Here is a 144,179-nt window from a genome sequence, read left to right on the forward strand (position 1 = left end):
TTTACTTTTTCAAGTGTCATAGAGATAATTATCTGCATTAGCTTATTACAGCCTCCAAAGCATAGGAATGATTGTCTATTTAGGGTCATGCTCAGCCATGGCTGGCTATGAACTGTAAGTAAAAGTTACCATTACTAACATGCTTGGGGAATTACATATAAGGATATTCAAGTAACTACAAAGCTTCAACTCACAACCTTTCTGTAGGTAGTGAACACTAGCTGTGCAAGTTCAGGAAGTGAGCATAAGATATGACATCTGCCTTCATGGTGAAGAGAAGACAGGCTGGTGGGGAAGACAGACCTGGATACAATGGCCTATCAATGAGGGGTGTATATTGAATGCTAGAGGCACAAGTCCATACGCAGAGGAGGGGGAGATGACTTGCATCTGTAGGAATCAGGGAGCCTGTATGGAAGAGATGAGCACTTGAGCTGAATCTTGGAGGATACTTTGGAGTTAGAAAGGCAGAGCTGGTGTGTCATTCTAGTTTAGTGCCCCTGTCCAAAAATGCTTAGTATGTCCCAGAGAGAGAAGGAGCACGGCATTGCCTTAGTCTTCATCATCAAGCATTGGATGAGAAGGATCGATAAGGTGGAGGTGAGGATCACGGCAATGAAATAAGGGAGTATTACAAGTTCAAGGGATAGAAAATGGGTGATTCTCCAAGATGTGAGTCTCTGGGTCTCAGTGACAATGGCTAGTTTAGACTGGCTTCTTCTGGGAGAACATACATACTTAGGGTATTTCAAGGTATTTTCTTCACTACAAGGAAGATATTTTCAATTCTGAAAGTATGAAAGTATGAGACCTATTGGGAGAGACATCTAGTTACAGGAGGTGAAACACAAAGTATTGAAGGCAAATTTTAAGGAAACAGACTTCTTTGGACATAAGAAAACAATTTAAAATATTCCGTGGAGAAAATGCTTTTTAAAACACCCCACATGTTTCTTAATAAAATGTGAGGGGGACTTCCCTGGTGGTCCAATGGTTAAGACTCCATGCTCCCAGTGGAGGGTGCCTAGGTTCGATCCCTCGTTGGGGAACTAGATCCCACATGCCACAAGCAAGAGCTCGCATGCCACAGCAAAGATCCCGCATGCCGTAACAAAGATCCCCCATGCTGCAACTAAGACCCGGTGCAGCCAAATAAATAAATAAATATTTTTTTAAAGTGGGAGAATTTTTAAAAATTCCATTTCTATTAAATTTGAAATAAATGTGTGTTCTGCTTTAGTTGCTATGAGATGTTTTTAAAAATCTCTTAAATGGTAATTTTAATTTGAAAACAAGGCAAACCAATTTTAAATAAAGCTAAATAGTATATGATTATAGTGGGTTGCGTAGTATCTCCCCAAAATTCAAGTTCACCAGAACCTGAGAAAGTAACTTTTTTTGGAAGTTACTTTGGGAAAGACTTTTGGAAAAAGTCTTTACAGATGTATGAGATCATACTAGATTATGATGGCCCTAAATTTAAGGACTGGCATCTTTAGAAGAAGAAAGGAGAGGACACAAAGTATCCATGTGATCACAGAGACAGAGACTGGAGTTATGCTGCCACAAGCCAAGGAATCAGAGGGGCCCCAGAAGCTGGAAGAGGTGAGGAAGGATTCCCTTCCAGAGCCTTCAGAGAGAGATGATGTCCTGCCAATACCCTGAGTTTGGACTTATGGCCTCCAGAACTGTAAGAAAACAAACTTCTGTTGTTTTAAACCACCTAGTTTGTGGTAATTTGTCAGGACAGCCCTGACAAATACAATGATTAACCAGCTAATACAATGATTAACCATTGGGTTTCAGGGAAGGAGGAGATCTGGAGCAGGCAGGACTGGAAGAGGCGGTCAGGCTGGAAAACAGAAGGTTTAGGGAGGTGAAGAGGAGAGGGAGAGCTTTCCTGGTCAGAGGAACAGCAATAGCAAAAGTATTGAGATAGGAATGGGCAAGTCTGGTGAGACCTGTGCCTGGGGAAGAGAGTTGCTTTGATTCATACCTGGTGGGTAACTCCTGGATTTCTTTTCTCTTGACACAGACATATCACTAGATACAGTCTCATGTTTAACAATTATAATAAGGGGAAGAGTTTTGGTTCCCATGTAGACCAAAGAAGATTAAAAGGGAAATTAGTGAGGAAGATCATGAGAATTAATATGGAGGCTTTCCCAGTAGGGGAACAAAATAAAGAAAGTTGTTAAAGTAGATGTTGGTATATGTGTATGGGAAATATTTCCTATTTTACATATAATGATAGGTATGAACAAACAAACTAGTGAACTAACAAAAAACAAGGGAATTGTGAGAGAGAAAAGAGTGGATTCATCATGTGCACAATCTCTGGGTTGGGTAAGGAGGATGTAGGGAAGAGAGACTGAATTTAACTGTGTTAGAGTGACTGTTCCCAGCTCCAACCACCAGGCAGTGTCATCAGTTCATGACAACTTGGTGGCACCTCAGAATGGCCAGGATGAGCAGAGTTTGTACCTGTGTGCATGTGGAAATTTGTGAGGTATGGGCTATTTGCATGCTATGTACCTGTGATTTAGGTCAGGGGGTCTGTAAAATACAAATGTTTCCTAAACTATATGGCCTCTAATTTTACAAAAATTTAAAATGGTTGTGGATTTTCTAACTGACTAATGAATGAAAAATAAGGAAAAGCAAGAGAAAGTTTATTCCATTTCTAAGTTAACATGTGTATTGTTCACTGTTATTATAAAGTCAAAAAGAATTTTAGCGTTGAAAAATCCTTAGTTTGTTCACATCTAATTTTCTGAATATGGTCTCAGGTCCTCAGGTAGCTAATCCTGAAACCCAGAAACTGTGTGTTATTCATTTTTCAAACCTCCACCAGGCACAGAATATAGGTGCTTAATCAGTGTTTGTGGAATGAATACATTCTATAGAATTCTGTAAATGAAACTGAAAGGATGGTCAAATATGCTGTTCCTAATAATGATACAATGTGGCTACAATAATTTTTATGAAGAAGTGGAATATAAGAAAATTTCTCAGGAAAAATCCTTGAGCTTCTAGGGTAAGCTTCTAGGATTTAGGTTTTATTGCACCCCATGCACCATGGGCCTTTCAACTGGCTGCTGGGAGGGCTCATTCTCCTTGCATGGCCTGAAACAGTGAATCCCTTGTAGGGATACCTCTGAAATGGGGGCTCACCTTGCTTTCTATATTCCCAGGAAAGGCCCTCAATATTTCTGTGAAACAGAGAGGAATTAGGCGATGGGAAGAGGATCCACAAATGAGGCTTTTGGTGACTCCTGAGCTGCAAGTACAGACCTGTGCTGTTCCAGGATTTGTCCCAATGACCACCATACTCTGATTATTCTTGTTATTCCTGTTTTGAACCAAGAATAATTTACTGAAGAGCTCAAGATGGTCAGGGTGGGCTTGGTGTGGCCCATCTCAAAGAGCAAAAGAAGTGAAGAGTAACATTTTGTGCTGGCTGTAATCATATCGATCACCCTCCATAGTCCATTTGATGAGCCATGGCCACCATGGTCCCCCCAAGAGTGTGCTGATATGTGTGCCATTGTCCCAGCCATGCATGCATACTTTGGTTCAGTATGTCTAACTCAAAATAGAACATTACCTTACCCCCAGATGGGAACCTGGAGGAATAGTTTTGTTCCCTAACGTATCAGGATGGTGCTCGTCTAAAAGATGGGAACAACCTAATGGAACCCAACCCCAATCGCCACGTCTTTCAAAATTCTTTCTGCCAGACTTTCAACTATTTCCTCTCACACGTTCATGTGCTGGGTGCTCCATGATTATCTTACTCTGGAAGAAGTGAGTTCTCAGTTGGCCATGGAAGTCTTGCAGACTTTCATGAACTGAGCTTGTCATTGATCATGGCCCTTATCCTAGATAACCCAAGTCGTCAGTAACTATGCAGCAGAGGCAGGACCATGCTCAGGAGGGCAAAAATGTTGTCCTTCATTACGAGCAATTTCCCTGAACGGAGGTAACTTTAACAACTGGGACCAAGATTCCAGCAACTAAGGTAGCCTCTGCAAGTTGTCAAAGGGCAGGAGAAACCTCTGCATAGGGGTTATGGGAGCAAACCTAACAATCCTTCCATAGGAAAAGACCTAGGTAGAAGCAATATGTTCAGTTTGACTGTTCTGCTCTGCCAGTTCTCAGGTGCAGGAGAAACTGGAAACCTCTTCTGAAAACTGGGCATGATATCAACTGCTTTGCAAGTTTGTCGTGAGGATTAGAGAAAGTAATGCATTTGAATGCACTGGAACATAACAAGTTGTTAACGCATATTAGTTCCCTTTTCTTTTCCTCTTCTTCTCCAGACTGAACCCAATTCAATCAACAAGTATTTATTGAGTCCCCACTAGAACAATAATCTCTGGAATTGGGGTGTACAGAATAACTACCCTTACTGTTAGATTAGCAAAGAGGAACTCAGGTGCTCTGCTCTTGAGAGCTCAGACTGTGTAAATCAGAAGCAGGATTCAGCCTCTGCAGGGAAGGCAAAGCCAGAAGAAGCCATTCCATTTCTCTAGGCTACGGGGAGGCAGTCAGGTCCATCACACTGCCCAAGGCAGGGCCCTCCCTTTTTCCTCTCTACCTGCATTTCCTGCGGACCCCTGGAACCAGTCACTCCATTATTGTGCATCTCAGTTTTTTCATCTGCATGATGAAGAACTCAATAGCGTTGGCCTCATGGGCAATAATACTAAGTAATTTTCATCGAGACAGATATGTCTACAAATCATGCTATTTGTTTTCCCAGCTCTTTACAGTGTAGACGTGTGTGTGTGTGTCCTCTGCATGGCTTCTGCTCATCTGTGAGCTTTCTCTCTCTTGTCTGGCCACGGTGAGTTATTTCAAACACACCCTCAGATTCCCTGGCTGACATAGAGTCTCCTTCTCCTTCTAGCGCCTTCCTCATCACTGTCTCCTTTTGAAGATTCTTTTTTCAACTCTCTCTTTTTCAAAAGATTACTTCGTCACAATTATTCGGGAAAGGGTTTTGCGCCTGTAGGAAATATTAATAGACTATTATGAGGTCCTACAACTAATTTTTCCACACATATCATCTGTCTTTGCATGGTTATTAAACTTCAACAATATTTCATGCAATGCTTCCCTGCTAAATTAATTTGGTTCCTTCTTTTCTGGCTTCTTCTTTTCTGTCCACAGCTTTAAAATTAAATTGAATCTTCATAATTATAGCTTTTTGTTGTTCTCCTTCATATCTTTCTTTTTTTTTTCAATTTCTCTATCAAAGGAGCAATAAAGACATAAAGAAGCAAAATTATAACTCTAAAAGACCCAAATGGTCTGGAGTTTGATGGGCTTGAGGTTGGGTATCTTTTAAGTAGGAGGAGAGAGGGTGAAGAAATTCAGACCTCCTGGAATGTAGATAAATTGGTTCTGATTTATCCTGGGGCGTTGAAAACAAATGAGAATTGTTCTCTCAATCATGAAACTTTCATGGTTGCTGTAGTGTTCTTATTTGTGTCAAGTGATACTCTCATTTTTTAAAAGTAAATATTCTCTCTCCTTCCACACACACATGCACACACACACTCACACACATACACACACACATACACACATTTTCACTTGTGGTTAAATTTTCCCAAAGTCATATGTAGCTATTAAACCTCTCTTAAAATCCTTTTCTTAGGCACCAGGGAATCTTCACTTTTATGTTATGTGTCTTGAAACTTGTGGATTAAGAGCTAAAACAACCGTAGTGTTTGGGGTTGACCCAGCCAGGGCACCAACCAAGAGGCTAGTGGGAAGTGGAAGCAGGAAGGAGGCTCTGATTGGAGGCGCTGAGATTCAGGGGTAGAAGCCAGTTAAAGTCTATTAGGAAAAATAGGCACTCAAGCACAAACACCAGGGAATGTGGAGGGAAGGGACTCTTTAATCTCCTTCCACCTTCTGCTCCTTGACTCATTGTTTTACGAGCTTCCCCATAAAAGAGAAGAAATTGCCAACCTGATAGGTCGGTTAGGTGTATCTGATTGGGCTGTTTCCTGGTGGGTGGGATTACTGTGCTTCAAAAGCCAATGCCCACAGTCTGCCTTTTCTCAGATTGCAGCAGGGCTTCCTTGGGCAAGCCAGCCATCGTTGTGAGCCTACCCTTTGCATCTGAACTGTTGCTTGGATAGGGGATCCAAGGCCCAAATTGGGGCTTGGTGCCTCTCTTTCTCTCCCCATTTCTCCAGCCAAAAATCTGCTTTCTTCAACTAAGCTCACACAGGAGACTTGCATGTAGCAGTACTGGTGTTGACTTAGTTATTAATAAGGAGATACCACTATTCCTGTTCCGTCCTGTGGTAGGATAAAAAGGTAGGGCAGGATTTCGATGTTCCTAGGAATCTGGCCATAACATCATAATACAGCCAATATCTTACCTCTAATCCATAAGGCAGAGACCCAATATAACTATGGAGTCAGGCAATATTCAGAATTGGACAGAGATGTGATCAATGGGAGGCCAGATATAGGACAGCTATAAGCACCCTGGACTGTTGCTTTCAACATCAGTCATGGGCTGTGGGTTTTATAGTGTCTGATATTTCAGGCTGGGTTAAGGTCCAGAAATACTGCTCCATGAGAAAAGGATTTATCGAGCAAACAATAGTGTGATCAAACCTCAGATGAATGCTTAATGTACTTAAGAAAATAAACTGAACCAAAGATAAAAAAAATTCCCAGTTTCCTAACACACTTGCAAAGCAAGAATTACTCTCCTGATCCCAGAGGAAGGAGAACCTAGAGATGACATGATGAAGAAGCTGAGGCCCAGAGGGGTTGACTGGGATTGAGACCTCAGGTGCCCCCAAACCCAAATCATATCCTACACCTCTTATTCCTAGCACCACTCTTCTTAGCTTCTTTAGTCTGTATTTACACAATAACATTGTATTTCCTTCCTAAACTTCTAGAATTTGGAAGTTTTACTAATTCAGCCTTGGCAATACTGGATTAGTAAAATACTGACTAATGAAAACTACAATATCACCCTCTAAGGGGCATGGCCAAAGAAGTGAGAGATTAGAGTTTTTAGGAAGTTGATTTGAATAATAATGTCAACATCTGAGGTTACTTTCATAATGCTTTAGTTTGGAGAGAACCCAGAAAAACTCCCAAATATCTAACTAGCTTGTTTGCCATGCTTGCAAGCTAGAAACAGATATCACTTTCCCCGTCGTATAAATGGACAGGGCAATTCTTCAAGCAGTTCTGTTATTCCCAAGATGATGGCTATTCTGCTGCGAGATGATGGGTTGCATCTAAGGCTGTCTCTACAACCTCATTAACCTGGTGAAGACTGTGATGTGCTCACAAAGCAGCACATCCGGGTAATTGATCCTCAGGAGCAGGGGAGTGGGGGGCCCAACCCTGGGGCCCATCTGGTCTCTTTCCACACTCTGAGGCCAGAGCCATGGGCATGGATATCTAATTGAGAAGTAAAAGGTTCAGAGCAGAGATGGTGTAGGATGGGGCCATCAATCAACAAATTTGTTAACCTCCACTGAACCCAAATCAGATGGATTTAAAAGCTCAATTAATTCGATTAGATGTACAAATTGGTTGGATCCCCTGGACTGAGCAGGGGACTTCCCTGGGAAGAGGACCCAGGCCCTCCTCCCAGGTAGCTCCCTTCCCCCTGCACCCACACCAGGTCCTCAGCAAGGCTGTGAGTAGAGGTATAGTGGACAGAGCAATAACGCTTGAACCACCACTTACTGAGTAATTGCTGTGGATCAGACTTCTCTGTCTTCCGATTAGATCATTTTTTTGAATGAAGAGAGAAGTGTGGAGGAAGAGAGAGAGCACATATTCCTTAGTTCATTTTTTTGTTCATTCACAAACATTCCCAGACCAGCCACTCTCTTCCAAGCACTGGGCTAAGCCGTGAAGCCATAAATGTAAACAGGGCAAAGTTGACATTCAGTAGAAAAATATGTTGTGAATCATAAAATGTGCCGCGAGATGGAACTCTGTGGTGTGTAATTCTGATGGGAGGCTCTGGGAAGGAAGGCTCTTTTAAAAAAAATTAATTAGTTAATTAATTTTTATTGAAGGATAGTTGATTTACAATGTTGTGTTAGTTTCAGTTGTACAGCACAGTGATTCAGTTATACATACAACTATCCTTTTTGAGATTCTTTTCCCTTATAGGTTATTACAAAATGTTGAGTATAATCCCCTGTGCTATGCAGTAGGTCCTGGTTGGTTATCTATTTTATCTATAGTATTGTGTATATGTTAATCCCAAACTCCTAATTTATACTCCCCCTTTCCCCTTTGGTAACCATAAATTTGTTTTCTATGATATTGCTTGTATGTGGAATCTAAAAAAAATGATACAAATGAATTTATATACCAAACACGAAGGCCCTTAACTGAAGAGCTACTGCAGCAGCACAAGCTCAGTTCTCACGGGCGTGGTGAGCGCGTAAATGGGCAGCTGGGCACGAGTGCCCTGTAAGGGGAAGAAGCATCACGTGGGAGGGTCTCTGATGGCCCCCCTGCCAAGGGCTGCCTGGGAGCCACACAGGGAGCCTGGAGGCTGAGTGGGCAGAAAGGGTGGTTGTGGGGAAGGAGAAGGTTCCAGATCCCCCAATGGATGTGAGCCACACACGTTCTCTGTCTCGCCGTCTCCCCACCAGTTCAACTTATCATTCTGTTCTCCTCTTCCCTTTGCCAGCCACTCTCCTATCTGCTCCCAGCTTAACCTGTCTAAAGCTCAACTGCACTGTAGCAATCGTAGCTGATACTTACAGAGCCCTTCCTCTGGACACCATTCTAAGTTCTTTACAGATGTATAAACTAATTTAATCTGCACAACCTTAAGAGGTAGGTGCCATTATTATCCCCATTACAAAGGCGACATCTGAGACCCTGGGATGTGGCTGGTCTCAGGTCACAGGGTAAAGGGAGGAATTAAAACCCAGGCAGCTTGGCTCCAGATTCTGCACTCTTAGTGGCCAGGCCAGGGTCCACTGCCCCTGTGTCATCCTCGAGTTCAGAGACCTACCCTGGTTCACCACTCGCTACCAAATAAATCTAAACTTCAGCTTGTAACCTACTTCTGTCTCCCACTGCCCAGTATTCCGTCACCCCCTCCTGGGAGGCAAATAACATCATTTAACATCCTTTAACGTTCATTAACACCCATGGCTTCTTACCTCTTTGCCTTTGCTTGTTTTCCCACCACCTCGACTGTTCTCTCTTTTCCTTTATGACTCCAAATCCTACCCATATTCATGGCCAGCTGAAATGCCATGTGCTTTATAAAAGCTTCCTTGATTCCTGAGTTGAAAAGATGCTCTCCCTCCTCTAAACACTCATAACAGTTTTTAGTTCACGCGTTTCTTGACACCCTTATATTACAGACACTTGAGGTATCTTATAATATAACTAAGGTGACGTAAGCTTTACTTCCACTTGATCTGTAAGCCTCATGAGGCCCTCTCCTCTGTGCTCCCACAAACTCCACCCACAAAAGTTCCCTTAACTGGTCCCCACTTAAGTTCCCTCTTTTCCCACCATGCACATGGTTAACAGTCAGATGTCCTGACTCAGGACTGTGCCGTTTTACCTCTGGCCTGGGTGTCATTATCAATAGTGGACCCTCTCTAGAATGGCCTTCATTAAAAAGTCTATAAACAACAAAAGCTGGAGAAGGTGTGGAGAAAAGGGAACCCTCCTACACTGTTGGTGGGAATGTAAATTGGTGCAGCCACTATGGAGAACAGCATGGAGGTTCCTCAAAAAACTACAAATAGAGTTGCCATATAATCCCTCAATCCCACTCCTGGGCACATAGCTGAAGAAAACTATAATGTGAAAAGATACGTGCACCCCTATGTTCATTTCAGTACTATTCACAATAGCCAAGGCATGGAAACAACCTTAATGTCCATCAACAGATGAATGGATGAAGAAGATGAAGTACATGTATACAATGGAATACTACTCAGTCATAAAAAAGAATGAAATGATGCAATTTGCAGCAACATGGATGGACCTAGAAATTATCATACTAAGTAAAGTAAGTCAGAAAGAGAAAGACAAATATCATATGATATCACTTACATGTGGAATCCAAAATATGATGCAAATGAACTTAGTCTATGAAACAGAAACAGGCTCAGAGACATGGAGAACAGACATGTGGTTGCCAAGGGGGAGTGGGGATGGGGTATGGATGGACTGGGAATTTGGGATTAATAGATGCAAACTATTATATATAGCATCGATAAATAACAGGGTCCTACTGTATAGCACAGGGAACTATATTTACTATCCTGTAATAAACCATAATGGAAAAGAATAAAAAATGGAAAGCATATATATGTATAATGGAATCAATTTGCTGTACAGTAGAAATTAACACATAGTAAATCAACTATACTTCAATAAAATAAATTAAAAAAAATAGTGTACTCTCTCTGTGACACTTTCAAAAGTGTCAGAGTGGAAGATAAAGCATGGTTACCCTGCTACAGGCCACTCTCTAGACAGAGCAGTATGACATTGTGGCTGATGTCACCATGTGACTCCCTGGGTTAGAGACCAAGCTCTGCCACTCACTGGCCGTGGATCCCTGAGCAAGCAGGGCTCGGAACCTTCTGGAAGGTGGATATAACAACAGTCCCTCACTCTAGGTTGCGAGGAGGATCAAACGAGTTAATCCTGCAGACTTGCCTGGCATGCAATAATAGTGCTCGCCGACAGGAGGCCCTCGTGTCTGGGCCTCCACTAGTCAGGCTGTACCTTTTCAAGTGTTAATTGTCTTTGTTGATAAATCTGTGTGTGACAGTTGTGCTTAATGTTGTAACCATGAAATTGAATTAAATGTTACATAAACTGATGATAAGTGTGAAAAGAAGAATTGTCGCTTCTTTGAACATTAAATTGAAGGCTTTGGACTCAATAAAAGGTGAGTCACTAAAAAATAGCTGTTGAATTAGATGTGGGAAAAACCACTCTAAAAGACTGGAGTTAGATTGTTTCAAAAATGACCTTTTAGTTCTTGCTGTACTTTATAGAACCTGAATCTGGAAATTGCGGGGGAGGATGCGTTCCACGCATGTGGTTTTTACAGGAAAAGGAGGGCAGGACCCCGTTAGCACATGTATATTAAAAGAGAAGCTCTTGGCTCGACCTCAAAATAATAGTGACTAAACGTACATTTGTGTGCTTTAGCTAAAATAAAATGTGTAAGATATGTTTATGTAACTTTTTTTTTTTTTTTGAAAGCTTCACAGCACGAGTGGACTTTCTCAGTAAGTGTTATCTCCTGTCTGGAGAGGGTTGGCTGCTCTTGGAATTAATGAGTGAACAAATGCGTGGGACTAGAGGGTGGCTGTAGGACGCGCTGTTGGCTCTGGCTGTCTCCTCTCGGCCCTCACCTCAACATTTCAAGCCTGCTTGCTAGGCAGACGCCACCTGAGAGCTTTTATTTCTGGCTTTGGGAATCACTCTGCTCACAGACAGGGTAAGTCAGGAGGGCGTGTGGGAGAGTTAATAACCCAGAAATCAGCCCCTCCATTAGCAGATGGGGACTTGGTAAAGAAATGACTCAGCTTCCTTGTTGTACCGCTGAGCTATCTCGGGGCCCTCACGGTGGTACCTTACTGGATAATGCAGTCTCTACTGGCTGCCTTCCTGGCTGTGTCTCACCTCCTCTCTCCTGTGATGATGTCTCCACGGATCAGCTCCAAAATATACTCTTGCTTCTTGTCTAGGAGTCTGCTTCAGGGGAAACTCAAGTGAAGATGTAGGCCCCAGCCTTAGGGCTAGGGCAGTGTCTTTCACAGAGAAGATGTACAGGAGAAGAGGCACAAATTTGATCAAAAAAAAAAGGGCACAAGTTTACTCAGAACAAGTTTTTAAAAATCACCTGACTTGATTGAGGTTGAAATAAAATATTCAAATTTTTAAAATCAACAAGATCTTACCATTTTAGTTACCAGAGCAGTTACTAGTTATCAGAATAGTGTTTTGTTTGTCTGTTTTTAATTCCAGGTGTTTCTCTAAGTACATGTAGCCCTTGAGAAGTCTGAGCCATAGGAATTAAGCTTTGAATGCAGACCCAAGAAAGTCAATAAACTCTGCTTTATCTCTGCTCTCCTTTTTCCTGTTCAAGAAAGGGCACTCTTCTCATGGACCTGCTCCTGTGTCAAGTTGGTTGAGGGGCAGGGCAGTGGGGGGGTCCCAGCAATGGCTCCTCACGCCCCCAGGGATGGGCCCTATGTCTGTGGGCCAAAGAACTCTCTTGGAGGCCCAGTAGCCTTTTCTGATAAAATAACCCAAACCCTGAGTGGTTCTGGTGTTTATAAAAATGGTCGAAAATCTCTCACTCATTCCCCAGCTCACCCTCAACCCACCCTGAACACACAGCTTAGACTGTGTATTGCAGGACGAGCATAAGGTTCCAGGCACCATGCCAGGTCTGATGAGGTCTGTAGATTCATGTGAGAAGCAGCAGCTGCCTGGGAGGTTATCCAATGCTCCATCAAACCTCAACAACTGTCCTGGGATGGCTGTGCTGGCTGGGATTGTCCACTGCAGCCGGTAGAAGCCCCCACCCCCCCACACACCTGTGGTTCATCCCCCAGAGCAGCAGTTCCAGCGGTTGAGAAGCAGGCAGCATCCGGGCTGGGCATGGAAAGGTGAATAAACATTGCCCGATGCCCTGCCAATCGCCAGTCCCCTCATTCTGGTTTTATTTTTTTGACTTGGGCAAATTTGGTTTCCTGAAATTAATTATTCAACAGGAGATGACAGCCGGTGTATAGCAGCACTGTTGGAACAGAGAATAAAGAGGCACATTGGACACAGCAGCTGCACCTCCCAGACCCTGAAATTTAAGATCTTTATAAATGATTTGTTAAAACTATAGTGACGATAAGCTTATGAATCATGATCTATATTAATCAGGGCTGCTGATATGGAAAGATTAATTGAAACGTGCAGTTCTACATAAATGATAAAGTGGTAACAATTTAATATCAGACAAGAAGAGTGAAGAAATTACACTCCAAGCTTCATGCATCATTACTATGGATATTAATATTTTACCCAGCGCAACAGCATCGGGAATCATAATGAAAATCCATAAGTGGTGCACAGACATGATTAAATACAACAGTCCTTAGGAGCTGTTTTGTGGCTGCAGTTGGGCCATATTTCACTCGGTGGCTGGTGATTCCAGTGATAGAGCCTAGACAAGGGTGATTAAAAATCGTTCCTCCTAAAGGCTGTTAACCTTTTACTACTAAAATGAATTTCTTTGATTTTTAAATTGTGTCGTTCTCCTTGCTCTTTTCAAAACCAAACTTGATCCCAAACCTTGACAGGATGCTGGGTCCTTGGAGTAGTGACAGTCAAAGAAAATTTTCTCAGCTACGGTCCCCCGCCTCAGGGTTTGGCATTAGTCAGGTCATGGAGAATGGAGGGTCATTGTCTACCTTGACCAGGGCTAGATGGAAAGAGTGAATGATGGATGGACCATCAGGGACCCTTAAGGAGTTTCCCAAGACCAGGAGTTGATATGGCTGACTTGCACACCCAACCTCAGCAGAGTGGAAGGCAAATGACTTATTCTGAGATCCTGGTCTCACTAGTTTAATTAATTCATTTATTCAATCACTCATCCAACCAATAAGCAGACAAACATGCACCCACACTTGGGAAAGGCAAATATCTGTCCCTATGAACACGTTTCAGGTTGAGGAGATGAAAACCCTAATTGGTGTTATGGCTTCTGGAATGGAAACAGAGAGAGTCAAGAAGAGCTTCTTCGACAGACTGTTTCTCCCACCCTGTGAAATCTTCACTATCACAAGTCAAGAGACTCTCCTGATCCCTTTTATCACTTCTATTTAAAACAGAGAGGTCAGTGTATATTTGCAGTAGTGAAATTCATCACCAACTTAGGTGGTAATAAGAAATGCAGACTATTCCCCTGAGGATATTACATCCATTTCTTCAATGTTCTGGTTTCTTAAGTCTCCGGAGCAGTGATTCTCAAACTTTAATGTGCACAAGTATCAACTGGGGGAAGGAGGGGGTTTTTAAAAAATGCAGTTTTTCAGACAGAGTCCCTATGGAAATTTCCAGAATTCTTTTCCTGAATAGCTCTCTCCTTTCTGAAACTGCCCTGTAACTTCCATCCACCTCGACTTCCCTGAAGGCCTATTTATCTCCTTAACTCAATGAGACCACGTGCTCAGCTTGGGATTCCCTTTGCTGCCTTGTGGTCTGGAATGTGTTCTGAGGCAAAGAGCTATGGTGATCATAGTCACCTTATTTGTCTTCTTTCTTACAGGGATCATCGTTCTGTGCTGCTTATTCCCCAATGTCTGGAAATCATTGTTTCATGTATGTTGCCCACTTTTCTAGTGGATTATGGTAGAAGGGGAAATCTGGTCACAGTTACTCCCTTAGAGGTTGAAGTGAAAGTTACTGCTATCACTTTCTATCTCAAGTACTGCAATAGTGCCCAGATTTCCATTCCTGCCAACTTTTCTACCTCATGCTCTATCATTTTCTTTATGCATGCGGCTCCAGCCAAAACCCAATTTTCTTCTCTCCATTAAATACACTAAGCATCTTTCAGTTTTGGGGCCTTTGCACTTATTCTTCCTTCTGCCTAGAACACTCTTTTCATTCAAGTTGCAACTCATATGTCACCTCCCCTGAAGGTCTATCCTGACCAATGAGCTAAAGTCATCCTTCACTGTCCCAGTCTACTATATTAGACTATTTTATATCCTCATTGACTTCATCGCTACCTGATATCTTCTTATATATTTGCTTACATGTTCACTGTTCTGTTATGTCCCACTAAAATGGAAGCTCCATGAGATGAAAACCATCTTATTTACCAGGTAACTTTAGGGTCTAGAACAGTGTGATAAATGCTAAAAAAAATACTTATTGAGTGATAAATAAGTAAATGAATAAATGAAGGTATATAAAAAAGAAAACATTCAGGAATAATGTTATGATGGGGTTTGGTGGAAAACTAATCACAAGGACAGAGAAATCTTACTCTGGTAGGGAGATAAATTAATTCTGAACTCTGTTTTAATTGGATATTTGGGACTTCCAGGGCCCTGTAATGAGATGGTTAAGACCATGCATTTTACAACTGGGAAGATTTGAGTTTGGTTCTTGGCTTTACTAGAAACTGTGGGGGGCGGGGATCAGTTTCTTCTTCTGTAAAAAATAATCCATTACTGTTGTTGTGAGATAATGTTTGTAGAACATGTGGTACGGTGCCTGGTTCATAATTAGAATGACCAGACATAGACTTAAGGTAGCTGTTTAGTAGGCTCTAAGAGGTAAAAAGCAAGATTGAGATTTTTTTTTTTCCACAAAGAACTGAAAACCATGCCACATGAAATTTATAGAACTGAAAAACTTAATCATCAAGTTAGAGAGCTCACTGGACAAGCTGAATATCAGACTACATATATCAAAGAGAGAATCAATGGACTGGAAGGTAGGTCAGAAGAAAGCAGCACTAATGAAACATGAAGGGACAAAATATAGGAAGTACAGAAGATTGTGAGACACAGAAAATACAGGGAGAGATTCTAGCATATGTATAATTGGAGTTAGAGAAGGAAAGAATAAGACAGAAGGAGGTGATGGAGGAGAGCTGACCGAGAACTGGTGAATGACATTAAGCCACAGATTTAAGATGTTCTGCCAGCCCTGAGCCAGATAGAGAAATCCATACCTAGGCATATAGTAAAACTGTTCAAAACAAAAAACAACTAAGAATACACAAGCTATCAGAGGAAAAAAACTGACAGATTATTTCAAAGGAATATAAATTAGACTGACACCTAGCCACTTAATAGAAACAATTGCAACCAGAAAACAGTGCAATGATATCAGAGTGTGAAAGAAAATAAACATCAACCTATAAATCTATATCTAGCAAAAATATCTTTCCAGAATGAAAGAAAAATAAAGACGTTTTCAAACAAAGAAAACTGGAGAATTTGTCTCCAAATGACCCGGAAGTAAAGATGCTGTTCAAGCAGAAAGAAAATGATCCTAGATAGGAGCATGGAGGTAAAAGAAGCATGAAACACAGTGAAAACGATGTAGGTGAATAGAAACAAACACTGATGTATAAAGCAGTTACAATGTGTTATTAGGTTTAAAATGTTCTACAGAACATTAAAATGCATGACATTTTAATGGTATGAAATTCAGGGAGGGTATGCAAATGTAGCTAAAGAGTTCTAATGACTTTGTATTGCCTGGGTAAAGAGTATAATACCAATTAATATTACTTAAGGATGCATGTGGTAATTTCTAGTGTTATTATTATAATAGTGTAGTAATACCTAGTTTCCAAGATAATGGTGGGAAATTAAATCATAAAAAACACTAAGGAACCATTTTTTAAGGCAGAAAGGGAGAGAAAAATGAAATAGAACAGGTATGGTAAATTCAACCCAAACATATCAGTAATTATATTAAAATCAAACTGACTAAATGATTTAGTGAAAAGACTTCAGGCTGAATAAAAAGTAAAACTCATCTGTACTGTATTTATAAAAGTCACATGTAAAACATGTGGATAAAAACTGTTGAAGATAAAACATTAATCAAAAGGAAGCTGAAGTAGTCGCATTAATATCAAACAAAATAGACTTTAACAATGAAATCATTACTGCAGATAAAGAAGTTCATTTTATAGTAACAAAATGTTTAACTAAATAAATGTATAACAATTCTAAATTTATATGTGCTCAATTTATGGAATGAAAATATGTGAAAATTTACAGAGCTATTAAGGAGGATTAGATAAGTTCATGGATCACAATGGGTGATTATGGTATATCTTTAAATGACTGATTTTAAAAAGCAGACCAGAAAGTCAGTAGAGTTAAAGAAAATATGAACATGTATGGGCGTTCTACCCACCAGCTGTGGAATAGGTATGCTTTTAAATCACCATGGAACATTTATAAAAATTGACCGTATATTCGGCTATAAAGAAAACCTCAACAAATTTCAAAGGATCGAAATCATACAGAATCTGTTTTCTGATGACAGTGGAATTAAACTTAAAATTGTAACAAAAGTGTATTTGGAAAATTCATGTCCATTTTCACTACTTGGGAGTTAAGAAATAATTTCTAAAGAATCCATGAATTAAAAACTGAAATCACAATTAAAATTATATGCTTAAAAAGAAGATCTCAAATCAACAACTTAAAATTCCATCTTAAGACACAGAAAAAAGAAGAGCAAAGTAAACCCAAAGCAGGCAGAAGAAAGGACACAATAAGGATTAGAGCAAACATTAATAAAATAGAGAATAGAATAACACTAGAGAAAATCAGTGAAACCAAAAGTTTTTACTTTGAAGAAATCAAAAAAATTGACAAACTTTTAGCTAAACTAACCAAGAAAAATAAGAGTGATGCCTCAAATCAGTAAAATCAAGAATAAAAGAGGGGCTAATACTAATGACCATGCAGATACAAAAAGAATTGTAAGAGAATACTATGAATAACTATATGACACAAATTAGATAACTTAGATGAAATGGAAAAATTCCTAGAAAGACACAGACTCCTGAAATTGAAAACAATAATTCAAAAAGAGACATGTACCACAGTGTTCACTGCAGCACAATTTACAATAGCCAGGATATGGAACCAACCTAAATGTCCATCGACAGATGAATGGATAAAGAACATGTGGCACATGTATACAATGGAATATTACTCAGCCATAAAAAGAAATGAAATTGAGTTATTTGTAGTGAGGTGGATGGACCTAGAATCTGTCATACAGAGTGAAGTAAGTCAGAAAGAGAAAAACAACTACTGTACTAACACATATATATGGAATCTAAAAAAAAAAAAAGGTACTGATGAACATAGTTGCAGGGCAGGAATAAAGATGTAGACATAGAGAATGGACTTGAGGACACGGGGTGGAAGGCAGAAGCTGGGCGAAGTTAGAGTAGTATCGACATATATACACTACTGAATGTAAAATAGTTAGCTAGTGGGAAGCAGTAGCATAGCACAGGGAGATCAGCTCAGTGCTTTGCGATGACCTAAAGGGGTGGGATAGGGAGGATGGGAGGATAGGGAGGGGATATGGGGACATATGTATGCATATGGCTGATTCACGTTTGTGTACAAGAGGAACTAACACAGTATTGTGAAGCAGTTATACTCCAATAAAGCTCTATTTTAAAAAAAAAGAAATAGAAAATCTCAATAAGCCTATAACAAATAAAGAAATTGAATTAGTCATCAAAAAACTTCCCACAAAGAAAAGCCCAGGACCAGCTGGCTTCACAAAGGAATTACACCAAACATTTAAGGAAGAGTTAATATAAAAAATTTCTTAACTTTTCCAAAGAATAGAAAATGTGGGGACACATTCCAATTCATTTTATGAGTCCAGTACAACTGTGATACAAAAAAATAGACAAAGATATTATAAGAAAATAAAACTAGGCGTCAATATATTTTTTGAATATGGAGGCAAACACCCTCAACAAACTATTAACAAACTGAATCCAGTAATACATAAAAAGGATTGTACACCATGACCAAGTAGGATTTATCTCAGGTATGCAAAGTTGATTTAACACCTGAAAATCAATTAATGTAATACATTATAGAATAAAAAGCACATGATTATCATAGTAGATGCAGAATAAACATTTGACAAAAATTCAATACCCCTTAATGATTAAAAAAACCCCAAAAAACAAAAAACACTCAACAAAGTAGGAATAGAATGATATTTCCACAACAAGATAAAGGGTGTCTACGAAAACCCCAGAGCTAACATCATCCTTAATGGTGAAATGTTAAATGTCTTCCTCCTAAGATCAGGAACAAGACAAGGATGTCCACTCTTACAGCCTCTATTTAATATTATACTGGAGATTTAGTCAGTTCAAGAAGAAGAAATAAAAGGCATCCAGATTGGAAAGGAAGAAGCAAAACTATCTCTATTTGCAGATGACATAATCTTGTCATATCGCATAGAAAACCCTAAAGTATCCTTTAACAAGTACTATAATTAATAAATGAGTTCAGTAAGGTTGCAGAATACAAGATCAATACCCATAAATCAACTGTTTTTCTGTACAATAGCAATGAGCAATAAAAAATAAAATTAAGAAAACAATTCCATTTACAATAGCATAAAAAAGAATAAAATAAAACAAAAGAAATAAAATTTAACAAAAGAAATGCAAAGCGTATACTCTTCTATTGTTAGAAGAAATTAAAGAAGATCTAAATAAATTGAAAGATATCCCATGATTATGGATCAGAAGACTTAATATTGTCAAGGCATTAATACTCTCTAAATTGAAGTACAGATTCAACACAATCCCAGCTAACCTCTTTGCAAAATGTAAGCTGATCCTAAAATTCACATGGAAATTCAAGGGAACAAGACTAGCCAAAAATATTGAAAAAGAACAAAGTTGGAGGACTCATACTTCCTGGTTTCATGAGTTACTACAGAGCTACAGTAATCAAGATAATGTGGTACTGGCATAAGAATAGAAACACAGCTAAATAGAACAGAATTGAGTGCCCAGGAAAAAAAAATCCATGAATCTATAGTCATTTGATTTTCAGCAAGAGTTCTGAGATAATTCCATAGGGAAAGAATAATCTCTCAACGAATGTTGGGACAACGGATATCCACATGCAAAAGAGTGAAGTTGGACCACTACCTCACACCATGTACAAAAATTAACTAAAAATGGATGAAAGACCTAAATATAAGAGCTAAAACTGTTAGGAAAAATCATAGGGGTAAATATTTGTGACCTTGGATTAGGCAATGCTTTCTTAGACATGACACCCACTGAACTTAATTAAGGTTAAAAACTTGTCCTTCAAAGGACACTAGCAGGTAAACTTTAAAAATTACACACAAAATGCAAGAAAATATTGCATTTGCAAATCATGTATCTGATGCAAATCTAGTAGCCAGAATATGTAAAGAATTATTACAGGTCAACAATAAAAATGTGAATAACCCAATTAAAAGTAGACAAAGTAACTGAATAGACAGTTCCCCAAACAGGATATACAAATGGCTAAAAAGTACATGAAAAATGCTCAACAACATTAGTTATCAGGGAATGGTTAATCCTACTTCACACTCACTAGGATGGCTATTTTTTTTTTTTTTGAGTGGTGAGAACATGGTTTATTTATTTTCCATTTTATAACATTATCTGTACCTTTATGCACCTTTAAACTACATCTAATTTTTTTAATATGCAAAAACAGAGCATGGACAAAAGAAAAACTATCTCTATACCCTCAATGGTTTCCTGTCCAAATCTCCATGTGTTGCCTTCTTCCTTCTAGATCAGTTTCTTGGCACTGCTGACAGGGCAGGATAATTCTTTACTGGGTGGCGGTGGGAGGCGGGCTGTCCTATGCACTGTGAGATGTTTGTTTAGCAGCATCCCTGGTCTCTGCCTGCTAGACATCAGTAGAAGATCACCCCCAGCTGTGATGACCAAAATGTCTCCAGACATTGACAAATGTCCTCGTGGAGTGAAATCACTCTCAGATGAGAACGGAGAACTGGCTAAATGAAACTCTCTATTTCACTCTTCTGGTACAGTGTGCCACACACACATATACTTTAGTGTTTTCTGAGGATATCTGCATTCATTTTCTTAGGTTGGTTTTGAGTTGCATCACTCAAGGAGGTGGGGTTATTATCCCATTGCCTAGATGTGGAAACTGAGGCTCAGAGAAGCCAGGCAACTTGTGCCAGGCCCTGTAGCTGAGTAGGGGCAGGATGTGGTCTTGAACCTGGGCCTTCAGGTTCTGGATGCTAAGCCAAGTGTCATCTTTCCTACCCTAACAATCAGAGAATCAACTCTTACTAACTTTCACTCTTCTTTCCTCCGGATGGCTATATTTTTAAAAGATAGATAATAATAAGTATTAGAAAATTTGGAACTTTCATACACTGCTAGTGGGAATGTAAAATGAGGAAACTGCTTTGGAAACCAGTCTTGCAATTCCTCAAATATTTAAACACAGAGTTACCATATGATCTGGCAATTGTACTCCCAAGTATATACCCAAAAGAAATGAAAACATGTGCATTAAAACTTGTGCATTAAATGTATTATTCAGCAATGAAAATAAAAGATATACTAATGAACTTTGAAAACATGGTGCTAAGTGAAAGAAGCCAGTCTAAAAGGACCACATATCATATGATCTATTTATATGGATGGTCCAGAATAGGCAAATCTATAGATACAGAAAGTAGATTAGTAGTTTCCTAGGGCTAGGTGGGATTGGGAGAATGCAGGGTGATAGCTAAAGTGAGTAGGGTTTCATTTTGAGGTAATAAAAATATACTAAAATTGATTGTGGCAATGAATGTACAACTCTATGAATGTACTAAAAGCCATTGAATTGTACACTTTAAATGGGTAAGTTGTATGATATATGAATTATCTAGTTTCTATTGCGTGAGTTGGGTAGTTTGTACTTTTTGAGGAATTGGTCCATTTCATCTAAGTTGTCAAATTTACGGGTGTAGTGTTGTTCATAATGTTATCCAGTTACCCTTTGATGTCTTCAGAGTCAGTAGTGATAGTCCACATTTCATTGCTGATATTAGCAATTTGTGTCATCTTTCCCCCCTCCCCACCCCTTTGGCAATTTTTGTCATCTTTCTTTCTCCCCCTCTTTGGCAATCTTGCTAAGGTTTATGAATTTTATTGATCTTTACAGAGAACTGGATTTTTATTTCATTAATTTTTTGTTGCTTTTCTGTTTTCAGTTTCATTGATTTTTGCTCTTATATTTTTTATTTCTTTCTTTCTGTGCATTTTGGATTTATCTGCTCTTTTTTTCTTCATTTCTTTGGGTGGGAGCTTAGATTATTGATTTTTGAGACTTGTTTGATTTTCTAATGTATGAATTTAGTGCTATGAGTTTTCCTCTCAGCACTGCTCTAGCTGTATCCCACGACTATTGATGTATTTCATTTTCGTTCAGTTCAGTAAATTGTTGTACAGTATTTCTCTTGAGATATCCTCTTTGATCCATGGGTTATTTAGAAGTGTGTTGTTTTGTTTCCAAATATTTGGAGATTTTACTATTATCTTTCTGTTTTTGATTTCAAGTCTGGTTCCATATGGCAGAGAACACCCTCTATATGGCTCCAATTTTTAAAAATCTGTTGAGATTTGTATTATGGCCCAGGATATGGTATATCTTGGTTTATGTTCTGTAGGCACTTGAAAAGAATGTATATTATACTTTTTTGGGGTGGAGTGTTCTATAAATGTCAATTAAGGCCTGTTGGTTGATGATATTACTGAGTTTTATACCCTTGCTCGTCTTCTGTGGAGATGTTTTATCAGTTTCTTAAAGAGAGTTTGTGAAGTCTCCAAATACAACTGTTGATTTATCTATTTGTCATTTTTTTTGTTTGTTTGTTTGTTTTTTGCAATACGCGGGCCTCTCACTGCTATGGCCTCTCCCATTGCAGAGCACAGGCTCTGGATGCACAGGCCCAGCGGCCATGGCTCATGGGCCTAGCCACTCAGCAGCATGTGGGATCCTCCCAGACTGGGGCACGAACCCACGTCCCATGCATCGGCAGGTGGACTCCCAACAACTGCGCCACCAGGGAAGCCTTATTTCTCCTTTTTTAAAATTAATTTTATATTGGAGTATAGTTGCTTTACAATGTTGTGTTAGTTTCTACTGTACAGAAAAATGAATCAGTTATACACATACATATATCTCCTGTTGTTTTGATCTCCTTCCCATTTAGGTCACCACGGTGCACTAAGTATACTTCCCTGTGCTATACAGTATGTTCTCATTAGTTATCTATTTTATACATAGTATCAATAGTGTATATATGTCAATCTGAATCTCCTGATTCCTCCCACACACCCTTCCCCTTTGGTATCCATATATTTGTTCTCTATGTCTGTGTCTCTATTTCTGCTTTGCAAATAAGATCGTCTATACCATTTTTCTAGATTCCACATATACATGTTAATATATGATACTTGTTTTTCTCTTTCTGACTTCACTCTCCTTTCATTTCTGTCAAGTTTTGCTTTGTATATGTTGGTTCTGTTGTTTAGTGCATATGGATTTAGGATTGCTGTGTCTTCTTGGAGGATGACTTTTTTATCATTATATTATGTCTTTATCTGTCTCTGGTAATTTTACTTGCTCTGAAGTCTATTTTCTCTGATTGCTGATATTAATTTATCCACTCCTGTTTTCCTTTGATTTATATTTTTATGATATATCTTTTTATATCCTTTTACTCTTGACTTGCCTGTATCATAATATTTGAAGTTAATTTCTTATAGGTAGTGTATTGCTGGACCATGTTTTCTAATCCACTCTGAGAATCTTTGTCTTTTAGTCAATGTATTTAAGCCATTCACATTTAATGTAATTATTAAGTTAGGGTTTAATTCTGCTGTTTTACATTTTTGTTTTGTGTTTGTTCTTCTGTTTTCTTTTTCCTGCATTCCATGGGGTAGTTGAACATTTTTTTAAAATTTCCACTTTTATTTATTGATAGTATTCTTGAGTATATTACTTTGTATAGCTTATTTTGGTAATATTTCTAGATATTAGATTATATATCTATACACACACACAGACACAGACACACACACACACACAGGCACACCTCAGAGATATTTTGAGTTCAGTTCCAGATCACCAAAATAAAGCAAATATCACAATAAAGAAAGTCACACAAATTTTTTGGCTTCCCAGTGCATAGAAAAGTTATGTTTACACTATACTGTAATCTATTATGTGTGCAATAGCATTATGTCTGGAAAACTATGTACATATTTTAACTAAAAAAACTTTATTGCTAAAAAATTCTAACCATCATCTGAGTCTTCAGCTAGTCATAGTTGTAACATCAAAGACCACTGCTCACAGATCACCATAACAAATATAATAATAAACAAAAAACTTGAAATGTTGTGAGAATTACCAAAATGTGATACAGAGATGAGGTGAGCAAGTACTGTTGGAAGAATGGCACTAACAGACTTGCTCAATGCAAGATTGCCACAAACCTTCAATTTGTAAAAAAAACACAATATCTGCAAAGCACAATATAGTGAAGCATAATAAAATGAGGTATGCCTGTATATATATATATATATCTTATTATAGTGTACTGGTGCTGTCATTTCACCAGTTCAAGTAAAATATAATAAACTAAGCTCATTTTATATCCCATTACCCTTCCTTGTTTATAAAATAGTTGTCTTCATTATTTCCATCATATACATTTAGAACTGCATCAGTCAGTATTACAATTTTTGCTTCAATCCTCAAACATGATTTAGAAAACTCAAGACCAGGAGGCAAGCTTATTGCATTTATCCGTATTTTTGCTTGTTGTGCCCTTTCTTCATTTCTGATGTGTCAAGTTTCTTTCGTTCTCATTTCCTTTCTGTTTAGAGAACTTTGTTTAACCATTTCTTTTTTTAATTTAACCTCTTTATTGGAGTATAGTTGCTTTACAATGGTGTATTAGTTTCTGCTTTATATCAAAGTGAATCAGCTATACATATACATACATCCCCATATCTCCTCCCTCTTGTGTCTCCTTCCCTCCCTCCCTATCCCACCCCTCTGTGTGGTCACAAAGCACCAAGCTGATCTCCCTGCGCTGTGCAGCTGCTTCCCACTAGCTATCTATTTTACATTTGGTATTATATATAAGTCCATACCACTCTCTCGCTTCATCTCAGCTTACCCTTCCCCCTCCCTGTGTCCTCAAGTCCATTCTCTACGTCTGTGTCTTTATTCCTGTCCTGCCCCTAGGTTCTTCAGAACCATTTCTTTTTGATTCCATATATATGTGTTAGCATATGGTATTTGTTTTTCTCTTTCTGACTTACTTCACTCTGTATGACAGACTCTAGGTCCATCCACCTCACTACAAATAACTCAATTTCATTTCTTTTTATGGCTGAGTAATATTCCATTGTGTATATGTGCCACATCTTTTTCAGCCATTCATCTGTCAGTGTACACTTAGGTTGCTTCCATGTCCTGGCTATTATAAATAGAGATGCAATGAACATTGTCATACATGACTATTTTTGAATTATGGTTTTCTCAGGGTATATGCCCAGTAGTGGGATTGCTGGGACGTATGATAGTTCTATTTTTAGTATTTTAAGGAACCTCCATACTGTTCTCCATAGGGGCTGTATCAACTTACATTCCCACCAACAGTGCAAGAGGTTCCCTTTTCTCCACACCCTCTCCAGCATTTATTGTTTGTAGATTTTTTGATGATAGCCATTCTGACTGGTGTGAGGTGATACCTCATTGTAGTTTTGATTTGCATTTCTCCAATGATTAGTGATGTTGAGCATCCTTTCATGTGTTTGTTGGCAATCTGTATACCTTCTTTGGAGAAATGTCTATTTAGGTCTTCTGCCCATTTTTGGATTGGGTTGTTTGTTTTTTTGATATTGAGCTGCATGAGCAGCTTGTAAATTTTGGAGATTAATCCTTTGTCAGTTTCTTCATTTGCAAATATTTTCTCCCATTCTGAGGGTTGTCTTTTGGTCTTGTGTATGATTTCCTTTGCTGTGCAAAAGCTTTTAAGTTTCATTAGGTCCCATTTGTTTATTTTTGTTTTTATTTCCATTTCTCTAGGGGGTGGGTCAAAAAGGATCTTGATGTGATTTATGTCATAGAGTGTTCTGCCTATGTTTTCTTCTAAGAGTTTTATAGTGTCTGGCCTTACATTTAGGTCTTTAATCCATTTTGAGTTTATTTTTGTGTATGGTGTTAACAAGTGTTCTAATTTCATTCTTTTACATGTAGCTGTCCAGTTTTCCCAGCACCACTTACTGAAGAGGCTGTCTTTTCTCCATTGTATACTCTTGCCTCCTTTATCAAAAATAAGTTGACCATAAGTGTGTGGGCTTATCTCTGGGCTTTCTATCCTGTTCTACTTATCTATATTTCTGTTTTTGTGCCAGTACCATACTGTCTTGATTACTGTAGCTTTGTAGTATAATCTGAAGTCCAGGAACCTGATTCCTCCAGCTCTGTTTTTCTTTCTCAAGATTGCTTTGGCTATTCGGGGTCTTTTGTGTTTCCATAGAAATTGTGAAATTTTTTGTTCTAGTTCTGTGAAAAATGCCATTGGTAGTTTGATAGGGATTGCATTGAATCTGTAGATTGCTTTGGGTAGTATAGTCATTTTCACAATGTTGATTCTTCCAATCCAAGAACATGGTATATCTCTCCATCTGTTTGTATCATCTTGATTTCTTTCATCAGTGTCTTATAGTTTTCTACATACAGGTCTTTTGTCTCCTTAAGTAGGTTTATTCCTAAGTATTTTATTCTTTTTGTTGCAATGGTAAATGGGAGTGATTCCTTAATTTCTCTTTCAGATTTTTCATCATTAGTGTATAGGAATGCAAGAGATTTCTGTGCATTAATTTTGTATCCTGCTACTCTACGAAATTCATTGATTAGCTCTAGTAGTTTTCTGGTAGCATCTTTAGGATTCTCTATGTATAGTATCATGTTATCTGCAAACAGTGACAGCTTTACTTCTTCCTTTCTGATTTGGATTCCTTTTATTTCTTTTTCTTCTCTGATTGTTGTAGCTAAAACTTCCAAAATTATGTTGAATAATAGTGGTGAGAGTGGGAAACCTTGTCTTGTTCCTGATCTTAGAGGAAATGGTTTCAGTTTTTCACCATTGAACTATATTGGCTGTAGGTTTGTCATATATGGACTTTATTATGTTGAGGTAAGTTCCCTCTATGCCTACTTTCTGGAAGGTTTTTATCATAAATGGGTGTTGAATTTTGCTGAAAGCTTTTTCTGAATCTATTGAGATGATCATATGGTTTTTCTCCTTCAATTTTTTAATATGGTTTATCACATTGATTGATTTGTGTATACTGAAGAATCCTTGCATTCCTGGGATAAACCCCACTTGATCATGGTGTATGATCCTTTTAGTGCATTGATAGATTCTTGTTTAATCATTTCTTTAGCATAGGTTTGGTGGTGAGAAATTCTCTTAGTTTTCCTTCCTTTGAGAATGTTTGGATTTTTCCTTCATTCCTGAAGGATATTTTCACTGGGTATAGGATGCTAGGTTTTCAGTTACTTTCTTTCAACTCTTGGAAATTATTATGCTACCTCTTTCTGGCCTCCATGGTTTCTGATGAGAAATAGTCATTCTAATTGCTACTTCCTTTTATGCATTATGCCTTTCTGTCTGACTTCAAGATTTTTTTCTTTGTTTTTTATTTCAGAAGTTTAATTGTGATATGTCTTGGTGTGGATTTTTTTGGTATTTATCCTGTTTGGGGTTCACTCACCTTCTTGAACCTGTAGGTTTATGCCCCTTGCCAAATTTGGGATGTTTTCAGTCATTATTTCTTCAAGTATTTTTTTCAACCTGGCCATCTTTCTCCTCTCCTTCTGGGACTCTGATGACACAAATGTTAAAACTTGTTGTAGTCCCACAGGTCTCTGAGCCTATGTTCTAACAGAGATTCTTAAGAACCTTACATCCATAAACCCCAAACCAGGCCACTATGCAAAATGATCAATTATGACCAATTAGAGTTCATTCTAGGAATATAAGCCTGGGTTTTCTTTAGAAATTATTAATGAAGATCATTTTATCAAGAAGTTAAAGAAGAAAAATGATGTGATCATTCTGACTGATGCCAAAACAAACATTTGATAAAAATTCAGCACATTTTTTATTAAAGAAAAATAAATATAAAACAAATCAGTATAATACTCATAGCAAGGTGGCAATATTAATAGATGGAAATATTTTAATTTGATAAGGTATATCCAATAGAAATATTGCAAGTATTATAGTCAATGATGAAGATTTAGAAGTATTCTCTTTAAGGTAAGAACAAGAGAAGACAGGATTATTAGTGCCACCTTTTATCATTATTCTGGAGTTACTGCATAATGCAACAAGACATTGAAGAATGGTACAATTAAAGGAAAGGAAGAGATAAAACTATTATTATTTGGAAATATAATAATTGTCTCCCTAAAAATCCAAGAAAAACCATGTAAAAATGATTTTAACTAAGGGGTGTGGATGTAAAATCAACATACAAAACCTAGCAACTTCATTATAGATTAACAATGACTCCATAGAAAATGCAGTGCAAAAAAGCTGCCATTCGCAATAGCAACAAGATACATAGCAGTAGACCTAATGGGAAATGTATGAGATTCACATAAAAGAAGATAAAACTTTACTGAAAAACTGAAGGAAATGCTAAATAGAGACGTACCATAATTTGAAAGGAAAGACTTGAAACTGTAAGGAGGGCAATTCTCCAGAAATTTAATTTGTAAATGCAAATAAATGTCAATCAAAAGCTTAAAATGATACTTTATGAAATTTGAAAGGATTATTCTAAAGTTTACTTAGCAAGGAAATTATGCATGATGTCACCAAGAAAAGAATTTTAAGAAGGAGACCCATGAAGGAGTTTTGCCTACCAGATATTAACAAATTTTATAATGTCATAGCAATTTTAACACTTCGGTGTTGGTACTAAAGTAGACAAGTTTATAAAAGACTATAGCAACAAACCAAGGGACATTGTAATTGACAGTCTTTTTTACCCCTTCTAAGGGCCTTGGATTGAACTTGACACCCCTTGTCAGCACCAGGAAAGATAGAGCATAAATCAAGCAGTTTTCAATTGCTCCAATTCCTGACCAGTGCCCATATGCTATGGGGAGAATGAGTTCTGCTGTCTTCCGTGCAGAAATGCTGGTAGGGAAAACAGATGAGGCAACAGGTGAATTTGAAAATCCTGACCAAGTCAGAAGGAAAATAGTAGGTATATGCAGTATTCCAGACTTCTAAGTACCACCAAAGTCCATCTACTTGTAAATTCGGTCTTTGTTTACTGTCCAACCCAAATGTGTTCAGTACTTTCCCCAAGGTAAAAGTGACTAAACTACACAGAAATGTGTTCTTTGTTAGAGTTCATTGGATTTTTTCAGTGGTCTTCTTATTAATTATAATATAGTTATGAATGAAGAAGATTGCCTCTAATCAGAGTGGACATACCTAAGAGTGGACATTTTCCCTAGGTAGTGCCTGCTCTTGGCTCAGTCTTCTGTGTTTGAAAGTATACTACATCATGTGGTCTTCTCCCTCTTTATCTTATTTCTGTCATTCAACTACATCTTGATACCAGGCAACTACACAGAGTGACTGAAAGCAACCATGTCCAAAAAAATGTGTTTCCCCTTGTTGAAAGTCTCATTCATCCAAATGCAATCATATGCATTTCACTACGTACTACTGTAATTTTAATTCTAATACAGTAATACTTCTTCAATTTATCAGATTCCCTTCATAAGAGAAGTTAGTATATGATTAATATGTCATTTAAAAAGTAGTGGAGAAAGGAGACTATTTAATAAATGATGTTGGGACAATGGATTATTATTTTTTAAGTTAGATTACTCCCTCAGACAATAGTCAAGATTAATTCTAGATGGACTAAAGAAAATACATATCAAAAACAAAAATTTAAAGTTTCAAAAATATAGGAGAACAGTTTTACAATCTTTGAATGGTGTAGTACAGTATTCTACCATAGAAAATGGAGACCACACTAGTTATTTTAAGCAGGAAAGAATTTAATGTAGAAAATTAGTTGCTTCCAAAATCTACAAAAAGGACTGGATATGTGGTTAGGACTTTCCATAAACTGTCTCATTTAATGCTCACAACAGTTCAAGATCTGGGTACCACTGTAACAGATCCCTCCTTTAAGAGCTCAGACTAAGTCTTAAAAAGCATTAGTGATTTTTCCCAAAGTTATATGGCTAGTAAGTTGTAGAAGTAAGATTTGAACCTAGGCTGTCTGATTCCAGAGCAAACGACCACTATTCCATGACCTTCCTGCTATGAAGATGTCATAAACAATAATAAAAACAAGTGACCGATCAGGAGGAAATATTTGCAATCTATATAACAAATATAAGATTTATATCAATGGTATAGAAATAACAACTACTAATCAGCAGGAAAAAGGCATTACCTGATAGAAAAATGGGTAAAATATTTCAACGAACAATAAACACAAATGCTCAATAAAGACATTAAAAAAAAACCCTCAACATTGTTAGTAACTCAGTAAATTCAAATTAAGCAAGTAAATGCAATTTAAAGTAATATTGACATGGCAACCTTTTACTCTTTAGATTATCAAATTAAAAATATTTTTAATATCCAATGTGCATGTGCATATAGGCAAATAGCCACTGTTGATATGTTTTTGATTAGAATGAAAGCTAGAAAAGCCTTTTTGGAAGGGAAATTTGAAATATAGATCAAAAGGTAAGATTTTAAATGTTTATAATTCGTCTCAGCTATTCTGCTCCTCGGAATCTCTCCTAAGGAAATAAGTCCATTCTATCCACATGGATTTAGCATTATTTAAAATAGGCAAATTGAAAACAATATAAATGACATATAATTGGGGAATGGTCAAAGAAGTAATGGCCCATCCATAGTCTACTAGTCAGAATTCTCCAGAGAAAAAGCCAATATAAATCTCTTTACATATAAATATATATATAGATTTAATATAAGGAATTGGATCACATGGTTAAAGAGGCTGACAAGTCCTCAGATCTGTAGTCAGCAAGCTGGACAACCAGGAGAGGTGAGGGTGTATTTCCAGTCTGGAAACTGACAGGCTTGAGACTCATAAAGGCAGGTAAAAAAACAATATCCCAGCTTGAAAGCAGCCAGGCAGAAGGAATGCTCTCTTACTCTGCCATTTTGTTCTATTCAGGCCTTCAACTAACCAGATGGGGCCCATCCACATTGGGGAGGACAATCTGCTTTACTCAGTCTACTGATTCACTGAAAATAATATTTGACCAAATATCTGAGCAACCCATGGCCCAGTCAAGTTGACAGAGAAAATTAACCATCACACATAGTATAAAATGTTATATGATCTCTAAGAAGAGTGAAGTAGGTCTGTATATTTTGAATTGGAAAGATCTCTAAGATTCATTGTTAAATGAAAAAAAAATCACTGAATAATAATACAGTGTTATTCTTGTATGCGTATGTTTATTTTATATATTTGATATATGTACATATTTAAGTGTAAGAAAAAGTCTTAGAATCTTATTACTTTGAACTCACTAAGTGTCATACAACAGACACTCATTTCTCTCTAACCCAGCAAATTTGAATTCTGGTAAGTGGGATCCAGAGCTTAAACAACATCAGTTTGTTTAAGGACCTTCCACCTTTCCAGACCTTAGCTTTTCTTCCTTGTGTGTGATTTTTCAAAGCTGAGGAAGGTGACCACTGACAGTTCCAGGTTTATACATGAGAAAATCCTTCTTGGTAATCTAAAGCCACACCCCATACAGACCTAAATGCATTCTGCTATCTTATCCACTAATACTAATTTATTTCCAATTAAGGATGAACCCTAAGCAGCTCTCTGATAAATACCTTACAAGGCAAGTGAACATGATGATAGTCACCAATTGTGCAACACAACAGTGTACAAGGCTCTAGGCAATAATGCTCAGAAGATAGACCCAGGGACTAGTAATAGCTAAGGGGCTTCCTCAACAAGTCAGCTGATGTGGAGGAAGGCCCTCTGCATAACTTCCTGCTGAAAGACATTCATAAACTGTAGGCTTCGAGTGAGGGTGAGCCTAAGAGATCATTTCAAGCCCTTGCTGCTAACTAAAAATGATGGGGACCATAGAGCAAGGCACAATATCTTGTGCCCCTCCAGACATCCCACCAGAACTGTTTTCCTGACTTCTGAAATGCACTAAGTTCCCTGTTACATTAGGAATCTAGATGCTCGGTGTTTGCTGGTCGGTCTTCATTTTAATCATTCTCTGGCTACTACCCACGTTCAAAAGATTAGGCATGAAACTGTTCTCTCATAAGAGAGTTGAGATTATCAAAGAAACTCATCCTTACACGAGAATATAACTTTAAAATCACATTGAACAGAACCAAGTTGAGCTTTTAAGTAGAGATATAAAATACATGTTAAAACAAGGAGGGAGACCCACCCTCTAAGACTGAGGAAGAAACAGCCTTGCCCCCTCTGCCTGTGGTAGGAGTGCCAACTCCGATCATCTCTATATCACCTTGGGGGTCCTTCTTCCTTTTTCTTGAAGTATAAAAAGTGCTCTCAGCCAAATAACTCTATTGTGCTATCTTGCTCCCTTTGGTCCAAACTGGCAGTGTTTCTGATGGTATCAACCCATCTTTATTCCTGGCTTCTGCTGAGCTGGCTGATTAAATCCATGGTTCATACTCATACTAATCTCCTTATCAAATTGTTGTTCAGCCACACCCTCAGCATTTTTTCAAAACATGCTTTCTCAGTTTTTGCAACATGGATAGGCTGAGAATTTTCTGTAACTCCACCTCTGGTTCCTTTTGGCTTAACAACTCCTCCAATTTACCTCTCTCCTCTCACATTTTACTATAAGGAGTGAGGAGTAAACAAGCTGGTCCTTCAGCACTTTGCTTAGAAATCTCCTCAGCTAAATATCCAATTCATTTCCTCTCAAGTTCTACCTTCCACAAAGCATTAGAACACAATTCAGCCAAGTTCTTGCCACTTTATTACTAGGATTGCCCTTCCTCCAGTTTCTGATAAACATTTTCATTTCCATTTGAGACCTCACCAGAGTGGCTTTTCATGTCATTGTATCTACAGTCAATTGAAGGCAATCTAGGCTTTTCTAGCATGCACCTCAAAACTCTTCTGGCCTCTATCACCCAGTTCCAAAGCCACTTCCACCTTTTTAGGTATTTGTTATAGCAGCACCCCACTTCTTGGTACCAAAATCTATACTAGTCAGCGGGCTGCCAGAACAAAATACCACAGGCTGAGTGGCTTACAAACAGAAATTTATTTTCTCACCGTTCTGGAGGCTACAAATGCCAGATCAAGGTCCAGTAGAGTCCCTTTCTGATGAGACCTCTCTTTCTGGGTTGCAGACAGCTGCCTTCTCGCTATGTCTTTCTTCACAGGGCTTTTTATCAGCATGGAGTTGCTGATAAAAAGCCACCATGGGGTGGGGGGGATGGAGAGGGAGTTTGTTTTCTGGTGTCTCTTTTTACGAGGACAATAATTCTATCAGATTAAGGCCCCACCCTCCACACTTATGACCTCATTTAACGTGAAGTACTTCCTTTCCTTAGCTACACTGGGATTTAGGGCTTCTAATTATGAATTTTGGAGGCAAACCAACATTCAGTATATAATGCATGGCCATACTCTGGACTTGGCCAATAGCTGGCATGAAGCTGCCACACACACACACACACACACACACACACACACACATATATTCACTCTTATAAGGTAATTTTTTAAACTAAAAAGATATTTCCAAGGGTAATATTTTAAACGAAAAGATATTTCTAAAAAGATATATAGTACATACATTCTTTCTATAGGATTTCATAGTTTACTTGATCATTACTCTGCTGTTTTCTTCCTTTCTTTTTTATTATTATAAAACACATCACAATGCATATCTCTGTAGCAAAATCTTTGTGCACCTCCATAATTATTTTCTTAGAACAAATTCTCAGGAGTAGAGTTATATCTACATCAAAGGGTAAGTTTTTAAAAGCTTTTGATACATATTCCCCCAAAAGCCCTCCAGAAAGTTGTATTAACTCTCCCAACACCAGTATATAATGGCTGGTTCTCGTCAACAGCACCCTCTCTGGTTACTAGAAAACATCTTTGCCAAATTGGTACATGGAAATGGGTATTCGGTTGTTTCTATTAGCATATATTTTCTCACCCCCTTCCTTCCCTCCACCCTTTCTTTCTTCCGTTCATTTCCTCCCTTTGTTTTTTCTTTTTCCTTCTCTCCATCTAGCCCTTTCTTCCTCCCTTCCTTCATTCTTTCCCTCTTTCCCTTCCTTTCTTTTTCCCTCCCTATTTTCCTTCCTTCTTTTCTTCCAAGGTTGGAAATTTTTATATGTGCAACCAATTTATTGAGCAAATAACCCCAATAGGGTATAAGCAAAAGCAATTTTATTCATTTCTCTACTGTCCATTCAAACCACTGCAGACACATTCTTCTAGGAACCATGGAAGACTCTTTTAGCAGGTTCTATAACATCTCAAACAGTTCTTCTGTCACTCCCTGTTCCAAGAGCAGCTTCATAGAACAAATTAAAATCTCCAATCCAGTGTCATATCGTATAACTCTATGTACTCCTTTCCTCTCTAAAACTTCACCTTCCTCACCTTGGAATTGCTCTAGGTTTGGAAGTCTGAAATAAGGAGAAAGGTGTGTCTGGTTTCCCACCTTGTAAACTTTAAAAGTAAAGTTTTTAGTAAAAGGTACAGTTTGTTTTGTACTTTTAATGGATGAGTAAAAAGTAGTTTGTCTCAAACACGGTCTCCCCATGACTCCAGAGGAGCCAGACATGACCTAAGTGCTGATTTTCTCCTGATCTCCTCAGAGGTGCCCTGCTGGGCTCCCTTCTCATGGACTGTGCCTCTTCACTGGCTGGCCTCTTATGTGCCTCACCTCCCTCTGCATCCAAATCCACCTTCTGATAAGGTTGTCCAGCTTCTGGCAAGAAGCTCACTTGGATGGAGTCTTTTACAAAAATTCTTTTGTTCCTACCCTTGGATTTATTCAACCCACAGGCACACCCTACTGTTGCTGGAATAAACTAGCTCCTGATATGTCTTTTCACTCTGTGTGCTCTGGACACAACTCTCCACCTTTAGTATTCTCAGACGCATAAAATCCAGTTCCCGTGTTACTGCAGGCTTAGGGGACCTTACTTCATGCTGAGAAATTCCATTAAAGCCCCTCCCAAATGGCTGGAGATGAGGAGGAAGAGTGAGATAAAGGAGGAGGGGAAAGCACAGTACACTGACAACTCTTATCAACTGGCCTCTTCAGCCTCTGCTTTTTTATAGCCTGGAGGTGGTTGATCACCTGAGCTTGCAGCATAGATTTAACAATCATGTAGCATGTCTAGCATTGCTTTGGAATCTGAGGATCCTTGGCACCTGCTTTTTTATTCATTCCATTTTAACATTGTTGTGTGAAATATGGCCATTTTTGGCCATTTGATTTTTTCTTTTGTGGGTTGCCTATTTTTTTATCCATTGCCCATATTTTTATAGCAATTTTTTTCTTTCTAGTTTGCGGGAGTTCTTATACAAGAGGTATTGTCTATGTGCTGCAAATATATATATACTATTATATATGTTATAAATAAAAGAAAAATTTTGCTAACCATTTAGCTATTTCAGATGATTGATTCTGTACACCAAATTTAAGGAAGATGCCATTTAGAGCAAGATTTTAAGGAAATATAAGCAACAGGCTTTTCTCATTATCAACTGAAAATATCATCGTTTATTCATCTAATCCTAAATTTCTTATTCTGCTTTAAAAAGTATCCCTTTTTTTTCCTCTCATGTACATATCAAAATCTTGTCCAAAATGGTCTTAGGTTGACAACTTCCTTACCTGTCAGCATTAATTGTCATGTACTGGCCTCTAATTGCTGTTATAAAGGAGCCTTATCTTTAGGCTTCTTAAACTAATCTGAGGGATTTACATTTCTTGTACCTTCTTTGCACATGAGGGAACTACTTTCTCTGCAAGAAGCTTCTCTATGTTCCAAGTGGTCCCTCGCAATAAGAAAAAGAGATTCTTCTGTTTGAGATATTTAGCCATGAATGCATAGCAGTAGAAAGAACTTTTTTTTTTATTTTTTTAATTTTTTTTAACATCTTTATTGGGGTATAATTGCTTTACAATGGTGTGTTAGTTTCTGCTTTATAACAAAGTGAATCAGTTATACATATACATATGTTCCCATATCTCTTCCCTCTTGCGTCTCCCTCCCTCCCATCCTCCCTATCCCACCCCTCCAGGCTGTCACAAAGCACCAAGCCCATATCCCTGTGCCATGCGGCTGCTTCCAACTAGCTATCTACCTTACTACGCTTGTTAGTGTGTATATGTCCATGACTCTCTCTCGCCCTGTCACAGCTCACCCTTCCCCCTCCCCATAACCTCAAGTCCGTTCTCTAGGAGGTCTGCATCTTTATTCCTGCCTTACCCCTAGGTTCTTCATGACATTTTTTTTTCTTAAATTCCATATATATGTGTTAGCATACGGTATTTGTCTTTTTCTTTCTGACTTACTTCACTCTGTATGACAGACTCTAGGTCTATCCACCTCATTACAAATAGCTCAATTTCGTTTCTTTTTATGGCTGAGTAATATTCCATTGTATATATGTGCCACATCTTCTTTATCCATTCATCCGATGATGGGCACTTAGGTTGTTTCCATCTCCGGGCTATTGTAAATAGAGCTGCAATGAACATTTTGGTACATGACACTTTTTGAATTTTGGTTTTCTCAGGGTATATGCCCAGTAGTGGGATTGCTGGGTCATATGGTAGTTCTATTTGTAGCTTTTTAAGGAACCTCCATACTGTTCTCCATAGTGGCTGAACCAATTCACATTCCCACCAGCAGTGCAAGAGTGTTCCCTTTTCTCCACACCCTCTCCAGCATTTATTGTTTCTAGATTTTTTGATGATGGCCATTCTGACTGGTGTGAGATGATATCTCATTGTAGTTTTGATTTGCATTTCCCTAATGATTAATGATGTTGAGCATTCTTTCATGTGTTTGTTGGCAGTCTGTATATCTTCTTTGGAGAAGTGTCTATTTAGGTCTTCTGCCCATTTTTGGATTGGGTTGTTTGTTTTTTTGTTATTGAGCTGCATGAGCTGCTTGTAAATTTTGGAGATTAATCCTTTGTAGGTTACTTCATTTGCAAATATTTTCTCCCATTCTGAGGGTTGACTTTTGGTCTTGTTTATGGTTTCCTTTGCTGTGCAAAAGCTTTGAAGTTTCATTAGGTCCCATTTGTTTATTTTTGTTTTTATTTCCATTACTCTAGGAGGTGGGTCAGAAAGGATCTTGCTGTGATTTATGTCATAGAGTGTTCTGCCTATGTTTTCCTCTAAGAGTTTAATAGTTTCTGGCCTTATATTTAGGTCTTTAATCCATTTTGAGCTTATTTTTGTGTATGGTGTTAGGGAGTGATCTAATCTCATAGTTTTACATGTACCTGTCCAGTTTTCCCAGCACCACTTATTGAAGAGGCTGTCCTTTCTCCACTGTATATTCCTGCCACCTTTATCAAAGATAAGGTGTCCATATGTGCATGGGTTTATCTCTGGGCTTTCTATCCTGTTCCATTGATCTATCTTTCTGTTTTTGTGCCAGTACCATACCATCTTGATAACTGTAGCTTTGTAGTATAGTCTGAAGTCAGGGAGCCTGATTCCTCCAGTTCCTTCTTCCGTTCTCAAGATTGCTTTGGCTATTCGGGGTCTTTTGTGTTTCCATACAAATTGCAAACTTTTTTGTTCTAGTTCTGTGAAAAATGCCAGTGGTAGTTTGATAGGGATTGCATTGAATCTATAGATTGCTTTGGGTAGTAGAGTCATTTTCACAATGTTGATTCTTCCAATCCAAGAACATGGTATATCTCTCCATCTATTTGTATCATCTTTAATTTCTTTCATCAGTGTCTTATAATTTTCTGCATACAGGTCTTTTGTCTCCTTAGGTAGGTTTATTCCTAGATATTTTATTCTTTTTGTTGCAATGGTAAATGGGAGTGTTTTCTTGATTTCACTTTCAGATTTTTCATCATTAGTATATAGGAATGCCAGAGATTTCTGTGCATTAATTTTGTATCCTGCCACTTTACCAAATTCATTGATTAGCTCTAGTAGTTTTCTGGTAGCATCTTTAGGATTCTCTATGTATAGGATCATGTCATCTGCAAACAGTGATAGCTTTACTTCTTCTTTTCCGATTTGGATTCCTTTTATTTTCTTTTCTTCTCTGATTGCTGTGGCTAAAACTTCCAAAACTATGTTGAATAAGAGTGGTGAGAGTGGGCAACCTTGTCTTGTTCCTGATCTTAGTGGAAATGCTTTCAGTTTTTCACCATTGAGGATGATGTTTGCTGTGGGCTTGTCATATATGGCCTTTATTATGTTGAGGAAAGTTCCCTCTATGCCTACTTTCTGCAGGGTTTTTATCATAAATGGGTGTTGAATTTTGTCAAAAGCTTTCTCTGCATCTATTGAGATGATCATATGGTTTTTCTCCTTCAATTGGTTAATATGGTGTATCACATTGATAGATTTGCGTATATTGAAGAATCCTTGCATTCCTGGAATAAACCCCACTTGATCATGGTGTATGATCCTTTTAATGTGCTGTTGGATTCTGTTTGCTAGTATTTTGTTGAGGATTTTTGCATCTATATTCATCAGTGATATTGGCCTGTAGTTTTCTTTCTTTGTGACATCCTTGTCTGGTTTTGGTATCAAGGTGATGGTGGCCTCGTAGAAGGAGTTTGGGAGTGTTCCTCCCTCTGCTATATTTTGGAAGAGTTTGAGGATAGGTGTTAGCTCTTCTCTAAATGTTTGATAGAATTCGCCTGTGAAGCCATCTGGTCCTGGGCTTTTCTTTGTTGGAAGATTTTTAATCACAGTTTCAATTTCAGTGCTTGTGAGTGGTCTGTTCATATTTTCTATTTCTTCCTGATTCAGTCTTGGCAGGTTGTGCATTTCTAAGAATTTGTCCATTTCTTCCAGATTGTCCATTTTATTGGCATAGAGTTGCTTGTAGTAATCTCTCATGATCTCTTTTATTTCTGCAGTGTCAGTTGTTACCTCTCCTTTTTCATTTCTAATTCTATTGATTTGAGTCTTCTCCCTTTTTTTCTTGATGAGTCTGGCTAGTGGTTTATCTATTTTGTTTATCTTCTCAAAGAACCAGCTTTTAGTTTTATTGATCTTTGCTATTGTTTCCTTCATTTCTTTTTCATTTATTTCTGATCTGATTTTTATGATTTCTTTCCTTCTGCTAGCTTTGGGGTTTTTTTGTTCTTCTTTCTCTAATTGCTTGAGGTGCAAGTTTAGGTTGTTTATTCTAGATGTTTCCTGCTTCTTAAGGTGGGCTTGTATTGCTATAAACTTCCCCCTTAGAACTGCTTTTGCTGCATCCCACAAATTTTGGGTCGTTGTGTCTCCATTGTCATTTGTTTCTAGGTATTTTTTGATTTCCTCTTTGATTTCTTCAGTGATCACTTCATTATTAAGTAGTGTATTGTTTAGCCTCCATGTGTTTGTATTTTTTACAGATCTTTTCCTGTAATTGATATCTAGTCTCATGGCATTGTGGTCAGAAAAGATACTTGATACAATTTCAATTTTCTTAAATTTACCAAGGCTTGATTTGTGACCCAAGATATGATCTATCCTGGAGAATGTTCCATGAGCACTTGAGAAAAATGTGTATTCTGTTGTTTTTGGATGGAGTGTCCTATAAATATCAATTAAGTCCATCTTGTTTAATGTATCATTTAAAGCTTGTGTTTCCTTATTTATTTTCATTTTGGATGATCTGTCCATGGGTGAAAGTTGAGTGTTTAAGTCCCCTACTATGAATGTGTTACTGTCGATTTCCCCTTTTATGGCTGTTAGTATTTGCCTTATGTATTGAGGTGCTCCTATGTTGGGTGCATAAATATTTACAATTGTTATATCTTCTTCTTGGATCGATCCCTTGATCATTATGTAGTGTCCTTCTTTGTCTCTTTTAATAGTCCTTATTTTAAAGTCTATTTTGTCTGATATGAGAATTGCTACTCCAGCTTTCTTTTGGTTTCCATTTACATGGAATATCTTTTTCCATCCCCTTACTTTCAGTCTGTATGTGTCTCTAGGTCTGAAGTGGGTCTCTTGTAGACAGCATATATATGGGTCTTGTTTTTGCATCCATTCAGCTAATCTGTGTCTTTTGGTGGGAGCATTTAGTCCATTTACATTTAAGGTAATTATCGATATGTATGTTCCTATTCCCATTTTCTAAATTGTTTTGGGTTCGTTATTATAGGTCTTTTCCTTCTCTTGTGTTTCTTGCCTAGAGAAGATCCTTTAGTATTTGTTGTAAAGCTGGTTTGGTGGTGCTGAACTCTCTCAGCTTTTGCTTGCCTGTAAAGGTTTTAATTTCTCCATCAAATCTGAATGAGATCCTTGCTGGGTAGAGTAGTCTTGGCTGCAGGTTTTTCTCCTTCATCACTTTCAGTATGTCCTGCCACTCCCTTCTGGCTTGTAGGGTTTCTGCTGAGAGATCAGCTGTTAACCTTATGGGGATTCCCTTATGTGTTATTTGTTGTTTTTCCCTTGCTGCTTTTAATATGCTTTCTTTGTATTTAATTTTTGACAGTTTGATTAATATGTGTCTTGGCGTATTTTTCCTTGTATTTATCCTGTATGGGACTCTCTGTGCTTCCTGGACTTGATTAACTATTTCCTTTCCCATATTAGGGAAGTTTTCAACTATAATCTCTTCAAATATCTTCTCAGTCCCTTTCTTTTTCTCTTCTTCTTCTGGGACCCCTATAATTTGAATGTTGGTGCATTTAATGTTGTATCAGAGGTCTCTGAGACTGTCCTCAGTTCTTTTCATTCTTTTTTCTTTATTCTGCTCTGCAGTAGTTATTTCCACTATTTTATCTTCCAGGTCACTTATCCATTCTTCTGCCTCAGTTATTCTGCTATTGATCCCATCTAGAGTACTTTTAATTTCATTTATTGTGTTGTTCATCGTTGCTTGTTTCATCTTTAGTTCTTCTAGGTCCTTGTTAACTGATTCTTGCATTTTGTCCATTCTATTGTCCATTCTATCTCCAAGATTTCGGATCATCCTTACTATCATTATTCTGAATTCTTTTTCAGGTAAGCTGCCTATTTCCTCTTCATTTGTTAGGTCTGGTGCATTTTTATCTTGCTCCTTTATCTGCTGTGTGTTTTTCTGTCTTCTCATTTTGCTTATCTTACTGTGTTTGGGGTCTCCTTTTTGCAGGCTGCAGGTTCGTAGTTCCTGCTGTTTTTGATGTCTGTCCCCAGTGGCTAAGGTTGGTTCAGTGGGTTGTGTAGGTTTCCTGGTGGAGGGGACTAGTGCCTGTGTTGTGGTGGATGAGGCTGGATCTTGTCTCTCTAGTGGGCAGGTTCACGTCTGGTGGTGTGTTTGGGGTGTCTGTGGCCTTATTATTATTTTAGGCAGCCTCTCTGCTAATGGGTGGGGTTGTGTTCCTGTCTTGCTAGTTGTTTGGCATAGGTTGTCCAGCACTTTGGCTTGCTGGTCGTTGAGTGAAGCTGGGTGCTGGTGCTAAGATGGAGGTCTCTGGGAGATTTTCGCCGTTTGATATTATGTGGAGCTGGGAGGTCTCTTGTTGACCAGTGTCCTGAAGTTGGCTCTCCTACCTCAGAGGCAGAGCCCTGACTCCTGGCTGGAGCACCAAGAGCTTTTCATCCACACGGCTCAGAATAAAAGGGAGAAAAAGTAGAGGGAATTAGTAGAAATATGAGGAAAGAAAGAAGGAAAGGAGGGAAGGAAGGAAGGGAGAAAGAAAGAAAGAAGCAAAGAAGGAAAGAAGGCAAGAAGGAAAGAAAGGAGGGAGGGAGGGAGGGAGGAAGGAAGGAAGGAGGGAAAGAAGGAAAAAAGACAGAAAGAAAGAAGATACAGTAAAAATAAAATAAAGTATAGTAAAATTATTGAATTAAAAAATTCTTATTTAGAAAAAAAAAAGGGGACGGATAGAACCTTAGGACAAATGTTGGAAGCAAAGCTATACAGACAAAATCTTACACAGAAGCATACACATACACCCTCACTAAAAGAGGTAAAGGGGGAAAAATCATAAATCTTGCTGTCAGAGACCACCTCCTCAATTTGGGATGATTCGTTGTCTAAAGGAGGGAAGGAAGGAAAGAAAGAAAGAAAGAAAGAAAGAAAGAACGAAGGTAAAGTATAATAACGTTATTAAAATTAATTATTAAGAAAAAAAAATTTTTTTAAAAACCATGGACGGATAGAACCCTAGGACAAATGGTGGAAGCAAGACTATACAGACAAGATCTCACTCAGAAGCATACACATATACATTCACTAAAAGAGGAAAAGGGAAAAAAAATCATAGACCTTGCTCCTAAAGTCCACTTCCTTAATTTGGGATGATCGGTTGTCTATTCAGGTATTCCACAGATGCAGGGTATATCAAGTTGATTGTGGAGCTTTAATCCGCTGTTTCTGAGGCTGCTGGGAGAGATTTCCCTTTCTCTTCTTTGTTCTCACAGCTCCCAGGGGCTCAGCTTTGGATTTGGCCCTGCCACTGCGTGTAGGTCGCTGGAGGGCGTCTGTTTTTTGCTCAGACAGGGCGGGGTTAAAAGAGCCGCTGATTCGCGGGCTCTGGTGCACTCGGGCCAGCGGGGAGGGAGGGGCACGGAGTGAGGGGCGGGCCTGCGGTGGCAAAGGCCGGCGTGACTTTGCATCAGCCTGAGGCCCGCTGTGCGTTCTCCCGGGGAAGTTGTCCCTGGATCCCGGGAACCTGGCAGTGGCGGGCTGCACAGGCTCCATGGAAGAGGGGTGTGGAGAGTGACCTGTGCTCGCACACAGGCCCCTCGGTGGCGGCAGCAGCAGCCTTATCGTCTCCCGCCCATCTCTGGGGTCCGCGCTTTCAGCCGCGGCTCGCGCCCGTCTCTGGGGTCCGCGCTTTTAGCCGCGGCTCGCGCCCGTCTCTGGAGCTCCTTTAAGCAGCGTTCTTAAACCCCTCTCCTCACGCACCAGGAAACAAAGAGGGAAGAAAAAGTCTCTTGCCTCTTCAGCAGGTGCAGACTTTTCCCCGGACTCCCTCCCGGCTAGCCGTGGTGCACTAACCCCTTCAGGCTATGTTCAAGCCGCCAACCCCAGTCCTCTCCCTGCGCTCCGACCGAAGCCCGAGCCTCAGAGCCTCAGCTCGCAGCCCCGCCCGCCCCGGCGGGTGAGCAGACAAGCCTCTCGGTCTGGTGAGTGCCGGTCGGCACCGATCCTCTGTGCGGGAATCTCCCCGCTTTGCCCTCCGCACCCGTTTCTGTGCACTCCTCCGCGGCTCCGAAATTCCCCCCTCCGCCCCCCGCAGTCTCCGCCCGCGAAGGGGCTTCCTAGTGTGTGGAAACTTTTCCTCCTTCACAGCTCCCTCCCACTGGTGCAGGTCCCGTCCCTATTCTTTTGTCTCTGTTTTTTCTTTTTTTTCTTTTGCCCTACCCAGGTACGTGGGGAGTTTCTTGCCTTTTGGGAGGTCTGAGGTCTTCTGCCAGCGTTCAGTAGGTGTTCTGTAGGAGTTGTTCCACGTGTATATGTATTTCTGGTGTATCTGTGGGGAGGAAGGTGATCTCCGCGTCTTACTCTTCCGCCATCTTCAAGGTCCCCCTCAGTAGAAAGAACTTTTATCTTTCCTAATCAGGAGATGACTTCTACTTACCTACACATCTCTTTCCAAGCTGGAAATTTGCTTTAATTTCTCAAATATATATAAAATTAATTCTTTACATATGAGATATTCCACAGTTTCACTAGAAGCTATGGGATGCAGAAGGAAGTTTCCAAGAACTTTCCTTGTAGAATGCAGACCTCCTCTAGCTATTCATTGTACATTCCTGAGAAGAATGAAGGAGAAGAGAAGGCTGGAAACCAGCCTAGTGTCCATGTTTCCTCATTTTAGCTTCATATCCATGACCTGGAGTTTTCCTAGAACTGCACCTTACTTAGACTTTTCCTAAGCACTCATATGTACTCCCTATTTGACCTAGCATGCCTAAGCTTATGGCAGGTCCTTACTGAATGACTAGACCTCAAGGACTAAACTTTGCCTGACCCTAGACTTGCACACATCAGGGGAGAAAAAAAGGATCCTGGCAGATTAGCAAGGAAAGTGGATGACAAAGATACTGAAAGATCCAGATGAGAAAAAAACTGAGGCCAAATGCCTGAGGAAAGACTCTGAGGGTTGCATTTTTCCCTCTCAAGTTTTATTCAGCCAGGAAGATACTATTAAATTCTGTATGCTTTACCTAATATTTCTGTAAATCAGCTCAGTGGAAATTGTATGGAATAAGCAATTAAGAGTATGAACATTGAAATCAGGCAGACAGGCATCCTAGCTCTGGCTCAGCAAAGTCCTAGTTTTATACCTTGGGCAGGTAAACTTTAAGTCACAGTTTCTTTATTTGTAAATTGGCTATAATAATAGTACCTAGGTCAGAGCATTGTTGTAAGGGCTAGATGAGTGCCTAATAGAGTTTCCAGACACAGTGATTTCTTTATAAATCACACACACATACCCACACCTCACACTATCAGGTGTGCTTGATCAAATTCATATGACCCTAAGATCAAATCGCCAACCAGCATTCAGAAGAGTACTGTTAGACCTGAACAAATCTGGGTCTTCATTTTAAAATAGTCTCTCACTCCAGTGGTAACTCATGGAAAGAACGCTGTTAACTGGCATTTGCACCCTCTAAGCAAGCGATACTTGATCTTCACAGTGACCTGTCTCCTGATTCATCAACAATTTAATCCTGTCCATTTATTCCAGTGTCAAGTCAAGTATATTGTATTCTAAGATTTCTTTTCTAAATTGGTAACCCAAATAAAGTATTTTGGGTAATTTTCTGTAAAACTGAATACTTCTTAATTAAAGAGAACAACCTAGTCCATGATCAAGTCAAGAGTTATGTAGACCAACTGTCTATAGAAATCTTGCTATCACAACCTTTGGGGAAAAAGTAACTTCATTGTTGACAAACTGAATTACTTTCAACCTTGACGGCTCATACTTTCCATTAACTAAAAAATATTTCCATTTGATTGGATTTGACAGATACACCCTAAGCCATCCCAGGTCCCAAGGATCTCAGAATATCATGGGGGAGACAGACAGATCATTTAGAATTTCCATACAGTGTTATCAGTGCTATGATGGTCACAACAAGTATTAGAAGTGTCTTTACTTTCGTAATTTTTGTAATAAGAATAATCTGATAAGCCTTCAATTTTTAAAGTGCTTTTGGAGAAAAAATTCATATTTATGTTTAATCTGTTCCATTTTAGCCATCTATGATTATTTCAGGGCCACTAGATTAGATAAGTGACAGGCAGGTAACCCACAGCATGGGTACAGTGTGTGTCTACCGTCATGATTCCCATAAACTCCCCTGCAGAAAAGTTGTAGAAGGATTCTGGAAATAAGACACTGGTTTCCATCTCCCAGAATCAGGATGGTTTTGGGCACCTGAGCAGTCCAGTGATGTGTGAAGAAGGGGTTTCCATGGCACTACCCCCAGGCTGGGCTGGAGCTTCTACATCTGCAGGATGATGGGTGAGCCCCCAGCCTCCCACCTCCTCTGTCAGACCACCCACCACACTGAGGGGTCACGGCCTGTCTCTGGTCTGCCTCTCCTGCCAGACTATGGCTTTTCCAGAGGGCAATGACCGTATCCTGTTGATCTGCAGATCCCTGATGCCTGGCATAGCATCTGGCACACAGTGAGCACTCAATAAATGATCGTTGAAAGAATGAACAAATGTTATAGGCAAAGTGTGTAATCCAGGGATTGTAATCAACTCCAAACTAATTCTTAGTCAATTCCTAGCTGTGGCTTATGGCCACATTAAACCTTGACTGATTTATGATGCCTTATTTAATACAATGACAAAAACAGACTTAATGAAGTAATAAATGAATTGTATTTTAGGCATGGTCAATGGTCAAACTAGGAATTAATTTAATTCAGAATTTTTCTTTTAATCATGAATACTATCACATGGAAGTATTTGAGGAGCTCAGATTCATGCTATAGAATTTAAACACACTTAAAATTCAAGCAGCTTTATTTACCAAAGCCCTTTAATTGAGAAACAGCCTCTTCTTCAGTTAAACATTTAGCTTCAGTAAATGTGGTTTATGAATTTACTCCCTGTTTTTAATTGCTGTAGATATTTGTTTAACATTTGGTTTTATAGCTATTTAAGTAAACAGGTTTTCCTATAATAAATTGTGTATATTTGTTTTTATGGGAGTTTATCTTATACAATGCAATTAAAGGCTTCTATAGCAACTGGCTCTCAAAATGTATGGAAAATTACAATCCACAAAGACATTTGCTGTAGAAAGATGTGAGCAGATAGAAGTATATGAATTGAAAGGAATCAAAATTATTTTCTCCTTGGAACACTGATGGCATTTCTGTTATATTATTTGCAAACTGTCAAATGCTTTGAAAAAAAAAAGGTAATTTATAGAATAGAATTCCCAAACCACATCCTCCTTCTCCCTTATCCCACCACCTCTCTGACCCTTAACCCTTAACTTAGTCCAGTCTCATCCCTGAACCCACGTGAGGATATTGTAGTCAAAGATGTATATGAGGATTAGCTTTTAGAGAAGTGGAAAACCTTACTATTTTCCATTTCTGGTAACTTAGGTGAGGATAGATTGATAAAAAATAATTGTGAACAGTATATTTTAGCTGATTTTTAGATATTGAAATATATGTATATATGTATACATATGCCTATGCAATTGTCCACTCTCATGGAAACACTGAAAATCATTTCCAGAAATCCTCCATTCTACAGCCATTTATTGGGCTCACCGTCTCCTAATGGTGTTTATGATTCCTCCTACAGCTTCCTGTCATCTTACCCAAGAGCACACATGTCAGCAGTAAACTCATTTGTTCACATTCCTAGGAAACACATCTAAGGCTTGGTCAGTAGGACTCTAACCATTTAGCTGTTCGTACAAAATTCATATGACTCACCAAATGGCTGGATTCTACCCAAGAGAAGTGCTGAGTTAGGAAAGAGAGTGGTGAGGCTCGGCTGGAAAAGAGAAGCCGAAGAATACATTTGAGAGACACGCTTAGTTTCTGTTTACTTTCCTGTTATCCCTCCTTCGAATCCCAGGAAGGGATTCTAGGGATTATTTGTAAAGCAGTTTAAAGTATCCTGAGGGTTGTGATGGGTGATCTCAAGAATCTTTGCCCTAGAACAATCTGCATGCATAGGAGAAAAGATGGTGATTGGTACCATTAATTGAGAAAAGATGAAAACAAGTTTGGCCACACTATGTATTTTTTTTTAGTGGTTTTCTCAATCGCCTAAAACCCAAACAGTATTTTAATTGTTGCCTCTCCAAAGCTCCTTTTATGGTTCCCTTTAGCTTGTGCTGCCTTCAACTTTGTTCCTGAAATTTCTGCTATTGTCAGAAATCCCAGATTAAAAAGCTAGTGGTGTGACTAGATATACTTAACTCTCTTTCTCTCTAGGTGTTCAATGCCCCTATCAAGGGTCCATCTCTTCACTTGGTGATCTGTGTCTATGTAGATGTGTGCAAGTCACACACACACACAGCAGGAACTGACTTCAGTGCCAGTTTGCATCGTCACCCCTATTAGGATTATCAGAGTATTGGAATTGTGGGTAAAAGAAGATCTATTTCTTTTCCAAAGGGTGAGAAAAATGGGAGGGTGTCAGGGAGAGGGAAAAGACAGAAAATAAAGTGTGTGTGTATGTTTTGGGTGGGGGAGGGAGGTGGGAGTATGAGTGAGTGTGGAAGGAGGAGGGTAAATGAAAGGATATTATATATTTTTTTGTATCTGTCATTTCCCTGCTATCTCCCATATGACTTCTTAATCCATCAGAATGCCGGGAAGATAATGTTTTGGGCGAAATAACATGAGAGAGAGGATAGACTCCCAAGGACCAATATCTTTATTGCTCGGAGGATAAACGGATTATGTCAGCCATTTTCTGTTGCTGACAGCTTTTCTTATTAACCGATTTTATTTTTTAATCTTCCAGGGAAGAAATATGGTTTTATGTCACAATAAAACGCTGGTCACATCTAATTCTGCCCTCAAACAAACAGATTTCTGAAAGCCTTGCAGAGAAATTTGAAATAACTTTAAAGAGGGGGTTTTTGGATAAAGTCTTTATCCAGAGGCTTGTTCAACTGCAGTGTAAAAGGTTTAGAGAGAGAGGAGAGGAGAGGAGACAGAGGAATAGAGGGAGGGAAAAGGGAAGAGGGAGAGAAGAAAAGACAGAGAAAGCAAGACCCACAGAGCTGTTTTGCTGGTGATCTCTCTTCAAACACACCCCAGCAGAGGTAGGAAAATGCAGTTTGGATGAAAGAGGCTCAGAAGGTGAACAGAGGGATGGTGGTCTCCTCGGGGGCCCTGGGAGTGGGAAGCTGCTTAGCACACCCCTCCAAAACAGGCACTTGGTCCCCAGTTTTTCTGGAACCATTAGTTGTTAGTGGCATGTCTTTCAAGAATCATAAACAGGTCAGTGGGAGTCCTGTGAAGCATTTGGAACTCAGAGGCAATTCCAGTCTTTTTGCCATGATTCCTGCACCAGGAGATTTCAACCTGCTTGGGAATTTAGGTCCTGTGTTTCCCCCAAGAAAATCTTCTGTCAAACACCCCAGACAGCTCTGGCCTTCGCTCACTTCTGTAGGCCTGCAGCAAGCACATAGCCATCACTAATATTAAAAACCATTTCTTTCTTCTCGTCAGTGTGGCACAAAGCAATTTAGCCAGACAGGGCCCCTGCCCACCAGGGGCTCAGCCCAGAAAACATCCTTAATTTGTGCCTCTCGCTTTGTTCCATGTCCTGCTCTCTGCAGATCCCACACGCTGATTGATAATGATGGCCGTGCCCTGCTGGCATGTATTGGTGTTGTAGAGGGCTTTAAGAATCTGCTAAAAATTAATCGCTTGGATTTTCGAAGGTGTTGTTTTGTGTAAGAGAAACGGCTTTTCCAGAAAGCATTCTGCAACCTGAGGCAGTTTGGGAACTTAAAACTTGTCCCAAGGCAAGTCAGCCAAGCTGAGTGCCCCCAGCCAGCTTCAAGGAAAGGGAGAATCTGAGGAAGAGATTGAACCGCACATTTGACCTGCGGGCAAAGAGCGGAATTTCCCTGCCTCATTTATTCACCTGAAGAGACAGGGAACTGGTAGAAATAGAGAGAGAAAGGTCATTTGAGGTCTTTCCATCCCATAATGAAATGACTCTGTGCCAGCACCGAATCAGAGAGGAAGGACCAGTCTCCAGGCTGCTTTGACCTGAAACAAGCCTGAACTGCCAGGAAGTACTTTTGACTCTAAGCTGTGATTTTTAAAAATATTTTTTATTTTTATTATTTTAAAAAAATTTTATAGAATTTTTAGAGGTTACACTCCATTTACCATTATACAATACATCCTTGTAGCCTACCTTACACCCAATATTTTATTCCTTCCACTGCTCCACACTTATATTGCCCCCCCCCACATCTGTTCTCTATGTCTGTGAGTTTGCTGCTTTTTTGTTATATTCACTAGTTTGTTGTGTTTTTTAGATTTCACATATAAGTGATATCATACAATATTTGTCTTTCTCCATCTTATTTCACTTAGCCTAATGCCCTCCAAGTCCATCCATGTTGCTGCAAATCGCAAAAGTTTTTTTTTGATTTAAGAGTTTAATCTATATTCAATCCATATTCCAGTGTGATCAATCGAGCCAGATATGTCCTTTCTGGCATTTTTTCCCCACCAGCACAGGATCCAGTCTAGAGTCAGGTACTACATTTGGTTGTCAAATCTCTTTAGTCTCCCTGATCCTGAGACAGCAAAATTTTGTTCTTAAAAAAAATTTTTTTTTTAAATGCATAGGTCTTAAATGAACAGTTTTATTGGCTTTGAAATATATAAATACTTGTGTGACCAACACTCCAATGGATGCATAGAACATCTCTACCAACCCTGATATATGACTGGTGTTCCTGAAGCTCTGCACCATCTGTGGGGACATTCATGGTGGCCTAGCAGGCAGCTCTGGTGAAGGGACACTAGTATACAGGTAATGAGCAGATCACTTGGTATGGTAATAGCAGTTATTATATTTTACTTTTCAGTTACCAAGCACTTCCACCTATATTATCTTAGCACGTCCTTCCAGATGATGATGAGAGTGATAATAATATCATCAATAACAACAATAATCCCAGACACTGATACATGCTCATACTGATATCTGTGCTATGAAGCACAGATATCCTTACATTTAATCCCTTCAACAACCTTTGAAGGTCGGTACTATTTTATAGTTGAAGAAACTAAAGCAAAGAGAGGTTAAGTAACTTGCCTGAGATCACACAAGTAAGTGTCAGAGTGGGAATCTGCCTCTAGAAACTGCTTTTTAAAAAAATAATTTATTTATTTATTTATTTATATTTGGCTGTGTTGGGTCTTTGTTGCTGTGCTTGGACTTTTCTAGCTGTGGCGAGCGGGGCCTACTCTTCGTTGCGGTGCATGGGCTTCTTATTGCAGTGGCTTCTCTTGTTGTGGAGCATGGGCTGTAGGCATACGGGCTTCAATAGTTGTGGCATGTGGGCTCAGTAGTTGTGGCCCACAGGCTTAGTTGCTCCGCGGCATGTGGGATCTTCCCAGACCAGGGCTCGAACCTGTGTCCCCTGCATTGGCAGGCGGATTCTTAGCCACTGCTCCACCAGGGAAGTCCCTAGAAACTGCTTTTAACGAAATACACGAGGGCCAGAAAGAGCAGATGACATATTAATGAAGGTCACACAGCCAATTCAATGGCGGATCTGGATCCTCTACTAGGCTTTTTAAGTCTGTCTGTACTTACCCCTCAGCCTCCTTCTCATTCTCTGCCCCACGCTGTACACCCACCACTCTGTGCCTCAGTCCCACAGAGCTATTTTTTTGTCTCTGTGCCTTTGAACATGTTCTTTCTTCATCTCCTGTTGGGCATCCTTCAAGGCTCAGCTCCATTAACACCTCCTCAGTGAATCCCCCAAGAACCCCCATGTGTGTGGTTTGCTCACTTCTTGGTATCCTTTTCCTACCCCATTCATCCCATTGGCCTGTCCTTATCTTTCCCAGGAGCCTATGAGCCCCTAAGGGCAAAGACTAGGTCCTGCCTCCCTCTATTTCTGGTGCCTGGTACTATGATTGCTTAAGTGCCTAGTTGAGTGGTTTTCACTAAACTATATTAAGACTTAGATCTTCACTTTTAAAGGTGAAGACATGCTTGTGTCTATCGCAGGCCCTGGTTTCTGCCTTACCACTTGAAACCACAGCTGTGAGATGCCTGCACTGGTGGTGGCAGTGTGGCTAGTTGAGGAGTTCCTTTTCTGAGAGATAAATGGTATCCTTTCAAAAATGTTTAGGGTTGCTAAAATTCCAGACCAGAAGTTACAAAGAATGACTCAATGCAAGATGATTTTTATTTGCAATTCTGTAATGAAAAGAATATGGTTACACTTACTTAGCAGCATGAAGGACCCAACTTCGGCCAATGAGCCTTTACCCAAACTTTCCAATGAGAGGTCAGAACCTTCTTCCTAAAGTGGTCCACACCATTACCCTGCTTTTCACTTTCATGTGAGCATCTCCGGCACAATTTTACAATGTTCTTTAACTCAGGATTTCATAATGGATGTCTTACATACACAGTTCTATAAAACATTAATAGGTAATTGAGAGAGAGGGAAGGGGTGGGGGCAAGGTCATACAAGCACGGAAAATGCTATTGAAATTGTTTCCTGGAGAGCAGTACTTCACAGAGTCCCTACTATGCGGTGTTTCCTATGTTTATTTATTCATTAAAATAAGGAAACCATTTTGGAGAGACTCCAATTAACAGCGCCTACAATACTGTGCCTGTCCATAATTTGGTAAGCACTCTTCAACTCTTAAGCATAAACATCCTTGACTCATTTTCTACCTCAAAGTATATTTCTAATTAGTGTTTTCATATATAAAACAATGTTGACCACAACCTGTGTTGGACTGTGCAGTCTCTGGGGACTGGAACTTTTCAGACTGTACTAGAAATGTCAGTAGAAACTGTGGGACCCTCATAAACACCTGTTGACTGGAAGGTGATGGAGGCTGGGCCCTTGTGCTGACCTAGAAGGGAATCTGCTGTGAGAATGACTCACAGACTGTGATCCCGTGGTGTGGGGTCATGCAGAAGCCATACGTCCTGGGCCTCGCCCACAGCGGCCAGGTAGGTTGGTGTGAGTGTTTGATGCATTTTCAACAGGGAGAACTATTTGGGCTTTTTCCAAAGACTGGGGTGCAGATGGCTGTCACTAGGTTCTCTGTATGTGCCCCTAAACTCAACAGTCCATAAAATGCATCATTGGTTGAGAGCTTCAGTCTTCTCTTTATTAAACATGGGGAAGATTGGGATAATAGTGCCATTTCACAGGGTTGTTGAGATGACTGAATGAGATAATGTTTGAAAGTACCAAGTGTTGGGCTGGGTATGTGATATGTATTCAGTGAAAGGTGACACATTAAAAGCCACAATAATAATAGTAGTGATCATAACAAATTCGTGTACTGTGCGATTTGGGTCATGCTGCCTTTTTCTACTTTGCAGTCTCTGGCCCATAGTAAGCATTTAATAAATCAGTTTTTTGAATGAATGAAAACGAGCCTACATGTCTTCTGACTTTATTGACCAGTTTGTCTCTCTGTACTTATGATGACAGGTTTTCTTTTTGTTTCTTGTATGTCTCCTGGGATCTTTGATGCATCACTGTGTTAGTTTCCTAAGACTGCCATAACAAGTTACCATAAACTGGGTGGCTTGAAACCAAGAAATTTCTCATGGTTTTGAAGGCCAGAAGTCCAAGTCAAGGTGTCAGCAGGGCCATTCTCCAGGGGGAGCATCTCTCCTTGCCTCTTCCTAGCTTCTGTTGGTGGCCATCTCTCCTTATCTTAGTTGTCCTTGGCTTGCAGCCCCATCACTCCAGTCTCTACCTCTGTTGTTACATGGCCTTCTCCCTGAGTGACTCTGTCTTCACACTGGTTTTCCTCCTCTTCTAAGGGCAGGAGTCATATCGGATTAGCGCCCACTCTAATGACCTCATCTTAACTTGATTACTTCTGCAAAGACTCTATTTCCGAATAAGGTCACATTGATAGGGACTGGAGTTAGGACTTGAACATATCTTTTTGGGGAACACAGATCAACCCATAACAATCACTACCTCTAGACTTCTTAAGTAAAATGATAAATGTCTCAAAGGTTTAAGCCATTGTTCTTTAGGTTTTATGTTACTAGCAGCAAATGCATTCCAAGTGATAGAACTTGGGAAGGCCTGGATTTCCAAAAGTGCTCTTGGGACTAGGTCCAAACTGCCACAGAAATTAGGATTAACAAGGCTTGAGACCTGTGCCCACTTGTCACTGGGGCTGGAGGCAGGGGGGGGGAGGCTGGAGGCACAAGTGCTGAGATTAATGCCACCAGGACCACATGTGAGGAAAGGGAAGGACAGTGAGAGTGTAATTACCTGGAGAAGGAGGAAAGGATGCTTAGCAGACCAAAACAATACACATCAACTTCACAAATTAAATATCTAACTGTGTGGGGGGGAGAAGGGCCGCCTCTTAATGGAATATTATTCAACCATTAAAAGTGGGTTTATGGGGACTTCCCTGGTGGTCCAGTGGCTGGGAATTTGCCTTCCAATGTGAGGGGTTCAATCCCTGGTTGGGGAGCTGGGATCCCACATGTCTCGTGGCCAAAAGACCAAAACACAAAACAGAAGTGATATTGTAATAAATTATTGTAATAAAGACTTTTAAAAAAAAGTGGGTTTATGCACATCCTTGTAATAACATGCAGAAATGTTTGTAATAAAGTTGATAAGAAAGTGCATACAAGATGGTTTTCCAAATTTTCTTTAATAAAGATGGTACTTTAACAAGGAATGTTTTAAAACATTAGATATGAGTAAACAAGTCAATCCTGTGCTAGCTATTATAAAAAGTAAATATGTTATTTTTCTTGCTATCACATGGAATGATTTATTAGAACAAAGAATTGATACCAAATTTATGCAAAGCTAAACTTGCAAGTGAGACATTTGGCATCTGAAAAGGAACTTAAGGAAATGAAGTGGTGTCAGAAGCAAGAGTTTTGACTGGCACAAAAGGTTTAAAGATAATCGAGGACTTCTTGGAAGATGGTGGATTAAAAACAGGCCCAAAGTCTTCCTCCTGGCTACAGTAACAGAGAAACAATGGCCTTGTCTGATAAAAAGAAAAGCAATAACCCCCAGTGTAAGCTTAGGAAACAATGAACAAATCTAAGTAAATGCAATGGCCCTGAATCAGTTAAGCAATTCTGCAACACCAGCTGAAGAAGCTACCAGCGAGGCAGGACCAACTCCTGAAAGAGGCTTCAATGAGTTGATAAGTTTAAAAGAAATGAACAATGATTGCTAAAAATGAAACAAGTTACAAAACTGAAGAACTGCAAAAAAAAAAAAAAAAAAAGAAAAATGTGGAAATACTGTAAAGAGTGAAAAAGGGTCACAGGAGGCTAAGAGAAAAATCTAATACAGAAGTCCAGAAAGTCAAGGATGTCTAAATATCCCATGAAGAGAGGTGGAAAGTCATGTAAATACAGGAAATTCATAAATAAAAGAGGTACTGGAGAAAATAAGAAAGACCAGTCCTGTGGATAGTAGAATCAGGGATACAAGGACACAACAAATGTATTACGTGAATAAAACTTCATCATATAAATTATAAAGGCCCAGAGAATTCCATTTAAGAATAGTCCTCTAAGAAACATCCCTATTTGAAACATGAGAGCCAAAGAGAAGTCACCAAGAAACAAAATGAAAGACAAGATGACTTGTATGTTTATTCTGAGAACTGACATTTAAAGGCCTAAGAATAAGCATGACTTTATTACTTCACTCCTCAGGTTTTGAAGAAAAAAGGGACTTTGAAATGGTGTGTGTGTTTGCATGTGATCCTACAGGTGCATGCAACTGGTCTGAAAAATCTCTATAAAACAAAATGTAGAATTATTGAAATGTAGCTATCTTCCCACTGACCCATTTAATGTCTCTTTTTGAGGGTTGAAGAATGGTACTTTACATGTAAGCCCCAAATAAAAGTGGAGTTTTGTCCTTACTCTTCCCCACATTTAGAAAGAGAAATGGTTTGTGTAGCTGTGCTAGGCAGGTGGGGGTGTTGGGGCAGTGGTTCTGGGAAGCCTCCTGCTTGTATTAGTTTCCTAACAAATCACCACAAGCTAGGTGGCTTGAAAGAGCAGAAATTTATTCTTGCACAGTTCTGGAAGCTAGAAGTTTAAAATCAAGGTGTTGGCAGGGCATGCATTTTCTGAAGTGTCTAGGGAAGAATCCTTCCTTTCCTCTTCTAGCTTCTGGTGGGAGCCAGCAATCCTTGGTGTTCCTCGGCTTGTGGCAGCGTAACTCCGTCTTGGCCTCCATCTTCACATGGACTTCTATCCTCTGTGTGTGTTTGTTTCCAAATTTCCCTGTTCTTATAAGGATACCAATCATTGTTTTAGAGTCAACCAGAATCCAGTATGATCTCGTCTTAACTTGATTACATCTGCAAAGACCCTATGTCCAAACAATGACACTTTCACCAATTCCAGGAGGACATTAATTTTGGAAGGACATTGTTCAACCCAGTACACTGCTGTTGAGACATTTTGCAAGAATCTGAATGAATTCTACCAACATGGGAGCAGCACCAGGGATACCCCAGGCCCTCTGGTGGATGAAGCCATGAGCAACAGGCAAGGTAAGAAGAGAGGAAACTCCAATAGGAGAAGCTAGAATGGTCAAATACATCCTGGTTCCACCCCTGCTCCCAGACAAGTATAGTTATGGTGGGGGCAAATAGGGACTTACAATTACTCTGTGTTCCATTTCTTTCTACCCACTCAAGAACATCAATATGGACACTGTCCTCTCAATATCCTGAATTCTCATCTGCTTCTTTTCTCCAAGCTCCTTTGCATCAAGGTGGAGATACAATATAAAAACTATATGTGTGTGTTGTATGTACATGCTCCAAACTACAATGCAATGTTGTGGTTAAGAGGGCAAGGTCTTAGAGAGATCTGAATTGGAATTATGATTTGTTTGTTATGTGACCTTGGGAAAATTACTTAACCTCTCTGGGTCTTAGTGTCTTGACTTTAAAAATGGAAGTAAAGATAGGAAATTTCTCAAAGGATTTTTTGAGGATTTAAAAAAATTATACAGTCATCTTAAAAGACACTGAATAGGAAGTTAATAAATCTCAATGTATATTTTATGTTAAAAGCAAGAAAAATTAAAAAGTTTTTTCCTTAACATGACAAAGAGTATTAATTAAAATAAGGCATTGAAGCCATTCAGAATGCCTCAACTTCACAAACCACATTCCGTCATTATTAATGAAGAGTAAAAAAACATATACAAATACATTTGAAACGGTCAATAAACTGGATACTTTCCTAGTACAATATTAAGTAATTACAATTTATCTGATTAGAGGTAGAAAACCTTAATAATAACTATGAAAGAAGAGGTAAATTTTTTATTATTTGGAGGTGATGACTTCTCTTTGGAAAACTTGAAAGAATCAAATAAAACAACTGTTAGAATTATTATGAATTCAAAAAAAATGGCCTGGACCAACCTTCAAGATGGTGTAGGAGTAAGACATGGAGATCACCTTCCTCCCCACAAATACATCAAAAATACATCACATGTGGAACAACTCCTACAAAACACCTACTGAATGCTGGCAGAAGACCTCAGACTTCCCAAAAGGTGAAGAACAGATGCCAGAGGGCAACCTACATGCAGAGGCAGGGCCAGATCCAAAGCTGAACCCCGGGAACTGTGAGAACAAAGAAGAGAAAGGGAACTCTCTCTATGCACCCTCAGGAGCAGCAGATTAAATCCCCACAATTAACCTGATGTACCCTGCATCTGTGGAATACCTGAATAGAAAAAGAACCATCCCCAAACTGAGGCAGTGGACTTTGGGAGCAACTGTACACTTGGGGTTTGCTTTCTGCATCTGATTTGTTTCTAGTTTTATGTTTATCTTAGTTTAGTATTTAGAGTTTATTGTCATTGGTAGATTTGCTTATTGATTTGGTTGTTCTCTTCCTTTAAACTTTTTTTTCCTTTTTCTTTTTTTGTGAGTGAGTATGTGTATGCTTCTTTGTATGATTTTGCCTGTATAGGTTTGCTTTTACCATTTGTCCTAGGGTTCTGTCTGTCTGTATTTTTTAGTATAGCTTTTAGTGCTTGTTATCATTGGTGGATTTGTTTATTGGTTTGATTGCTCTCTTTTTTTAAAAATTACTTTATTATTTTTTATTTTAATAACTTAATTTAATTTAATTTATTTATTATTATTTCCTTTTTTCTCCCTTTTCTTCTGAGCTGTGTGGCTGACAGGGTCTTGATGCTCTGGTCAGTGGTCAGGTCTGAGCCTCTGAGGTGGGAGAGCTGAGTTCAGGACATTCGTCCATCAGAGACCTCCAGGCCCTCATAATATCAATTGGGGAGAGCTCTCCCAGAGTTCTCCGTCTCCATGCTAAGACCCAGCTCCACTCAACAATTAGTAAGCTCCAGTGCTGGATACCCCATGCCAAACAAATAGCAAGACAGGAACACAACCCCACCCATTAGCAAAGAAGCTGCCTAAAATCATAATAAGATCAGAGACACCCCAAAACACACCACCGGATGCGGTCCTGCCCACCACCAGAAAGACAAGATCCAACCTCATACACCAGAACACAGGCACAAGTCCCCTCCACCAGAAAGCCTACAAAACCAACTGAACCAACCTCAAACACTGGGGGCATACATCAAAAACAACGGGAAATATGGACATGCAGCCTGTGAAAAGGAGACACCAAACACAGTAAGCTAAGCAAAATGAGAAGACAGAGAAATACACAGAAGATGAAGGAGCAAGGTAAAAACCCACCAGACCAAGCAAATGAAGAGAAAATAGGCAGTCTACCTGAAAAAGAATTCAGAGTAATGATAGTAAAGATGATCCAAAATCTTGGAAATAGAATGGAAAAAATACAAGAAACGTTTAACAAGGACCTAGAAGAACTAAAGAGCAAACAAACAATGATGAACAATGCAATAAATGAAATTAAAAATTCTCTAGAGGGGATCAATAGCAGAATAACTGAGGCAGAAGAATGGATAAGTGACCTGGAAGATAAAATAGTGGAAATAACTGTTGCAGAGCAGAATAAAGATAAAACAATGAAAAGAATTGAGGACAGTCTCAGAGACCTCTGATACAACATTAAATGCACCAACATTCAAATTATAGGGGTCCCAGAAGAAGAAGAGAAAAAGAAAGGGACTGAGAAAATATTTGAAGAGATTATAGTTGAAAACTTCCTTAATATGGGAGAGGAAATAGTCATCAAGTCCAGGAAGCACAAAGAGTCACATACAGGACAAATCCAAGGAGAAACACACACCAAGACACATATTAATCAAACTATCAAAAATTAAATACAAAGAAAAAGTATTAAAAACAGCAAGGGAAAAGCAACAAATAACATACAAGGGAATCCTCATAAGGTTAACAGTTGATCTTTCAGCAGAAACTCTGCAAGCCAGAAGGGAGTGGCAGAACATATTTAAAGTGATAAAAAGAAAAAAACATACAACCAAGATTACTCGACCCAACAGGGATGTCACTCAGATTGGATCCAGAAGTTAAAACCTTTACAGACAAACAAAAGCTAAGAGAATTCAACACCACCAAACCAGCTTTACAACAAATGCTAAAGGAACTTCTCTACAGAGGAAACACAAGAGAAGGAAAAGACCTACAATAACAAACCCAAAACAATTAAGAAAATGATAATAGGAACATACATATCGATAATTACTTTAAATGTAAATGGATTAAATGCTCCAACCAAAAGACACTGGCTGAGTGGATACAAAAACAAGACCCATATATATGCTGTCTACAAGAGACCCACTTCAGACCTAGGGACACATACAGATTGAACGTGAGATGGAAAAAGATATTCCATGCAAATGGAAATCAAAGGAATGCTGGTGTAGCAATTCTCATGTCAGACAAAATAGACTTTAAAATAAAGACTATTACAGGAGACAAAGAAGGACCCTGCATAATGATCCAGGGATTAATCCAAGAAGAAGATATAACAATTAAATATTTAAGCACCCAACATAGGAGCACCTCAATACATAAGGCAAACGCTAACAGCCATAAAAAGGGAAATCAACAGTAACACAATCATAGTAGGGGACTCTAACACCCCATAGACAGATCATTCAAAATGAAAATAAATAAGGAAACACAAGCTTTAAATGATACATTAAACAAGATGGACTTAATTGACATTTATAGGACGTTCCATCCAAAAACAACAGAATACACTTTCTTCTCAAGTACTTATGGAACATTTTCCAGGAGAGATCATATCTTGGGTCATAAATCAAGCCTTGGTAAATTTAAGAAAATTGAAATCATATCAAGTATCTTTTCCAACCACAATGTTATAAGACTAGATATCAATTACAGGAAAAAAAATGTAAAAAGTACAAACATATGGAGGCTAAACAATACATTACTTAATAGCTAGGAGATCACTGAAGAAATCAAAAAATACATAGAAAGAAATGACGATGAAAACACGATGACCCAAAACCTATGGGATGCAGCAAAAGCAGTTCTAAGAGGGAAGTTTATAGCAATGCATTCCGACCTTAAGAAATAAGAAACATCTCAAATAAACAACCTAAACTTACACCTAAAGCAATTAGAGAAAGAAGAATTAAAAAAAACCCAAATTTAGCAGAAGGAAAGAAATCATAAAGACCAGATCAGAAATAAATGAAAAAGAAATGAAGGAAACGATAGCAAAGATCAATAAAACTAAAAGCTGGTTCTTTGAGAAGATAAACAAAATTGATAAACCATTATCCAGACTCATCAAGAAAAAAAGGGAGAAGACTCAAATCAATAGAATTAGAAATGAAAAAGGAGAAGTAACAAATGACAGTGCAGAAATACAAAAGATCATGAGAGATTACTACAAGCAATTATATGCCAATAAAATGGACAACTTGGAAGAAATGGACACATTCTTAGAAAAGTAAAACCTGCCAAGACTGAATCAGGAAGAAATAGAAAATATGAACAGACCAATCACAAGCACAGAAATAGAAACTGTGATTAAAAATCTTCCAACAAACAAAAGCCCAGGACCAGATGGCTTTACAGGGAAATTCTATCAAACATTCAGAGAAGAGCTAACACCTATCCTTCTCAAACTCTTCCAAAATATAACAGAGGGAGGAGTGTTAGTGTTAGAATGAGCTCATTCTAACTAATTCTACGAGGCGACCATCACTCTGATACCAAAACCAAACAAAGATGTCACAAAAAAAGAAAACTACAGGCCAATATCACTGATGAACATAGATGCAAAAATCCTCAAAAAAATAATAGCAAACAGAATCCACCAGCACATTAAAAGGATTATACACCATGATCAGGTGGGGTTTGTCCTCCCAGGAATGCAAAGATTCTTCACTATACGCAAATCAGTCAATGTGATACACCATATTAACAAATTGAACAAGAAAAACCATATGATCATCTCAATAGATGCAGAAAGAGCTTTCAGCACAATTCAATACCCATTTATGATAAAAACTCTCCAGAAAGTGGGCACAGATGGAACCTATCTCAACATAATAAAGGCCATATGGGACAAACCCACAGCCAACATTGTCCTCAATAGAGAAAAACTGAAAGCATTTCCACTAAGATCAGGAACAAGACAAGGTTGCCCACTCTCACCACTCTTATTCAACATAGTTTTGGAAGTTTTAGCCACGGCAATCAGAGAAGAAAAAGAAATAAAAGGAATCCAAATTGCAAAAGAAGAAGTATAACTGTCACTGTTTGTAGATGATATGATACTATACATAGAGAATCCTAAAGATGCTACCAGAAAACTACTAGAGCTAAACAATGAATTTGGTAATGTAGCAGGATACAAAATTAATGCACAGAAATCTCTTGCATTCCTATACACTAGTGATGAAAAATCTGAAAGAGAAATTAAGGAAACACTCCCATTTACCACTGCAACAAAAAGAATCAAATACCGAGGAATAAACCTATCTAAGGAGAAGAAAGACCTGTATGCAGAAAACTATAAAACACTGATGAAAGAAATTAAAATGATACAAACAGATGAAGAGATATAACATGTTCTTAGATTGGAAGAATCTACATTGTGAAAATGATTATACTACCCAAAGCAATCTACAGATTCAATGAATCCCTATCAAACTACCAATGGCATTTTTCACAGAACTGGAACAAAACATTTCATAAGTTGTATGGAAACACAAAAGACCCCAAAGAGCTAAAATGATCTTGATAAAGAGAAACACAGCTGGAGGAATCAGGCTTGTGATCCAGGCTATACTGCAAAGTTACAGTGATCAGGACAGTATGGTACTGGCACAAAAATAGAAATATAGATCAATGGAACAGGATAGAAAGCCCAGAAATAAACCCACACACATATGGTCACCTTATCTTTGATAAAGGAGGCAATAATATACAATGGAGAAAAGACAGCCACTTCAATTAGTGGTGCTGGGAAAACTTAACAGCTACATGTAAAAGAATGAAATTAGAATACTCCCTAACACCATACACAAAAATAAACTCAAAATGGATTAAAGACCTAAATGTAAGGCCAGACACTATCAAACTCTTAGAGGAAAACATAGGCAGAACACTCTATGACATAAATCACAGCAAGATCCTTTTGACCCACCCCCTAGAGAAATGGAAATAAAAACAAAAATAGACAAATGGGACCTAATGAAACTTAAAAGCTTTTGCACAGCAAAGGAAACCATAAACAAGATGAAAAGACAACCCTCAGAATGGGAGAAAATATTTGCAAATGAAGCAACTGGCAAAGGATTAATCTCCAAAATTTACCAGCAGCTCATGCAGCTCAACATCAAAAAACAAACAACCCAATCCAAATATGGGCAGAAGATTTAAATCGACATTTCTCCAAAGAAGATACCCAGATTGCTAACAAACACATGAAAGGATGCTCAACGTCACTAATCATTAGAGAAAGGCAACTCAAAACTACAATGAGGTATCACCTCACACCAGTCAGAATGGCCATCATCAAAAAAATCTACAAACAATAAATGCTAGAGAGGGTGTGGAGAAAAGGGAACCCTCTTGCACTGTTGGCGGGAATGTAAATTGATACAGCCACTATGGAGAACAGTATGATGGTTCCTTAAAAAACTAAAAATAGAACTTCCATATGACCCAGCAATCCCCCTACTGGGCATATATCCTGAGAAAACCATAATTCAAAAAGAGTTATGTACCACAATGTTCATTGCAGCACTATTTACAATAGCCAGGACATGGAAGCAACCTAAGTGTCCACTGACAGGTGAATGGATAAAAGAAGATGTGGCACATATATACAGTGGAATATTAGCATAAAGAGAAACAAAATTATTTGTAGTGAGGTGGATGGACCTAGAGTCTGTCATACAGAGTGAAGTAAGTCAGAAAGAGAAAAACAAATACCGTATGCTAACACATATATATGGTATTTAAAGAAAACTATGGTTCTTTATAAGAAATTATACTCCAGTAAAGATGTTAAAAAGAAAAGTGGTCTTATGAACTTTAATTTTCTGCATAGCTCTTATTTGTAAACTATACAAACATCAGCAATTTTCCAATAATTCAACAGTCACCCGTTGAAGGCAGAACTTAAAATGACTCTTGAGTATGATAGTAGCAGAGAAAGTTTTTTTTTTTTTTTCTTTTTTTTTTGCGGTACGTGGGCCTCTCACTGTTGTGGCCTCTCCCGTTGTGGAGTACAGGCTCTGGACGCGCAGGCCCAGCAGCCATGACTCACGGGCCCAGCCGCTCCACGGCATGTGGCATCTTCCCAGACCGGGGCTTGAACCCGTGTCCCCTGCATCGGCAGGTGGACTCTCAACCACTGTGCCACCAGGGAAGCCCGCAGAGAAAGTTTTGATAAGTAATTGGATTAAGGCTATATTTTGATAGTGATATAACTTTTTGTTAGATTGCATGGGGAAGCAAAGTACAATTTTAGTAAATGACAAGCTATATAGTTACATATGGACCAGACAGTACCAAAGCCTTCTTTTTGAAAAATGTCAATTCTCTCCAAATTAATCCATAACTTTAATTTGAAAAAATAATCCTAATGTTCACATGAGAACTCTCATTTATGTAATTAATCAGAGGCATTTACTGCTCCTTCCTCCCAATGCTTCAATAAAATAATGGGGGAGAATATTTCACAATATTTCTGGAATCTTACGAAGCTCTAAGAGTACCAGAGCTATGAGAGCACATTAAAAAATTAAGAAATTACTGTAAAACGTAAAATGAAAATTTCATATTCATAGCAATACTCAACAGAGCTGAGGAATCCACAATTAAACGCAATAGCAAAGGATTTCCAAATTAGTGACTTCCCAGAAAAAGTCCCAGATCAAAGATGGGGGGCTGAACAAGAAGAAGCATGCTTCATTACAGAGTTAGGGATGACTGCTCTTTGTTCCCAGAGTGTCTGTTTGCAGCATCTGCCACTTGGTTAAATCCATGAGTGGAGTTTTTTAAACAATGTCTGCCACTTGGTTAAATCCATGAGTGGAGTTATTTAAACAATGTAAGAGATTTTCCACTGTAGATGTCAGGGGTGGGTACTGAGGCTGGAGAAAGAAGCAGGGACAGGTAGATGCAGCACATGACTTGCCAGAGAAGAGCATGTGTGTCCTGAGGCCAACTCAGGATGAGAAAGGAGCCAGTAGTCCTGAGGGGCTGAGAAAGCATGTGTGGTACTTACTCCGATCTCATCCATCAGATAGGCACACCCTCCTCCTGTGTGGAAGAGTCAGTGAGAGGGAAAGAGAGAGGATAGGAGTCACCACAAAGGAAATATTTATTTAAATAAGTAAAAAAAAAATTGTGAATGGCAATATACAACATACAAAAGATCAAGTGCAAGGAAAACCATTCTTCAAACAAATGACACTAACAAAAGGTTAACACTGCTGATTACATCAATATCCTACATATCACTGAGAGACAGACAAGCAATCCTTATGGCTCCCTCTGCCTGCAGTGTGATTCCTCTGGTCATATGTCATATACCTGATTCCCTTCCTCGCCCAAATGCCACCTTCCCTGACCAACCTACCTGAACCATCTACCCAATCACTTCTGTTATACCACACCTATTTAAAATTTTCTGCACACCTCTTATCATTAGCTGTTATCATTCTTACTTACTTTTTCTAACATGTTGTCTTCTATCCACCTCTGCTAGAATATAAATTTTATAAGATCCAGAATATTGTCTTCTTTACGACTGTTTCTCTCGCACCTAGAATTCTTTACCTAGCTAAAATATTTTTCTAAAATGATGCTGAGATGACTTTTTCAGGCATATAAAAACTCAAAGAATTTGCCAACAGCAGATTTGCATTATGAGAACTGTTAAAGTCTTTCAGGCAGAAAGAAAATGATGTCAGATGAAAATCTGAATCTGTACAAAGGAATAAAGAAATGGTAACTATATGGTAAATATAATATATCTTTCTTAAATCTCTTTTAAAAATGACAAAACAACAAAAAAATGAAGTGTGGGGAATATAACATATGTAAATGCAAAGATATGGAAAACAATAGGACAAAGTTAGGGAAGGAAAAAGAGAAGTATACTTTCATAAGATTCTTCACTAAATGTAAAGTGGTATAACATCATGTGAAAGTAGACCATAATAAGTTAAAGATGTATACTATAATCCTAAGGGTTTTTTCCCCCAAGCATTTTTAACTGGGACAATTTTGACTCCCTCCTTCCCTGGGGGAATATGTGGCAATGTGTGCAGACACCTTTGATTGTCATGAATGAGGGAATGCTACTATTATCTAGTGGGTAGAGGCCAGGAATGCTGTCAAACATCCTGCAAGGCACAGCCCCCCCGACCCCAACAAGGAATTTTCTGGTCCAATAGGTCGAGAATGCCAAGGTTGAGAAACCCTGCTCTAAAACAATCTCTAAAATGTAAGCCAACAAAGGAAAAACTGAATCATAAAAAACGTTCAATTAATTTTTAAAAGGCAGAAAAAGAGAAGAAAAGAATAGAAGGACAAATAGGAAATAATTAGCAGGAAAACTGTATCAGTGATCACATTAAATCAATAAATAAGATGCTGCCTATGAAAAATGTTCTTTAAATATAGACACAAATAAAGCAAAAGGATTGAAAAAGATATACCATGCTAATAGTAATAGGAAGAAAGCTAGAATGGCTATGTGACTATCAGATCAAGTAGATTTCAGAGAAAGAATATCACCAGGTATAAAGAAGTTCCATTACGTAATGGAAAAGTGATCAATTCATCAAGAGGACATAATAATCTTAAATCTTTCTATACCTTACAACAGAGCTTCAAAATACATGAAGCAAAAACTTGATAGAACTCTAAGGAGAAATAGGCAATCAAAAATAATAGAAATATTAATTCAGAAGACTGAACCACACTGTCAGCCAATTTGAACAAGTTAACATTTATAGAATACTCCACCTCAAAACAACAGAATGCACATTCTTTTCAAGGGTGCACAGAACATACCTACATAATTAGAAACTAAATAACACACTCCTAAATAATCCATGGGTCAAAGAAATAGAAAGGGAAATCAGAAAGTGTTTTGAACTGAATGAAAATGAAAGCACAGCATATTAAAACTTGTAGAATACTGCTAGGCAGTACTTGGGGGAATATTTGTAGCATTGAACTAGCCTAGAGTAGAAAAGAAGAAAGGTGTCAAATCAATAACTTCATCTCTCACCTTAAGAAAATAGTAAAGGGCAAATTAAACCCAAAGCAAGCAGAAGAAAGGTCTCAAATCAATGGCTCAACTTCTCTCTTAAGACACTAGAAAAAGATGAACAAATTAAATCCATAGTAAATAAAAGAAACAAAATAATAAAGATCACAATATATATCAAATGAAATAGGAAAGAGGAAAAGAGGAAAATCAATGAAACCAAAAACTGGTTAATTGAGAAGATTAAAAACAAATGGTAAATGTTTAGCTAGGCTGATCAAGAAGAAAAGACAAAAGAAACAAATAAAAATATCAGGAGTGAAAGAGATGATATTACAGATTCTACAGATATTAAAAGGATAATAAGAGAATATTATGAGCAACTTTGCCAATAAATTTAATAACAGGTGAAATGGACAAATTCCTTGAAAGACACAAATTACCAAAGTTCAAACAAGAAAAAATAGACAACACAAACAGTCCTATACCTATTAACTAAATGGAGTTTGTAGTTAAAACACTTCCTACAAAGAAAATTTCAAATTTAGATGATTTCACTGGTGAGTTATACCAAACATATAATACCCATTTTATATAAACTCTTCCAGAAAATTATAAAGGAGGAAATACTTTCCAACTCATTATCCTGCCTCCAAAATGTGAAACGGACATTACAAGAAAGGAGAAATATAGATAAATACATGACATGAACATAAGGAAACAATTCTAAAAAATTTTTTAGCAAATTGAATCCAACAATATATAAAAAAACATAATACACCACAACCAAGTTCAGTATACCCTATGAATGCAAAGATGGTTTAACATTTGAAAATGAATCAATGTAAGTTACCATATTAAAAAAGTAGAAGAGAAAAGCCAGAAGATGACCTCAATAGACACAGGAAAAGCATTTGACAGTATCTAAAATCATTCATAATAAAAATCTCCAGCAAAGTAGAGATAGAAGGAAATTTCTTCAAACTGATAAAGGACACTACCAAAAAGTCACAGCTAATATTTTTCTATATGATTAAAAATTGAATCCTACCCCAACTTTAGACTAGGAAAAAGGCAAGGATTTCACTCTCACCACTTCTATTCAACACTATAGAAGGCTTGCAGTAAGGCAAGAAAAAGAAATAAAAGGCATCCGGATAGAAAAGGAAGAAATAAAGCTGTCTTTTTTCACAGATGACATCATCATCTATATAGAAAGTGTGATTGAATCTAAAGAAAAAACTACTAAAACTAATAACTGAGTTAAGCAAGATTGAATGATACGTGCTCTATATGTAAAAATAAATTTTATTTTTATATATTATCTATAATCGACTAGGAATTGAATTAAAATAGCATTTACAATATCTTGCATGAGCAATATGAAATACTTTAAGGATAAATCTGACACAAGGTGTTAAAAGCCTGTGCACTGGAAACTACAAAACATTCCTGAAAGGAATTAGTAATGACTTCCATAAATAGATCTGCTATGTTTATGGGTTAGAAGACTTGATATTATTAACATGTCAGTTTTCCCCAAGTTGCTGTATAGATTCAGTGCAATCACAATCAAAAGTCCAGCAGGCTTTTTTTTCTTTTTTTTTTGGTTTTAAAAAAAAAGAGGAAAATGAAAGAAAAAATACCATATGATAGCACCAGTAGCCATCAAATGAAGCCAATCTAAGAAAATATGAGCAAGACCTCTACACTGAAAACTATAAAATTATGTAGCAAGAAACTAAAGAAGGCTAAAATAAGAAAAAAAATTAATAATGGGTTAGAAGATTTAATATTAAGAGACCAGTTTCCCTTATTCTGGATCCAATATAGATCCACTCTATTGATCCAAGAGAATTTAGAGCAAAATTTCAGCAGTTTTTTAAATGGAAATTGACAAGTTGATTCTAAAACATATATGAAAATGCAAAGGTTCTAGAATAGTCAAAGTAATCTTGAAGTAGAGCAAAGCTGAAGCGCTTACACTAACATGTATCAAGATTTATTGTAAAGCTACAGTAATTAAGATAATGTGGTGTTGGTGCGAAGTTAGAGAAATAGACTAATAGAATAAAGAATCTAAAAGCTGACCCACAGATATATGGCCATTTGATGTACAACAAAGGTACCATTACAATTAGGTGGATAAGGGATGATCTTTCCAATAAATGGTGCTGAATCAATTAGGTATATACATGGAAATAAATGAATCATTTCTCTTATCTCATGCCATGCACAAAACTGAATCCAAGATAGATCATGGACCTAAATGTGAAAGGTAAAACAATACAGCTTCTCAAAGAATGCATAGAAGTATATCTTCAGAATTTGGAGGAAGGCAAATATTTCTTAAAATAGGACACAAAAGGCCATAGAAACAAAGAAAAAAGATTGATTAATTGAATGTCACTAAAATTAAGAACTCCTGTTTATCAAAGTACAACATGAAGAGCGAAGAGAAGGAAGCCACAGACAGGACGAAGGTATTTTCAATACATATCACCCAAGGACTCATATTTGCAATATATGAATGACTTCTATGAATTAATAAGAAAGAGTGACAACCCAAGAAAGAAAGAGTAAAAACATAAATGGTCACATCACAAAAGAGGATATCCAAATGGGCAATAAACACATTAAAAGTAGCTCAACAGTCATCAGAGAAATAAAAATAAAACCATACTGAGTTAAGACTACTCCCAGCTAGGATGGCTGAAATGGAAAGAGTGACAAAAATCTAAAGTTGGTGACAATGTAGGGCAACTGTAGCTCTCATACATTGCTAGATGTAGTGTTAATTGATAAAATCATTTCGGAAAACTCTCCAGCCGCATCTACATACTACCAAGTGGTACATACCCTATCTATATACTACATAACCATAAAACCCAGCAATTTCATTCCTGGGCATCTATAGCCAAGAAAATTAATAATTTTTTTACCATCAAAAGACATGTACAAGAATGTTTATAAAGTTCTTATTCAAAATAATTAATTACTGAAAAGAACCTACTGTTTATGATCCATGAAGTTGATAAATTATGGCCCAATCACAACAATGAAATCTCCTGATACATGCAATGAAATAGATGAATCTCAGTGATGTTATATGATGTTAAACAAAAGAAGCCAGGCACAAAGAGTACATACTGTGTATAATAGTTTTCTATTGCTGCTGTAACAAATTACCATAGACTTCATGACTTACAGCAACACAGATTTATTATCTTATAGTTCTGGAGCCAGAAGTCCAAATCAATTTCACTGAGCTAAAATCAAGATGTTGACAGGGCTGCATTCCTTCTGGAGGCTCTTGGGGAGAATCTGTTCCTTTACATTTTCCAGAGTCTAGAAGCTAGCTGTATGTCTTGGCTCCTGGCCCCTTCCTCCATGTTCAAAGCCAGCATCATATAGCATCTTCCAATCCCTCTCTCTCTGACTTCTGCTTCTGTTGTCACATTTCCTTCTCTAACTCTACTGCCTCCCTATTTCCTTTATATGGACCCTTGTGATTACATTGGTTCCACCCAGAAAACCCAGGATAATATCCACCTCTAAAGATACTTAATTACATCTTCAAAGTTCCTTTTGCCATGTAAGGTAACATACTCATAGGTTTTAGGGATTAGAATATGTCCATCTTTGGGGGGCGGTATTATTTTGCTTACCACACCAAATGATTCAATTTATACGACGTTCAAAACAGGCAAAACTAATCTATGGTGAAAGAGGTCAGAATAGTAGTTACCTTTGAACACAACAACTGGTAGGGCCCAAAAGGAATCTATTGGGTGCTGGAAATGTTTTATAGCTTGATCTGAGTAGTGGTTACATGGGTGTATATGCGTGTATCTACATATGCTTAAGACTTTTGCACTTTTTCTTATGCAATTTATGCCTGAATAAAAATAAATTTTAAAAGTATGGAATAAAAAATAGATTAGATCTTATACAATAGAGAACAGCTGAAGGTACTTGTAAGATATAGACAGCTAAAAGTATTAGGGAAAAGTTAAATGACAAGAGGACAGGTCTAGAAAAGGCAATATCTATGTATTAGGAATTCAATAAAGAAAAGAAAAGATACTATATATAGGAGAAAATATTCAAAGAAATAATAAAAACAATATCTCAGAGTTGAATTAAAATATGAGTTTTCATTAAGATGATATCTGCGCTAAACATGATAACTATGCATATCCTGATTTTGTTTCAGGACCTGAAGGATAAGGACCCTGAAAGCTTTCAAAGACAATAAATCTTTATAATTTAGAGAATCATCTATAAAAATCACATTTCCATCAATAACATTGGATTTACAAGGCAGTGGAGCAATATCTTCACACTTTGAGAAAAAATAATTTTGAATCAGAATTTTATACCCAGAAAAACTATCATTCATGTAACTTTTCTTTAAAAAAATGTGTAGTCCTTCAAAAGATAGTGAGACATTAGTTCAAAGAAACCAGAAGTAACCAAAGATAAATATTCCAGAATTATGAGCATGCAGTAGATCATAAATCAACTGATCTAAACTAGAATAGGAAGTCAGAAGCCTCCAAAAAGATTGTCTTCAGTATGGAAGTGAATCCTTCTCAATAAACACTATGATTAAGAAGCTAGAGGATTCTCATAATATATAAAAGTCATATCTCTTTTCTCAAAACAGCCACAAAAACAGCAAAACAAGAACTTAAAAACAAATATTATTTATTGGTTTTCAATTTTTAGAATCTGTCAGGGAAGAAAAGGGGAATAGATGTTGAGGGCAGAGCAGGAGCATTAATTTAGTTATCCAACCTGAGGGGTATTAAGCCATATTATCTAAAATTGATAAAACAAGAAATATAATTTTATGTACATCTTTTTAAAGTTATACAAGTGCAGGCAATTCTTGCTTTGTATGGTACTTCAGGACCAAAAGGAAAAAAATGACTCTACAAGCTGAACTCATACAATGTGATCTTAATTATCAATGGGAAAAATACATTTGTTCCATGACCTCTAAGTTTTTGTGAAAATATTAAAAACTTTATTGTTGTTTATAAATGTATCGGGAAATGAAGAAATAGTAAAATTAATATTGATTTAGACAATATAATTTAAAACATTAGAAACACTGAAAATTAAATTGTTTTGTTCCTTTTTAAAAAATTGTTGAGAGACTTTTGAATAGTGATTGCCTTCTCACAAAATGAAGTGAGAATTTTCTTAATGTCTTGACAAATTGTCATACTCCTTTCTAAGTTTGGATCAGCTTCCAATATTTTATCCTTTTTGCTCTTGATGTCATGAAATAGCTCTGAGAGTTCCTTTGTCACAAATGACAAGATTTCATTCTTTTTTATGGCTGAGTAATATTCCATTATATATGTGTGTGTGTATATATATATATATATATACACCACATCTTCTTTATCCATTCATCTCTCAGTGGATATTTAGGTTGTTTCCATATCTTGGCTATTGTAAATAATGCTGCAATGAACATAGGGTGCATCTATCTTTTTGAATAGCATCTTAGGCCATGAAACAAGTAAGTTTAAGAACATTGAAATAAAAAAAAAAAGAAGACTGAAATTGTATGAAGCATCTTTTCTGACCAAAATGATATAAGACGAGAAAGCAACTACAAGAAAAAAAAAACTGGAAAAAACGCAAACACATGGAGTCTAAACAACATACTACAAAACAACCATTGGGTCAATGAAGAAATAAAAGAGGAAATAAAAAACTGCCAATTGTGTCCTTAGGATATGGTTCTTTGTTTTTTTGTGTTTTGTTTTTTTGCGGTACGCGGGCCTCTCACTGTTGTGTCCTCTCCCGTTGCGGAGTACAGGCTCCTGACGCGCAGGCTCAGTGGCCATGGCTCATGGGCCCAGCCACTCCGCAGCATATGGGATCTTCCCGGACCGGGGCACGAACCCGCATCCTCTACATCGGCAGGCAGACTCTCAACCACTGCGCCACCAGGGAAGCCCTCTTTTTATGTTTTTATGTCTGCAATTCTACTGGTTGCCATAGTTGGATGGGCAATGGAATTGCTTGAAACAGTGGTTCTCATCCCAGAATGCATGTCAGAATCACTTGTGGAATCTTCTAGATCTGTTGAATCTGAATTTCTCAAGGGAGAGTTTGCAGATATCTATTTTAACAAATTCCCCAAGTAATTCTTATACAGGCAGCCTGGCAAATAGACATGATCTGACTTTTGGGAAACACCAGGTTGTAGTAGCAGTTCGCCACTGTTAGAATTGCTGCAGGATGAGAAAACTGGAAGTAGTTAGGGATGCCCTCAAGATCCACTCATATTTTATTTTCTAGTTAAATAGAAATGATTTTTAAGAAATTAGAATCTGTTTATGAGACACCAAGTCCACATATCAAAGGGAATATTTCTTGAACAAATATTTAATGAAATAAGAAGGCATACTGAGGAAGGACTGTGGCAGCCACAATCTTAGCGATTTACATATGTTGTCTCTGGGATCTGAATTTCTGAAGTTTACCATTCTGTGGGTATCAACGTGGCAGAGTGGGCCTAGGGGGCATCAGGAAGAGAATGGTCCACCTGCCTCCATCCTAGGCTTCCCTAGATGACCCAAGCCCAACAGCAAAACCACAGTGGCTGCCAGTTTTGCACAGATTTCCTACGTGCAGCTCCTTCTTTTCCCTACATTCTCCACCCTCCAGACCAGCAAGGGAACAGACAACATCTCAAACTACCCACCAGGCCATCCTCCCCAGGGTCTTCTCCTGCTAAGATTCTCTACACTGAAAAACCCCTTTCTCCTCTTGTTTTTCTGCCAAACAAATGCAGAGGCCCCCTCCTGCAAACACATTCCATAGGAGGGGATGTCACTATCGATCTAAAGGTACTGAGTCTCACCACAGGCCAGCAAAAAACACTCCATTTCACCCCATTTAATCCTCATATAATTATGCTCACTTTACAGGAAAGGAAACTAAGCATTAGAGAGGTTGGGAAACTTGCCCAGGTTCACAAGCTGATTCTGCAGGAGTCTAACCCAGGGAGAGTAGACTCCAAAATCCAACACTACATGCTATTTCTCCCCTCCTCCAAAACGGGTAGAAAGTGCTGAGGTTAAAAGTGATGAATAGGGCCTTTTCTTTTTCAGCGGTACCTGGTCACTATTTATGATTATTTCCTTGTCATTGATGACTGGGACTCAAACTTCAACTTGCTTGCGTCTGGTCTGAGAGGGGACTTCTCTGGTTGACCTGTCCTGTTATGTGGCCAAATTTGAGTTTTTATGACTCTTTTCCTAAACAGATTCCCCCCAGGGCTCTTCACCCCTTTTGGATGAACTGCTTCAGTTGATCTGTTTATAGTGCTGATTTACCTGGGGCTCCTAGCTGGCACTCACCTCGGTTTCTTTAACTGACTTGCATTCTGGCTCTGCTGCTTCTGCCTGGTCCAAAATGAAAGCCAAAGGGAAGAGATGTCTGCCCGCTGCCTCCTGGAATTCTGCCACATCCTTCACTTCCTATTTGGAACTGGCTGTTGGGACCACTGCGTTATAAGGGCCCTCAGCCTTGCTCTGACTCCCATCTGCTCACTTTCTTCTTACACACAATTAGTCATGAATTGGATTCTTATTGCTTTGAGTCTGGTATGTTTCCATTTCTGCAGTCTGCTACAATCCAGTCCTTAAAGAGGTCAAGCATGTTTTTCTTCCTTGGCATTTTTAACAGTACAGACCAGAACATCACTATAATTATCTTAAGCTTTGGAGTTCTCTGATGGGTATAAGATAGAAGGAGATACCACCATCCCACAAGGGAGTAAATTCTTAAATTTGAAGTCTATTTGTACTTCCATGATAAATTTGAGAGTAATCTCTTTGCCCTAAAAGACTCTGTGTTTCTTTAAGCCAAGAATTCCACTAAATAAATGATTATGCATTTAAATATCTGGGTGTCATATTTCCCAGGAAGAGATGTATTAGGATAGGCTAGTTTATGTAGCAGTAACAAAAACAGCAAAGGCTTAGCGTTTCCTAGTAGTAGATGGCTTTTTCACACTCCTTCTACAGGAGGTGTGTGGTCTACTGCAGGTTGGCTGGGAGCTCTGCACACTGAATCATCACCTCAGAGCCCAGGTTGATGGAATATCCAACATCTTGAATGTTGCTGGTAGTCACCTCAAAGGAAAAGAGGGCTGTGTCAAATTGCTCCATGGTTCTTAAAATTTCCTCCTAGAAGTGTGACATGTCACTTCTATCCGCATTTTATTACCAAAAGAAGTGGGTAATGTGGCTACAACTAGCTTCATGGCATCTGGGAAGTACTTTTCTGTCATGTGCCTGGAAGTGAAGGGAAGGGAACCAAAATATTTGGTGAGATGCACCAATAACTACCATTAGGGGCTTGGGTAAGAGCTGATACCTACAGACAGTGCCAAAGGTCTTACGTTGGTGAAAAAGTGAAAGCGATGATCATTTTCAAGTTGGAAATAAACAGTAAACTCTGATTCAGTAAGCATCTAATTGTTCTCCATTACCTTTCACCTATAAGCTCCTTGTAGGGATTGTATCTAAATCTTCTCATTGACATGACATAGCCTAGTGGCTTTGGAATCAGATAGACTAGGCTCCATGATTTATTTGTTGTGTGAACCATTTGCTTTTCCTAGGGAAAAAACGGATCATGTTATCCCCTAAGCAATCTTCCATAGCCCACAATTGTGTCCAGAAAATAATAGCTATTTTTTTACTGAGTCCCCATAAATTCTAAGACTAGAATTCATGTGCTTTGGCAAAGACTGCCTAGTTGTTAACACAACTGTTCTCTTTTTCTTGGGCACACAGCCAGACTATACACAGTTAGATGTGGTATATGACTAAGTTCTAGTATTTGAATGTAAGTGATGTGTATCCCATTCAGGCTGGACTATTATATCCTCTGTGCTTTTTCTCCTACAAACTTAATACAGGCAAGCCTTGGTGACCTTGGAAGCCATGTGTTGAGGACAGCAGAGCCACAAGATGGAAGGAACCTGGGTCCTTACATCATGGCTTGAAAGGAAGCTACTGGCCAATCAGGAACAGCCTTTTAAGATTTTACCTGAGCAAAAAAGAAATGTCTAGTATCTTTGAATCATTATTCTTTTTGGTTTAATTACTGCAGCAGCCAGTGTTTCCTTAACTAATACTGATGTCTTCCACAAGGTCTTGGTGAACTGAAGAAGAGGCCCTCTGAGGAGACAGTTGCATGCAAAGTTTGGCAGAAGGTTCTAAAGAAAAGGACTGTAGGAGAAAAGGGCTAGAAGAAGAGCAGAAGTTCTCTTCTGGATACTCAGACCCTATCCTGGTTCAACTCCACCCCTTTGGAGAGAGCTGATACTCTGGAGTGAGGAGTAGGATTCTCCTCCCTTCTGTGTGAACAGGGAGCCTTAGCTCTCTGGAGAACATCAGTGTCTTCGTGATGATGAGCCAAGGGCAGTGTGCAGGTGGGTAATAGCCACACCTAAAGTAAGGCATTTGTGCTTTTAAAATTTTCTCTGTCACATGCTGGAAATCTCCACTATTAGAGTAGTTTCTTTGGGCTTTAGCATCAATTCCACAAGATTCTGTTAAATTAGATGTAAATGATCAAACATCATAACTAATAAACTCGGAGCATGGTTTAAATAACCGGTAATATCTGCCATATGAGAAGCTACGAACTGCGAGGAGGCCGGGCTCAGCCAGTACTGGGAACCTGTTTCAGTCCCAACTTACCCAGTGTGATGGTTACTTTGAGCAAGTCCTTCGTGCTCTGTTCTTCAACTTCCTCCTTTCATTCCTTTGTTTCTTCAAGATTCATCTGAATGTCACCTCCTCCCAGAGGTCTTTCCTGACCTCAGCCTAGGCTAAGTACCTTGGTAAGGGTTAAGTACCTGTGCCCCTCCTCCACACTCCCACAGAGGAGCATTGCCCCGTAGCACAATGACGGTCTCGCCAACGGGAGTAGATGGCTGTTCTCAAGGGCAAGAACTATGTCTTAGTCACTGTTGGATCCCCAGCACATGAGCCAAGGTCTAGCATACCAAAGTGTGTTATGTATTAGAAACTTATTCAGTGGGGAGGTTGGCATCCCACATAAAATAAAGATCAGGGCAATCTTCATCTCAAAAGACAGAATTTGAGCTGGGACCTTAAGGAAGGCAGGAGAAGAGGGAAGAGGAATTCCAAGCAGAGGGAACCATGTGAGCAGGGCTTTGAACTGGTTCTGGAACAGCCTTTACAGGGCAGCAGATTGGGCTAGAAGTCCATTGTATCTTGGGTGATGTAGGCCAGAGGCCTTTCCATACAGACACTGGGAGAGGCTGGTGGGAACAGGATCCTGCACTCTTGCCCCCAGGAATGCCCTGTCACCTCCAGAGCAGTATGGTTGCTGTCCTCAGGCATGGGCTGTCATCAGTAATGCTGATGGCCAGGGGATGAAATAATAAATAAAACTCTATTAATATCAACTCCATTAGAAACACAGGAAATAAATTAATGTTTGCCAAATGGGAAAATTAAAAATCAATAGGGAAAGAAATATTATTTTTAATCTTCTGAGAAGGTTTTTTATAAACAACTGAAAGAGAAAAAAAATTAAAACCATGAAAAAGGACCTGCCATCATCCTTTTAACCTTTATTTATTATCACTCATTCTACACCATCCCAAACTGCATGATAATTTAAAATTTCATTTTAATTTCAATGTATCATATAATTCAACCTAGCCTTTTACAACATATTTTTTTTTTACTGAAAACTTTAAAAATGTCTCAAAAGGAAATACAACCAGAGGGAGGGAGGGTAAGAAGTCCCGTAGCCTTCTAAGTCATTTAATTTCTGAGATTAAAAGGTCTGTGCAAAAATACGATAACACTAAAAGCAACAAACATGACAAGTGTGAATGTTCCTTAGTGGCGTGCTGAATCGCGTGGAGTGGCTGTGCCTGGGCTGCTCTCCGTGTCCTTCTGTCGTTTCATTTGAATTCAAATTATTCTAGACTCTGGGTCATTTTGGTTGTTTCAGGAGAATATTTATTCACTTGTTTCTACCATGTTTGATACATTCTGAGATGGTGGCTCCTCCTTTCCTGGGATATTTCCTGTAGCTCCTATCTGAGAGGTTTCCAGAGTTTCAGAAAATACTCCTATCAGTAGCTAGCATTTATTGAGCACGTACTCTGTGCCGGACACTTAGTCAAGTGTTGTAAGTGCATTCTGTTCCTTAATTCTTACTGCCTTAGGAGCTAGGGGTTATTATTGTCCACATTTGATAGATAAGAAAACTGAAGCTCACAGATGTTAAGTAAACTGCCAGAGGTCACATAGCTGGAGAGTGGTAGAGATTTGAGCCCAAGCCCAGCAGCTGCCCAAAGGGACACTTTTAGAACCATCGAAGGGGCTGACTAGTGGGTGGAGCCAGGGCAGTCCCAGGCTTCCTTCTTCCCAATGTCCCACCCAGCCTCCTGCACTAGAGACACCCCTCTACCACGGCTCTGTTGGGAGATCTGTTTTCTAAACAAATAACTCAGACTGAGAGGGAGTACGCTGGGTGTGACTCCTGGCTACAGAGTTAGACTGGACCTGTGATACTGTCAATAAGTCTTTCACTTTCCCCTGCATCCTCCCTCCTGTGCACACTGTCCTAGCCTTGGCCTTGGGCTTGTTATCCTGTTGGCTGTGGGCAGATCTGAGTTGGCCTGTGGTTGCTGATGCCAGAGTGGTGTGCTGCCTGGATGAGCAGATCATCTGACTATTTACTGCGTTCATTCATTCATTTATCCATTCAGGCACTGTGCTAGTCAGGATAGGTCAGGTTACGCTGAAATAACTAACAAACCACTCCCCAAAGCTCAGGGGTTTGAAACAGCGCACATTTCTCTTCCCCTGTTATGTGTCCACTAGCAGCTGTCACAGGGCTTGTGCTCAGGTTCCATCGTGGCCTGGGCTTCCCTGACCTCTGCAGCAGGAAGACTTGAACACCATGAATCATGCACTGGCTCTCCAGAGTTCTATTTCGAAGTGATATGTGGCACTTCTACTTAAATCTCATTGGCTGAAGCAAGTCACGTGCCAGATGTATCTTGAAGGACATGAACTGGAGTATTTGTGAATAGTCTTGCTGACAGCCACGACTATTCTAGGCACTGTGACATTGGAAAGTCCTTATTCTTGTAAGGCCAACTGGCCCGAGGCAGGGGAACGCAATCAGACTCACAGATTGAAACTGACCTGGAGACTTTCTGGACCACCCAGTTCCAGGAACTGACCTGGGGACTTTCCACCCGGCCCAGCCTTCCCGCCTTTCGAGGGGCGGGACTAACGGTCCCCCACGATACCCGAAAAGACCACCAAATAAGGAATACCCTGCACCCTCCCGGATTCACCACACCCCTTTCCCTTCTTCCCCTGTAAATTTTGTTCGCGCCCACAGCCGGGCGCGACTTCTCTGGCCCCTTTCTCTCGGACCAGTGAACCTCGCCCGGGAGCGTTCCCAAATAAAGCTTGTTTAAGCTCTCTTCTGTCTTTGGTGCCGTTCCTTACAATTCTAGCAGTGCAGGCGGTGAATGAATCTGTGAATAATTTTAAGCAGAATTAAGTGCTATGAAAAATTAAAGAAGAAGAGTAGAGAGTGAGGGAAGCAATGTGTAGAGGAAGCTTTTTTGGATAAGGTGGTTCAGAAAGACCTCTCTGAGAAGCGGATATTTGAGCCAACAATTGAAGTGAAGAAACGAGCTACAGAAAGATGTAGGGAAAGAATAATTTAGGAAGAAGGGAACAGCAAGTGCCAAGGTCCTGAGGTAGGAATGGGCTTCACGTGTTAGAAGAACAGACAGGAAGACCAGTAGTCAGGAACGTAGTGAGGGAAGGGAACGGTGGTTGTGGACAAAGGGAAGGAGAAGCCAGATAAGTATTGTGAATTTTGTTTTGTTTTTTATTTTATCTATTTATTTTTGTTAAAGTATTTTTGACTTACTATATTATGTTAGTTTCAGGTGTACAGCATAGTAATTCTGTATTTTTATAATTTATACGCCATACAAAGTTATAAAGTATTGACTATATTCCCTGTGCTGTACATTACACGCTTGTAGCTTATTTTATACCTAGTAGTTTGTGTCTCAATCCCCTTCACCTATCTTGCCTCTCCCCCACACACTACTCCCCACTGGTAACCACTGGTTTGTTCTCTGTATCTGTGAGTCTGTTTCTGTTTTGTTGTAATTGATCATTTGTTCTACTATTTACATTCCACATATAAGTGAAAACATACATTATTTGTCTTTCTCTGTCCGCGGTGTTTCATTGGCATTAAACCCTCCAGTGTGATGGAAAACCAGGGAGCATTTATAAGCAAAAAAATGATGTGATTTGATTTACATTTTTTAAAAGACGGTTTGGTTGTTCTGAGAAGAGACTGTAGAGGGCAAAGGTTAAGCAGGGGTCACAGTCCATTGTTCTCTTCTCCTGCCCTGAGAGCCCAGAGATGAGTGGCAGGGGTTTAGACCTTTCTGCCCCTCAGAGCCACTCTCCTGGGCCTTCACTGGACCGTCCATACAGGTGAGGCCTGGGCTGCGAGTATTCCTCCTACAGCACATCTCAGAATTTGCAAGGGAAGAATGGCACTCCCACTCCAGGTCTCTTCCCCGAATTCCAGAATATGGAAGACACAGCTGCAAGAAGTGAGCCAGCCCCGTGGAACCTGTTTACAGCGCTGAGAGCTATCACCACATTTGATTGCCACAATTTTTCTCCCTAATCATGCCTGAAAAATAAATTCCTTGCTTAAAAATTATTATTTTAAAAACTCCCGAACATTAATTTGCTTAATGCTGTCCTGTCACAGATGATGTGCTTCGCCTGATGCTTTGGCACAAGAGATGGGCAGAAGGTGCCTCATGTATTTGTGTCAAGCTTCATCAGCAGTGACGTTTGTCAGGGGCTGCTTAAGTGACAGCCACAAAACACCTGATTGTATACCTAGAATTACCTATTATGGTAGAGCAGCTCACACCTCTGTCTGCCATCGGTGATTTGCATGTTTCAGCAGAAATGGGCACGAAACAAATCTGGAAGGAAGTAGATATCCAAATTAGTTCTCTGACCAACCTTTCACAAGGCGAACAGGCATGTCTGCTGAAAGTTTCTGTGTGGCAAGTTCACCTGGGGCATTTGCTTCCTGTTTCCATTCTTTCTTCTGCCCAGACACAAGCCCTTGGGCTCAGTTAAACCCAGGGGACAGGCCTAATTCAGGCACTGCAGATGAATTTCAACTAGAGAGGATTCATTTCTATTACTTCTGAACCTACCCCAAATTGTAGTTCAACCCTCAAGACCAGAAAAGAGAAATAGAGAAACTTAAACATTTGCACAAAATTCAAACTGGCGTTTCCCTGATTTAAAGCCGAATTATTATGGAAACAAAAACAATGCATTAAAATAAGGCAGAGTAAGAAAGGTAGCAAATTTATAACTCTGCCACTTTCAGAAGCATTAATGTAATGATGCAGTGCTTATTTTGTTTTTAAATTTGATTTTTTTGAATAGGTAATATTTTACATGTTTTAAAAATAAAAAAATATGTATGTATTTGAAGCAATAACAATCTCAGACACTATTTTTTTTTTTTACTTTTTATTTTGGAATAATTTTAGATTTCTGGAAGAGTTGCAAACAGAGTACAGAGTTTGTATATACCATTTACCCTCCTTCCCGTAATGTCAACATTTTATATAACCATAGTACATTTGTGAAACTAAGAAATTAACATTGGTACAATGCTATTGACTAAATATAGACTTTATTCAGATTTCATCAGTTTTTCTGCTAATGTCCTTTTGTCTATTTCAGGATGCGATCCAGAATATAACATGGCATTTATTTGTCCTGTCTCTTTAGTTTGATCTGTGATAGTTTCTCAGTATTTCCTTATTTGCTGTGACCTTGCCAGTTTTGAAGAACACTTGTTGGATGTTTTGTAGACTATCCCTTGGTTGGGGTCTGTCTGATGTTTTCTTGTGATCAGACTGGGCTTATGGGTTTGGGGGTAGTTTCCCCAGAGCGGAAGTGCCATTCCTGTTGCATCAGATCAGGGGTACATAATATATTAACATTCATCACTTGGTTAAGGAGTGTCTGTTGCCTCTCAGGTTTCTCCTCTGTAAATTTGTTATCTTTTCCTTTCCATACTCCATCCTTTGGATGAAGGTCATTGAGTCCAGCCCCAACTCTAGGAGAGGGGGCACATATTACTTGAAATTCTTTGGAAGGGAAATTTGTCCCTTATCCCCACCCCCATTTATTTATTTATTCAATCATTTGTTTATATCAGTATGGACTCATAGATATTTATTTTAGTCTTTGGGTTACAATCCAATACTAGTGTAATTAATTTTGTTGCTCAAACAAAGCAACAGGTAAAGCTTGTTGTTCCAGTTTTGGTCCCTGGGAGCTTTCTGGTTGGCTCCTTGGTCCTTTTGACATGACTGCATCCTTTGCTTTTTTTTTTCCCTATGCCTACTAGGGGACAGAACTAGGAAATATATGTGTACATATTAACCCATGTATATATACAAATGTCTCTCTTAAAATGAGAGTTCACACTGATAACCTCTCACCCAGCACCACAGGGTCTGTTCTTGCTTTCCTTTCTTGCTCATTTGTAACTCCTTTTTCTGACAGTGAGAAAACTGGCTTCTATTAACTACACTGTATTTACTTATTTGTTCAGTCCTTGCATATATGTACTTTCATGATTGCTAACCCATACACCTATGAGAAATAAATTTATCAACTAGAGTACAGTGTTTATGTATGATGCTTTTTGTCCCATGGCTTTGTATCCAGCCCAGACACCATTTGCCAAAGCTATGCAGGTCAGCTCCTTCTTACTCCACCCCCTTCAGTGAGCTTGTGTCAAATGCAGGTCACACAGTTAGATTCACTTGTCTCAGTCTGCATTCTACTCTGGGATTCCCCCAACATCCTGGTTTATTGTTTTCTAATTAGTGTACAGTGAAGTTTCACATTTCGTGGTATACAGTTCTAGAGTTTTGACACATGCATCCACCACCCACTGCTGTACAGAGCTGGATGCCCTTGTGTGACCCTTTGTAATCAGCCCTTCCCCCTCCCCCAATGTAAGGCAACCACTGCTTTGTTTTCCATCCATACAGCTTTACAGATACTTAAAATTTTTTTTTAACATTTTGGAAGTTTTTATTGATTGAATTTCTTTTTTTCAAATTGAAATATAGTTGATTTACAATGTTTCAGGTGTACAGCAAAGTGATTCATTCATATATATATGAATATATATATATCATTTTTCAGATTCTTTTCCATTACAGGTTATTACAAGATATTGAATATATTTCTCCGTGCTACTATTACACTATTATTACATTTAGTAGTATGTATCTGTTGATCCCAAACTCCTAATTTTTCTCTCTCCCTCCTCCTTTCCCCTTTGGTAGACATAAATTTGTTTTCTATGTCTGTGAGTCTATTTCTCTTTTGTAAATAAGTTTATTTGTATCTTTTTTTAAATTCCATGTATAAGTGATATCATATGATATTGGTCTTTCTCTGTCTGACTCATTTCACTTAGTATGATAATCTCTAGGTCCATCATTCTTTTTTATGGCTGAGTAATATTCCACTATCTATATCTGTCTATATCTATATCTTTATCCATTCATCTGTTGGTGAACATATGCTTCCATGTCTTGGCTATTGTAAATAGTACTGCTGTGAACGTTGGGGTGCATGAAAAAAATTTTTTCTCCAGTTTATTTAAAAATTTAGGTAGCTTCTTGTTATGTGGACTAAGATATATCACAGACCATACCTTCTCAGTATTGCATGTATGAGTAGACACCCCACCTGAAGTAGGAAAACAGAGCACAGTGTGGGCTGTGGAGTTAGACTGTTTGGGCACATACTCAGCTCCAATACTTACTAACTGTAGAACTGTGATCAAGTTACTAAACATTTCAACGGCTTAATTTCCTTTTTTCTAAAATGAGGATAATAATAGAATCTGTTTCCTAAGATTGATGTAAGGAAAAAATGAGCTCATGTGTGTAAAGAAAGGGACCCAGAACATAGTAAGCACTCCAAAAAAGTTAGTTGCTGTTATTATTATTATTATTGTTATTACTATTACTAATCTATAATTGGGTATCCTCATTAAAAATGAACAAATCCCTTTTCATTAAAGTATATTTCATCTGCTAAATTACAAACAGAAAGTCAGGGGTTGGGAATGGAGACTTTATTTTCTTTCCTGATTTCTACTTCTCTTTTCTTTAAAGTGTAACTTTGCTCACTACACAGGCAAAACACACATACCCTTATTCATTTAACAATCATTTATGCATGACTTAGCACCGTAATGGGGGCCATGCCTCTCTTTACCTGTACCTGTATTGTTAGCTTCCCTCATGGTATGTAGCACATGGTATAGTTACTCAATATATAATTGGAAAGTGGATGAGTGAGACCTTACTATCGGCTGGTGGTCCTTGTTAACACAAAGATGAGTGAGGTCTCATCCTTCAGCTGAGTGAGGAAGACAGGAACCATGCCTCACAGAGGCAGGCCTGGATGATTCTACCTGGGTCACTTGGAGACAGGTCTCAGAGGAGGATTAGAACTCCACTCTGTGGAAAAGGGAACCCTACACTGTTGGTGGGAATGTATATTGGGGCAGCCACTATGGAGAACAGTAGGGAGGTTCCTTAAAAAACTAAAAATAGAACTACCATACGACCCAGCAATCCCACTCCTGGACATATATCTGGAAAAGATGAAAACTAATTCGAAAAGATACATGCACCCCAATGTTCATAGTGGCACTATTTATGACAGCCAAGACACGGAAACAACCTAAGTGTCCATTGACAGATGAATGGATAAAGAAGATGTGGTATAATACACAATGGAATTTTACTCAGCAATAAAAAAGAATGAAATAATGCCATTTGCAGCAACATGGATGGACCTAGAGATTATCACACTACATGAAATATGTCAGACAAAGACAAACATCATATGATATCACTTATATGTAGAATCTAAAAAATGATACAAATGATCTCATTTATAAAACAAATAGACTCACTGACATAGAAAACAAACTTATGGTTACCAAAGGGGAAAGGGGAGGAAGGATAAATTAGGAGGTTGGGATTAACAGATATGCACTGTTAACAAGATAAACAACAAGAACTTACTGTATAGCACAGGGAACTGTATTCAGCATCTTGTAATAACCTATAATGGAAAAGAATCTGAAAAAGAATACATATATATATAACTGAATCACTTTGCCATATACCTGAAACTAACACAACATTGTAAATCAACTATACTTCAATAAAAGAGAAAAAGGAAATCCACTCTGTAGACAAGATGGGAAAGGGCAGGGACATAACATGTAAGCATCTAGAGGCGTGAGAGGTCTCGGGATGTCCTGGGAATGGCGAGTAGTCTGAAATGGCTGAGCATGGAATGCTGGGTAATGGGGAGGCAGGAGCTGAGGCCGGTGTGGAGGCCAGAGCCAGATCCTGACCATTCTTATGTTCCATGCTGAGGAGTTTAGACTCCTTTCTTAGGGCAATGGGAGCTGCTGAAGGTTTTGAGCAAGGGAGTAGAAGGGTCAGATTTGTGTGAAGCTGCAACGGTGAGAGTGGATAAGAGTGAGGGACATTTCAAAAGCAGAAGACCAACTGGAAACTGTGGTCTGAACTGGAAAAGTGGAATGGAGAGAGGGAAAGATTTTTTAATGGGAGATTTGACAGGACTTTGAGATCAGTTGTATACAGAGGGCTGAGGACAGAACGTAATAGAGAATGTGACAACCAGTGTGCCTTCTTGGGTAAATTACTGGATGTTGGGATCATTCCTGAACTCCCCCTGGGGGGAGGGGTAAAAGAATGAGCTCAGGCACACAGACTGTGCATATACCTGTGCACACATGTGCCTACACACCATCTCCCAATAATAACTTTTGACATTAAAACAGGAAACACAGAATCAAACTGACAGAGGGGGCTGTGTGGGTGATTGAAATGAATGTAGCGGGAGGATGCATCTTCCCAAGGAGGTTCAGACTGCAATTAGGGCCAGGAAAGGAACTATGTGTATAGTCACAGGGTTTTGGGATGACTTAGACCTGCTTTCTCCTTAGTCACCTCTGATTGGCATGACCTTTTCCCTGCAATGATGACCTTCAGCAGATCAAGTGACATCCTGTGTCTATGGATATAACACCACTACCCGTTGCCCACATCCATTCTTTGGATGATGACATTTTCACAGTGGCAGCTGGTCCAGAATACAGGTGCAGCTAGAGGCCTTGGAGCAGGAGGAAACTGAACAGCCCCCATGAAAAAGGAGGCCCTGTGACCTTCGCTTTGTTAATGGAGCTCTGATCAATGGAGCGAACCAGCCATGCCTGGCACAGGGCGCTTTATACGCTAGTCATTGCCTGTTTTCCTGGAATAATGTGTTCTGTGATGTAATGTCGAAATTAAATGCTAAATTCATTTAGAGGAAGGGCCATATGGTTCTGAAAAGGCAACTCAGAACACAGAGGTTAAGAGAATGTGGATTTTGTCCTGTCACCTTTTTTGAGGGACACGGGGAGGCCTTGAACCATGCTGGACGCCTGTCACTGCACACATGCATCACAGGGGCAGGTAGGATCCGGGCTGCACATAGCAGTGCTGTGACTATAATAGGACAGCTTTATGGGAAGCAAGGAGGCACTTTATTACGCAGCATCTCTTGCTCCAAGCGGCAGATGAGAGAAATCCTCTAATCTCACTTGGTTTTAATCCTGGATTAAGGCAGATCTGTTAATAAAACACTAGTGAAATCAAGACTAGTTTGCAATTATCTTCAACTTCAATTACATACATTTTATGATTTTAAACACACATACAGATCGAGTATGTTTTAAATTCCCTGCACCCTTGAAGAAACAGCTCAGGAAAATTAAAGAGTTCCAACAGTAAAGCAACTTCTAGAAAACACGAGGAAGAGATGGGAAGAGAGAAGAGAATGGTTGGATTCTGATAATATTCTCAATTTTTATCTAACAGCCTAATCCAAATCAGAAAGATGACCGCAACAGGGCTGAGGTGGAGGGTAACGGTGAGTTGCTGAGATGTGCGTAGTGTGTGCCGAGACGATTCTGTGCCCACCTACAGGAGGACTGCTTTAGCTCTGCAGACAGGTGGTTCCCAGCCTAGGCAGGGAGGAAGAGCTGGCCGGACCCATCAGCTTTGCACACAGGACTCAACCAGAAATGGCATCACACCCCTGGCAAGTCTGTGCAACCCTGAAGGGGACAGGCCCCGTTACACTGTGCTGAGCCTGGGTCTCTAAAGAGTCTGTGGCTCCAGGGCAGGCTCAAGTGGCCGACTCTTTTCTCATTTCTAGAATCAGGGCTGCTAGTGGTACCAGGACAGCACTGGTTGAGGTAGAATGGAGCCCTGCTCCACTGAAGCCCTGGGAGGATGCTTGGGTAGCACCAGTCCCTGAGAATGAATCACTTTCTGAACACACTTTCTGGGTAAACGTATCCATGTCTATTTCAGGCTTGCTTCAGACTAGTTGTGCATAACAACTCCTTTCCTGGGGCACGCCTGAACCCTCTCTTCCTTGGGGACTGACTGGGGAAGTGGGGAGGATGTGCAGAAATAACCCACCACAGCTGCCTGCAAGGGGGGGTCCAGCTCACATATATGTTTGTTTGCTCAGCACTCAGTTAGCTCATACAACGTTGGGGGAAGGGGGAAGAGTACGCTTCACCTAACAATTAGATTCCTGAGTTGTGGAAAATTTGCGAGCTGCAGTAACTCTGGGCTGCGTTCTGCCTGGTGACAGTCCCTGGGAGAGTAGGGGCAGCTGTGCCCATTAAGCTAGGTGGGTGCACACACTGCTGTGAGGCCGACGTGTGCTGCCACCACTGCTCTGCTTGTGCTGTTGTCCATCTTACAGTAAAGAAGAAATTGACTCTTATTTGCTCCTGTGTCTCTCTTAGGGTAAACGAGACACCAGGAGGTCTGCATGTTTGGCCAGCATGCCTCACTCATGTGTGGTACTTGCCTGGCCCCTGTGGGCATCTGGTTTTATAATCCCTAGGCATGACTATGGTTGAGACGCTGAGCTCTTTGGCAACTGACCATACTGAAGCTGAATCTGGCCTCTGAACCCTGATACCAAATTAATTTTCAGAGACAGAGTTTTGTGTGAAGTAGAAAAGAATAGCTTTATTGTTTTGCCAGGCAAAGGGGCCACAGCAGGCTAATGTCCTTACAACTGTGTGTCCCAACCTGGAGGGGGGTAGTGAGGAGTTTTACAGTAATGGTTCCGAGAGGGTGTGATCAGCTCGTGGACATTCTTCTGACTGGCTGGTGGGAAGGTAAGTGGGAGTCAGCATCATCAACCTTCTGATTCCAGTAGGTCTGGGGTCTACGTGCTTGTGAGCAGCATACAGTTAACTTCTCCCACTTTAAGGGGTTTCAGAATCTGCAAAAAAGCTCAAAGATATTGTTGTGTGTATCCCTTGATGGGGAGCCAGGACCCTGCCCCAAGGCTGCACTATTGTTTCTTTTGACTGTTCCATCCTTGTCTCCAACATCCCCTCCTTTCCTTATTTAGCAACTGTTTGAACCTGCCCATTGGAACTCAGGGAAGGTCATGGAGGCTGAATGAAACTTATTTCCTGTAATCAAGAAATGGTGGACACAGAAAGGCTTTTGTGCCCAGGAACCCCACAGGGTCCTGCTTGGTATCAATACCATGATGGGATATTCCATGACAGCATATATTTCTCCCCTCAAATTGCCAAGTCTCAGTCAGAAGCCATCACTTCCTCCCACATCTTCATTTCCATCATCAGCTCTAGCAACTGGCTCTCTTTTCAGGGCCATCTTCATAAGAAATAAAGTGTATAATTACTTCTTGAGGGTTATCATGTCCTGGACTTGGAGTAGAGACAAGCTGAGGACTGTGGGCAGGTGGGTGTGGGCAGCAGCTGAGTGATCTTGGGGACAGTGACTTGTCAAGACCATCTTTGTACAGAACAGCATCCACTGTTACAGACAGTAGCTCAGACTTGACGCCACAGATTTGGGGGCAGACTTGTCTCATTCATGAATGTCAAATCCACAAATCTTAATGTGACTGTGGAGAATAATTTCCTAGAATTCAGAAATAGCTTTAGGAGGTTTGAACACCTTGAAATTACATACAACATCTTACGTGAAGAAGAGGAAGTTTGTCTGTTTTTTGAGAAGACAGTTAATAACTTTCATTAGATTTTTAAAATCATCTATGTTCCAAAAAATTAATGACTGTGAACTGTACATATTTTCACCCTATCTTGTTCCAAAAAACTTAAGATTATTTACAAAGATGTCCACAACATAAAAGTTATAATAAATTAGTGTAACAGGGAAGAACAAAATCTGACTCCATGGTGGATCTGTTTCTTTTTTTGATCTTTGCTTTCTATTGCTTTTGTTCTGTCTATAGCTATAGGCATACATAATGGCCTGCCTTGGTGAACCCTGCCCCTCTGCCTGAATGTTAAATTAAGGTGCCTTTGTTCAGCTCACAGGGAAACACTCTGACCCTGCCCACCTGTGAATGGCTGCAGAAAAGAAGAAATTAACACATCCCCTCCCCAAGGCTGGCTAAAACCAGGGGATATTTTGCAAGACTTATGGCATTTTTACTTTACTTCCTCACCTCCTCCCCCTCTCTGTTCTAATCCAGACCCCAATAAGATGGCACTCTAGGACACTAGTCCACCATCTTCTTGGATGCATGGCTTTCCGAATAAAGTCGCTGTTTCTTGCCTCAACACCTCATTTTCCAATTATTGGACTGTCATGCGGTGAGCAGACTGATCTTGGATTTGGTAACACTAGGACCAAGCATTTAAAGTGAGGGCTGGGGGAATCCCCTGGAGGGGGACTCTGTGCTTTCACTGCTGAGGGCCCTGGTTCAATCCCTGACCAGGGAACTAAGATTCCCTCAAGCCAGCGTGGCCAAAAAACAAATAAAGTGAGGGCTGGTAGAGCTGATCTGGCTAGTTGGCCCCAAGGTGCCTTCCCCCTGACCTTGTCATATGCCTCTCTGGACCATTCACTATTCACAGTCATTGGGTGCTTCCAGGCTGTTGCCCACCAACAAGGAGAAATTGATACTGAGCAGGACCCTGTGGGGCTCTGGGGCACAGAAGCCTTTCTGTGTCCACCATTTCTTGATTACAGGAAATAGGTTTCATTCAGCCTCCATGACCTTCCCTGAGTTCCAATGGGCAGGTTCAAACAGTTGCTAAATAGCAAAGGGAGGGGATGTGGAGACAAGGATGGAACAGTCAAAAGAAACAATAGTGCAGTCTTGGGGCAGGGTCCTAGCTCCCCCACAAGGGAGATACATAACAATATCTCTGAGCTGTTTCGCAGATACTGAAACCCCCACCAGGTGGGAGAAGTTAACTGTATGCTGCTCACAAGCACGTAGACCCCAGACCTACTGGAACCAGAAGGTTGATGATGCTGACTCCCACTTACCTTCCCACCAGCCAATCAGAAGAATGTCCACGAGCTGATCACACCCTCTCTGAGCCATTACTGTAAAACTCCTCACTACCCACTCCAGGTTGAGACACACAGTTTTGAGGGCATTAGCCTGCTGTGGCCCCCTTTGCCTGGCAAAGCAATAAAGCTATTCTTTTCTGCTTCACCCAAAACTCTGTCTGTGAGAATTAATTCTGGGTACAGAGGCCAGATTCAGCTTCAAAATGACTTTGGGAAGGCCCCAAGTCTCTGGGTATGTCAAAAAGAGAAGACTAGCTGAGGATTCTTTCTCAGAAGCACCTCTAGGAAATTGTAGGTATTGGTATGTTTGTGCGTGCCTATACTTGTAAGCGAGTGTGTCACCATGAATGTGTGTGAGCTTGAAAATACAAGTGAGTGTATATGGTGATGTGCTCAAAGCTACATACGTATATGTAATTCATTATGTATTTCTGTGTGAGTTTGAGAATGATGCATACAGATGTGTCACAGTCCAGAAATACACAGAACGTGGAGGATGGGAGAGGGCACGGCCAAAGGGAAACAATACGTACCGAGGGGAGGGAAGAATTTTCTGGGAAGACTGGAGCATGATTTTAAAGTAGTGAAGAGCATGATTACTATTTCAAGATATATTCAATGCTCTAGACATATCTGTGAGTTTCTGAGTCATAGAGTCACAGGTACGGCTAATACTACTGTGGTTTGCCATCTACATTAGTAATGGAGGGAAACATTACAGTTCAGTTCCAGCTAGTAAAAATGAAGATGTAAGTTTTCCTCTTATAAAGTATAACCCCCCCCATATTATATTCACAGCCCCCATGAAAGTACCCTTTGGCCCTGTGTCTCTCCCTGATTGAGAGAGCCATGAACAACATTTTAAAGGGAAATATAGAATGAAGTAGAATGAAAAACATCAGAGAATATTTCACATAGCAAGAAATATTATATTGAATATTTTGATTCAATGACTATGTGTGTGTGTGTGTGTGTGTGTGTGTGTGTGTGTGTGTGTGTGTGTGTGTGCTGGGTCATGATAGTTAGAAAAACATTGTGCCAGGGAGTAAGTTTTAGATAAATGCCAGGGAAGGAGTTTAAGTGCAGCAGTCATCAGACTAGGGTTCAGTTGTAGAAACCTTTCTCCAAAAGCAGTGAGAAGGATGGAGCAGAGGGGGGTGAGCTAGAGAGAGGACGGTGGTTCGAAGGTCACCCGTGGAATCTGAGCAGGAAGAAAGCATCTGTGTGATCGTGAAAATGAAGGGAGGGGCAGACCCCAGGGCCATTAAGGAGGTAGAACCTAGGGATTTGGTGACCTTTGGATGTTGGAGATGCCACAAAAGGAGTCTTGGTTTGCTCCTGGGCTTCTGACTTTGGCTCCTAGGTGGTTGGGTGTGCCCATCTGAGATAGAGCTCACAGGAGCAGGGCCAAGACTGAGGGGACTGAGTCTGGTTTTAGAATGCTGATTTTTTTTTTTTTTTTTTTGGTACGCGGGCCTCTCACCGTTGTGGCCTCTCCCGTTGCGGAGCACAGGCTCCGGATGCGCAGGCTCAGCGGCCATGGCTCACGGGCCCAGCCACTCCGCGGCATGTGGGATCTTCCCAGACCAGGGCACGAACCCGCGTCCCCTGCATTGGCAGGCGGACTCTCAACCACTGCGCCACCAGGGAAGTCCCTAATGCTGATTATTTTTATGCTCCAAATTGGGATGTCACTTAACCTCTCTCTAGATCTCAGTAGCATCATTTCTGAAATGTGGCATTGTTAGCTGAAAAGAGATTTTTTTGAGGCTTATATGTATCAAAATTCTACCCCATGAAGATATTTATTGATACATGATTACATTAAATAAGGTTATGGATGTGAAAAGGACTTTCTAAACTGAATCCTAAAAACTTTCTACAAATAGTAGTTACCTAGTCTATAAGCATAGTCTTTTTTTTTTTTCTTTGCAAGGGATAAAAACCTAAAGCAAACTGAATTGGGTGCAAATGAAACATATCAGCTCCTTTATATAGAAGGTGTAGAGATAGTTAGCTTCAGGTACAGCTGGATCCAGGGATTCCTGATTTTGCTCCAGCTCTCAGCTGGGCTCTGCTCTCCTCTGTGTGATGGTTCTATTCTCAGGGAGGCTTTTACCTTGTGGGGTCAACTTGGTGGCAGCAGTTCCAGCCTCCCAGTCTCCCAGATTTTCGTTCAGAACAAGAGCATCTCTTTTTCTTCTCCCTCCTGCAAATATGTTATTCTGATTAGACGAGTTTAGGTCACTGGCTTCCCCCGGCCCCTCAAAATGGCTGGGGAAAATAATTAGCTACTTTTCTGCGTGTTGGAGACAGAAGAGATAACATTCAGATCACTGTCCTGAGAGAGGAGGCAGATCCCTGAATGAACACTGGGGGCTCTCACCAAAAGAAAGTAGAATGGATTCTGGGAGGCAAACATCAAAAGTTGGATATCCACACCAGAGAGGATTGTATTGTTAGTGTAGACCCGTGTAGAGAGAAGGAGTCGAGTACACGTTTGTTGAGCTGGATATTGAGGTCCACAGTGGAAAGAACAAATACTCACAGAGCTCTTAAGATGCAGGCTGCTTTTAAAAGATTGATTTGGGTGACAATTCAAAAGCCCTAGTGACTGTGGGTCCTAGAAAGCCCTTTGCAAGGAGGGAAGTCAGAATTCAGCAGTGGAAGTGGATTATTAGATTGCGAGATTACCTGACTTCTGCATGCATAAGACAAGAATCTTGAGTGGGGGATCTTTCACAGAAGGGAAGATAGCACATTCCTCCCCCGCCCCCCTCCCACCCACCCTGCTGCAGGCCGAGCCTCCTCATCAGGAGCCTGTTCTGGCTGAGGTTTCTTTGGGCCAGGGGCCTGGAGACAGGCGGTGTGGGCTTTAAGGGCTAAATTGTGGTTTGCACTTTAGCTCTGGTCCAGTTGACCCCAAATAGGTTTTCACAGGTGCACATAAAGTACTCCAATTGCCCACACACATCTATAAGTGGATTTGCACATGTGTGCGTGTGTATGCAGACACACACACACATACACACACACGAACACACCTCAAAAAGCAATTTTCCCCCCAGAGCATCAAGAAAGTTCCCCTTTCCACTTAAATGCTCTTCCAAATAGTCTTATTTTATTTTATTTTTTTTTATTTATTTCTCTGCCATATCCTTTTCAATCTGGAAAGTGACTTGGCCTCTTTTCCCCCATCTATTTTCTGCCTTCCCGCTATTCAGTTTAGGCATGAAACACAGAACTAGATTGAAAGCATTCAATGGCTATTCAATCGGAGAAGAAAAGAGCCCCTTGGAGCTTTATTAGATATGAAGATCCACAATAAAAATCAATTTCTGCCTCTTTATGCAGTTTAAATGACAAAGCACCCACCCATTCTGCAGCCATTGTGCCGGAGAAATGTAATTCAGTCCCGGAGCTGGGCCCAGAGCACCGCAGACTCCCTGACCTGCACTGACAGATTCCAATATGATACAGACCTTCGGAGATAATGACAGCCACTTCATCTCACTGCAAGAAAAAAGTTATCTGATATCTTTGAGGGTTAAAAGGCTATGTGGGCAGCATTTTCAATAACCCACTAAATCAGCATCTTAAAAAATACCTAAGCTTTGTTCCTTTAAAAAAAAAAATTGTCCCTTACTCCTAACTCCATTTCTGAGCCCCAGCCAACAGTGTCCCAAGTGTCTCCTGCCAAACCGATCGAGCCTTATTTGGCACAGAAAGGACCTCCTAGATAATTAGTCCAAAGGGAAACAAGGTGAGAGAAACGTCTTTATTCTTCTAAGGAATACAGATCTTCAGGTCTCCAGGTCCTGACAAAATAAATGGGATGAAACCGGTAAAAAAAAAAAAAAAAAACAGCAACCAAAAAAACTAGTCCCAAACCTGTTCTAACCTGTTTAAGAAGTTACTATAAAAAGTTTTCTTTGATAGAAATGGACACAGTCCCTTTAATAGAAAGAAGTTTGTGTTTGAAGAAAGTTGGCGACAGAGTTGTTGCCAAGGGAACCACTGGAAACATTGCAGTTGGTCATTAACTTGCATGGCTAGAAACTTATTCTGATAGAAGGGAAAAACGTTAAGGCATAAGGCCTGTATTTCCCCTTTCATTTAATATGGTTTACTTGCAGGGAAAATATTTTATTGGAAAACATAACAGTCCGGTATTGATGCTCTAAGCCTGTAAAGGGACACAACTATATGAATTTCCTTCTTTTACTACTACCAGGGAGGCAGGAAGGTAAAGAGATGGTAGAAAGATAAACTGCGTCTGTTCTTTGGTTCCTTAAAAGGACTCAGAGAATGAAAGGGCTACAGGATGATTAAGCAAAGCCCACGGTAAGGACTCTGGCTCTAAGTTGAGAAAAGTACAGTGTGTTACAAAACCACCTGGTGAGCAATTATAAAGAAGCAGGACAATGATGCATTGCTGGGGTCGCAGTGGGAATAGTGGGAATGGGGTTTCTGGGTTCTCAGAGCCCTGTGTGACTTTAGGAAAGCTTCTCACTGCCTGGGCCTAAGCTCTCTAGTCAATAAAGTATGACGTCTCTGGCTAATGAAACTTAACGTCTTTTTTGGTGTGCCCGTAATCTATGATTTGATCCCCAAATTACAAAGTTATTTGCTATAGAGCTGTTATCCTTCAGTTTTAGATTCTAAAAATGCTTTGTAACCAGCTGTTCTAATAAAATATGTTTTAAAAAGTCAAGTGGAAAATCTCAATTTAACTCCATATCTTGGAAAACAGGGCACCCTGCTCAGGACTGGCATGGCTAATAGTTTTCATCCTATGTACCAGCTCTGACTGACAGGCAGTGGCTATCTGGAGCACTGTGGTCTCATAGAAATAAGAGAGACATAAATGTGAGCCATATGTGCTTTTGAAAAGTTTGTGGTAAAAAAACACATAACATAAAATTTACTCTCCATTTTAAGTGTACAGTACAGTAAGCTATACGTACCTTCCTCTACAACAGATGTCCAGAATTTTTCGTCTTGAAAAACATACCCATTAAACATTAATTCCCCCTTCCTCCTCTTCCAGTCTTTAGCAAACTCTTTTCTACTATCAGTTTCTATTATTTGGACTGCTTTAGACACTTCCTATGAGTGGAATCATACAGTGTTTGTCCTTTGGTGACCAGCTTGTTTAACTTTGTATAATACCCTTGAGGTTTATGCATGTGGTAGAAAGTGACAGGATTTCCTTCTTTTTTAAAAGATGCATAATATTTTATTTTATGTATAGACCACATTTTCTTTATCCATTCATTCATCGATGGACATTTGTGTTGCTTCCACATGTTGGCTGATGTGAGTAATGCTGCAATGAACATAAATGTGCAAATGTCTCTTCAAGATACTACTTTCAATTTTTTTGGATATAAACTCAGAAGTGGGATTGCTGGATCACAAGGTTATCTACATTTAATTTTCTGAGGAACTTCCATATTGTTTTCCACCGTGGCTGTACCATTTTACACTTCCACTCACAGTGCACAAGGGTTCCAATTTCTCCACATCATCTTCAATACTTGTTATTTTCTATTTTTTTTGGACAATAGCCATCCTAACATGTGTGAGGAAGTATCTCATTGTGGTTTTGATTTGCATTTCCCTAATGATTAGGGAATTTGAGCATCTCTTCATGTACTTGTTGGCCATCTGCAAATCTTCTTTGCAGAAAAGTCTGTTCAAGTCTTTTGTCCATTTCTAAATTGGATTGTTTGTTTTGTGGTTGTTGAGTTGTAGGAGTTCTTTAGATATTCTGGATATTTATTAACCCTTTATCAGGTAAATAATTTGCAAATTTTTCGCCCATTCCATAGGTTGCCTTTTCACCCTGTTGTTTCCTTTGCTATGCCGAAATTTTTAAGCTTGATGTAGTCTCATTTGTCTATTTTTGCTTTTGTTGCCTGCACTTTTGGTATCATATCCAAGAAATCATTGGCAAGTCCAATATCATAAAGCTTTCCTCCTCTGTTTTCTTCTAGGCGTTTTACAGTTTCAGGTCTTTTGTTTTGGTCTTTAATCCATTTTGAGTTAATTTTTGGATATGATGTAAGGTAAGGGTCCTTCTTCATTCTTTTTTTTTTTTGGCATGTAGATATCCAGTTTTCCCAGCACAATTTGTTGAAAAGACTATCCTTTCCCCATTGTAGAGCCTTGGCAGCCTTCTCAAAGATCATTTGACCATAGACGTGAGGATTTATTTTCATATATAATTTAAAATTTTCTAGAAGTCATTATTTTTAAAATAAAAGCAAGAAAGAAACAGGTTAATTTATACATATATAAATTAACTCAATATATATTAAAGATATATAATTTAACTCAATATATCTGAAATCTTTAAGACATAAAATTAATTGGTGCAGCCACTATGGAAAAAGAGGAGGTTCCTTAAAAAACTAAAAAAATAGTTACCATATGATCCAGCAATCCCACTCCTGGGCATATATCCAGACAAAACTATAATTCAAAAAGATACACGCACCCTTATGTTCATAGCAGCACTATTCACAATGGAAATGGCCTAAAGTCCATTCACAGATGAATGGATAAAGAATATGTGGTATATATATATATATATATATATATATATATAAAATATTACTCAGCCATAAAAGAGAATGAAATAGTGCCATTTGCAACAACATGGATGCAACTAGAGATTATCATACCAAGTGAAGTAACTGAGAAAGAGAAAGAAAAATACCATGTGATATCACTTACATGTGGAATCTAAAATATGACACAAATGAACTTATCTATGAAACAGAAACAAACTCACAGACATAGAGAACAGACTTGTGGTTGCCAAGAGGGGAGAAGAGGTGGGAGAGGGATGGATTGGGAGTTTGGGATTAGCAGATGCAAGTTATTATATATAGTCTGGATAAACAAAAAGCTCATACTGTATAGCACAGGGAACTGTATTCAATATCCTATGATAAACCATAATGGAAAAGAATATGAAAAAGAATGTATATATGTGTATAACTGAATCACTTTGCTATACAGTCAAAATTAACACAACATTGTAAATCAACTATACTTCAATAAAATAATTTTTAAAAAGATATAAAATTATTAATAAAATTTTAAAAGCAAAGTATTCAAAATTTGATTTTGCTTTGCATTTAAGCACATCTCAATTCAGACCAGCCACATTTCAAGTGCTCAATGGCCACATGTGGCTAGTGGCTACCAAATTGAACAGCACATGCATGACTAGAGCCTTGTGTTGAGAAGGATTGTGAGTTCTTTGACTGATTAGCAATATCTGCATGGACAAACTTAAGGAGTATACCTGTAAGTGTGCCACTCTGTATTTGTCAATCTGGTTTAGGTCACAGCCAAGACTGTGGTTAGGCTCACAGTTTAGTCTAATTTTAAGTTTAAGTCTTTGTGCTGAGGTAACATCAGAAAGATCTCAGTTTTCACTGAAAAATAATGGGTTTATGGATTTGGGGTATTGAAGTAGGTTTTCCTCAGCAGATACAACTTGCTAACTTTGGCGGAAAGTTTCTCTGTATTAGAAGAATCCCTCCTAGGAGGAGAGACCTTCAAGGTGGCAGAGGAGTAAGACATGGAGATCACCTTCCTCCCCACAAATACATCAGAAATACATCTACTTGTGGAACAACTCCTACAGAACACCTACTGAATGCTGGCAAAAGACCTCAGACTTCCCAAAAGGCAAGAAAACCCTCATGTGCCTGGGTAGGGTAAAAGAAAAAAGAAAATAAGAGAAAAAAGAATAGGGACGGGACCTGCACCTTTGGGAGGGAGCTGTGAAGGAGGAAAAGTTTCCACACATTAGGAAACCCCTTCACTGGCAGAGACTGGGGGTATGTGTGGGGGAAGCTTCAGAGCCACAGAGAAGAGCACAGCAACAGGGGTGAAGAAGGCAAAGCAGAGAGATTCCTGCACAGAGGATAAGTGCTGACTAGCACTCACCAACCTGAGACGCTTGTCTGCTCACCTGCTGGGGTGGGTGGGGGCTGGGAACTGAGGCTCAGCTTCAGAGGTCAGATCCTATGGAGAGGACTGGGGTTGGCTGCATGAACACAGCCTGAAGGGGGCTAGTACACTACAGCTAGCCGGGAGGGAGTCTGGGAAAAAGTCTGGACCTGCTGAAGAGGCAAGAGACCATTGTTTTGGGGTGCACGAGGAGAGGGGATTCCTTCCCCATGTGCCCACAGAAGGCAGAGCACCACCTAAGGGAGCTCCAGAGACGGGCGTGAGCTGCAGCTATCAGCTCGGACCCCAGAGCTGGGCATGAACTGCTAATGCTGCCGCCACTGCCACCAAGAATCCTGTGTGCTAGCACAGGTCACTACTCACAGATCCCGGGAGCCTGTGCAGCCCGCCACTGCCAGGGTCCCATGATCCAGGGACAACTTCCCCAGGAGAACACACGGTGTACCTCAGGCTGTTGCAAAGTTATGTTGGCCTCTGCTGCCACAGGCTCGCCCCACATTCCAATTATGACTACAATACCCCTCTTTCTCCCTGGCCTGAGTGAGCTGTAATCAGCTGCTGCTTTAACCCCCTCCTGTCTGGGTGGAAAACAGATGCCTGAGGGCGGCCTACACGCAGAGGCAGGGTCCTAACCAAAGCTGAACCCCAGGAGCTATGCGAACAAAGAAGAGAGAGGGAAATTTCTCTGTGCAGCCTCAGGAGCAGCAGATTAAATCCCCACAATCAACTTGATAAGCCCTGCATCTGTGGAATACATGAATAGACAATGAATGCTCCCAAAATTGAGGCAGTGGACTTTGGGAGCAACTATAGACTTAGGGTTTGCTATCTGCATCTGATTTGTTTCTGGTTTTATATTTATCTTAGTTTAGTTTCTAGTGTTTGTTAGCATTGGTGGATTTGTTTATTGGTTTGGTTGCTCTCTTCCTTTTTAAATTTTTAATTAAAAAAATTTGTAAATTTCTTTTCCTTTTTTCTCTTTTTTTTTTTTTCAGTACACAGGCCTCTAACTGTTGTGGCCTCTCCCGTTGCGGAGCACAGGCTCCGGACGTGCAGGTTCAGCAGCCATGGCTCACGGGCCCAGCCGCTCCGCGGCATGTGGGATCCTCCTGGACCAGGGCATGAACCCGTGTCCAATGCATCGGCAGGCGGACTCTCATCCACTGCGCCACCAGGGAAGCCCTCCTTTTTTCTCTTTATGTGAGTATGTATGTGTATGTTTCTTTGTGTGATTTTGTCTGTTTAGGTTTAATTTTACCATTTGTCCCAAGGTTCTGTCTGTTAGTCTTTTTGTTGTTGTCTGTTTGTTTTTCTTTTTAAGCATCTGTGTGTGTATGTTTCTTTGTGTGATTTTTGTCTGTTTAGTTTTGATTTTACCATTTGACTTGGGGTTCTATCTGTTTCGTTGTTTTTTTTCTTTTCTTCCTTTTCTTCTGAGCTGTGGGCTGGCAAGGTCTTGGTTCTGGCTGGGTGTTGGGTCTGAGCCGCTGAGGTGGGAGAGCTGAATCCAGGACACTGGAACACCAGAGACATCCTGGCCCCACGTAATATCAATCAGCAAGAGCTCTCTCAGAGATCTCTGTCTTAACACAAAGTACCAGTTCCACCCAATGGCTGGCAAGATCCAGTGCTGGATGCCCCATGCCAAATAACTAGCAAGACAGGAGCACAAACCCCATCCAAAAGCAGAAAAGCAGCCTAAAATCACACTAAGTTCACAGACACCCCAAAATACACCACCAGACGTGGTCCTGCCCACCAGAAATACAAGATCCAACCTCATCCACCAGAACACAGGAACCAGTCCCCTACACCAGGATGCCTACACAACCAACTGAACCAACCTCACACACTGGTGGCAGACACCAAAAATACTGGGAACTATGAACCTGCAGCTTGAGAAAAGGAGACGCCAAACACAGTAAGTAAAACAAAATAAGAAGACAGAGAAATACGCGGCAGATGAAGGAGCAAGGTAAAAACCCATCAGACCAAACAAATGAAGAGGAAATAGGCAGTCTACCTGAAAAAGAATTCAGAATAATGATAGTAAAGATGATCCAAAATCTTGGAAATAGAATGGAAAAAATACAAGAAATGTTTAACAAGGATCTAGAAGAACTAAAGAGCAAACAAACAATGATGAACAATGCAATAAATGAAATTTAAAATTCTCTAGAGGGAATCAATAGCAGAATAAATGAGGCAGAAGAATGAATAAGTGACCTGGAAGATAAAATAGTGGAAATAACTATTGCAGAGCAGAATAAAGATAAAACAATGAAAAGAATTGAGGACAGTCTCAGAGACCTCTGGGACAACATTAAACACACCAACATTCAAATTATAGGGGCACGAGAAGAAGAAGAGAAAAAGAAAGGGACTGAGAAAATATCTGAAGAGATTATAGTTGAAAACTTCCCTAGCCTGGGAAAGGAAGTAGTCAATCAAGTCCAGGAGGTGCAGAGCATCCCATACGGGATAAATCCAAGGAGAAACATGCCAAGACACATATTAATCAAACTATCAAAAATTAAATTCAAAGAAAAAATATTAAAAGCAGCAAGGGAAAAGCAACAAATAACATATAAGGGAATCCCCATAAGGTTAACAGCTGATCTTTCAGCAGAAACTCTGCAAGCCAGAAGGGAGTGGCAGGACATATTTAAAGTGATGAAAGGGAAAAGCATACAACCAAGACTACTCTACCTGGCAAGGATCTCATTCAGATTTGATGGAGAAATTAAAACCTTTACAGTTATCTTTGATAAAGGAGGCAAGAATATACAATGGAGAAAAGACAGCCTCTTCAGTAAGTGGTGCTGGGAAAACTGGACAGCTTCATGTAAAAGAATGAAATTAGGACACTTCCTAACACCATACACAAAAATAAACTCAAAATGGATTAAAGACCTAAATGTAAGCCAGACACTATAAAACTCTTAGAGGAAAACATAGGCAGAACGCTCTATGACATAAATCACAGCAAAATCCTTTTTGACCCACCTCCTAGAGAAAGGGAAATAAAAATAAACAAATGGGACCTAATGAAACTTAAAAGCTTTTGCACAGCAAAGGAAACCATAAACGAGACGAAAAGACAACCCTCAGAATGGGAGAAAATATTTGCTAATGAAGCCACTTACAAAGGATTAATCTCCAGAATATACAAGCAAGTTATGCAGCTCAATATCAAAAAAACAAAAACCAATCCAAAAATGGGCAGAAGACCTACATTGACATTTCTCCAAAGATATACAGATGGGCAACAAACACATGAAAGGATGCTCAACATCACTAATCATTAGAGAAATGCAAATCAAAACTGCAATGAGATATCATCTCACACCAGTCAGAATGGCCATGATCAAAAAATCTACAAGCAATAAGTGCTGAAGAGCGTGTGGAGAATTAGGAACCGTCTTGTGCTGTTGGTGGGAGTGTAAATTGATACAGTCACTATGGAGAACAGTGTGGAGGTTCCTTAAAAAACTAAAAATAGAACTACCATATGACCCAGCCATTCCACTACTGGGCATATACCTTGAGAAAACCATAATTCAAAAAGAGACATGTAGAGCTTCCCTGGTGGCGCAGTGGTTGAGAGTCCACCTGCCGATGCAGGGTACACGGGTTCATGCCCTGGTTCGGGAAGATCCCACATGCCACGGAGCGGCTGGACCCATGAGCCATGGCCACTGAGCCTGCGTGTCCGGAGCCTGTGCTCCGCAACGGGAGAGACCACAGCAGTGAGAGGCCCGCGTACCAGAAAAAAAAAAAAAAGAGACATGTACCACAATATTCATTGCAGCACTATTTACAATAGCCAGGACATGGAAGCAACCTAAGTATCCCTAGACAGATGAATGGATAAAGAAGATGTGGCACATATATACAATGGAATATTACTCAGCCATAAAAAGAAATGAAATTGAGATATTTATAGTGAGGTGGATGGACCTAGAGTCTGTCATATAGAGTGAAGTAAGTCAGAAGAGAAAAACAAATACCATGTGCTAACACATATATATATGGAATCTAAAAAATATGGTTCTGATGAACCTAGGGGCAGGAAAGGAATAAAAATGCAGATGTAGAGAATGGACTTGAGGACACGGGGAGGGGGAAGGGTAAGCTGGGACGAAGCGAGAGAATAGCATTGACATATATACACTACCAAATATAAAATAGATAGCTAGTGGGAAGCAGCTGCATAGCACAGGGAGATCAGCTCTGTGCTTTGTGTCCACATAGAGGGGTGGGATAGGGAGGGTGGGAGGGCGACGCAAGAATGGGGATATGTATATACATATTCACTTTGTTTTACAGCAGAAACTAACACAACACTGTAAAACAATTATACTCCAATAAAGATGTTAAAAAAAAAAAAAGAAGAATCTCTCCTAGGAACTGAAGTCCATGTTTCTTCTCTGTGGTTTGATTTAACAGCCTACTTCACTGTGAGGACAGAGAGCTAACACCAACTCAGCTTTCAGTTGTATATTTGGAAATTCAAGTGGAAAAAAAGTAAATTGACTTAGGAGGTATTATTTTTATTGTTAACACCTCTAATTTGATCATTGTGGCATCTTGTTATAAGCTAGAAAGAGTTTTAAAGGAATTAATCAGAATCTCTTTCAAAAGAGGTACATCTTTGGTAACCAAAGCATCTTCTTTCCTAGTTATCTAAACATTTATCTGTGTCTGTGACCGTATAATCTTTCCCTTCTTCAGAGGCTTCAGGAGTTAATTTGTGTCTGTTTTATTATAACACTGTACGACTAGACCTATTTTTCAAAATACGAGCAGTCATCAATACCCTCCGTGCTGCCTATCTCTTCAATATCTTTGTCTTTGAGGGAAGTCATAGGGTAATCTTTGACATTGTAAAATTCATATTCCCCAGGCCCACTTTACTAGAGATAATGAATAATGTTCGTCTTCAAGTTAAAGGAGGCCAAGAGAATGAGACTGGAAGGGCAGTCAGGATAATTTAGTGGGATCAGCCTTTCTAGGATTTTACAGTGTTTCTGGGTTATTTCTTAGCAGCTCAGTTCATACTGGGAATCACAGTATAAAGGCTAAAGCTACTGTGGTATTGATTCTTAATGTACGGAGTGGTTATTTGCTAGGGAAGTGATCTTCAGATTCTCTGAGTAATGACACACATGGTTTATCCCTGTCGAATATTTCTGGGGTAGGCATTCTGAAACTTCATGACTCCTGCTTCATTGTGTGGCCTTGAGGAAACTACCCAACCCTACTAAACCCAATATAATGCAACTGAGGTAGGATATGAAAAATATTAATATGTTAGTGAAGCACCTGAAACCTGTTGGTAAATGATAAAAATAAGAGAATGAGATCATTTGTCATTAATTATTTCAGATTACTCTCTTAATTTAGAAGCTGAGGTTCTTGGGCTGGACTCATTTCAATTCTAATATTTAGAGAGAGTAAATATTTAACTGTGATTATGTGTTCACAGAAACCTTTCTAGAGAAGAATAAAACTTAGTCAAGGAGCTTCACCATTAAGTCAGGTCCTGTTAAACAAAGTATTGAAGAAAGGCTGAGCCAATTGCTCAGAAGGTTCAGATGTGACTCTCCCCCAGGTAGAAGAGGAAGGCCAGCAGTGAGATCAGGGAAGAAAGTTTGCCAACTGTCAGGAGATCACAACAGACACTGGAAAGGGCTCTATCAACCTAAAGATTCCTGCTTCCATTCACCTGACAGGTTGTGAGGTTGAAGAGAGAAGACAGACTTGGCTAAGTTCTGGAGATAGAAACTCTATGTATTGATTCTGTGACAGAAATTTAACTTTGGTTGGATTATCATTTGTCCACCTTCGGGAGGTGAATCATAGTGCTTTAAGCCAATGATTAGCTTTGCGGTGGGCACGTGAACAAGTTCTGGACAAAGGAACATAAAGAGAAGTCTATAGGGGATTTCAAGAAAGATTTCCCTCCCCTATAAAAAATGAAAGGCCACAAGGAGAAGGCCCCTGCCCCACACCTGACTGCTTCCCCTCTGGGGCTTATTCTAAACCAGTGCTTCTCAAAGTGTGGTCCCCAAAGAGCAACACCAGCACGACTTGGAACCTTGTTAAAAATATAAATTCTCAAAAGTGAATATAGCAGGCCTGGGGCTGCTTTCCTTAGAAGGTCCTACTTGCAAGGTTGGTCCTCGGTATCATCTGGAAACTGGATTTCAGGAGGGTTCCCACCACTCTCTGATCAGAATGGTTCACTGTACTTAGACTGTTTGTCAAAATAATCTCATTTATGCTCAACACCTGTCTACTGGAATTTTGCTAAACACTAGGCAGAGGATGCCTGTGTAATTAGTCCCCAGTGAAAAACTTGGACACTGAGTCTCAAATGAGTTTCCCTGATAGATAACACTTCACATGTGTTGTCACAACTCACTGCTGGAGGAATTAAATGCATCCTGTGTGACTCCACTGAGAGAGGACTGTTGGAAGTTTGCACCTAGTTTCCTCCAGACTGCAGTCCCCACCCCTTGTGCCTTTTCCCTTTGCTGATTTTGCTCTGTATCCTTTTGCTATAATAAATCTCAGTCATGAGTAATGAAAAAAAGAGTGAATTCTCAGGTCCCACCCCAGACCTACTAAAACAGAAATTCTAAAGGTGGGATCCAGATGATTCTGGTATATGCTAAAGTTTGAGAACCACTGATAAGGAAGTGATGCTTGGAGCCACTGCAGCTTCTTTGGTCCATGATGATATCACTGAATCCTTTTATCTGAATTAACCAACCGAGGAATTGCCTACCTTTAGACTTATTGAATAGATAGATTCAATAAGATAGATAATAATAATAAATAATAATAGATAATAATATATTGTTTAATACCCTATTAAATCAAAAAACATCCAAATGAATAATATTTTGCTACTATAACTCAGGGGTTGGCAAACTATGACCCACTGGCTACATCTGGTCCATTCTTCATTTTTATATGGCTTATGAGCTAAGAATGGTTTCTACGTGTTTAAATGGTTTCAGAAAAAATCAAAAGGAAAATATTGTGACATGTGAAAATTATATGAAATTTGTATTTCAGTGTCCATAAATAAAGTTTTACTGGAACATAGTCACACCCATTTGTTTACGGCTGCTTTCATGCTACAAAAGCAGAGTTGAGTAGCTATGATAGAGATCATATAACCCACAAGCTTAAAATACTATCTAGTCCTTAACAAAAAACGGTTGTCCCCCCCTCCCTCCGCCCACTTGCTATAATTGATTGACCCACTTCACTTTCTTAGGGCAGAAAAAGATCACACCTTTTCAAATTTTGCTGTTAGTTGTACACATAACCGTTGGGCTCTTATGAGCAGGAAATGCGGTATCTCCTTCCTAAGACCTTTTTCCCTTCCCTAGAATCGTCCAAAAACCCTAAGGAATAAGTCCTACTTCTAATCTCCAGGCAGAGGGGGACTCAGTAGTCTGCCATTGCTTCTGTCCCTGGTGGAACCTTGTCCACTGCTGCCCTGATCTCTGGCTGGTACAGATGCCACACAGGCCAGGGCGCCCTCTCTATGTCACGTGTACGTGGTTAACCTTTATTTTCAGAGCAAGGTTGTTATGCTGGGATGGCTGGGTCCAGAAGGGATGCCAGAACCACCTCTTTCCCCTAAACCTGTAGGCTCATGTGTGGCCTGGGTCACTAGTCCAAATGCCCCTTCCTCCCAATAAGTTCCTCTCTAGGGATCTGTGTGTCCTTTTCTGTCCGTAGATTTTGACTGGAATCACCATCTCATCCCTTCCAGTCTCCTTTAACAGTGAAAGTGACTTCCCAGAAAGCCCCTGGTTTCCTCATGTAGGTTTGTGTGGCCCTTCTACAGAGATCTGGATATCAAGGGGCGGGACAGATTTTGTTAAACCATGTGGAGGAAGAAAGCTATTGTTACATTTCTTCTCCCAAAGTAAGGGGTCAGAACCTCCCAGGTGAGTCATAGAACAAAGGGAATTTGCCCCTCTCCAAAATGTGAAATTAGCTGATACAGTTGTTTCCCACAGCAAATTCTTTCACACTCCTCTGCTCAGGAGATGTACAAGCATGCCTCTTGAATCTGGGCTCACCTGTGTCTGCTTTGACCCACAGAGTAAGGTGAAGGTGATGCAATCTCAGTCCCAGTCCCAACTTTTAAGAGGAATGTCAGTTTCTGCTTCCTTATGTTGTACCCTGAGCCACCAGGGAAGAAGCTCAACTATCCCAAGGCCACCACACTGTGAGGAAGCCCCTGCTAGCCATGTGGAAAGGCCATGTGAAAATAGAGAAGCTGACCCACAGCCAGTCCCCTGTTGCTTTAGCCCACTGCCATTTGGGTCTTCTCAGGTGGGACCCCAGAAACTATGAAGCAGGGATAAGCTACCCCCATTATACGCTGTTCAAATTTCTTACCCACAGAATCACAGGATGTAACAATAACAATAACAATAAAACAACAACTGCTGTTTTAAGCCCCTACATTTCCAGTAGTTTGCTATGCAGAACAGATACTTATAGAACTTTACTACGCTGCGGAATTTTGCTGTTGCCAGAGATTCACACTTATCAGAGGGAAGCTAGAGTCTACCTTAAAAAGCAATTCCCTTCAAATGAGGTCTGTAGTTTCGTTAATAGCGTTATACCCATGTGAATTCCTAGTTTTGATAACTGTGCGAAGGTTATATAAATTGTTAACATTAGGCTGGATGAAGGATATAATTGAACCTCTGAACTATTTTTTGCAACTTCTCTGTACGTCTAAAATTATTTCAGAATAAAAAAGAAGTCTTTTTCTCTAGGCCTCATTCTCTTTTTCCTCCAAGGCTGCATCTTTCTCCCGGAAAATTGTCCAGGCAGTTGTGTGCAGCTTGTTGGGCCAAACAATCTGTTTAAATCTCCCAGAAATCCTGGAGGGGCTTGTCATCATGTAGGAAATGCAGATCTGTAAATTTCTACCTGGGCTGTGTCCATCTCAGAATTCTGCACCCAGAGCTTTTGGAGAGAACACTTGCAACTTCTCTTCAAAGCTCTCAGTGGGCCTGTCTAAAGGGATAGTAAACAGAGATGAGAACAAAAGCTAAAGTAATTAGAGGTCACTTATCCCGTAAAAGAGGAGTCGCTTATGCCATTATGACTGCAGAATGTCTCGTGACTCTTATAATTCTTCCTTCTTCCCTTGGAGCCTCACTTTGCTTGCATCAATCCTCATCTTAAGGAAACAACTAACCCAGAGACTCACCCTCCTCTGATATCGCGACCTAAGAACTTCTGAGCTCGACCCATAAGCAATAAAAATCGTGCACACAGTTTTCCTAACGAGATACTATTTGGGGATTGCCTGTGTGGTGATATTCTCCTTTGTTGCAGGAAGTCAGTAATTCTCTTTTACCAGGTTTCCTTCTTTGAGGAGGGGCCTTTCCACCCACAAGAGTGAGGGAGGTTGAAATTGAAGCTTCACTGTATAGAGGGATTTTTAGATAGGTTGTAGAGAACAATTTTTGCTCGTAAAAAGAATAGATTAAAAATTTGAAGCCAGAAAAAAGGCTGGACGTCATTCACTCATTACATTTTTTTACCTAAGTGTGCCAAGTGCTGAGGATTCAGAAGATAAAATGACATTTCTCTTTGCAATATAGGAGCAGATGTGTAAACAGTCAGGGACAAACAGCGATGGCCGCGAGGACAGAAGAAAGCACCGAGGCCCCGGGAACACGGAGGTTGGGGAGCCTGGCTTTGCCGAGCGGAGCGCCGTGTTAGTACCATTCTCTTGCCTTCACTCAGTCTGCTGCAGGCACATTGGCCTCTCTGCACTTCTTCCAATATGCCAAGCTCAGGCTCCACCTTGGGGCCTTTGAACTGGGTGTTCTCTTGGGCTGGAACATTCTACTCCCAGGTAGTCATGCAGTTCACTTTCTCACTTGCTTCAGGCTTCTGCTCAAATGTCACCCTGGTTAAAATTTGAATTTCCCTGGTGCCCCGTCCCCTTTGTCTTCAGACATTTTTTCTTAGCACATATTTTACTTGCCTTGCTTATTGATATTTTCCCTTAGTAGAATAGAAGCTTACTTTGTCTATTTTGATCACTGTTGCACCCCCAGAGCCTAGAACAGGGCTTGGTGCTACTAGGTGCTCAGTTAACATTTGTTAAATGAATGAATGAATGAATGAGACAGGGAGGCCTTTCCTGACCTCCCTGTCTCTTCCTATCACACGTTACCAAAGTTTTCTTCATAACACTTGTCACCACTTGACAGACTCCATATTTATCTGTTTTTGTTCACTGTGTGTCTCCCCTCTCCATGAGGACATGAATTTTTTAATTCATTGCTATATAACCCCTGTGCCCAGAATAATGCCTGAAAGAGGGTTAATGCTCAATCAAATTTTTTGAAGAATGAATTAATAAATAAATGGATGAATATGTGAACAAATAAGTAGACAGAGGATATTTGGTGATTATATCCACCCATCTTGGGTACAACTCTGGCTGTAGAGATGTAAAGACAAAGCTTCACTGAACTGGCCTCTCTGGGGGTATTTAAGAAAAAGCCAAGCTAGTAAGAGTCAACAGAAGGGACCAGGAGTGACCTGGTAGGGAAGACCTCAGCCCAGCTCACCCAGAGTCTCACTCATGGCCCTGCTAGACCCTGAGGCTGGCAGGACATGGGTAGGCAGGGAATGAAACGCCTCCTTTCTTTCTGCATGAAGAGCTGCTTCGCGCGCAGACGATACAGAGACTGGGATTTCTCCTCTTAAATAAAACTTCCCATTTCTCTGTTGTGTCAATATTTTTGCCCTTGCCCCATCCCCACGCAAGATGGGAGAGGGTACAAAAGAGAAGGAAAGCAGAAGCCATTGTCTATTCACAGCACCCCCTGCCTCATCAGAATATTGAAACTCTCTGGACTGGAAGGAATCTGCATTAATTCCCTCACTAGATCCTCCTGTCCTCTTCCTCCCTTTAATTCTGGCCTTTAGAAGTTTTGCAGGGTTTTTAATTACAAGCAGAAAAGGGCACGTACAGTAGTTAAGTAAAATAACAATACTTAAAATTACAACTGAGCCCCAAACGATCGACTGTCTATTCTCTGCCTTAAAATAAAATAGCTTTCATCTTTTCCCCCTTACACCAGCCTCTTCTGCCTAGATAATGCATTTCGTTAGATTTATTTGCTCAGCCCCGAAAACTTGACGCTAAAGGGATTATTTAGTTTTAGAATTGCTGTAGTCCATAGTAATAGCCAACAGGGAAAGGAATGAAGCAGCAATATTAGCAGGGCAATGGGAAGGGAGGGGGAATGGGGAGGGGCTGTGCAGTCCGCAGCTGAGCAAAACTGCTTGCATAAACACCATTAAGAAGATTTAGACATCGCTTTCCTTATCATCAGCACTCCCGGAAGAAATAAAAAAAAAAAAAAAAAAAAAAGAAAGAAAGAAAAAAAAAGAAGAAAAAAGGGAAAAGAGACAGGCCTTGACTTGCTGTGTATGCGTTTCCATTAAAGGTTCAATAGGAAATAAAACCAGCTGAGAGTCCAAAAGCAATGATGCTACAGACCTAAGCATACCACCTCATCATGGTCCAAAAGAGATATTTGTTCCACATGTTACCGGAAGGAGCAGCTGGATAGAGAACAAAACACCCAGCGTCGCTCCATCTGTGGCTGTTGCCTGGGTTGGTGCTGCGCCCCCATTTACCACAGCCACGTCCCTCTTCCACACACCCCGTCCACACACTCACATCCCAGGATAAAATATTCCTGATTTTCCAGGCTCTACTCGAACCACTAATGTTCAGGGTACTGAGGATAAGAAATGGTGGGAAACAGGAGGAAACTATAATGACCGGAAAGAAGGGCTAGCCCTGTGTGCATCTGCAGGACTGAAAGGCTTGTGTAAGCAAGAGTGGGATGAGAGGGGGCCATACACGAGGAGGAGGGGGCTGAGGAGACTGTGGCCAGAACTCCAGCGGGAACGTGGGAAAACATCTCAGTAGGTGGAGGTGGCTTTAAAGAAGTGCTGGAATCCAACAGACTATTCTCAGGGAGAGTCTATCAGTCTGTCTGTCTGATAAGTTCTGTGTGCACCTAGGGCAATGGAAATGTTGCAACTGGGCATTGCGTGGCTTGTAGAATACCAAGAATGGATAATAACTCTGCTGTGAGAGTCCAAAAGAATTACATTTGGGATTTTAAACACTGTTCCATTTTCTAGACGACTTCTTAGCAAGACATCGCTAAATGGTCAAAGGGTGTGCGTGTGTGTGTGTGTGTGTGTGTGTGTGTGTATACATACACACACACACAGACATAGGGCGCTATTGATGTGACGTATTTCTAATAATTAGAGTTTGTAGTACAGATGAATAACTAATTGGTACTAAACACACATCAACTCGAGGAAAAAAATTTTTATTATCAAACTTGTCTATAAAATATTGGCATCCCTGGGACTCCACACCTTTTTCTTGTCCTTTCACTCATTCCCTGGATATCCCATTCTGTGGGTTCATTCTCCTGGGGGCCAGACATCTCAGGGGCCACTGTGGAGTGTGCCCACAAAACTGTCCTGTTTTTTTGTTTTTTAGAGGATATGGATTGCTGTGTTCCATGGCAAATTAAGGCAGCTGGCCTCACTCCTCCTACACCAATACTGAGCCAGCAGACACCACAGCCAAAGCAGATGGAAGGAAGGATTCCATGGGCCTCACTTGGTTAGTTAATGGGACAATGATAACAGTTATAATATAATTACAATTTCTTTAGTTCTTATTATTTGGTTCTGTAATATGTGCCATATCTCATTGCCTTACAGATGCAGAAGCTGATGCTTGGAGGAGTTAAGTAAGTGGGCCCAGTTTCTACGTTAGGGACTTACAGCTTTTCTGCCTACTAGCTATGTGTGTGCTTTTAACAAGGACTGTACTGTCCGTGCAAGATGAGGGACTGGTGTTTTCAGGACTGTTCATCCTCAGAGCCAAATAGATTGTCCATAGCAAAGTCTTTTTCTTTCTTAATAGACCTTTATTGGAGTATAATTGCTTCACAAAACTGTGTTAGTTTCTGTTGTATACCAAAGTGAATCAGCCATATGCGTACATATGTCCCCATATCCCCTCCCTCCTGAACCTCCCTCTGTCCCATCCTCCCTAACGCACCCCTCTAGGTCATCACAAAGCACCGAGCTGATCTCCCTGTACTATGCTGCTCTCTTTCTTAGGTTCATTAAACTCTTACAGGGGTGAGAAGGTAGAAGTGGGAAATCTTAGATCTTAAAGACTCATACTGTGAGATGTGGAAGTGCAAGAGAGACTTGTCTGGGCTGGACTGTGGTTGTGAGGAAATCCACAGGTCCACAGTCCAGAGCCTGGTGCTGACCAGCAAAGGGTCGCCTCGTGGCCACCTATTCCACAGGAACCAGGAAGATTTGCCTCATTCATTTGGGCATGCTGAGTGGGCAGACTCTTCTTAGGCTCTCAGCCCTGGGGAGCATCTATCAGGTGTGTAAGGTCTGGTATGGAAATCTGTGGTCAGTCACTTGTGGTTCCCTGTGGTCTTCAACCAACCTCCATGCACCCCAGGACCCCTCGGTCCCTGGGACATTTGGTTCCATACTCAGAGCTCACCGAGGGCAGGTCCTTTTCCCAGTTGAGCTCTGTATCTCCAGCACCCAGACCTTCTGGCACAGAGTGAGAGTTCAGGAAACATCTGTCAAGTACCACTGTCCATTTCACTGCATCCATAGGCTGCCGGGAACGTTTCTTTGTTTACTGCCACCAGCCAGTACTGATTTAACCATTCCAGATAGGCAACTAGCTCTGCTAACTCGTATTTTTCTCTAGTAAGAGAATTCTCCACCATCATTAATAACAACATTTAATAACCCCCTTGATAGCAAGTTCTTCCCATTAGCGAACTCTGTCTCTCCCATGGAATGCCAAACCAACTTCCACTGTCTGTCCCCTGTAGAGATGGAGAATAATTAACGATACACCATTCCTTACATAATAATTCTTCATCTGCTGGAAGGTTATTTACTGGTCTTATAAAAATTGTCTTTCTATTGCTCTAGTCCCAGGGTGCTAGTATAATGTAATGATAGAGAAGTAAGGACTGACACAAACCCTAACCTCCAGTTCTTTCCTGCCATGATTTTAATCGAATGTCAAATGAAAAGATGGGCAAGTAATGAGGGCCCAGGTCAACACCGCTCCGAGATGTCCCACCGCGCAGAGTTGTTTCTGTGCAGCTGGAGCTCATGCTGACATTCTGCAAAGCCCGCCCGCCTGCCCGCCCCCAGCCCCTGGGCCCCGGAGCACATCCACCATGGGCAGACACTTGCCTTCTGGAGGGCCGCTGCCATTACCTGGGACCCTTGAATTCAACATGAACATCTCAAATGCTTATTTCCATCACCAAATTTTTGAGTGCTTATGCAATTGTTTCAGGCCTTGTTCCAAGTGCTTTATATATAGTGTCTCTTCTGATCCTCACTACTACTTCTAAAGCAAGTTTTAAACCATCCCCATTTTACAGAAAATGACATGAGAGATAAGACTGGTCCGTTAACTTGTCCCAGATCCTGCAGCTTAAAATTGCTAGAGCCAGGATCTGAACTCTGATAATCTGACTCCAGAGCCTGTGCTTATAACCCAATAACATAATGCCACTATGGCTTAGCCCAAGGCCTGGCACACAGCAGGCATCCAGTACGTGTCTGGTGAACTTCAATGAGATGGGCCATGTATTTTCTAGGATCAGGTTCTATAAGGGGATCTTTCCCCAAAAGTCTCAGCTTTCCTTTCTAAACATTATTTTGCCTGTCAGACAGTCAAAAGCAAAACTTCCAGAATTCAAAAATAACAGTGACGCAAGGAACCTCATCACTTGGGTGTTTCAAGAGTTCATTCCTTAAAGTCAAAGGATCTCTTATTGTGATGGGAAGGAATAATAAATCTGATTTAAGAAAGAACATAGAATAGTTTTCAAGGAGAGTAAACCCAGTATATTTTAGGTATAATTCATGTAATAAACAAATTCGTTATCAAACACTAAACCAAGCATCCAATACGAAGTCATCTGAGACCTAGAAAAAAACAAAAGCAATGGACACTGACCTCAAACATTTACAATATAATTAGAGCGACAAAATGTATGCAGTAGAATCTTGCAAGAAGAAAGGACCATAGGGCCACATAGCCTTCCTTGCATGAGTCTCAAGGATCTGCATGATTGCAGTGATGCTGGCCTCTCCCCCTTACTCCAACCCCAGTGGCCTCCCCACTGTTCCCTGAAGGTGACAAGTAGGTTTCACCTGAGACCCTCTGTACTAGTTGCTTCCGCTGTCTGGAAGGCTCTCACCTGTGTTCTTAATATGTTGTCTCTTCATGTCACTCCAGTGTCAGCTCCAATATTGCCTCCACAGAGAAGACTTCCCTGAACTCTGAGGCTGAAGTCGACCTTCTGCACACACACACACACACACACACACACACACACACACACACACACCAGTTTTAGTCTATCTCCTGTTGAAATTACCTGATCATATTTATTTACATGTTAAGCATTGATCTCCTCCACTGAATTTATACCTCTGGCCATATGTTGACTGTGTCCCTAGCACCTAGATTAATGCCTGCCACTATTATTTGAGTGATTTGATTGCTTTTTAATAAGGCTTTTTGGGGGGTGTAATTTACATACAAAACAATTCACCTATTTTAAGAGCATAGTTCAGTAGGTTTGACAAATGCGTACAGTTAGGTAACCGTGATCACAGTCATGATATAGAACATTTCCATCCTCCCAAACTTCTCTCCTGCCTTTTTGCAGTTAATCCCACTCCTCCCCTGGTTCCTGACAATCATGGATCATATACATTGTGTGTGTGTTTGTGTATGTTCAAAATTTCTGAATGTAATTTTGAAATATTTTATTTTATTCACTCAAATTGATTGATTCTTCATTCAATCAATTTTATTGAGTAAATGCTCCCTAGTTGGTGTTTTGATTTGTTTCAACAGATTTATTGAGATATAATGGATATACAATAAAACTTGTATTTTTAAAATGTACAATTTATTAAGCTTTAACAAATGTGTAAACCATGAAACCATTACTACATGCAAGATATCGTATCTATCATTCCTGAAAGATTCCTCATGTCCTTTGGTAATCACTCCCTCCCACCCCTCCTCACCATTCCCTATCCCCAGGCAACTATTGTATTGCTTTCTATAATATAGTTTGCAATTAGAAAACTATTTTCTGTAGTTTGCAATTTTATATAAATGGAATCATAAAATATATGTTGGTTTTTGTCTGGCTTCTTTCACTCAGCATAATTATTTTGAGATTCATCTGTGTTTTAGGTGTTTCAAGAGTTCATTCCTTCTTATTGCTGAGTAATATTCTGTTATATGGACATACCACAGTTGATTTATTCATTCACTTGGTCATAGACATTTGAGTTGTTTCCAGTTTGGGGCTATTGCAGATACAGCAGATATGAACATTCATGTACAAGCTTTGAATTGACATATGCTTTCATTCTGAATGAAAGAAGCCAGACAAAAAAGACAATCATACTGTATGATTGCATTATATAAAATTTTAGAAAATGCAGAAAGCTAATCAATGGTTGCCCGAAGATGGAGAGAGGTGGGAGGGAGAGATTAGAAAGATGTATGAGGACATTTTTAAGGGTGATGGACATGTTTATTATCTTGATTGTGGTGATGATTTCACAGGTACATACACATGTCAAAACTTATTAAATGAGTAACTTTAATCATGTGCAGTTTATTGAATGTCAATTATACCTTAGTGAGGTTTTTAAAATATTAAAAATATGAGAATTAATTAAAAATATATTAGAATTAATTAATTAATATTAGAATTAATTAAAAAAAACAAAGCCTGTGGTGCATCCATACAATGAAATTCTACTCAGCATTAACAAGGAACAAACTACGCTGAGATGCACAGCAACATGGATGAATGAATCTCTAAAGCATTAGGCTGAGCGAAAGAAGCAGAACGCAAAAGACTATCAAACATATGACTGTATTTAATGAAATATTAGAGAAGGCAAGAGCATAATGGCAAGCATCTGCTTCCAACCAAGAGCAAGCAATAGGTTCCAGATTTACCCTCCTGCCTCAAACAATCAAAAACAACCCCAAACCAAGATAAAATATATGAAATGACAGTTTCATAACCTTTTTTGATAAACCTTTTTGAAAAACATATTTGAATCTTTATCAGAACAAATCTCTTCCCTTAAAAAAAAAAAGGCAATGCTTTTCTAGCTATACAGAGCAAAAGTCAGTCTTTATATTCTTGCAAAGACATACATAATCTACCACTCCCCAAGCACCCCCATTACGTACACATTACTGCATTCACTTCAGGCCAGCAACACTGACTTTGGTGTTTTTTCTCAAATACCCCAAGCCCACTGTCACTTTGGATTTCCAGATTCTGTCTGGGATGCCAGTACTGCTGATCAATTCATGCTTGTGCCCTCACATCCTTCAGGTCTCTGTTCAAATTTTATCTTCCAGTGAGGGCCTCACTCACCAGTCTACTTGGACACCCTCACCCTTAGCCTTTCTGATTTACCTCCCCTGCTTAATTATTCTTCACAGCACTTATTATGATCTGACACACTCTGTATTTTACCTGTTTATTTTTTAGTTTGTCTCTGTGTTCCACTCCTTGAATGTAAGCTCCATGAAGAGAGAGCCTATTTTTTCCCTGTTTTCATTACTGCTCTATTCTTAGCACTGAGAACAGTACCTAGCATATAATAGGCACTCAATAAATATGTACTGAATAGGTAACTGAAACAAACCAGCTCGGATAAATGAGCACATGAACAATATTTATGTCATGATATTGTTGAGAGGATTAAATAAAATAAACTCTAGGTAGTGCCCAGCAGGAAAGCAAACTGTAAATCATGTTATTAGTCTGCTTCTAGTCCTACATGTGGGAAACAGTAGTAGCAGTAGTAGTAGTAGTAGTAATAATAATAATAATGGCCAGCATGTATTAAAGAGTCAGGCATTATTTTATACATAACTGATTTTTACCTATTAACTCATTTAATTATCAAACAATTTTATGAGATAGGTAATGAATTTATGACATTCATTCTTCAGATAAGAAAACTGGCACTGAGAGTTAAGTACATTTCCCAAGATTACAGAGCACAGCTGTGGTTTGAACCCTGGTAATCTGGTTCCAGAGCCTATGATTAGGAGCACTATGCAATACTGTCTCTTTTTTTTTTTTTTTTTGCGGTACGCGGGCCTCTCACTGTTGTGGCCTCTCCCGTTGCGGAGCACAGGCTCTGGACGTGCAGGCTCAGCGGCCATGGCTCACGGGCCCAGCCGCTCCACGGCATGTGGGATCTTCCCGGACTGGGGCACGAACCCGTGTCCCCTGCATCAGCAGGCGGACTCTCAACCACTGCGCCACCAGGGAAACCCTGCAATACTGTCTCTTGAAATCCTAAAACTGAATATTTTTCCTCCATCTAAAGCTTTCTTTGGCTTTTCTATTAAAAAATACTGCAATTTAAACAGCTAATATTCTCAAAGCTGAGTTTTTATGTAAACTCTGAGTTTATTTCCCATTAATAACAAAAGCCTGAGATAGTTTCTGCATCATGGGTAGCATGGCTCAAAGAATTGTCTTGACAGCAGTACAGATCAGACTGATGGCTGTGATTCCTGTCCACAGTGATGGGTAAAGGCCCTGAGGTGCCAAGTGGCATTCTCCTGCCTCCAAACAAGCCCCCATAACCCAGGTGAATATATCAAGAGCACAGCGGCATCTTCACTGTTACCATCAGGATTGTGGGATTGTGAGGATCTGCATTCTCCAGTAAGCTTCCTGGGTCTTCATGCTGCTTTTTTCCCAATAGTTCCAAGGACTGACTTTTTTAATAGCCAAGAATGCTTAGATACATAAATGAATTGACAAGAAACCCCTTTAGTCTCAGCTGAAATACTACTTTACCCAAGGTCAAGATTAATTTATGCTCCTGAACTGGCCTTAAGTTAAGAGACATGCAGACAGCTTTACTGGCCTGATTTTCATCCCTTTATAAAGTCGAGCACACAGAATCTCCACAGTGGACTTATCCCAGACTTTAAGGGGAAGCGGCATTTGAATTAGGGGTTTTGTGCAGAATATGAAATGGGATTTACAGGCATCATATTTAAGTTTACCGAGTATTTGCACACAAGGGCCTACATGTAATAAAGTTAAATGTGAATGGAAAATAAAACCAGGGGGAAAATATATTTTGAATAGTGGAGGATAAGGAATCTGGGACTGATTTTATCTGACTGAAGATCTCCTGGTTATGATCTATACTGGCAAATCTATCCCAGAGGCAGCCATGCACATGATAGGTAATTCATTTCTGGATGAGTTGGCCCCTTAGATGGGCTCCTTCAGACAAGACCTCACACTTGGGATACAATTTATTACCCTACTCACATCCCTCCCACCCCCACCCCCTGCCTATAGTCATTTTTAAGAATTCTGAATTGAGAATATTTTTCACTTTGATGTAAATTTGAGTTTTCTAGAATTAACCCAGAAAGAGCAAGACCATCACATAGGACATGCTCTTAAAGTGGCCCAAGGAGTAGCAAAACTCAGAAGACTCAACGAACTGTTTTCAAGTTCTAAAAGCATCCCTGCTGACCATGTGACAATAATTTGGATTCAGTTCTAAAAAAGAATTTTGTCTGAGAAAAGAATGAGACCTGAAGATATAGATATGTGTCCTGCCGCCATGGGTTTGGGTGGGAGATGGGATAGAACAGAACAGTGGGAATGTGTGAGACTTCTTGAGAACCTGGGAGCAAGTACTGAAGGGATAAAGAAACTCCAGAATGGAAACAAAGTCAGATCCTTAGGTAAACCCAGGCTGTAAAGCTAAGATCTAACTTAGGGAAATCCACATGAGAAAATCACCAGAGCTATCCTCTTTGGGGATATTATAGGATTGTATTTCCTTAGCTACCTGAAGTCAGTGGTGGCTATGGGATTTCCTTGCTGAGTAAGGTGTGAGCAGAAACTTTAAGAATCAGTGTGTACTTCTGCTTTTCCATCTGACACGGTGAGCAGCAATGTTTAAGATGTAGCTGCTTCAGAAGTCTGGATTTCTGCCAGTCTACAATGAACAGGTAAAGTAAATGAGAAAAACTCTTTGTTGCCTTAAGTCACTGAGCTTTTCGGGGATGTTTGTTACTGTGTATACTTTAACCTACCCTAACTAATACATTAGGAGAGGCAAATGATTGAAATATTTAAATATAAAATATATTTGAAATTAAAATAGGCCTTGGGAACAAGATATTCAGAACTGCACTTCCTATTAGGAAAGGTATTTCTGGCTCACTTCCCTTTATGAAGTCAGTTGAAAATAACACAGGGAATTAAAAAAATTTTTTTTAATCTTTCAAATTAGATGAAACTTGGAAGAGACACAACTCTGAAGCAAAGCCATAGAAAGTAGCTGCCTGATGTCTTAAAAATTAGATCTGAGTAAAGGAAAATATGCCTCTGAAGATCTCAAGCAGTACCTGAGACTCTAAGAGAGGTGGTCCATCCCACAAAACCAAAATCCACTCCCTTCCTTGGAAAAACAAGCTCAAGTGTGCAGACGGTCTGTGGTGGCATCTCTGGATGCAGTCTGATACATGGGCTTAGGTGCAGGAAGGACTGAACATGGAAACACAGACGCACTGTATTTGCAGAAAATCTGCTGAAAGAGTGGCAGGTGACATTGACATTGTGGTGGCTGATCTTGGTCAGGCAAAGAAAAAATTTAAACAAGCAATTTTCCAACTGTGATCCCTAGGTCATCATTACCAGAATCATCTGGGAACTTTTTAGAAATGCAAATCCTCAGGCCCCACCACAGACCGACTGAATCAGAAGGGTGAAGTTTTTTATAACCTGTACTTTAATAAGGCCATTAATGTTCTGATGCAACTCAAATTTGAGAACCACAGCTCTAATTCATCACCCAAAAGGTTCTTCATATTCAGACTTTCACTTGAACCAGGCAGACCTGTTCCCAGAAAACAGAATGAAATCCACATTGCCACTGCCCACTTCACTCTCCTGACCCTCCTTCCCACTCTTCCTCAGTAAGTATCAGGTCCCAATTTCAAAATCTCTCATACAAAAATACTGAGAAAAAGGAAAAATGACTAATAAAACATAAAAATATAATACTCACCAAAAAATTATATCAGAAACAAATGAAAATCAGATATAGATATTTTCTCATGAAAGTAAAATACAGACAGGAAAAGAAAGCAATAACAACAACAAAAACTATGGCCCTCAGGCTTCCCTGGTGGTGCAGTGGTTAAGAATCTGCCCACCAATGCAGGGGACGCAGGTTCAAGCCCTGGTCTGGGAAGATCCCACATGCTGCAGAGCAACTAAGCCCATGCACCACAACTATTGAGCCTGCACTCTAGAACCCTTGAGCCACAACTACTGAGCCCATGTGCCACAACTACTGAAGCCCGCATGCCTAGAGCCCGTGCTCCACAACAAGAGAAGCCAACACATTGAGAAGCCTGCACACCGCAACAAAGAGTAACCCCCATTTGCTGCAACTAGAGAAAGCCCGCGTGCAGCAACGAAGACACAACACTGCCCAAAATAAATACATAAATAAATAAATTAAAAAAAACTATGGCCCCTCTAAAATAAGAATTTATAAGCATGTATGTGATGCTAACGTCTAAGAGAATGAACTATTTGCTTTTTTGGAATGGCCTGGAAAGACTCCAAGAATCACCATATTCTGCATGGTACTATATCACACATCATGCTGAGCAATAGAACAGAACTATTAGGGGAGAGGCTAGGCAAACAGCATAGGCTTAATACATTGTACTTGCTCCCTGTAGCCCTATAGCCATGGCCTGCAAGTGTCAGGTAGATGACCCAGAAGTTTCCTGCCCTGGTAGATGGGAATGGAAGAGTACAGACAAATAACTAAAGATGTTGACATGTGAGCCCATGAGGGTGAATAACAGTGTCACAAAATATGAGCTAGGATGAGACAACCCAAGCCAGTGACCAATCAAGAATCCCACTGTTTCTCAGAGGATCAACAGAAAGCTGACCTGAGGACCAAGTAAACAAATAAGCAGCACTGGGACTTCACTGTGAAAGGAGAACAGATCACAAGGAGTACTAGCCAGCGACAGGTTGGCAACATAATGCATGGAGAATCAAAGGATGGTGGAAGAGTGAGATGCACTCTCCCCTACCCTGTCCCTCATCACGTAGCCACAGGACCTAGATCACCTCTGGGAAGAAGGGAAGGAGTAGAAGGAAGCAGAATAATTTCCCAGTTGACTGAGCTTAAATCTAGAGTCATGTGATTAGTTACCTGAAATAGACATCTAATTGACAAAGAAAAAATTTGCCTCATTACCTATCATTGGGAATGAAGTAGTGAAGGCATGATGATGAAATCAGTCAGTCCCTGACACAGAGATTCTAAATCCTTTGGAATTTCCTGGATGATAGGAGTGTCTTTTGTTCTAATGAAGTGACTGTCCATGGGTTCCTGAAAAACTTCAGGATGGGGGTTGGTCACCTGAAAGACAAAGCCATGATTAGAAGCTTGGAATTCTCAGCTCCACCCTATTGTCTGGGAAGGGCAGAGGGCCTGGAGGTTGAGTTAATGATTGATTATGCTTACATGATGAAGCCTCCATAAAAATCCCCAAAGTACAGAGTTCAGGGAGTTTCTAGGTTGCTGAACACATGGAGGTTCTGGGAGGGTAGTGCATGATCACCACGGGAGAGGGATGAAGACATGAAAAAGTGTGCACTGGTTCTTAAACTCCCTCTACCCCAAAAGGTGAGGCACATCACTTCTACTCATATTTCATTGTGCAGAGCAAATCACATTTTTATACTTGCATGGCTATGGAGAGATGCAATTCTACCATAAGGAGCACATTTTAAACAATCCTAGTGCTATAAGCAGACTTCAACTCCAGAAGTTAGCAAGAGAGTAACAACAATAACAAAAGTTAAGCAAAGCAGACTGATGTGATTAATTAAAAACAAACAGAAACAATAAGAGAAATAAATACACTCTGAGTTTCCCCCAAATCTAATTTCTCTGCCCTTCCTAGCAGTAGTTTAGCTGGGTACCTGTAAGCCCTGTGAAGACCATAATTTTCAGTCCCATCTGTGGCTCTGTGGGCCATGTAATTAAAGCTTTCACTAATGGATGTGAACAGAAATGATGGGTGCCCCCGTCTATGTCATTTATTTGAAAGGAGATGTATGGCTTAGGGCTTCCTCCCCATTCCCTTCCCTATTCTGGAATGCAGACTTGGCAGTGATCCCACTTTGGCCATACAGATGAAGAAAGTAGCCTTGGAGTAGGTGGACCTCTCAATGGGGAAATTGGGTCTTGGGGTGACTTTGTGAAACAGACCTCTGACTACTCTGGACCAGCTGGACTGTTGTGTGAAAGAGAACTCAACTTCTATCTGGTTTAAGCCACTATACTTTGGTGTCTTTTTGTTATATCAGCTTAGATTTTACCCTGATTAAAATGATATATAAAAGCCAGTCTTTTTAAAAGGGCTATGAAATAAATGATGCTAGGTAATGTAGTTAGGTAATCAGGAGCCAGCACAAAGTTAGAAATGAGTGTGAGGAAGTGACCTCAGATAATGAAGGAACTCAGCAACATATAGCATGTGCTTTCTTTCACACTATGCAAATAAATAAGACACCTGAATGAAATGACGACTTTTCTATGAAAATTCACTTTTCCAAACTCTACCTCAAAGAAAATGTATAACTGAAATGGTTTCAGAGGTGAACACAATCAAATAATTGAGACAGATAAAATTTCAACACTATGCAAACTGTCCTAAGCCATAAAGAGAAAAATAACTCTTCCAAACTCTGTCTGGAAAGTGTGAATAATTTTGACAATAGAACTTGACCAAGACGGCACAAAAATAGAAAACTACATATCAACTTACTCAGTATATCATCATAAAAATCATAAATAAAATATGACTTGCCTAATTAAAAATACTATTAGCAACAAAATAAAAGTATAATGTACCACAACATGAGAGTATTTTGCTACTAGAAACATTTTAATAGAATGATCTACATTAGGAGAAAATCTGAGATGATCCAAATATTTAAAAAATAAAACATAATATACATTCCTGATTTGAAATGTCTTACTATAATAAAATTAATAGAAATATTCTTATTATAATTTTATATATACAATACTATCATTAATTTTATGTATACAGTGCTATGGTTAATTTCACTAGAAGCATTTCTATTAGAGTAGGAAACAAGAAAAGGAAGCCACCATCAACAACTTTATTTAGCATTGCTCTGAAAGTTCAGGTAATGCAATTCAGCAAGAAAAGGAATATAAATGGTATAAAATTTAGAAAAAAGAAGGCAAAACAATTATTTTTAGCCCATGATATAATCTGGAAAATCCAAGAAGATCAACTGAAAAATATTTTTAAGAAAAGAGAGAATTCAATAAGGTGACCAGCTACAATATTAAGCACAAAAAATAGCTTTTCAGTGGCCAAGTAAGCTCTGAACGCTGATGGAAAAATATGTTACTTAAAATAGAAGTATGAATTACTAAAGAAAAACTTTGAGAAGTGTGCCACACTTATATGAAGAAAAGTTCTAAGTTTTGTTGAAAGGCAAAGAATACTTGACTAAATGAGAGATCTACTGTGTTCTTGCTTACAAGGACTTTATGTGATAAAAATGTTAATTATTTCTAAGTTAATCTATAATTTCAAAAAAATGCAATGAAAAGGCAAAACGATTTTTCTTTTAGACAGGAGTATTCCAAATTTCAGATGAAAATAAACATGTGAGGATAGCCAGAACAAATCTGGCTAAAACAAAAATCATGAGGGGGCGGTATACCAAATAGTAAAACATATGATAAACTTACAGTAATTAAAACAATCTGGTACTGGCACATGAACAAACAGACCATTGGAAAAGAGAGTTCAGAAATAGATCCAAGACCATATGGGTATTAAGTTTATGAAATGTGGCATTACCATTCAGTGGGAAAACGATGAATTAGTAAGCAAATTATGTTGTGGCAACAGGCTAGCCATTTGGAACAAATAAACCTTAATCACTACCTTATTTATTATATCAAAAATGAATTATTTGCATCAAAAATTTAAACATGAAAAATGAAATCATAAAAAGTAATAAATAACAGGAGAGAATTTATTTGTAATATTTATGCAACCTTAGTAATAATTATGAAAATATGCAATGAAATGAAATCAAGATGTTTTTCTATCAGGTCAAAATTTTAAAATACACTATATAGTTGCACAATAGATATTTTCATAATTACTGGTGAGATAGCAAATTAAGGAAAGCTTTTTAAAGGAAACTTTGGCAATTTTTAACTAAGCAATTCCAAGTCTAAGAACTTAAATTTCAGGGGTTTCCCTGGTGGTGCAGTGGTTGGGAATCCGCCTGCCAATGCAGGGGACACAGGTTCAAGCCCTGGTCTGGGAAGATCCCACATGCCGCGGAGCAACTAATCCCAAGAGCCACAGCTACTGAGCCCGCGTGCCACAACTACTGAAGCCCGCGCACCTAGAGCCCATGATCTGCAACAAGACAAGCCACTGCAATGAGAAGCCCGTGCACCACAACGAAGAGTAGCCCCCTCTCACCACAACAAGAGAAAGCCTGCGTGCAGCAACGAAGACCCAATGCAGCCAAAAATAATTTTTTTAAAAAATTTAACTTTCAGATGTACTTGCACATTATGTAAACCTGTACATAGAAGAAAGTTTATTTCAACATCATTAGTAAAAGCAAAAAACAAAAACAAAAGACCAAACAATTTAAATGTCCATTACTACATGACTGGTAAATAAGGTAAGGCAAATCTCTACAATGAAATACTATTTTGCCATAAAAATAAACGTGATAGATCTGTATATGCTAATAGGCAATGGTATTTAAGTTTTATTGAGAGAAATGAAAGATACAGACATGTAGAGTATGCTATATTCATGTGATTTAAGTATAAATCTAAACATGCAAGCATACCTCCTTTTATTGCACTTTGCTTACTGTGCTTTGCAGATACTGCTTTTTTCCAAATTGAAGGTTTGTGGTAACTTGCGTTCAGTAAGTCTATTGGGGCATATTTTCAACAGCATTTGCTCACTTCCGGTCTCTGTATCACGTTTTGGTAATTCTCACAATATTTCAAACTTTTTCATTATCACTGTATTTGTTATGGTGATTTGTAATTTATGATCTTTTATGTTACCATTACAAAAAGATTACAACTGGAGGAAGGCTCAAATAATGATTAGCAATTTTTAGCAATAAAGTACTTTTAAATTAAGGTACGTACATTGTTTTTTTTACACAATTCTATTGCACACTTAATAGACTACTGTATAGCATAAACATAATTTTTATATGCACTGGGAAAGGAAAAAATTCTTGTGACTCGCTCTGTTGCAATATTCAATTTATTGTGGTGGTCTGGAAATGAACTTGCAATATCTCCTAGGTATGCCTGTATGTCATTATATACCTTTAATTATCTTTTATGCTCCAGCCACATCAGACTCCCTATTCTTCTGCCAACACACACCTGCCTCAGGCCTTCGCCCTGGGAACCCTGGTCTCCTGTACATCTTCATGGTTACTTCCTCCCCTCCTTACATCTTTGCTTAAATGCCACCCTCTTAGTGAGGCTAACCCTGATGCCTCTGTTTAAAATTACAACCCCTCAAGACCTGTAATATATCCTCAATGCCTTTAACAGTGCCTGACAAACAGGAGGCACTGAAATAAATAGTTGGTGAATAAGTGAATGAATGAATGACTTCGTGCAGTAGTGCACTACAAGTAGTGCACAAGAGTTGTATTTATATTCTCCACCTTCTCTTCATTACTTGATTTTTATGTGTGCTGATTTTTCACATTCCATTGTTGGTAAAATGTTCTCTCTCTGTTTTAATTTGCATCTACCTGATTGCTAGTAAAGATTAGGCATATTTCTTAGCTATTTGGGTTCCTTCCTCTCCCAATTACCCATTTATACTATTTGCTCACTTTTTCTTTTGGGTTGTTTTTCTTTTCCATAGTGATTTGTAAGAGATCTTTTCATACTCTGGAAACTAACCCCCCTTTTTAAAAAAATTATTTTATTTTATTTATTTTTGGCTGCATTGGGTCTTCATTGTTGCTCGTGGGCTTTCTTTAGTTGTGGCCAGCAGGGGCTACCCTTCGTTGTGGTGTGTGGGCTTCTATTGCAGTGGCTTCTCTAGTTGCAGCATGCAGGATCAGTAGTTGTGGCTCTCAGGCTATAGAGCACAGGCTCAGTAGTTGTGGCACACGGGCTTAGTTGCTCTGCGGCATGTGGGATCTTCCTGGACCAGAGCTCGAACCCATGTCCCCTGCATTGGCAGGCGGATTTTTAACCACTGCACCACCAGGGAAGTCCCTAACCACTTATTTTTATATCAATGGTTGATATCTTCTCCTAGCTGGTGACTTGTTTTGTAAAAGTTTTATGGTTTCTTTTACCACACGAATGTTTTTTATTTTAACATATTCAAATTTATCAATATTTTTCTTTATAGTTTATGCTTTTTTGTCCTCTTTAAGATATCTTTCTTTCCCTCAATGTCATGAAGATATTCTTCCATCTTTCTCCTGAAAGTTTTACAATTTTATTATTTTTAAATACACACACTTTTCTGCTCTCCATATCCAATTCTCCATACACAGCTCTATTTTAATTTGGTTAAACCGTTATTCAGTGTTTGCATTATTATGATTATATATCCTTAATAAATGAATCAAGTATTTATTTTGTAGTATACCAGATAAATTTTTCTTGCAAAACTTTTTCAATCTGGATTTTATGATTGCTTTTGTTTTTTCAGTTGTTTGATTGTCTATGTACTTATCACTAACTCATACTGCGAACCAGTTGTCTAAAGCTACTCTCAATACATTTAGACACATCAGATACTAATTTCACCTTCTTGAGTAATATTTCCTAGAGACTTCCAACCTCTTCCAATCTGAACATGTTGCTGTGACTGCCATGTTGTCCTCCTAGGAACTCTACCATTACCTAGAGGACTTTCTTTTGCTTTAACCCTGTGTGAATCTTCTGTTTCCTGATTTCATCTCATTATTTTGGTGGAACACATCTTCCATTAACTTTCTGAGAAAAAGTGCAGGCAGGTAAATATTTTGAGATCTTGAATGTCTAAAAATATTTTTAGCCTAACCTCATATTTAATTTATAGTGTGAAAGGGTAAATAAGTTATAGGTTATCAATAATTTTCCTTCAGAATTTTGTGGCATTTTCCCCTCGTGTTCAGTTCCTATAAGGGCTCATATATTTCTGATTCATCTTTACTCCTAAAAAGTAACCCTTTGAGTTCCAACAGAAAATCTGGAGCGTTTACTAGGGTCCTTCATCTTCAGTGAACTACAATTTTTGTCTAATGTGACCCCCATAAAACTGCCAGAAGTTCTGCTCAGCTTTTCAACTACTTATCTTTTTTCTTTTCAATCTTTCAGCTACCTTTTCCAATTAGCAAATATCACAAGGGAAAAAGCAGTGCAAAAAATAAGGTTTACCTCCCCGGCCTTTCCTTCAGTTTGGGATATTGGCCTTACAAATCTTTACTTCTTCACTGTCTTTGCGGCTTTATGATGGCTTCATACTGATTAGATAGATGATAGATGGATGGATGATAGATAGAGAGATAGACATATAGATAGTCTAGCTTTTCTGTTTTTTTCTCAGTGAGAGTGATGGTCCAAAACTAGTCCATTTTAATCTACCTTTCCAATAGTAAAAACCTCTCTCAATATCAAACTACATCTTAAACACATTTATAAGCAATTCTTTTCTAACTTCATCTTCAGTTTCATTTCCAGATGTACTTGTTCTTCCCCTTCCTGAGCTTTCTGTGACTCTGTGGTCTAAATGAAGTTTCTTCTCTACTTTCTTCACTGACAGCTTATAATTCAAATTTATTGCCTTTCTAAATTATTAGTACTGTTCAACTACTCTCCAGCTAGTCACTTTATATTGCTGCTTCTTCTTTTTTCTTTAATCTCATGGGTCAGATTTAGTGAGGTTTTAAAGAGAGTGTAATTGTCAATTCACCATCACTGCCCAGGAATTCCTAACTAATTTTAACTATTTTATAAAAATATATATGTATTTAAGGCAATAAATTTCTAAATATTACTTTAGCTGTATCCTGTAAGTTTCAAGATGTATTTTTATTATGAGTTCTGAATATTTTTTAAAATTTTATTAAAATTTATTCATTTCTTCATTATTTTTAAGCTTCTTACAGAAATTTCAAAATATTTGAGGTTTGATTATATCTTGTTTATTGATTTCTTATTTTATTACCTTTTAGTTAGAGCATATTTTCTATATAGTATTGATTATTTGAAATATATTATGATTTACTTTGTAGCCTATGTATAGTCAATTTTTATGTGTTCCATGTGTGTCCATGTGTTCCATAAAATATATATATCATATAGATGATATATTTTCTAATTGTTGGATATAAAACTCTATATATCAATTAAATCAGGATTTTTTGTACTATTAAAAATCTTCAATATCTTTACTTTTTGTGCAGTTGACCTACTAATTACTGAGAGTTATAATAGTGGATATTTTTAATCTATCCTTTTAATTCTATTACTTTGCTTTATATGTTTATTATATTATATTTAACATATAATATATGCAATTGAATGCAGGTTCAGGATTATTTTATCTTCATAGTGAATTATTCCTTGTATCACTTTCTATTTGTCCTTTACTTCACTCTATTTCTTTCTGCCTAAAAGTCTATTTTGCTGATATTAATAAAATTATATCAGCTTTCATTTGTCCAGGATTTGACTTAGAATGTCTGTTTCCATCCTAATATTGTCAACATTTCTTTCACTATATTTTAGGGTTCTTTTTGAAACTACATGTATGGACTTAAAAATTATCCCATCTGAGGCTCTCTCCTTTCACTGGTATACCTAATTTGTTTAAATTTATTGTTATTACTTGAAATACCTGAATGTTTTACAACTTTATTTTGTCCTTTATATTTGCTTAATTTCCTTTGTTTCTCTTTCTTCCTTCCTACATTGAGATCCTTAAATTCCTTTTTGCTTCTACTGTTTTGAAAGTTTTGCCTTCTATTACTGTTCTTTTACTGTATCCAATAAGGACAAAAGCTAAGCAATACCTCTAGTTCTCTCTAAGCAATACAAATCTGCTAAAAAATGCACTGATTTCAAATATCCCCACCTTATTATTGTTGTCTTGTATTTTGTGTCCATCTTTTTCTGTAAAATCCCCAAGTTAATCTGTATGATTATTATTGTTTTATTCAGTCAGTGCTGTTTAATTTGCCCCAATAATTACCATTTCCTTCAAACACCATTGCTTTTTGCACCACACGCATTTTTTCTGTGTTTTAAGTTCCTTCTTCCTGAAATATATCCTTCACTCTTTCAGAGGGAGACTGGGAGAGCTCAGTGTGCTCCATCTTTGTTTTTCTACAATGTTTCTTCAGTTTGCCCTCACTATTGAATAATAATTTGAGTATAATATTGTTGCTTTGAAATTATTATTTTCCTCTCTTCAAGCTCTCATTATTGTGAAATGCTCATGACAGTCTGATGGTTATACCTCTTTAGATATTTTGTCTTTTCCCTTTGGCTGCTCTTACAGTTTTCTCTGTATTTACAGTGATCTGTAATTTCACTACCATATATCGAAGTGGAGATTTCTTTGTGTTTATCCTGGTTGAGACTCACAATATTTTTTCAATCAGAGGATGTATGTCCTTCATAAATTCTGGAAAATTTTTCATCCTTGATCTTCCCATTATGTTAAAATAGTTCCTCTTCTTATACTGATTGTACTATTTTTGTGAGACAGCGATGAATCTACCTGTTGTATCCTACAAGCATCTTACCTCTTTCATTTCTTCCCCATCTCTTCTTTTCTCTTACTACTAAATTCTGGGTATTTTCCTCAGATCTACCTTCTTGTTCTAGTTCATTTTTTAGCTATTTCTAATTTATATTCAACATCTTAGGGAGTTTCTAAAAGTTTATTTTGTCCTCTTTCAAATTTATCTGACTTTTTTTCCCATAGAAACCTGCTTTTTTTTAGAATGAGTCATTATTTCATATCTTTAATCATTTAAAACATACATATTTTATATTATTCTTCAGATTTTTCTATTATTTCAGATTCTTGGTGTTCTAACCATATTATGTGTTGTTTCTGCTGATTCTTATTCATGGTAAGCTGTTTCCTCATGTTCTTAATTGTTTTAAATTGTAAGCTCATTTATTACTGAGTTATAATTAGTTAACTATTGTCACAGTAATCCTTTATAATAAACCATTTTAGAATTCAGTGTTTAGCAGACTCAATAATGGTTATTGTTAAGCATTTAATTTTGTCCACAGGTCTGTGGGTCATCTGGAATTTGGGTGATCTGGGCTGGGCTCTTGCTAAGTTTGGCTCTAAGCTTCAGGTTGGGACCAGATGTGAGTCTGGAACAGACATGGAACAGATATTAGTCTTCATATCTGTTCCTTATCTGTTTATTTTGAGGCACAAGCTGAAATGGCAGCAGCTACCCAAGAGATGGTTTCCTCATAGACCAAGCCCCGCTAGTCAAGTACATTTCAAACCTTTGCTTGATTCATGTCCATTAATAATCCATTGGCCAAAGCAAGCCACACAGTCAAGCCCAACAACAATGAGGTGGAGAAGTATATTCCACCTCTAATTGAAAGAACTACAAAGTTACAATGTAAAGGGGGTATTAATAGGGAAGAGTAAAGAACTGAAAACAATAATGCAATCCACAACAAGGTACCTTCTTTTTTCTGTGAGGAATCTATCTGGCCTGCATTGTGGGAACTTTCCTCCAGAGTGGTTTTGCACTTGCTTTGTTCAAGATTCCCAAAGGACCAATTTCTATATCAATTTCTAGGCTCAGTTCCAAGAAAATGTTGACAGTATAAATTCAAATCCCATAGCCACATAAGGTTAAGCCTATGCTTTGGAATTTTCACGTCCCTGACTCCCTGCATGTAGAGAGAGAAAAATCTTTATCATCTTTCTGTGCCAGTGAGTAGATTACTTTCCTGATTTCCTTAGAATACAGCCCTTCATGGATCCTGAATTTATAAGGGTTTCTTAGGTCTAACTCTCTACCTGACACAGCACCAGAGTCTCATCTCATGCTCCCTTATTGGTTCGAACTCAAGTTTCAAGGTTCATAAGACCTTCCTTCCCTCAACATAAGGCAAACCTAACATAAATTCACCTCCTAATCCCTCTCATTTCAAGTTTCTTCTTGTCTTCTTGCACTTAGATATTTCACCTTCTTTAATGGGAACTCATCTTCACAATGAAATGAATGTTTTATGCACCATTTCTTGATGTTTGTCATGGGAAAGTTTTCATTGAATTCAAATTGCTACTGATTATAAGGTATGCTATTATTTTTTGTACCGGCACCAGGATGGGATGATAATAATAACACTGTCAATTAAACTATAACACAAAATTATCTTATGGCTTAGAATTTTCTATATTTAGACTTATTTAGATATTGAATTTTATCAGCTATCACTCCTGTGCATACATAAAAAAGGAAAATAAGTAAAAAAAAAAAAAATCAGTCAAGGTAGTCCTGAAACAATTTTACACTCAGAGTCTGATGCTTCTAAATCACCTTTTGACTCAGAATTATTAATACATGTGTTTTTTTCTCACACCTTTATTTTCTTTTATTAGGAGAGGCGATGATGCAACAGTTTTTAGAAAGCAATTTATTATCAGTTCTTTTTTTACTCCAAGTTGCTACTGTCCACTGTGCAAATTTTGATACTGATGTTTCTTGATCTTACCATAATGTGTTAAAGGAAGGTGTTCAGATGATAACAGGGACTCATTTTCCTTCCCCAGGTGGTCCTTAAACCGTTTGCTGATTAAAATGTTAAGGGACTACAGTTACCAGTCCTATCATCAGGAATATCCACCGAGTTTGTACATGCGCAGGCAATGAGAAGGCCATCATTTTCAGACATCAGTGTTAAAATGTGAAAAACATGCCTCTTAGAATCAATAAAATATGGCACTGTGTATTTTTGCTGTAACTAGAAATCAGTACCACTTTTTAATAAAACCAAAATAAGCCCCTGAATAAGACCTGCGCAAGCAACATGCACATATGTCTAGAAAAAACAAATGTGAAATGATATACCTATGATAATAATAGCTGACATTTGTTTGGTGCTTACTCTTGCCAAGCACTGTGCTAAGCATTTTAGCTGTATTATCTCACTCAATCCTTACACAATCCTATTTAACACACAATCCTATTTAAATCCTCTTTTAACCCTCATGCAATCAAAATTTGAACCCACTACCATTTGCAAGCGTAATGAAAATGTAGCATCCATGGCTCTCTAATTGACCTCTGACCCAACTGAGTAGGAGTCCGAATGTGTGGGTAGAGACATTCAACTTCAATTACCGATATCTCAGTCTCTTACCTAGGAAAGGGCCTTGCACTTTCGAGGGACTCAATATTATTACCAGTGGTTGAATGAATGTTGGCAAGATATAATACATAATAGTCCAAGTAGCTCTAATATGTTGAGTGTGTAGTATATACAAGACACCGTGCTAAGTGCCTAGATATATAAATATCTTCATCTTTAAACCTCCTAACAAACAGATTGCATAGTAGGCATTTTAAAGAACAGGAAACTGAGCCTCAAAGAGGCTAAGTAACATGACCAAGCCCACACAACCAGTAACTGAGAGAACTATATTTGGATCACAGTCAAACACAGTTTGTCTACCACCTCCCACTAGCCTCCAACAGGAGGTTGGAGAGAGATGCCCTGCTTTGGAGGTGCATTTAAGATTATCCGGGGGCTCCCGCATTTTCCAGGTTAGACTATAAGTCACTGAATCTGAGCTCAGTCATCTCTGGGAATGTTCTAGGGATAAATAAATGTCCTCTTGCAGAGTCATCACTAGAGTGCTCATGCACCACTCAGGTATTCAAATGGTTCGGCAGAATTTCCATCTCTCTTCTTAAACCTCTGACTCAATCTGCCTACCATAACCTAACCTGTAATTGAATTAACTCCTAATAAAATGACATACCTTTTGAGTCTGTCTTCAGTATAACTTCAGAAATTATCCCTTGCCAATTTTTCCGGGTCAACATTTTGTGTCAGGTGATTAGTGAGAAATTCTGACGTCATTCATTTTACTCTGTGTGTACCTTGCAGGAAAGGAAGAGCTGGGATACACTGACAGTGCTGTAGAAACATACATTCGCTTAGGTTTTACGGTTGTAATAACAAATCTTCAAGGCCCATTTCAAATTATTCCGCCTCCGAGAAATCTGAGATTCCCTTATTTGTCTTTCCGTCAAACTCCCATAGTACTTTGCTTGCAGTTCAGTACTTATCATAGTTTACTTTTATTACAATTATTAATATGTACCCCTCCCACCTAAATTGTGAGTTCCTTATGTATAAAGACCCTCTCTTACTCTTCTTTTGGTCCTTAATGGCTCCCAGCACTATTCTTTGTACATGGAATTTGCTCACCAAATATTTGTTGAAGTGATTCAAATATGTTTATGTCATATGTTCAATATTGGACACTAATTCTTATTCCAATTTGATTTCTCTTGACCTGATTATTACACTTTGCGTTTTGAGAACATTCCACTCTTTCAGTTTCTTTCTTTCAGTTTCTTTCTTTCTTTTTTAAAAAAATACACACACAATTAAAACAAATCTCAGAGCTTGGCATCTTTCCAAATACACCAATAGTTGCCTTACCCGTTTTAGCTGCATTGAACTCAATCAACCTAACCCTCCACAAAGCCCAATGGTGAGTGGTGAAGAGTTCTGTGAAGTCACAGAGATTACTGACTTATAAATGCTCCAGATCTTCCATGGTAAGCTTTCTCTTATTCACTGTGATTTCTGGAAATTCTTTGCTTTATCAGCTCTTGGTGCAGTGTGCCATGTAGTAGGCACTCAATTAGTATTTAATGAATGGAGTTGAATTACTCTTGGCCCCATTTGCCAGAATCAAACAGGTGTATTAGGAAGTCCTATGATAAAGGATTAATCACTCAGCAAATAGCCAGAGAGGACTCCTCATTGGTGCCCAACCCCATGACAAAGGTAGAGTCTGAGAAGTTTTCTTTAAAACCACAAATTAAAGATATTGTCATGGTTCCATTCTGCTACAACTTAAATCCATAGTTTCCACTTATTGTTAAATTCCTTCTATATCCAAATGACCTTCAAACAATTTAAAAACTAAAAGAATAATAATTAGGCAACTGAAAAGATTCTTGGTATTTATTTGGTTTCCAAACAAGGACTGAAATTGATTTTTTCAAAAAACCTCAACTAATATATTTGGGAAAGATTGTGCCCAGCGGCTTGGGTAGATTTGGCTGTGACTTATTAAAGTGTCCTTGCAAGCAGTCTAGAAGCCTCCACTGAGAAAGGAAGCAACAACGAGCACCTGAAGAATGCAGTCACTTCTGATTCAATTTTTCTCACTAACACATTCTCTGTGGGGCTCTTACCTGGCTGCTGACTTCACATACTTGAAGAGTTGTCATGAGCAATATTAGACTTGTCTGTGTAGACCCAGGGCTAAAACGAGAACCAAATGGTAAAAGTTACAGGGACACAATTTTTGATTTAATATTTTACAAGATATTTAATTATATAAATTATATGACTACAACAAATTTTAATTATGCTCATAGACTTTTTTCTAATAGTAAATGTAGGGCTTTTTTGTAGGTATATGGAAAATCTGGAAAAAAAAAGTCACTCATAATCCCATCAACTGGAAATAATCACTGTTATTTTGGTGACTGTCATAAATGTACTGTTTTTTGGTTTTATTTTTTATTTTAGTTGGAGTACAATTGCTGTTTTAAAAAAGAATTTTCTTTCATCAGAACAACACTGAAATGGATTGAGCTGTGTGGGAAGTTGGGGTACCCCACCTTTGGAGGTGTGCAAACAGCAGCTGACCTTTCTGTCAAGGTGGGGAGTTGAACATAAGAGCCCTTCCAAACCTGTAGGCTTTGAACACCTTGGGGCGCAGGCAGTGATCATGAGGGATCTTCAGATCCACATATATGTGTATACGTATATTTTTTCCACTCAGCAGTTTTATTACTACTTTCAGATGGATGATCTCTCCTTCTACAGACATTTTTTTCAGCTTTATTGAGGTATAACTGACAAAATTGTGATATATTTAAAGTGAACATCACGATGGTTTGATACACAGATACATTGTGAAAGGATTCCTCTCATCTAGTTAATTAACACATCCAACACCTCACATATTTATTTTTATTTTTGGTGAGATCCATATATTTTTTTTATTTGCTCTTTCAAAGAATGTTACAAGTGTTACTAACATTTAAAATAGTTCTCATTTTGGAAAATTTAGGAAGTAGAAAACTAGAAAATCTTTAAAGGCCCTTCTTCCCTGCAGGTTTAGAAGAGGGGTTCTTCCTCGCACCAGGTTTAGGAGAGAGAGAAAGGGTTCTTTCTTGCTTGCGCGATCTTCATCAGCCTAAGAGCACTGACATATTGAGCCTTGAAATGAACTAGCTCTCCCTATACTTTAACCCACAAATAACCCTTTGACTAGGCACTACTTTATTTTGATTTTATAGATGAGGAACCGAGATTTAAGGAAATGAGGTAACTTACTTGCCCCATTCCACAGAGCGGGGGAAAAATCCCCAAACAACTCTGTACCTCCCACAATTGTGCAGACTCCCCCTCTGACTCTGAAAGAAAGAGTGCGATGGAGGAGTGGCGTTGTGGTAGTCCAGGTGAACACCCTGATCCTTTTGTCCCGCCGTTCTGAGAGTCCCCGGTGACAGGGCAGCCCCGCACTCTGCCCTCCGGTCTCCCGGGGACCCTGGACAGCGCCTGGGCTTTCCTGGAACCTGGCAGGAGCCTCTCCCAGCCCTCTCTCGCCCAGGCTCTCCCGTCCATCTTCCCATAAACATCCTGACAGGAGAGAGGCCTCAGGCGGTCTCCAGTCTTTCCCCAGGGAGAGTGTATCCTTGGCCTCTGGAAGTCGCAGAGCTTTCCAGGCCGGGAGCCCACGTGCCTGGCAGTTCCGAGCTGTGAGTCCGCCGCATTTTCCGGCTCACATCGCGGCAGAGAGCGGACGGAACTGGAAATGGTTATCGGCCAAGAGCTGCAGGCGAACGGCTAATCCAGTTCTGGAAGGGGGCACTGGTAGTTAAGCCCTTTAATGGCCTCAGTCCTATGATAATTAGTCCTGGCCTGGAGCTAGCGAACGGCGAGCCCCTCTAACCTGAAACGGAGCCTCATCCACTGCTTCGCGCTAATCCCTTGCACAATGAAAGCCGAACTAATTCACTGGGTAAACACCCTCTCCAGTTACTTACAAGCTGTCTTATTTCAGCCCCAAACCAAATAGAAAGGCGGCCAGTGACTGGAGAGAAAATCAAATATTTAAGAACTCATTTTGCCTGAAACCCCCCAGGGATGCTTGCCTATCGCGTTTGGGATCGCTTTATGCTGCTTCTTTTACGACAGGCGGCTACTTTGCAGTGGAAACAACCGCTACTCCGGAGGGATTTCCTGAGCATCGTTTTTTTTCTGGTCTCTCGCTAGTTGAACCAAATCACAGCCTGTGAGCTTGGGACCAGGCACATAGTGGGTGCTTAATAAAGACCGATTTCTGCCTTTAGCTCAGAACGTGGTTCATTCGTCTAGACCAGTGCTCATCCAGTGCACATCAGAATCACCGGCAAGATTACTAAAACTCAAATTGCGGGACGCTACATCCACAATTTGATTCAGTAGATGAGGCCAGATAATTTAAATTTCTAACAAGTTCCCCAGAGAACCATTAGCCTAGAACTGGGGTCCATAAATTTTTGTGTAAAGGGCCAGACTGTAAATATTTTAGGCTTTGTGGGTCATAAGATTTGTCCCAACTACTCCATCTGCTATTGTAGTGCAGCAGCAGCTACAGACAATATTTAAGTGGATGAGCATGGCACTGAAATGGGAATAGCATGTAATTTTCACACGTTGTGGAATATTCTAATTTAGATTTTCTGGCAAACTTTAAACATGTTAATCCATCCTTAGCTTGCAGGCCATGCAAAAACAGGTGGCAGGCCAGATTAGGCTCTTGGAACACTGTTTGCTGACCCATGTCTTAGAATGATTATGGTTACTATCTAGTAAGTGATCATGGCAGAGACAATGGCTCAGAGCCTGAAAACAGAAGAGATGGTGGTATGGATTAAATTGTGGCCTCTCCACCCTCCCTCCCCTCCCCCCTCCCCCCAGGTCATATATTGAAGCCCTAAATGTGACTGTATTTGGAGATAGGGCTTTTAGGAGATAATTAAGGTTGCATGCCGATATAAGGGTGGAGTCCTACTCTGATAGGATTGGTGACTTTACATGAGGAGAAAGAGGCTGAGGAAAGGCCATGTGGGCACACAGTGAAAAAACAGCCATCTGCAAGCCAGGAAGAGGGTTCTCATCAGAACCTGACAATGATGTCACCTTGATCTCAGACTTCCAGAAAATAAATTTCTATTATTTAGGCCACCCATTCTATGTTATTTTATTATGGCAGTGTGAGCAAATATAGATGGAAATAATTTCATTTTTGAAAAAAAAGCTTCTATGCTTGTAAACCTGATTTCTCATTCACTTATAAACCTGCTTCACAAGCATTTGAGAGCAGTCTTCTGTATGCCAGGCGCTATTCTAGGCACTGGACATATAGAGAGGAAGAAAAACCAGATCTGCCCCCACTTTCCTGAATTCTATGGGTGGGAGAGTGGGTGCTGGCTCTGCACAGAGCTCAGAGACTATGATTTGCACATTTTCAGGCCAGGCAGCAGTTTTTCTGAGGACACAGAGTTTCCTGAATTAATCAGCAAACTACATTTATAAAACACACACCACGCACACAACCCAATTCTAAGCCCAGTGGTGGGAGATTAAGAAAAACAGAGAAGATTTGTTCCTGGGCATGAATACTAGCAATGGTCTTTTCTCAGTGCCAAGCACCTTGCCTTTAAGAAATAGGAGCAGCAACATCCTAAACTTTCAGTAGAGGGTGACATTATTATAGGAAAGAAGATTCTTTGTTCAGGATGCCAAGTTGAAGGCTACATACATCTCACTTATCCTTTAGAGTAGGATATGAGAATTGTTCTTTGAAAAGTGAGAAGATTCCAAATATCTATATTCTTGTGCTTGAGGCAGCAGGGACTTCCTAAACGCTGACCACGTTTATTCTGTCTTAATCTGGAAAATCAGAAGAGCAGCATTGGAACATTAATCAGATGTTTTTCTTTCACACATTTAGCAAAAGGGAAAGAAGTGTTTGGTAACCACCATCAGCAACAAAAGTCATTATCTTTCAAGAACAAGCTATTTGCACAAAAAGAATCAATTCTTTCCAAAGATGTTTTCTATGGTGGCTTTTGCAGATCTTGGGGATTAAATTGCAATTGTTAAGCTTCTTATGGACCTGCTCTTGATCTGATTTGGGGCTCCTTGAGGTTAGGGACAAAATGTATCATCTCCTGGACAGAGATGTGGTCTCCCGTGGATAGTCACACATCAATCAATATTTACTAAGCTCTACTGGTCAGATTCTTACCTGCATCCTAGATGTAGACTGCCTGGAGGGCAGACCTCTACTCTCCAGCGGTTTATAGTCTAATGCTTGAGACAGGCAGGCAGGCAGACAAACATGGGTGGGTGTCATTGGCATAGCATCAACCTGGAATTGATACATATTCATCACAGAATACAGAGAACCATAGAACGGACATCGGTTTTTAAGTTACGCCAAACTTGTTTTGAATCCTGTCTACTTCCTAGCTTGTGAGCTGGTGGTGCAAATTATCTAAATTCCCTGAGTCTCAGTTCCCTCATCTGTCAGCTGGAAGAGCACAGTCCAAAGTCACAGGGTCGTTATAACAATTAAATGATAAACTCTAACCAGTGTGTCTAGCACACTGCCTGGAACTTTCTGGAAGCCCAATAAATGTTTGTTCTGTCTTTTTTCAAATAAGTGCCAACGCTGTTTGTATTAATTGCTTATTTTACCTGAGCTCTATGTGATTGCCCTCAAGTGTTCAGAAATGTAAGTTTATTGCAGGCAATGGAGTGGGGAATTGGGTTATTTCTGGTAGGGCTCCCAAGAACTTGGTATTATGCTCAGTCTTTGCTTTACTTTTCAGACAGCTGTGCTTCAGGGTGTGGGCCTATATGAGTCTGGTGAGGAGCTAAGTCAGGAGGTGGCAGGTCTCCCCTGTCAAGAGAAACTGGATCCGGGAGCCAAAGAGTCAGGAGGTCTGCAGTGACCTCCACCACTCAATCCTCTGATACCAGTAGGGCATCTGATGGGTGTGGGTGGCCCTGGGTCCACCGGACAGGGCTGATGGGGTGGAACAGGGGAGCAGTCCTATCAGGAGGGAGTTAGAAACTGCAATGCCACGTAATGACAGTAGGGGCTCAGGTGCCAGAGGACCAGGCAGTACTACAGGTGCCATCATGGGTGTGTCAAGGCCATTGACAATAGTAGGGACCAGGACAGAGGAGAGTAGACAGGCTGATGGCCTGCAGCTGCTTCCAGCCAGCCTTTACTGTGCCACCCGTGACTGCCTCTGAGGTCCATGGCTTTTGCCTTTGCACCATCAGCTTTCCCACGCCCACCTGACGCTAGGACGTCCACTGCCAGCTGCATTCATTCTGGGCCCCTGAATTCGATTTCCAGTTTACCTAATCTGCCTTTGTTCTGAGACTGCGTTCACTTCACGATTTGACTTTTCTTACTTTTTGTTTCTGATTTGGGTTACCTGTTTTGAAACTCTACTCTGTTTAAACTCCTTCCTAAATCCATGAGGCCGGGGTCTTGAGCCCTGGGGGCTTGGTCTGGGCTGGGATTACTGGGCCTGGCTATGGACATGGAGTCAATGGTAATCTGACAGACTGTGTCTGGGGGGAAATTGAAAATGAAAACAGCACAGAATCCACCCACAGGAAGGGGCTAATCTAGAGGGAGGGGGCAGGCAGGGGGTATTTTTATGGTAGCCCTCAACCCTGGGAGAGGAAGAGCTGTGATAGGCACCGAGCTTGTGGACACACCTACAGTCCCCTGTTCTCTGACTAGTAAACTGCCAGAATGGGTTTAAACAGGAAAGAACCACCATTCCACTTCTGGGCCCTCTACTAAGCTATGGGACCCTGCATTCTTGGGGCTGGTTCTGGGACTGCGATGCTTTTCCTGTAGCTAGAGCTGAGCCCCAGATTGAGTGGATGCTGTCAAAGGAATCTGCCCTCTTTCTTTGGGGATTTCTGCCCCCTTACCTCCAAAAGCAGGGCTCACATGATTGGGTGGCAACCAAGGAGACTCTCCTCGTTCACCAGGATCATGGCGTTCCAATCTCAGGGCCTACTGCTTGACTTTGCACATTTGAACACCAGAACACACTGAACATTTGTTGAAGAAATGGCCTATCAAGCTATAAGGAGCTGTCCTTCTGGTCATGAGTTTTTACCTTCGTGTCACAACTCTCAAGTTGTTTCAGGGCTACTTTCCTCAGAAAGGCAGTTGAAGGAGGTGGTGGAGGCTTTTCTAAAATGCCTGATTTTCTGCATCCACAACTATGAATTAGATTACATCATCCTTAAGTCAGAGGGGCAGGAAAAATTGTAGGGTTCATTACTGCTAATCCTTACTGGATGCCTTCAGGGTCGAAAGAGAACACTGGGGCCACGCCAGGTGGATCTTAGCAATAACCAGGGAAACCTGAAGATTGTGGTCACCAATGGACACAGGACTGTCACCACTGCCTTTGGAATCTGTACTCCTCATAATGCAATAGTTCAGATGAGCAGGCAAGCTAAGATGACACTTCTAGATCATGGCTACATCAGTGAGATTTTTCCTGTGTCCCCAGATTCCACTGGAGACCAAGGGAGGCAGGGTCAGTGTCAAGGAGAGGGCGTGGGGTTGGTGAACGTACTTCCTCTGCACGTCCCTGTAGTTTGGTCTCTAACTTCTGCTGATGCCTAGTTTTAGATGCATGACTCATGACCTCCCAGCATCTCAGTTTCCTCCTCTATGAGGGAGATGGAGCTAATGACACTGACCTGTGTTTTAGGATTGCGCTGAGGATTGAGTAAGATAACGGATGGAAAGGAGTCTTGTAAAGTACTACACACATGCAAGGTATTATGTTTAAGTAAGAACTTAATAACTAATTTTACATGAAGATAACAATGCTATTTGATACTTAAGTTTTCTTCGCATTTTCCAGATTTCTGTGTTAGACAAGTTAATCCTCAATTCTATGTTATCTACTTTGTCAGCCAAAAGAGAGAATCTTGGTCTCCTCAGGAAATTTAGTGAACAATGAAACAGATATAAAGGCACAATTTGGATATTTCAAGTTCAAAGACTTGTCTAAAGCATTAACTTCTTATAGAGAGCTTAAGTCAGGAGTAATCATACAAAATCTCAGATGCAGTGGAGACTTTTTTTTCAGTTTATAGTATAGGGATGATGGGCTTGGGGAAAAGATAACATCTGTTACAGAATTACTGATAGACATGCAAAGTCATGATTATATACAATGTTTCTCCTCTGAGCGTTTTTCATCACACATTAATATCTGTCCATTTATCAGTTTCTGAGATCATTAAGGGTTCTCACCTAATATTCTTCTGAGTAGGTACCAGAGGCCCATCAGATCAGAACAGACCTCTTCCTACGAGCCCAACAGCCTTTTTCCTAATGAGGATGGTTCAGAACACTCCAAACCAAGTGTTGGAGGATCTGTGGTCAGCTCTTGGCTGTGATTTGAAAACACTCACTTATCACCTCAGGAATCAAGACATGGAGCTCCATTACTCTAGTGCTGAAGCTTCTGGGTGTCCATGAATACCACCACATGCATACCAGGAGTGGAAAGAACCATGGGCTTGGTGGGCATAGCCTCACTTGAGGGCTGGCCTGACACTTTATAAGGGGGTGACCCGAGGCAGAGCTCTTAATTCCTCTGGGAGTCCGGGCAAGCCCTCTGTAAAGTGGGAATAAAAACTGTTCCACTTTCTTCACAAGGGCTTTGTGGACAGAGCTTTTAAAATTATAATATACAAAGGAATTGTTGGCACCAATTCCAGCTCAGTAGGGACCCCACTTTGCCCTCACTGGGACCAGTGCCTGTAATACTATTATTATACTATTATTTTTCACATTATTATGATGATCTCTAAACACTAGGAAGTCTCTGACACTAAAAGAAGATGAAGGAAGGGGTTTCACCTTTACTATTTTACAGGGTAGTTGGGATGGTTACAATGAAATACCAGTTATGAACAGTTTGTCAACTGTAGGACCATGTACACACCAGAATTCAGAGACAAGGGCCCTTAATTAACAGGACTTTCCAGGCACTTGGTGGTACCAGGATATGCACAGCTGGCTCTAAGTGGCTACAGCCAAGAATGGCCCAGATCAGCAGCTATTGTCCGATTTCAGGAAATCATCAAACCCCCAACCTTCAGAGCCTGCTTCTCCATCAGAAGTGACTCACCAGGCTTCTGAGGGTCAGGTCCTAGAGACATCTTAGACATATCACGATGGGGCAGATAGTCAGAAAAAGTCCCTCAGTAAGTAATATAAAAGAAGTTGAATAGAGTGTGGCTTTAGAGGAATCTAAAGGCAGGTAGCAGTGGCTACCCATGCCAGGACAGATATCTCGTGCTCCTCATGGGCCAGTGGGAAGGCGTGGCATTTAGAGCCTAGAGACAGGCAGTGAGGAGGGATGCAGACATACATGTTCTGATGCCTGAGAGCTCCCATCTCAGGGGCTGGGTATGACTGGGTTGGGGCAGAGGGCAGGCACCGGGAAGGAAGCTCAGACAAAGACACAGCCACCATGGAACGAGATTACGGCTCTTGGGTGAGGTGAGAGTTCCGACACAGAAAGTAAAGTTAGCGTTGCAGTCCTGGAACCTGGATTTCAGACTAGAATGTAAACAGCAGCAAATCCAAGATGTGACATCTGGGAGACTGCTGGAGCCTGATAGGTACAGAGCAAAGATAGTCCTGAGCCTTGGGTGGAAACAACTGAAAGAGAGCTGGGAGGATAATTTGCCTAAAGGTGGGCTTTCAAGCCTCAACTGTTTCTGGAGAAATGGTCACACAGGATGAGCCTAGGCTGGTGTAGCAGGGGCAGGCCCTACGGTGGCTAGAAGATCAGTGTCAGGAAAACAATCAGAGTGAGGCTGGACAGGCTTGGTTAAGTTAAACGTGTCATGGAGGGGCAAAAAGGGTCCCCACTGGAACTGATTGATGCCAAGAACTCAAGGGGTCTGAGGTGTTTATTTCTGTCATGGACCTCTGGCCTTGCCCTTGGGGGAACCCTCCTCCAGGGACCTTAGGCCTGGGGTAGCCAAAGGTGCTCTGCATCTCCTGGAAGAGATGGTCCTCCAAATCCAACCAGGAGCCTTTAGTTTCCAGATCGCATGTTCTAGACTAGTTCATCTGGGCCAGGATCTCTGTCTTATGGCCAATGGCTAGTTATTCCTAATATCCACTCTCCCTTTCTAACTTACTAGCAAACTCTGATTTTATTGGGGCTGATGGTGTGCCCGGCTTAAAAACAAAACACATTTCCTAGTTCCTTAATGGATAGGAGTAGCCATATGATGTTCTGGTAAATGAGGTATAATCTTGCTGAGGCAAGATTCCCTGAGCACTGGAAGTTGAGAAGTATTGTGCGTCTAGAAAAGTGACTTAAAAGGGAGGCTGACTGGTTGGTCATGTACCTTTTTACATATCCCTCTTTACCCCTTAACTTTTTCCTTCCCGATTCTCCTTTTCCCTTTACTACTTCTCCTTCTTCCTTCTTTTTGCTTCCTACCTGGAACTCTGATGTAACTGCCAGAGCCACAGTAATTATTTTGCAACCATGAGGCAACCCTGAGGCTAGAAACCATGCTCTGAGGTTTGCAGAGCATCAGCAACGGTCCTAGATGTCAACCTCCAGACTTCACATAAAAGACTAAATTCTTATCTCATTAAAGTCACTGTAGTTGGGCATCTGTACGTGGCAGCTTAACCTTATCCTGATTAAGGTATGTATCTTCTAACTGGACCCTTTAGGTTGGGGTGGGAGGCTGGATGGAGGGAGGAAGTGTCTCCTTCACTTTTGGAGATCTGTTGCATTTGGTTCCCATGGATGGATGACATGGTTTTCAGTGAGGACTTCCTTGACTCAGTTGTACTTTCCAGCAGAGGGACTGGGAAGAGGCAGGCATTTGGGAGAAAACAATGTCTGGAGGACCAGACAACCAGCATAGAACAAGCAGAAGCAGACACAGCCTTGGCATCTCCGTCCAGAACTCATCACCTGCCTGCTGCCTGTCCCTCGGTTTGCCCAGAGAAGTCTGCTGCTCCGAGATCCCATTGCACCTGATGAACTTTCACACTCGCAAGGAATTCTGACAAAATCCTTTTCTCCAAGGCTCCAAAGTCTGTGTTCCATAGTCTTTTGATATTAATTATGTATTGGGTCGATGCGGGGGAGTTGTGGGGAACTGGCTGATTTGTTTAAATTAAAAACCCCTAGCCTGGAAAGTGTGTGCCTCTGAGGGCCTGATATTTCCTGATCACATCCTGAGATCTGGGTCTTCCCAACTTTTGAAAATTTAGTTCTCAGGACCCTAATCCTGCCCTGCTAGTTCTCTAGCAGGAAAGGTCCTGCTTTGTGGGGTTGAGGCATGAGGGGAGGAAACAGAGTAGAGCTGCTACAAGTTAAAAGCTTTCCTCAGGGCTTCCCTGGTGGCGCAGTGGTTGAGAGTCCGCCTGCTGATGCAGGGGACGCAGGTTCGTGCCCCGGTCCGGGAAGATCCCACATGCCACGGAGCGGCTGGGCCCATGAGCCATGGCCGCTGAGCCTGCGCGTCCGGAGCCTGTGCTCCGCAACGGGAGAGGCCACAGCAGTGAGAGGCCCGCGTACCGCAAAAAAAAAAAAAAAAAAAAGCTTTCCTCAAACTTTCTGCAAGCGTTAGGTGACACTTGAAGAACGCCATTCGTCCTCCCCTTTTACTCCTGAATTCACCATATATAATGTATATTTGCTATATATTATGTTTTTCCGTGCAGGCTTTTATGTATCGCCTTTAAGCTGCCCCAGAACCACTTCTGGTCCTCCCATGTCTTCGAATTTTCTTCCTCCCCTTCCCCACCTTGATCTCCTGGGCCCCCCGCTTCTGCCGAAGGCCCATTAAAAAAATAATTTCCCATCCTGCCCCCACCAGCACCACACACCTGGTGATAAATAATATGATCATTGCCTAACAGGCACTCGGAAGAGCCCTGTGATAAATAAAGAGACTTCTCATCTCTCCACAGACTCAGCAGCGAGGCCTGGCAGAGGAGAGTTCG

This window comes from Aethalodelphis obliquidens, unplaced genomic scaffold (assembly GCF_003676395.1).
Source record: "Aethalodelphis obliquidens isolate GAN/ISIS:26980383/991018 unplaced genomic scaffold, ASM367639v1 scaffold72, whole genome shotgun sequence".
NCBI classification, from domain to species: Eukaryota; Metazoa; Chordata; class Mammalia; order Artiodactyla; family Delphinidae; genus Aethalodelphis; species Aethalodelphis obliquidens.